We start from the raw sequence: 144,179 nt of genomic DNA, 5'->3' as shown, positions 1-144,179 counted from the left end.
ACTTTCAAGCAGGGTTGTAACTTATTTGATTATAAATTGGAATTCAATTATAAATTGAGGAGTCCAGCAGGTCTGTGGGAGAAAGACAATGCAATCTGCTGCCTTAAAGATTAAAACCTGGAAAATCCTATGTGGCAGTTCTACTCTGTCACATGAGATTGCTATGAGTTGAAATTACCTTGATGGCACCCAACAATAACAATATGTTGAACATGGTTTTAAGAATTTGCGGGCCCCTAGATGCCTTGTTACCATGAAACAATGTCCACACGGCGTGGCATGGAGGGATCCTGGAGGCTTGGGGAATGCTTGTTCAGGAGTCCTGGACATGGCAGGAATGGAACAAAATATCCAGACACCTCCTTTTCAGGGAACCAGGCCTGCTCACATGGCCAGACATGGATTCTGCAGGCCTGAGCCGGAGCTGGTGAGTCCTGCTTCAGGCAAGACCCAAAGCTGAGAACCGTGAGTAGAGATGCAATTTGAGCCAGAAAGTTACAGGGAAAGCTGAAGTTCAAACCCCAAATAAACCAAGTCCCAACAACAAGTTGTGAGGTCAGAGGGCAAAGGTCACACAGCTTAGAGGGAGGCAAGAGTAGGTTAGCAACAAAGAGCCCCAAGGAGCTATGGCTTTCTTGGAGGGTGTGGGGGGAGAGGAGTGGTGGCAGATACGTGGTATGGGAGACCGCATCTCTTCCTTCCCCAAGAGCAGTGGCAGGGAATGCAGTGACTCAGGCTTTCTCCCACTCTCTTGTCCATGGCAGATACTAATTTGTAATAGGGATTTTTATACCCACTTGATAAGAGGGCTTAGCTCTCTTATATACAGTTTTTCCTGCTATATCCCCACAGCCTAGCAGGTTGCCTGGCACCCAGTTTATAATCAGTACATAGCTTCTGAATGGTTAAGTTTGTTGAAAATTGAAATGAAATTGTACATGGAAAGGGCTTAACCAAAATTGAATCACATATATTGACAGGCTGGTTTAAAGGAACTAATTACTTAATTAGTAAACAGATCTAGCTTGAAACCCTCCATCTATCTCTCAACAAGTGGTCACATTTCTGCTATAATATGATATACACGTTTCTGAAAAACCTTGTGTTTTCAAAATCTCACACCAAAACAACAGCCCTTTTGGGAAAAATAAGATTGAGGCAGACCAATTGACACTTATGCAACTTTATAAACAGAGCATCTTTAAAGTGTTGAAAAGCAAACATGGTACTTTGTGGACTAAGGTGTGCCTGATCCACCCCATGGTGTTTTTAAATTGCCCAATGTGCCTGTGAAAGCTGGACACTGAATAAGGAAAACCCAAGAAGAACTGATGCCTTTGAATGATGGTGTTGGCAAAGAATATTGAATATACCTTGGATTGCCATAAGAAGGAACAATTCTGGAGGAAGTACCGCCAGAGTGCTCCTTAGAAGCGAGGGTGGAAAGACTTCATCTCAAGTATTTTGGACATGTTACCAGGAGGACCTAGTCCCTGAAGAAGGACATTATACTTTGTAAGTCATGGAAAAAGACGAAGATCCTGGACGAGACGGGTTGACACAGTGGCTGCAGCAATGGGGTCATACATAGCAATGATTTTCATTATGGTGCAGGACGGGGCAGTGTTTTGTTCTGTTGTGCATAGGGTCACTATGAGTAGGAATTGACTTGATGACACCTAAGAATAATATCACAGATTTTATTTAAAAGTCTGGATTGGTTGCACTTTATTCCCACATAACAACAATTTGGTGGCCTGGGTAGTGGCTGCCTCCATTCAGAAGATGGTTCTATCCACGTATATTACCGGCCGGATCCTGCAGGCATTAGGGTTTGTAAGACTGGTTGTACTTTTCATTCTTTGGAGCTCTGTTTATGTGTATTCATAAGTTGGATATTTGTAACCACAGAATACCTGTATTTTATTTATATCCACAGTCCTTTCATGGACTTCTCATTACCCCACAATGCATATTCTTTAATTTAAAAGTGACCCAAATCCATACTAAACAGGTCACAGGTAAGTGAGATAAATGAATGCCAGAAATAGAAAAAGAAATAATGAGTTTTATGGGCAAATCAAACATTACCCTCCTAATTATCAGAGCCAAATGCTTAAGGAGGATCTGTTGATCACCTTTGGGTAGTGCATTCTTTTAAATTTAATTTGATTTGATTGCTATGGTTCTTGTGGAAAGAAAAGTGTATACCATGTCAATGTAATTTTATTAGCTGCTTCCCACATAATTGCTTTAAAATAAGCTAATTCTTTCTCTCTACACCTCGGGGTTCTAATATTATTGTAAACATAAATGGAGCACAAGGCCTTTTATTTTTTGTGTCACAACTATTTATTATTTTTGCTGTCCATCTTGTTACTGAGATGAAATCAATACACATTTATGTATTTGGTTTTTATTTTTCAAACAAGATGACAATCTTGTTATATTAATCTAGAAAATGAAATTTGTACCAGGCTACCCCCCAATATAATGCTTATGTATAATAAGTTTTGCTTTGAGATTTGGCATTTCTTCACATGTGATTTCCAAGGTATGTCAGAACCCTCCCCAGCCCCTGCACTACCCCAGTAGACTGAATAGCTAAGAACTCTATGTTTGTGTTTGACCGTGGGAGGGTCTGCATGATGTTTACGCTGCATCTCCAACAGAAAGTTCTTATTCCTTGACATGCATTTGATGGGTATGTGCTCACTGCATCCCATTCAACCCTGTCCTCCTCCAACAATGCTGGACAGCCCTGATTTAAGACCAGTAAGTTAAAAGCAGATTGTTCTAAGAATGACCACCATTCTCTGTTTTATTTTGTTTTTGTTTTTAATAGAAGATGTAAAATCCACAACCTTAAATATAGCTTTTTCAAGCAAACAGTGGAAAATGGAGAGATCATGAACATATACATACATAAAATGTTAATGCAATAGGTTATTTTCTCCTTACGATTTTACTTGCTTAAAAGGTTATTGTTGCACAAGTTGAAGAATGTAATCAATGTCACTAAATTGTACGTGTTGAAGTGGTGTATCTTTGTGTATACTTTCACCATAATAAAAAAATTAAAAAATATATTATTGACAAGTATGAGCAATCATCTAGCATAAGGTAATTTATTGAATTATAACCAAATGTTAAAAAGGTCATTGTTAATTTAATATCCTACCAGATCTGAAAGCTCAACTTATTGTTTATTTTGGTATCATTGCTAATGAGTTGTTTATCAGTCAGAGAGACACGGGGCATTTTTTGCCCCTGTCCCCTCAACCACTCAGGTGTTTGGTACATTTTTCATGTATTTTAGTTGTTGATTCTCTAGTCAGTCAAAGACCTTGTGATTTTCCACATCACTGTCTTTCTGGTCACAGTGTATTTCCATGGAAAGTCGAGCGATGTCAGAAATAGAAGGGCAAGTGTTTTTCCCAGAAAACAGTCTCTCTCGCCTTTTAAGCACATTTCATTCTCTCTACTCCTGTTGTTATCTCAAACCATTCCTTATAAATGTTCCTTTTCTTTAAAGCTTTTATCTGTGATTTCTCTAGTCAATAGAAAACTACTTTAACACAAATTTTCCTTACCCCAAACAGACACTTATTTTATATTTTTCAGAGCTCCAGATTGGAAGGTTTCTAACAAGGATTTCTATTCTCACCTCGAGTAATTTTATTCATGATTATTAAATAAGTTATTGTACAAATATATGAGCGTTCTTTAATTTTACCTGCAAAAACATTTTAAAGAAATCATTTTTAAGGAAATTTCCACTTAGAAAAGAGATCTGCAAGTGTGTACAGTGTGTGTTCACTACTCTACGTCCTCATAGCCCCATGGCCACGTTATCAATGCAGTGAAGTAACCATGGGCTCTCAATCTTCTGACACTCTGCCCTCTCATGGAAAGAGCACTAGCTTGGAAGTTATGAAAGTTGTCTTGACCTTTATATATAATATGTGGTCTCCCACCTCTTACCACAAATGGTTTGAGACTACTTACAACAATACTGCAACAACATTTTTGCTCTTAGGTGTCATTGAGTTGGCTCTGACTCATGGTGACCTTTATGTATAACAACAAAATGTTGCCCAGTCTTGCACCATCTTCACAATAGTTGACATCTTTGAGTCCATGTTTGTGGCTATTGTGTTAATCTGACTGAAGGTTTCCCTCATTTTTGCTGACCCTCTACTTTATCAACCATGACATCTTTTTCTGGGATTGGTCTTTCTTGATGGTGTGTCCAAAGTAATAAAGCCATAAATTGAAGTTGTAAGCTAAGGCAAACAAAATGAGAACCAGCTATGTGCCAAGCCTAGGGTCAACATAGTTGCTATTGGTGAGCTTGAAGTTCCGAGGATGGAGTTATAGTCCATGCTCTGCCCCTATCATGTTGGTGACCTTGGGCAAGATGCTTCCTCTCTCTAGGCTGATATTTCCTCAGCTGGAACATGCAGGGATTGCATTATTGGATGATTTCTAAGCTATCATCCAGCTTTCAAATTCTAAGTTTCTATGATTTGGGGCTTTTGTGAATCATCCAGCTAAATATAAAGGAAACTTTGGTTTCAGGGCTGAGGCAGGATCTTGTAAGTCTAATCAGTCATTTTGCTGTTGGGTACTGTTGATCAGGATGTAAACAGTGCAAAAGAGTGTGGGCATGTGTAACCCATCCCCACTGTGGGGGTCAAGGGGCCCCCACACTGACCGAGCTTTCATTCTCACAGGCACAGCATGTGCTGTCAAATCCCAAAGAATAATATCTTTTGATTTGCTTTGATCTGCAGCCTCCTTTCAACAACAGAAGTAAACAATTTTTTTAAATTGTGCTTTAAGTGAAAGTTTACAAATCAAGTCAGTCTCGCACATATGAACTTATATACACCTTACTACATACTCCCAATTACTCTCCCCCTAATGAGTCAGCCCGCTCCCTCCTTCCAGTCTCTCCTTTCATGACCATTTTGCCAGTTTCTAATCCCTTCCACCTTCCCATCTCCCCTCCAGACAGGAGATGCCAACATAGTCTCAAGTGTCCACCTGATCCAAGGAGCTCACTCCTCGTCAGCATCTCTCTCCAACCCATTGTCCAGTCCAATCCATGTCTGATGAGTTGGCTTCAGGAATGGTTCCTGTCCTGGGCCAACAGAAGGTTTGGGGACCATGACCGCCAGGGTCCTTCTAGTCTCAGTCAGACCATTAAGTCTGGTCTTTTTATGAGAATTTGGGGTCTGCATCTCACTGTTCTCCTGCTCCCTCAGGGGTTCTCTGTTGTGTTCCCTGTCAGGGCAGTCATCGGTTGTGGCTGGGCACCATCTAGTTCTTCTGGTCTCAGGATGATATAGTCTCTAGTTCATGTAGCCCTTTCTGTCTCTTGGGCTCATAACTACCTTGTGACCTTGGTGTTCTTCATTCTCCTTAGAAGCAACCTATTTTTGACATATTTATTTATTCACTTAGATGTGAACATTTGACTTAATTCTTCTAAAGGAAAATTATTGTTTCTATGCAATATATATTTTTACATTACAAAAATAAGCAAAAGAGAAGAATAAAGGCAGAAAGTAAAAACAAAACAAAATGAGCAAACAAAAGCCATGCCAAGTCCCCTAAGCCAGAAATTATCATCACTGATTGCTCAGGTAAAGCTACTTTAAGAGGGAAGAACAGGTCAACTGAAATGTTTTAATAATATGAGTCATATTAGGTTTACTATTTTATTTTTTGTTATTTTAGTAATAGTTAATTGGGTTTTTGGTGAAAGTTTACACAGCAAATTTGTTCCCCATTTGACAATTTCTATACAAATTGTTAAGCGACATTAGTTACATTTTTCACAATGTGTCAACATATGTCAATGCTCTGTTTAATTGCATTCTGGAGGTTTACTATTTTAGACAACAAGAATTTATTCTAATTTAATAAAAAATAAGTAAACTAATGTGAAACAAAAGGAATTGCTGAGCTTAAAATAAATGCTTGATCCCAAGTATCTGTTGTGGGAGGGGACCTTTGTCCTGGTTTTCCCACACATTCATATTGACTTAACAGAGCTATAGAGACCAAAAAATGTAATGGTGAGCCCAGTCTCATAACTCTATTATTTCCTTTTACTATGGTGTTTAAGTGCAATTTCCATAGTATAATTCCAGTTAAGTTAGAATATTTGGACCAATGGTTCTATGAACACAGATACTATCCAGCCACAAAAAACAAAAAACAAACCTCACTGCTGTCCTGTCGATTCCAATTCACAAGACACTACAGGACAGAGTAGAACTGCCTCATAGGGTTTCCAAGGCTGTAATCTTTATGGAAGCTGGCTGCCCCATCTTTCTACTGAAGAGCAGCTAGTGGGTTCAAACTGACGACCTTTTGGTTAGCAGACGAGCATTTAATCCCTGCACCACCAGGCCTTGAAAACCTATGGCGCAGTTCTGCTCTGCACATGTGGTGTCGCCATGAGTCCAAATCAACTCACAGCAATTAACAACAACAAATAAGTGTATCATTTATAAAGATACTTTGAGTGTGCACACTTAAAATTTTGTAAGAGTGTCCAGTCAAGGCACAGTCAGAGCCAGTCCGTGACTTTCTCTGTGCCTTTGCCTCTCCATTTGAAAATGGAAGCTCCTTGTTAGGGCTTGAATTGTGTCCCCCACAGAGAAATGTTAAAGGCTTAATCATTGTATCTGTGAATGTGACCCAGTTTGGAAACAAGTTTGGAAACAGGGTCTTTGAAGATGTTATCAGTTGGGTTAACATGAGGTCATACTGGAGTAGGGTGGGTCCTAATCCTATATGACTGGTGTCTTCATAAAAGAGAAGAAGACACATAGAGAGACGGGGTGACAGAGGAAGGAAGCTATGTAATGCTGCAGTTGCAAGCCAGGAAACATCTGGAACAACTAACAGCCAGCAAGGAGGCATGGAACAGTTTCTCCCTCAAAGCCTCAGGTGGAATCAACACAGCTAACACCCTGATCTCGGACTCTCAGGCTCCAGAACTGTGAGACAAGGCATTTTTGTTGTCTAAAGCCACCCACGTTGTAGCATTTTGTTACAGCAGCCCTAAAAAAGAATACACTCCTCCCTCTTCTCTGCGCACCCCTCCCTCCCAGAGAAGTAGGGAAGTCCAGAGAGAACACTGTTGCCTTAAAGAGCAAAAATTCCATAAACATTATGCATTTACTGGGGTAATTTAATTCAGATTAAAAAAATTGTTTTACAGCACTTATTTTGTATATATGTTAATGGCCTCCATTTGCTGTGTTTAATTCATGTTTGTGAGCATTCTCCCAAATTCATATTCTGAATTAAATAAAGATGTCAAAAAAAAATGTCCAGGAGAGAATTTTCAGTATACCTGACAGATTCATATTAAATCCCTGCATTTGAATATATGACTGAAAGGGAATAACATAAATGGACTCTGAATTTTTCCCATGTAGCTCATTTACGATTGTACTTCGGCTTGCTAAGAATTTGCCTCTTGTTGGCCATTAGAACACTTACTAGAATATTTATTAGTTATTAGCAAAGAAAGTATGTTTGCGTGTGTGTGTGGGTGTGTGTGCATGCGCTGAAAGAAATGTGACTCTCTAGGTACTTACTACTGGGGCTAGTTTAGATTGTATTAAGCTACACATGGATTAAGGAGCCCTGGTGGCACAGTGGTTAAGGTGATCGACTGCTTGAAACCACCAGCCAGCCGCTCCTCGGGACAAAGATGTAGCAGTCTGCTTCCGTAGAGATTTACCGCCTTGGAAGCCCTATGGGGTCACTATGAGTAGGAAGAGACTCTACAGCACTGGGGTATACATGGATTCAAAAATAACTAAATCTAAGTGGATTTAGGTGAGCCTCAGCTGATGGGCTGACAGAGGCAAAAGTGGAGAGAGCCATATTGCCTAACGTACCTTAGGTTTCTGGAATTCAGAGACTTAATAAATCCAGTCAGCAGAGTTATTTATGCACAACACTGGGGCATTCCTTGAGGTGATAGCTACACAGTCACCCCAGCAGCACTCCAAGCTAAACTACAACTAAATTCCCACCAGGCACTAGCCTTTCCTTGGCCTGGGCTATCTTTATACATTATTGTGAAATGCTTTATTGTGCAGTGGTTAAATAAAGTTTGTTGCTTTGCACGCCAGAGGTGACTATATTGTAGAAATGAGTGAAGTATTTCCTGTGCTTTTTTGTAAATTTTCCAGTGCCTCCATGTGTCCATGCATGTATGTGCAGGTGTGTGCACACATGCTGAGGGAAGGAAAGGGAAGAAAATTGGGAAGATTGCCGTCAATTATTATTATAAGGTATTCAGAAGTGCAAGTTTTAATTCTATTTGTAGATTTCATTTGTATGGAAAGAATTTTTAGTTATATATTAACAAATATACATAATAAATTTGTATATATAAATTTGGATATTTTCCTCCAAATTCAAATCCCCCTACTCCCTAAAGGAACTTGAACTTGAACCCATCAGAATACAGAGCAGAAGGTAAAATATAATTGGCTTGCTAAACTGTCACACAAAATTCTCTTGCTAACACTTGCAGTATTTTTCTTGGCTTACCAGGCATTTTTCTCTCTAGAAAGTAAACACCAAACAGCTGTCTATGAAATGGGTCAGAGCAAATATATTTGGTCAGGTGCAGGATAAATAATAGATCACTGATTGACTAAAATCATCCTAAACCAAACAAAACAAATCTACAAGCCACACAGACCTAACCTGAAGGCTTTCAAAGGCAACAAACAAAACAAAAAATTTAATAGGTATATGATTTGTTCATATTACTATTAAAGGTACATTTCCTAAAGCTTCATTCTCATGACTATAGACGACCAAAGCACCAACCAACCAGTCAAAAACCTTGGTTCTACAAAATTTCTACAAACTGTTATGTCATAGACCACACAGACCATGGAGATTCTGGAACCCTCGAAATCAGAGGACATAATGGAAAGATGGTTGTCTCAAGAGACAGGAAGAGAATGTTGTTGTTAGGTACTGTACTTTACGTTTTCCAGGGACTGGCCCCTCCTGATAATATGTCCAAAGTACTTGAGACGAAGTCTCGCCATCCTCACTTCTAAGGAGCATTCTGGCTGTACTTCTCCAAGACAGATTTGTTCATTCTTCTGGCGGTCCATGATATATTCAATACTCTTCACCAGCACCATAATTTAAAAGCATCAATTCTTCTTTGGTCTTCCCCATCCATTGTCCAACTTTTACAAGCATAAGAGGTATCTTAGTTATCTAGTGCTGCTATAACAGAAATATCACAAGTGGATGGCTTCCACAAACAGAAGTTTATTCTCACAGTCCAGTAGGCTAGAAGTCCAAATCTGGGCATCAGCTCCAGGGGAAGGCTTTCTCTCTCTGTTAGCTCTGGAGGAAGGTCTTTGCATCACTCTTCCCTTGGTCTAGGAGCTTCTCTGCTCAGGGATCCCAGGTCCAAAGGACACACTCTGCTCCTGGCATTACTTTCTCAGTGGTATATGGTCCCCCTGTCTCTCTGCTCTATTCTCTTTTATATCCCCAAAAAGACTGACTTAAAACACAATCTAATCTTGTAGACTAAGTCCTGCCTAATAACTGCCACTAATCCCATTTCATTAACATCATAGAGATGGGATTTACAACACATAGGAAAATCACATCAGATGACAAAATGGTGGACAGTCAAACAATACTGGGAATCATGGCCTAGCCAAGTTGACAAATATTCTGGGAGGACACAAATCAATCCACGACAAGAGGAGACTGAAAATACCATGGCTTGGGTCAGGCATACCTTAGTTCTCAAAATGACATCTTTGCTTTTTAACACTTTAAAGGGGTTGATAACTAAATCCCGTATTCCAGATCATAATTAGTTTTCTTTTAATGACCAGAAAAGAATTTGAGGAAATATGTGAACAGAATGTATGAAGAAATAAAACTTGCAACTTAAAAAGCCAAACAAAATCCATCACCTCCACCAGCAACAAAACACACTTTCCATTCTGGGTCTGCAAAAACAATGAGAAATTCTAACTAACCCAGAGTGTATTGACTTCCGAAGACCTTTGGCTCTTACCTGTTTTTATTTCAACTGTATCAGGCCCTTAGCAAAATCCCACAATGTCTTCACAAGAATCAGGTTTTAAGTATTATGACTGAAGACAGAAAGAAGGCTACCATTATGATATAATAACAATAGTCTTTCACGTTTCATGTTTCTGTTTACATTCTTGAACTCTTCCTTACATGCATTGTATTATTTGCTGTTCACAAATATGCTGTGTATTAGTTCAGCCAGTTTTAACGGTAACATGAGATGAGAAAAATGAGAGTGAACCAGTTAGTAGATTATTTTATTCAAAGTATGACAGAGGACCCAAATCAAACTAGCTTAAGCTAAAATGAGAATTTACTGGCTCATGTAATGAGAAAACCAGGAAGAGGTGCGGCTTCAGGTCAGTGTGATTCAGAGCTCAACAAAGCCACTGTGGTCCATTTCTTGGCTCTGCTTCATTTCTTCCCATAGTCTGGCTCATTCTTAGGCTCTATGTAGTGTGCCTCTGTGGCTTTAGGGCCCCTGGCATGACAACACCCAGCACTTAGATCTTTAAAAGCTGGAGCAAGTCTCTTCAGGTAGCTTCCAGGAGAGTCCTAAGATTCACTCTGATTGGCTGTCTATCACTGAATCGACCACATAGCCAGAGAAACACGAGCTGCTGACCAGCCAGGTTAGTTTCACAGGCTTCAACCCTGGAGCTGAGGAGGAACCCAGTCCATCCTGAAGCTCATTGGCTGCAACTGGAGGAAAGGTAATTTTCAGAGGAAATCAGACTACAGTCACCACAGTTGATAACTCAGGATGCTAGATGACCAAAAATCAGTAACCGTTCATTGAAAATGTTATATATAAAAGCTTAGAACTTGTGTCTGGCTATAGTCACTAGCAAGGAAAAAAAAAAGCTAGGTCTAAATGTGGAAACTGAGGCAAAGAAAGTGCTAAGGCTAGAACTAGAACCCAGGCTGCCTAAGTATTACCTTGGTGCCCCTTCTACTCTGCCACTGCAAAGGTAGGAGAGAGCGAGTGGTGTCGCTCCCACCTCTACCCCCACCCACCATCTCATTTCATGGCTGGGCTGGCTCCTCCTGTACCCTAAAGGTGGACAATGGTAGTGGTGGCCATGCCATAAGCCGGCGGTTCTCTCTGAGCCTCCTATAACTGAAAGATCCTTGGAGGTGGGCAGGGGGTTAGCTGCTGGGAGCCAAGTAGTTACCCGGAGGGGAGGAACAGCTCTACCAAGGCAGTGAAACAAAAAGGAGAGCTAAGCAAAGAGCATATTGTGTATCCTCCTTGGAGGATAGAGACCAGGCTTCTAGTTTGGAGTCTTGTGGAAGGAAATTCAGCTCTAACCCCACAGCAGGAAGCACAGCGGTAAGTGGGGACACTGCAGCAGAATTGCACCCAGACTCTGAAGTACTGTAGGAAAGTGTGTTTCCAAGGAGGGGCTAAAGTGATTCTCTGTAAGAGCAGGGCTGGGAAAGTGTGAGTAAGAGGTGAGTGACGCAGCCAAGGCATGAGCCTTAGTCACAGCATCATGAGAATTCTACTCAGAGTCCATAAATGGTTGTCCAGCCCATGCCCTGGCTCAGGTGGGTCAGCTTGGAAAGCATCCACAATGCCCAGTCATCTGCACTATGCTTAAAAGCATTTGGAAAGAAGGATCCCTAATTTGGAAACGTCTTCTGATGCTGAATCCCTCTTTCAAGCGAGAATTCTTTCTTCTGTACTATTACACTCTGTCTTCTGTCTTTAAAAAGAGCTAAATAATTATTTGAAAACAGGGAGTGATATGAAGAATGTTTTTCATGACTCTTCGACCTCAGATTTTGTCTTCTTGCCTTTCAGTGGTCTGATTTTTACAGCTATACATCAAAAATGATAAGTAACTGCCTTTATAGGAACATAATAAAGATAAGAAGATATAAAAAGATACAGTGAAACCTATGAGAGCTGGAGCTTGATGGAACTGCCTTGTTTTTCCGGGTGTTGCAAGTTTTCCACCTTTGACAGGGTGCAGACTTACCACTTTTCTGTTGCTCGCTTTAGGGAAAATATTTGAGTTTTCCCTCTCTATTTTTTTTTTTTTAATAGCTTTCCTCCTCACACAGGTTCCGGCTTTCACAGGTTTTACTGTATACTGACTCATAGGAGACACTGAACTTCTGTTAAGTGTGATGGAAAAACTCAATAACAATTAATGGGGATGGCTGAACAACATGATAAACATACTTTTCATGTCACTGAACTGCACATATAAAAATTGTTGAAATGGTAAATGTTTTGTTATACACACAGTAAGAAAAAAATATTATTTAAACCAGTGTATCACTATCATCCTCATTGTTACTAGTATGACAATCATAGGTGTAGCAATAAGTCCATGTACAGGAAGTGCAGAAAGTACAACCCCCCTCAAAAAAAAAAAGAAAGGAAAAAACCACACCCGTTGCTGTGGAATTGATTCCAACACACAGCAAGTTTGTAGGACAGAGTAGAACTTCCCATGGGTTTCCAAGGCTGTAATCCTTACTGAAGCAGACTGCCACATCTTTGTCCTGTACAGTGGCTGGTGAGTTTGAACTGCTGACCTTTCAGTCAGCAGCAGAACACTTCACCACTGCACCACCAGGGCTCTTAGAAGAAAGAAGAGTACAGAGTAATTTCTAGCTTGTGCAAAGATGTACACACGAATTAAGAAAGACGAGTGGTAACATTTAGTTATCACATTATTATAAGGGATAAGGAAACTATCGAGAATTTATTTATAAGGAAACAAGAATTTCTAGCTTTTACAGTGTGTGTATGTGTGTCTGTGTGTATGTGAACTCTACAAAGAGCAAGCAATATTGTGCATATGAGGCCAAAACTGGAAACTAGGTGAATTCAAGTTTTGTTTATTAACTTTCATAACTTTCTAACAATTGCCCCTAGATGCATTAAAACCAATCTTTTATTGTCTAATTTGGGGACATTTTTGTTTTTCCAGTGCGGATGGTCATAAATCTCAAAAGAGATATTGCTCATTTCCTATAAAAATTAATGGTGATTCCTGGGTGGGAGAATGGAGTCATGCATCATACCCATGAGCATTATGTTTTTCCCACCAGAGATGCTCGATGGAAGCCTGGCAGCTTTTCTGGTTACCAGCAATCTCATGGTTCTTGTCCAAAGCATAAAGGGCACATCGTTCTCCCTTCTAGCGTAATCTTGTCTTCTTGAATTTGTAATATTTTTCTAATAGGGAGAAGGAATATTTTTTGAGAGTGCACAGTCATGTTAAAGTCAATACCCTGGAGAAATACTTTCAATTAAAATTCAGAAGGTTTAAAAATCCAGGCTAGAAAGGATTTCCCTGACCTATAAAACCTAATAAGATTTTTCCTTTCCATTTTCTCCCTCCTCACCCTCCCTTAGTGTGTAGAGTCGTCCTGCTTTCTTATTTGGTGGCCCCATTTAGCTCTGCCCTCTAGACATTTAAGTCAGAAAATGGCTTCAAATACCGTTTTGAGAAAACTTGACATACTGATCTACTCTTAAACGCAATGTTTTTTGTTTTTTTTTAAGCTGGAAAAGAGAAAGAAACCATAAAAGCAAAGCAATAATAAAATCTTTTAGTGAAGTAAGAAAGATCTGACAAGGAGATAAAGAGGTAGAATTTGTGGTAATTGAGGGAATGAAAACAAGAAAAGCTTAGAAAATGGGAATTTTGAAGCCTGAAGGGAGGACTGGCCAAGTGTACAGACATGGGGCAACCTGGATAGGGACCCTCCTGTCTTCTGTAGGGCTTGGGAACCACTCATTAAATCTCTCTTTGTCTCATCTATAATAAAGTGGGATATGAAAATCTAGGTAGAAAAATTCATTAGTGAGGATTAGAGATAATGTATGAAACATACCTATACAGCTTGAGTATAATGCTTTAAACATTAAAACAACAACAACAACCAAACCAATTGCCCTCAAGTTGATTTTGACTCATGGTGACCCCATGTGTTTCAGAGGAGAACTGCTCCTAGCATTTTCAATGGCTGCGATCTTTTAGAAGACTCCCAGGTGTTTCTTCTGCTGTGTCTCTGGGTTGGTTTGAACTGCCAACCTTTTGGCTAGTAGCTGAGCGCGTAACCACTTGCAACACCCAGAGATATAGGTGCTCAATTACTTAGAGTTATAATTGTAAAAATTAAATGCTTGAGCATGAGGGAAAGACAATTCTCTTTTTATGTGAATGTGTTATTATTAGAATTTTGGTTAAAAAAAAAAGAATACCTATTCAAGTGAAATTAAATAAAACATGCAGGTTAGAACTTAGAAGCAGTTATGTATCAACTGAAATGAATTCAAGGGGATAATCGTGACCATTAGAGATAATTCTTACTCAGAGGCAGGGCTGCAACTAGGGTGAGGCAAGAGAAGCACCGAGAGCAGGAACTTTAAGAGGTGCTCACTCTCAGGGTCACGTAAGCTCTGGCCTTGCACTTGCACAACACTGAGAGTGAGTACCTCCATAAATTTTGCACCTAAGAGCCTCTCATGCCTTGTCCTCTCCTATCCCTTTTTTCCATACTCACAGTATCTGGAGACACAACAATCGCTGCTGTCAGACTTCTTTGACTTCCAAAGAATTCCAGAAGAGATCATTATAGCATCCGGCCTGTGAAAGGAAGCAGAAATGCATTTAAGACTATAAATTTTAACCGCAGAGATGATCTCATGTTCAGTTGTCAAAGGAGTACACAGAGAGGACTTGCTAAAATTTCCACTGTTGAGGGTAACAAGTCATGACCTCATTCTCTCTCACACCAGAGCCACAGTATAAATGCTAAGAATAGCAAACAGGATCTTTTCCAGCTAGCTTGTCAAGACCAACATTGTGGGCTGGAAGACACCAGTCACCTTCAAGGACTGGCAACAAATGGGAGTTGGACGGCAGTATGTATGTAACTGAATATATTCTACCCACAACATTAAGATTCTGGTAGCAAAGAAAAAATGGATGTTGGACAGTGGATGGATAACCAAGAATGTTTCCGTAAGGGAGAGAATGCATACTGATATGGCGATACTGTGGGTAGGTTTCCCTCCCACACTAATTAGAGATTCGAAGTAACCCTTTGGAAATAAGCTTGTGCAGTGGTAAAAAATACAAGGGGTCTGGATACTTGCCTTCACTTTGCCATTCCTTGCTTTATGATTTTGTACCAGTTGTTGTAACCTCTAAGCCTCAGTTTTTTTCTTTTTTTCTGACAAATGGGAATAATCATTTCTGCTCTTAGCATTTTAATGCTACCTACATCACAGAGTGGTTGTGAAGACCAAGTAGAAGGAGACATGAAAGTACCTATGAAAGTACAGTAGTCTATGCAGGTGCAAAAGGATAATTGTCGTTGTTTGTAGCCATTGAGTCAGCTCCCACTCATGGCAACCTCATGCATAACAGAAGGAAACGAGTGCCTGGTCTTGTATCATCTTCACTGTTGTGGCCACTGTGCCAGTCTATCTCATTGACGATTTCCCACGCCTTCACTGGCCCTCCACTTTACCAAACATGATGTCCTTTTCCAGATCAGTCCCGCCTGATGACAGGTACAAAGTAGTAAGTCTTGGTTAGTATTCTGTGATCCAGACGGTTTTTATTGGCTAATTTTCAGAAGTAGATTGCCAGGCCTTTCTTCCTACTTATAGTCTAGAAGCTCCACTGAAACCTCTCCACCATGGGTGATCCTGCTGGTATTGGAAATGTAAATGGCATAGCTTCCAGCATCATAGCCACACAGAAGCCACCATAGTACAATAAACTGACAGATGGGTGATAGAAAAGGATAATTAAGGATGAGATATTTCAGTTGTTGTGTCTTGGGAATGAAGACAATTGGGAATAAAATAGACTTCTCTAAGAAGTGAGAGGAAATGACAAGGGGAATGACGGCTGCTCTAAATCTAGTTCTTATCAACAAGAAGGTACCAATTGATGAAGTTCAAGTGACATCAGAAGAAACAACCGCATTATCTCAGAGTAAATAGGAGTCAGGTAGGTGGGTGTGGACAGAAGGAATTAGCTCTATGCTTCAGGAAGCCATTTACAAGTTCAGTAAAAGATAAGTCATGAGCCCTTGGTCTATAACCACGCTTTTCGAATTTTAAAGTGTAAACAAATCACCGGAGTATTTTGTTAAAATGAATATTGTAATTCAGTAAATTTGGGATGGAGCCTGAGACTGCATTTCTTACAAGCTCTCAGGTGCCAATGCTACTGATCCAGGGACCACACTGAGTAGCAAGGTCTTTGTCATTGACAGGGAAGCTGACCCAAGACGGATAGGAAGTTTTCAAAACTGAAATTCTGATAACATATTGGTGAATGACCTTGATGAGGAAAAAAAAAAAAAGTAAGGAATCTAAAGATTCTGCCCTGGCTTGTTTGGGAGGTATCTTCAACAAGCTCAACTTCTAAAAGAATGTGTAACTGTTGAAAGGAGAGACATTTAACCAAGGACAATCATAAACACATGGGATAGACTTGTCTAGAAGGTATTAGAACAGTGTAAGCTATATTATTTGAAAATTAATTAAATTTTTAGAGCAATGCTATGCATGGTAAAAAGGACCTTTGCCAATGTATTCTTTAGATCAGAACGGTCTAGGAAGGCTTTAGGTTCTTTGTTTGAGGAGGATGATACTCTGTTGAGAGATGGCAGTGAAAAGGGGACTTCATGTTTTGATACTTTCAACCCCCAGAAGAGAGTAGGACTTTATGATTAGCAAGTTCAGACATACAGTGGTAGGAAACAACTTTCTAGGTTTTTGAGGAGACCGTAGGGTGTACTTGGCAGCTCCAGGTGAATTCAGGTGTCCTAATCCTGTTGATTTACATACCTAGGAAGTAAAAGAGCTTTTCAGATGATATCTTTGGGGAAAGAGAATAGGAAAAGTGTCAGGGTACTGAAAATGGGCAAATTGCCCAATCTCTAGATAGATGTACAAGGTAAATTCCATGAATTTTGGCATTCTTAGCAAAATTCTAGAACTAATTATCAAACTGATGGCTTGTATGGACACAGGAAATGATGCTACATTCCCTAGGAACCAACAACTATGCCTCGACATAGAGTCAGGCCAGAAGAGCACAGAGTCCTTGTAGAGAGATGACCCAACCAGAGGCAAAGGGATTGTGGACACAGTACATCTACATTCCATCCATGCCTCTTCTAGCTTCAGGTGGTTGCAGACTTCCTTGGCTTAAGGCCACTTCACTCCATTCTCTGCCTCTGTGGTCACACTGCCTCCTCCTCTTCTGTCTATCTGTCTCTGTGTGTCTCTTACAAGGACATTTATTATTGGATTGAGGGCCCACCCAGCTAATTTAGGATGATCTCAACAAGATCCTTAATTTTTAAAAAAATGGCCATTTTTTCCAAATAAAGTGACATTCAGAGGTTCTGGGAATTGAGACCTGGGCATACTTTTGGGGGACCACCATTCAGCCCATTACAGATGGCCTACTAGAAGGATGGAGAACATGAGGAAAAATGTAACCAAATGATACCATTGCTCCCTTCTATGACACATAGTAATGTAATAAGCATTTATTGAGTATCTATTGTGTCAGGCATAGTGCTGTGGTGGTGGTGGGGGGGGGGCAAAGTGAATAAAACATGGGCACGCTCTTGCCCTTGAAGGGATCACAGTTGCTCTTATAATCAGTTTTAGCTTAGAAGTTAGGACCCTGAAATTTGAAATCTGACTCTGTTACTTCTATACTCTGTAATCTTGCACAATTTACTTAACCTCTTAGTAAAATAGGGGTAATGCCAATAATATCTACTTCCTGGCATTGTTTTGAGGATTAAATAAGAGAATCCATATGAGAGCACTTAGTACACCACTCAGTCCTTAGTGAGAATTCAATAAATTATTCCAAACTAGCTTCATTCAAATACCTATAAAAGCAGCAACAAAATGAGACTCCTACACACACACACTCACTCACACCGGTCTGTAATTTTTCTCATCTCCTCCTCCTTTTCTTCCTCCTTTTGTGACTTATATGGTTATATTTCAACATTTTATTATACATAAATATTTTCAAATACATAGCAAGGTTGAAAGGATTTTTCACTGAATAACCATAAATCCACCACCTAGAGGCTACCATTACATTTTACTACACCTGCTTTATCACATATCTGTCCATCTATACATCTTTAAGTAGTTAAAATATATTAAAAAAATTTTTTATTGTGCTATTGTCTTTGATCCATGGGCTGTTTAGAAGTGTATTTCTTAATTTCCAAATATATGGGGACTTTGCAGTTACCTTTTTGTTAATTGATTTCTAGCTTAATTCCCTTTATGGTCAGATAGTACATTCTGTATAATTACACTCTTTGGAAATTGCTGAGAATATCTTTATGGCACCCTATATGTTCTATTTTGATAAACGTCCCATGTGCATACGAAAATAATATTTTCTACAGGCATTAGTTGCCATTTTGTATTTGACAATTAGGTTGTCATCTTGTGGTTTGGATACCCTTGCTGGTTTTTGTCTGCTTTTTTTTTAGTCAGGTACTGACAAAAGTATGTTAAACTCTCTCAGTATGATTATAGATTTTTCTATTTCTCCTTTAACTCTGTCAGTCTTACTTTATCATTTTAAGGTTATATTAATAGGTGCATACAGATTTAGATGTGTTATAGCTTCCTGGTAGATTTACCTTATTATATTATGAAATCTCCTTCATGTCTAGTTTTGTGAATTAGCTTGAAGTCTATTTGTCTAACATTCATAGAGCTATCATGGCTTTTTTTAAAATTGTATTTGCTTAAATTATCTTTTTTCTCCTTTTCACTCTCAACCTTCTTTTTCCTCATGTTTAATAAGTATGTCTTGTAAGGGGCGTATATTTTATAGGTTCAAGTGTTTGAAATTAATATTAGACTACTTTTGATCTAAATAAATGGCAATTTCACTGTACCTGAGTTTTATTTTTTATCTGGTATGACACTTTGTCTTTTAATTGGACATTTTAATCTGTTCCAAATTATTGAAATAACTGATATACTTGGGTTTAAATCTACCATATTACTGTTTTTTTTCTGTATGTCTCACTTATTCTGTTTCTTTTTCTATAGTTTCTGAAATCAATAATTTTATTCCCCCATTAGCTCATCAGTTAATATTTTAAATTATTCTTTTAGTGGTTACTCTAGAATTTATAACATTCTTCCTTAATTTGTTGAAGTCTAATACAAATTAATGCTTTTGCCATGTCCTGGACAAAGCAAGGTGTTATAATATTCTAATTCCATTTACTTCTCTCCCTATTTTCATATTTTGGGTGTGCATTTTGATTCCATGTAATTTAAAACCTCCTAGACATTATTATTTTTTCAAATCAATATTTAATCTACATACTTATTATTTCCACACTTTATTTTTTTCCCTTTATCTGCACACCTTCATCTAATGTCATTGTCCTTCAGACTGAAGAACTCACCTTAGTATTTCTTTCCGTTTGGATCTATTCATGACAATTCTTATTTATCAAATAATACATTTATTTTAATGCTTTTTAACACTGAAAAGAAGTGTTTTGCAGCAGATTTGCCCAATGCACTATATCATTTGATTTCTTAACTGCTGCTTCCATGGGCATTGACTGTGGATCCAAGTAAAATGAAATCCTCGACAACTTCAATATTTCTCCATTTATCATGATGTTCCTTATTGGTCCAGTTGTGAAGATTTTTGTTTTCTTTATGTTGAGGTATAATCCGTACTGAAGGTTGCTGTCCTTGATTGTCATCAGTAGGTGCTTCAAGTCCTCTTCACTTTCAGCAAGCAAAGTTGTGTCATCTGCATAATGCAGGTTGTTAAAAAGCAAAGATGTCACTTTGAGCACTAGGGTGTGCCTGACTCAAGCCATGGTATTTTCCATCACCTCATTTGCATGCAAAAGATGGACAATGAATAAGGACGACCAAAGAATTGATGCCCTTTGAAATATGGTGTTGACGAAGAATATTAAATATACCATGCACTGACAGAAGAATGAATAAATCTGTCTTGGAAGAAGTACAGCTAGAATGCTCCTTAGAAGTGAGGATGGCGAGGCTTTGTCTTGTGTACTTTGGACATGTTATCAGGAGGCGCCAGACCTGGAGAAGGGCATCATACTAGGTAAAGAAGAGTATTATCAAAAAAGAGGAAGACCCTCAATGAGATGGACTGACACAGTGGCTGCAACAATGGGCTCAAACATAGCAACGATTCCGAGGATGGCACAGGACTGGGCACTGTTTTGTTCTATTGTACATAAGGTTGAAATGAGTAATAACTGACTTTATGGCACCTAACAACAACACCTTTATTTATTTTACTTTGTTTTGAAGGACATTTTCCAAAAGTGAAATCTTGGGTATAGAAATCTAAATTGGCAGTTATTTTCTTTCAGTACTTTGAAGTTGTCATTGCACTGTCTTCAGCTTCCAAAGTTTCTGCTGAGAATGCAGATTTCAGTTTTATTATTATACTTTGGAAGGTAAAGTATTCCTTTTATCTAAATACTTTCAGATTTTCTCTTTGGTTTTCAGCAATTTTTCTAGGATTTTCTTAGAAATAGTTTAGTCACCTTGGCGTTCAAAGCCATTCATATTCTACGCTTTTTATATCATTTCTTCAATTTTGGAACGTTCTTATCTTCAAATAATGCTTCTGTCCCATTCTTTCTCTTTATTCTTCTGGAATCCAGTTATATGTATGAAGGCACTTTTTACTCTGTATCACATGCCTTTTATGCTTTTTTTCATCTTTTGTCTTCCCATGCCTTAGTCTAAATATTTCCTTTTAACCAACTTTTCAGGTCACTAATTCTCTATTCAGCAATATCCAATCTATTGATATAAAATATTTACAGTCCATTAAATTTTTATTTTCTGTTATTGTGATTTTTAGTTCCAGCACTTTCATCTTATTCCTTTTTTTATAGTTTCTAGTTCTATGCTGAAATTCTCATTGTTGCCCTTTAATTCCTTGATCATATTAATGACAGTTATTTTAAAGTTTATGTCTGATGATGCCAATATCTGGATTTCCTATGGGTTTTTCTATTATCTGCTTTTTAAAATCTTGGTTTTGGGGGCAATTTTAACCTTTTTATGCCTGGTTGTTTTTGAATGAATGCTAAACATTGAATACAAAAAAAAAAAAAAGTAGAGTTAGTCCAAGGTTCTGGACTGTGTTATCTTTTTCCAGGCAAGATTTACTCTTTTCTTTAGAAGGTAATTTGACCAGGGGCAGATCATCTTACTCCAGTCAGGGATTGTGATATCTCAAAGTCAGGCTTCAGCTCTTGCAGTAAGGCATAGTCTATTACTAACTCCTACCTCCACCCCACTTAGTCAGCTCTGAACTCCCAGCCTTTTCAAGTTGCTGAGACCTCTGTTCATCTTCTCACCTTTTCAGCTGTGTTCTCAGCTTAGCTTCTCATCCTCAGCTTTCTGCTCAGCTTCATAGCCTCTCAGCTTTCACTTAGGTAGTTACTTCAATGGGATTAAACCAGGCTGAATGCTGAATTCATCTTCTCTGGGCCTTCTTTCCCCCCAGGGTCTAGGCTTGGAGAGTTCTTGCTGCATTGTTACTTGTTTGATATCTTCATCATATATATATTTGTTTGTTTGTTTTTGTCTACATTTTTTAGTTGTTGTCAGGGGGAGGGTTTGTTAGCCCACCTTTGCTGGAAGCAAGCATCACCCAGTGATGTTTTTTAAAGCTGTTTTCTAATAATACAGCCAGTGCTGGGAACAGGGCATTTAAGGCACCCACTGTCAGAAGCCATGTTGGATTTCACATTCACTTAGATTTTAATCCAATAATTCCTTATTACCTTGTCAACTCGTCAATGCTTACTTTCATATATATTTTCCCCTAGCATTTTTGGTTGTTTTCCTTGTAGAGAGTCTGTCCCAATAATCTAATTTTCCATACCTTCATTACTTTTTATTTAAATCTTTTCTCAGCATGTCAGTTCCAAAAGGGCAAGAATCTTATCTCATTCATTCTTATAGCTTCGGACCCCAACCTAGTACTTGAAAGAATAGGTGCTCAATAATCATTGAGTAACTAAAATTATATGGCTTTAAATAAACATACCTGTGCATATATTGATGGGTTCACCATAATGGAAAAATATGAAGCTCAGTTTTGCCAGTTTAAAAACCAAATGATTAAGTTCACAGAAGTGATTTTCTCTGCTATAGGGGCACTGATTCACACTAAGCTAATTTACAAGGAACTGATGTATAAGTAACATCGCTTGATCAGTGTTTAAACGCAGACCTAGCAGGAATGATAATGGATACCTACTATGTGTGTGTGTGTGTGTGTGTATACACACACACACACACATATATTTCTCCTTCCCTTACCCTTTGGTACTTGACTTCTGTCTTTTATTTAATGTGAATACCTAGCTTCTCTATTTTTGTTTTTGCATTTTACTGTATTTGTTTGTATTTCCTATCTGGATGTAGAAGTAATAATAAATAAGTATGTAAATAAATAAAATTGATACTACTTGTTTACAAACAGGAATTTCAAGTAAGTAAGTCTACTTAGAAGATGCAATTGCTGATGAGTAGGTTGCTATGGTGAAGACAAATCAGAACAGAGAAATTCAAGGCTGCCAAATGCTTACTTAAAGTTACCAAGTAGATCTTTTTTCCATTTTAAATGATCTTTAAAGGTCATTTAGTATCAGGACATCCTTTATCTCAGGAGAGTGTGGAAAGACTCTTATTTAACAAATTCTTCTTCTCCATCTTTCTTTTACTGATTGTTAGGGATTGAATTGTGTCCCCCCAAAATGTTTGTCAACTTGGCTAGGCCATGATTCTCAGTGCTGCGTGGTTGTCCACCATTTTGTGATCTGATGTGATTATCGTATGTGTATGAATCCTAACCTCTATAATGTTAATGAGGCAGAATTAGAGGCAGTTAAGTTAATGAGGCAGGACTCAATCTACAGGATTAGGTTGTATCTTGAGTCAATCTCTCTTAAGATATAAAAGAGAGAAGTGAACAGAGAGTAGGGGGACATCCTACCACCAAGAATGAAGAGCCAGGAGTGGAGCACATCCTTTGGACCCAGGTTCCTGTGCTGAGAAGCTCTTAGACCAGGGCAAGATTAATAATAAAGTCCTTCCCCCAGAGCCGAGAGACAGAAAGAATCTTTCCCTGGAGCTGATGCCCTGAATTCAGACTTCTAGGCTCCTAAACTATAGGAGAAAAAAATTCTGTTTGTTCACTATCTAGACAATAGATACGTGGTAACTTTATTGAAGAGTAGATAGTACACAATGCTGGGAAAGGCCCCACAACTTGATGAAAGCAAAGCCATGAAGCTTCATAGACACATCCAAACTCCCATAGGGATTGAGTTACTGGGCTGAGGGCTGGGGACCAGGTCTTGGGGGACATCTTTTTAACATAGTTTATAAAGAAAATGTTCTACATCCTGCTTTGGTGAGTATCATCTGGGGTTTTAAAAGCTTGTAAGCAGACATCTAAGATGTCTACTGGTCCTACTGTGTCTGGAGCAAGGGAAAATGAAGAAAACCAAAGACACAAGGGAATAATTAGTCCAAAGGACTAATGGACCACAGCTACCACAGCCTCCACCAGACTAAATCCAGCACAACTAGATGGTGCCTGGTTATCACCTCTAACTGCTCTGACAGGGATCACAGTAGAGGGTTCCCAACAGAGTTGAAGAAAAATGTAGAACAAAATTCAAACTCACAAAAAAAGACCAGATTTACTGTCTGACGGAGACTGGAGACACCCCGAGGGTATGGCCCCTGGAAACCCTTTTAACTCAGTATTAAAGTCACTCCTGAGGTTCACCCTTCAGCCAAAGACTAGAGTGGCCCATAAAATAATAATAATAATGCACATAGTTCAACCATGTATTCGAGACAGAATGGACACACCAGCTCAGGGACAAAGAAGAGAAGGAAGGAGGGGACAGGGCAGCTGGACAAATGGAAATGGGGAGCCAAAGGTCAAGAAAAGGAGAGTGTTAACCGGTCTCGGGGTTAGCAAACAATGTCAGAAAATAATATGTGTATTGCTTGCTTAATGAGAAACTAATTTGCTCTGTAAACCTTCACCTAAAGCACAATTAAAAAAAAAAGAGAGAGAAATTTCTATTTGTTAAAGCCATTCACTTGTGGTATTTCTGCTATAGCAGCACTAGATAACCAAGACACTGATGATGTTACTAGCTCCCAAAAACCTCTGTTATTACATTACTTTGTGAAATGTTACAATATTCAAAATTACAGTTTCTTTTAAAGTGTAACAAATGCAACAGGGGCTGTTTCCGGATTGTCTTAGTCTGGGTTCTCTAGAGAAACAGAATCAGCAAGGGGTATAAATATATAGAGATTTATATTAAAGAAATGGCTCACACGGTTGCAGAGAGTGGAATGTGGGTCAGGCTGGAGGCTTCTCCTGATTCATGTAGCCACAGGGGCTGGTGAACCCGAGATCGTCAAGTCAGAGAGCAGAACTCTGGCTCCTAGGCTGTGAAGACCTGATGAATTCCAAGATCAGCAGGAAAGATGGCAGGTAAGCTGCTAGTTCAAGTCCTACAAACTGAAGGTCAGATGAATGGGAGACAGCTGCAGGATCTAGTGTCAGTAAAATATTTATATTATATTTATATTTCTTAATATTAAAAAAAGAATAATTTACGTCAACCATGACAGATATTGCATTCTATATAGAGTGTTCAGACAAATGTTCCCAAGGTACTCATAAACGAAAAAGACAACAATGATGCAAATGAACATGTAGAAAGAATTGTACAATACGAAATGATTTTACAGAGATGTTCCCTAAGGATTAAGAACTCAGATTGTGATTTGCAACCAATGTCACAGAACAACTTGTGTATTCATTTTTGAATGAGAAACTAATTTGCGCTGTAAACTTTCACCTAAAGTACACACAAAAAAATGAATTAATATTGCATCAAAACAAAGGATAGGTTGCTTTGTGGCACTGGAATAACTGTGTCATATTTGACATTTGGATAAATTGAGTGGAAAGAATAAGCCTCTCTGACTCATATCACCATGTGGCCTTCATCAAATGGATTTGTCTAGCTTGTCAAATAATGACCAACACCAACGCAAGGTGGGCGTAGAGCGTGTTATACATGGCGCACAGCTTGGGAGAGGCCTAAGTAAAATGACCCTGTGTAAAATATGACCACATTCGAATAGAACAATATTTGAGAATCACAAAGCAGCAAGAAGAGACGGGAGTCGAGAGAGAGTTGTGAAGCATTCTGAGGTAGTCACTGAAGCGGTATTTCTTCCATTTAGACTGCAAAAATAGAAGGCTGAGGCATTTGCCTAGCTTACTCTTGAGAAACGCAATAACCAGTATTAAAAACTGTGATTCAGCCTACTCTTCTAACCATTCAAATAAGCATCCTTCTGGTAAAGGAAATTCAGTGAAATTCAAATAAGCGACCAGTCAGCAAAAAACTGCTGCTGACATTATTAATCTTCCAAACTACACGGATCTATCACATAAAAACTCATCTTTGGGCTCTTGCGGAGTAGGTATCCCTCACTTAAAGGAATGGTCATTGTCAGCAAAGTTTGCAGTACACGGAATTTCTATCAAATCAATCTTATTCTCCCACTGATTTTCATTACAAAATTGGAGATGCATTCTGCTGTTAAATCCCATTAACTCTGTGTCAAATCCTTTCAAAATGGCATGTTTAAAAGAAAAACGATGATATTCTGATAAAACACTGACACTGATATTTAATATTTTAATAATAACAGTGTGCTATATATAACATGTCACAACAAAAATGCTCAGGACAAAACATAACAGTCTCACAAATTTTGACTCACATACCACAAAGGGTAATAATCCCTAAAACATTAGCAATTTAATTTCTCACTGCCTTCAAAACCGTCTCAGAATTTCTATCATTATATAGTCTAAATATTTATATTATTAAAAATAGCAAATAACTTTCTCATTTTTAAACTAGCCTCCTTCCCAACATCTTTGTCCAGAAACCCCTGAATAGCTTGTGATGGTCTTCTGAGATGGGAAAAATCAGCCAACCTGGCCCATCCACAGAGGCTGCTGGAATTTCACCATCATTGGAGGAAGTAGGCATCTCTTGGAAGGACTGTTGTAGAGGGAAGCAGTGGATCTGATGAAGGTTGGACTAGATAGATACTCTTATGTCTTTTCTAACTTCTGAGATATAGTACTCTACCTGACATTGATAATGTGTCTGTGTTTACCATTCTATTTTCAATCTATGCACTTTGCATAATACATGTTAAATGACTAAATGTTTTGCACAATATACCTTGAATGGCTGGTTGAATTTAGATGACAGTTTTGTTCTTCATGAGGATACTGACACTTTTAAGTGCTGGTAGCTGACACTGGAAAAGTGACTTAGATATTACTCTACATAGGAACCAGGTACCACAAGCCATGATAGCTTAGAATGTTCAACATTCAAAGGTCTGGGAAGGTCATTGCTGATAGCAAACTTTTGCTGAATTCTTGAATTCCTTAATTTTGTCATTATGGTAAGTGACTTTTTGTTAAGCTATAGACCACTGGAGTTAGAAGGAAGAAGCAAAGTGTTTCCCAGCAACATGTATATCACTAACAACCAGATCCACCCCTTTTGTCCCTTTAGTGTGCCCCAAGACAATGCAAAATTCAACATTCACGGTTGGCTTCAACATTTAAAAATAAATAACTAAATGTTTTTACTAAAATATACCTGCAGAATTCTAAAAAGTCAATGACAAGGTTGGAATGTTTTCTGGGGATGATCAGCAGGCTCCCTGCCAAGAGTTTTTGGTTAATGCACCAAGACCAAGAATTTGTTAGCCTTGGTGATCCGCTCCCATAATTACAGCCTAGAAAACCCTACGGAGCAGTTCTACTCTGTCACATAGGGTTGCTATGAGTTGGAATCGACTCCACGACGGCACACAAGTTCAGAAACCTCAACCTGTTAATGTCTCAAAATTGATCACACCCAGGGAGTCAGAGCTACGTAACTAAACTTACAAGGAACACATGTACAGCTAAAATGTCTCTGTCTTAATTGACAGTAACAACTGGAACTGTTACGTGACCGGGCTCCTGTGGTTTTAACAGCACTAGCTTTCTCTACAGGCAGAACAAGTGGGAAGCCAAATTATGACCAGAAAGTGAGCATGGAATGAAAACAAAGGAAGATATACAGTCTTGAGAAATATTTTATGCAGAACATGAGAAGCCTGATGAAGCCGTCGGATTTTTTTTTTTTTCCTTTTCATCTGGAAACAACACTCTGATGGCCACATATGTGTTCTTCCAGGTTCAAACTGTGTCTCTTTGACAGTCTTGTTTAGCAACACCACTCTTCTGACACTCTTGTTTTCTATGATACAATCAAAGCATACTGCCTAAGTTCATACTTCCCTCTGCTGTATTAAAAGTCATTAGCATACGGAAGTATTTATGAATGATATGACCACTTCAAATCCCTTCTTAACACCAGGCTTCTTCCCCCATCCCATTCCCCACCTTCAGAATTACAAAATTCATAATGTAAGATTAATTTATATTGTAATACAATGTAATTTGTAACACAATGTAAGTACATTCAACTCTATTGTGAAGTGAAATTGCCCGCCTTACAAAAGGTGCTAAGTTTCATGATGTCAATGAAATTGAGGTTACGAAAACTCAAAGCCCATTGCTGTCAAGTTGATTCCAACTCATAGCGACTCTATAGGACAGAGTAGAACTGCCCCATAGAGTTTCCAAGGAGCACCTGGTGGATTCAAACTGCCGAACTTTTGGTTAGCAGCTATAGCACTTAACCATTATGCCACCAGGATTTCCAAGGTTAGGAACACTGGCAAATGAGGCTCTGTAGAGTTAAACTAACAAATGAAGGGAAAACCAACAGGGATGATGACTACATTGATGCTTCAGTATACTTTGAATATCAAAGAATTAATTGAGGCCCTTGGGAAAACAGATGAAGTTCTCAAACATTTTTGCAAAAATGACCCTCTTTTTTAGAACAACTAAATAGACCCGTAACAAAAGAAGAGATTGAAAAGGTAATCGAAAAACTCCCAACAAAAAAAAGCCCTGGTCCGGATGGCTTCACTGCAGAGTTCTACCAAACTTTCAGAGAAGAATTAACACCACTACTACTAAAAGTATTTCAGAGCATAGAAAAGGACAGAATACTACCAAACTCATTCTATGAAGCCACCATATCCCTGATACCAAAACCAGGTAAAGACACCACAAAAAAAGAAAATTACAGACTTACATCCTTCATGAACTTAGATGCAAAAATCCTCAACAAAATTCTAGCCAAGAGAATTCAACAATACATCAAAAAAATAATACACCATGGCCCAGTGGGATTCATACCAGGTACACAGGGATGGTTTAACATTAGAAAAACAATTAATGTAATTCATCATATAAATAAAACAAAAGACAAGAATCACACGATTTTATCAATTAATGCAGAAAAGGCATTTGACAAAGTTCAACACCCATCCATGATAAAAACTATCAGCAAAATAGGAATAGAAGGATAATTCCTCAACATAATAAAGGGCATTTATACAAAGCCAACAGCCAACATCATCCCAGATGGAAAGAGCCTGAAAGCATTCCCCTTGAGAATGGGAGCCAGACAAGGATGCCCTTTATCACCACTCTTATTCAACATTGTGCTGGAAGTCCTAGCCAGAGCAATTAGGCTAGATAAAGAAATCAAGGGCATCCAGATTGGCAAGGAAGAAGTAAAAGTATCTCTATTTGTAGATGACATGATCTTATACACAGAAAACCCTAAGAAATCCTCAAGAAAACTACTGAAACTAATAGAAGAGTTAAGCAGAGTATCAGGATACAAGGTAAACATACAAAAATCAGTTGGATTCCTCTACACCAACAAAAAGAACATAGAAGAGGAAATCACCAAATCAGTACCATTTACAGTAGCCCCCAAGAAGATAAAATACCTAGGAAAAATCTTACCAGAGATGTAAAAGACTTATACAAAGAAAACTACAAAACACTTCTGCAAGAAACCAAAAGAGACCTACATAAGTGGAAAAACATACCTTGCTCATGGATAGCAAGACTTAACATATAAAAATGTCTATTCCACCAAAAATGATCTATAGATTTAATGCAATTCCGATCCAAATTCCAATGGCATTTTTTAATGAGATGGAGAAACAAATCACCAACTTCATATGGAAGGGAAAGAGGCCCTGGATAAGTAAAGCATTACTGAAAAAGAAGAACAAAGGGGGAGGCCTCACTCTACCTGATTTTAGAACCTATTACACTGCCACAGCCTGGTACTGGTACAACAACAGATACATAGACCAATGGAACAGAATTGAGAATCCAGACATAAATCCATCCACATATGAGCAGTTGATATTTGACAAAGGCCCCAAAGCAGTTAAATGGGGAAAAGACAGTCTTTTTAACAAATGGTGCTGGCATAACTGGATATCCATCTGCAAAAAAATGAAACAAGGCTCGTACCTGACACCATGCACAAAAACGAGCTCAAAATGGATGAAAGGCCTAAACATAAAATCTAAAACAATAAAGATCATGGAAGAAAAAATAGGGACAATGTTAGAAGCCCTAATACGTGGCTACACAAAACATTACTAACGCTGCAAAAGAAAAATTAGATAACTGGGAGCTCCTAAAAATCAAACACCTATGCTCATCCAAAGACTTCACCAAAAGAGTAAAAAGATTACCTACAGACTGGGAAAAAGTTTTTAGCTTAGACATTTCCGATCTGGGCCTGATCTCTAAAATTTACATGACACTGCAAAAACTCAACTACAAAAAGACAAATAACCCAAATAAAAAATGGTCAAAAGATATGAACATACACTTCACTAAAGAAGACATCCAGGTAGCTAACAGATACATGTGGAAATGCTCACGATCATTAACCATTAGAGAAATGCAAATCAAAAGTACAATGAGATTCCATCTCACTCCAACAAGTCTGGCATTAATACAAAAAGCACAAAATAATAAATGTTGGAGAGGTTGTGGAGAGACTGGAACACTTATACACTGCTGGTGGGAATGTAAAATGGTGCAACCACTTTGGAAATCGATTTGGCGCTTCCTTAAAAAGCTAGAAATAGAAACTACCAGACCATCCAGCAATCCCACTCCTTGGACTATACCCTAGAGAAGTAAGAGCCTTTACCCGAACAGATATATGCACAGCCGTGTTCATTGCAGCACTGTTTATAATAGCAAAAAGATGGAAGCAACCAAGGTGCCCATCAACAGATGAATGGGTAAATACAATGGAATACTACACATTGATAAAGAACAGTGATGGATCTATGAAACATTCCATACCATGGAGGAATCTGGAAGGCATAATGCTGAGTGAAATTAGTCAGTTGCAAAAGGACAAATATTGTATAAGACCACTATTATAATAACTCAAGAAACAGTTTAAACAGAGAAGAAAATATTCTTTGATGGTTACGAGAGGGGGGAGGGAAGAGGGAGGGAAAATGTATTCATTAATTAGTTAGTAGATATGAACTACTTTAGGTGAACGGAAAGATAACACACAATACAGGCAAGGTCACCACAACTGGACTAAACCAAAAGCAAAGAAGTTTCCTGAATAAACTGAATGCTTTGAAGGCCCGTGTTGCAGGGGCGGGAGTTTGGGGACCATGGTTTCAGGGGACATCTAAGTCAATTGGCATAATAAAATCTATTAAGAAAATATTCTGCATCCCACTTTGGAGAGTGGCATCTGGAGCCTTAAACGCTAGCAAGCGGCCACCTAAGAGGCATCAATTGGTCTCAACCCATCTCGACCATAGGAGAATGAAGAACACCAAGGACACAAGGTAATTATGAGCCCCAGAGACAGAAAGGGCCACATAAACCAGAGGCTACATCAGCTTGAGACCAGAAGAACTAGATGGTGCCCAGCTACAACCGATGACTACCCTGACAGGGAACACAACAGAGAACCCCTAAGGGAGCAGGAGAGCAGTGGGATGCAGACCCCAAATTCTCGTAAAAAGACCAGACTTAATGGTCTGCTGAGACTAGAAGGACCCCGGTGGTCATGGCCCCCAGACCTTCTGTTGGCCCAGGACAGGAACCATTCCCAAAGCCAACTCTTCAGACAGGGATTGGACTGGACAGTGGGATGGAGAGGGATGCTGGTGAGGAGTGAACTTCTTGGATCAGGTGGACACTTGAGACTATGTTGGCATCTCCTGTCTGGAGGGGAGATGAGAGAGTAGAGGGGGTTAGAAGCTGGCAGAATAGACATAAAAAGAGAGAGTGGAGGGAGGGAGCGGGTTGTCTCATTAGTGGGGAGTAATTGGGAGTGTGTAGCAAGGTGTATATAAGGTTTTCTGTGAGAGACTGGCTTGATTTGTAAACTTTCACTTAAAGCACAATAAAAATTAAAAAAAAAAGACTCTCTTTTTAATTACATTGCAAAAGTCAAATATGAAATAAACATAGCATGTCGTAAGATGCTTCACATTTTGTAGGAAAAATTGAGCCAACAATAATCTTCTTGATTTATTAATGGTTCATTGTGAGGACTGGGCAAAGTTTTGTTCCGTTGTACATGAGGTGGCTATGAGTCAGAACTGACTCGACAGCACCTATGAACAACCACAGGTATTTTCTATAGGATCACGTCCAAAGCGTGATATTAGTAAAGGTAGTATCAATATCTCCTAAGGCAGTGCATGTAGAGAAAACAGACTCCAGGGTCGATTTGGAGTCAGGCGCATATTTGAATCTGCTTCTGCTACTTAATAGACGTATGGTAATGGGGAAATTACTACTCTTTCCGAAATTCAGTTCCTTCACTTGTTAAAAATTGAGCAATAATACCTCCCTCACATAATCGTAGTGAAAATCAGATGCCAATATATGTAATGGAGACCTGGGGAGTGCAAATGGTTAACGCAATTGGCTGCTAACTGAGAAGTTGGAGGTTTGAGTCTGCCCACAGGCACCTTGGAAAAAAGGCCTGGTGATCTATTTCTGAAAAATTAGCCACTGAATACCCTGTGGAGCTCAGTTCTACTCTGACAAACGAGAGTTGCCATGAGTCAGAACTGACTTGATGGCAACTGCGTTGTTTTTTTTTAATGCAGATATATGTAAAATATCAGGTATAGAGAAGGCATTTGATGTGAGGTAGTTAACACTATATAAAGGTGCTGTTTTCGCTTTGTCCGACTGCCAATGTTTCTTTGTGATCTTACTTTGTTGATTATTTTAAATATTTGGATACTTTGCATGTGTTCTACAATGTAAACCTAGGGTCTCTGGGCTATAAAAAGTAGCTAAATATGACTAATATTGAAAATGTGCCTTTGGGGGACACCCTTGTTGAATAAATCTTGTAGAATGAATTCTAAGATGGTCCACAGACTTTGAAAAAAGGTCATAATGATGTCTGCAGGATTTACATGGCAAAATTTTGGTTAAGAATTCTCTGAGTTGATGGCTCATAGTCACATGGAGAAAGCCTCTGCGGAAACCCTCTTCCTCTTCTCAAGCAAATTTTAAGACAAATCTTGACGTTAAGCCAAGAAACCTGGTCTTTCATCTGTACGGTCAAGTGTAGAGCATAGTTCTGGGAGTTAGATGCCTCTGCTCAGCCACTTACTGGTTATGCAACCTTGAACAATTAATATGTTTTAAGCTTTGGTTTCTTCATCCATAAAGTTGGGAATGATAAAAATACTTACCTCAGGTTTGTTGTGAGAATTAAGAGACATTATATATAAAGCATTTATGTGCCCCTGCCCTCTGACACACTCTAAGTGCTCAATAAATGGTAACAATTACAGTGAAGGAAACCCTGGGGCGTAGTGGTTAAGAGTTCCGACTGCTGACCAAAACGTAGGCAGTTTGAATCCATCAGACCCTCCTTGGAAACTCTATAAGGCAGTTCTGCTCTGTTCTATAGGGCCAAAGGGAGCCCTGATGGTGCAGAGGTTAAGCATTTGGCTGCTAGCTGAAAGGTTGGTGGTGCGAATCCACCAGACACTCTGTGGAAGAAAGATGTGGCAGTCTGCTCCCGTAAAGATTTACAGCATTGGAAATCCTATGCAGCAGTTTTATTCTGTCCTTTTTCAAAGGGTGACTACGAGTTGGAATCAACTTGACAGCAGTAGGTTTGGTTTTGGTTTGGTTATCACAGTGAAACCTGTGAGAGCCTAAACTTGACGGGACTGCTTTGTCTTTCCAGGTCTCACAAGTTTTCCATCTTTGACAGGGCGCAGTCTTACCACTTTGCCAAGGCTCAGTTTAGTGGAAAATATTTGCATTTTCCTTTTCTGACAGGTTCTGCCTTATACAGATTTTACTGTATTTGTAAAATCTTCATACTCACAAGCTAACAGGCATATCATATTTTGTTCAAACATGTTAATAGTGTTAAAACAAAAACAAAGTTCATTTGCATCTCCAAAACATCAAATTATATGCTTTGGTCTTGCCTTGCATTTTACTTCTAGAGTTTCCTATATATGCATTCTTTTCCTTCCCCTTTACTCCTGAACCTGTCTTCTGCCCCAGTGCTTCTCAATGGCCTGTCCACCCCTCAACACACATGATCAGAACAGCCATGAGAAGGGGGAAGGAGGACCCTCTCTAACAAATTAGAAAAGGGGTTCTACCTCCCTTTCATCTCCAAGATTTTGGTATGCTCCCCATGGGTCCTAAAAAAAAAAAAAGGGTCCTAGTAGTTTTTAGTAGTTTAGCTATTATACTAAAACCTGCGAAAGCTGGAACCTGTGTAAGGCGGAAACCTGTCAGTGAAGGAAAATTCAAATATTTTCCATTAATAGGAGAGATAGAAAAGTGGTAAGACTGCACCCTGTCAAAGGTGGAAAACTCATGTGACCTAGAAAAACAAGTCAGTCCTGTTGAGTTCTGGCTCTCACAGGTTTCACTGTATTTACTTTACTCAACTAAAGTCAAAAGAGATAAGATAGCTAACGTCGAATATTCATTCAACAGTGCCAGATAGTCTGAGTTACAGATGTTATTTTGACTCTGTAACAACCAGGCAGGACAGGTATTAGTATCCCTACTTCTAAGATGAGTAGGCAGAAGCTCCGAGGCAATAACTTGCTCAGTCACATGTATACCTAGTAAGTGACAGCACGAATGACCATAAGGATCAAGATGAATTCATGCATTTAGATGTGATGGCTCTACTAGATTTTCTACTTCGAGGCAAGGCTCACTGGACAGCCTTTTAAAGAGAGGTAAAGTTAGCCTCTCATCTTGGCTCTAACATATATGTGTGCTATCATATCAGAATCCTGGTGGCGCAGTGGTTAAGAGCTACGGTGGGCTATGGCTGTTAACCAAAAACTTTGGCAGTTCGAATCCACCAGGCTCTCCTTGGAAATCCTATGGGACAGTTCTACTCTGTCCTATAGGGTCGCTATGAGTTAGAATCCACTAGACCGCAACAGGCTTTTTTTTTTTTGGATCATAGTATCACCCTATCTGTACATGTATTGTTCACCTTTTTACACCATTTTTCCCCTTCTACCACAAAAAAAAATTTTTATACACAATAACAAATGCACCATGATCCTTGTATAGCCCATGCATATACATTATAGTCAACGCACAAATTACACTCATAAATGAATGCTATAAATTTCACTAACATACAAAAAGTAAATAAAACTATATTTTCCTCAATCATAGTAATTCCTGTTTAATCTCCCCTGGCAAATATCGAATTTCCAGTTGTCCTTACTTTTTAAAACGGAACATTTCAAATATTGTGGTATCAAGTCCATAAAGTCAAAGAGAGGGAAAGATGAGGAGTGTGGATGTTTCTTCCACTACAGGTAAAACTAAGTTTCGCATCTGAGTAAGTGCCGTATTCTGTGATCACTCCTGAAGTAGAAGTTCAGCTCACAGATGCATTTTGGGGATACTTGAACCACTCTAGAGAGCCCTGCTTGGTTTCACAGCAGTTAAAGGGCTCGGCTGCTAAGCGGCCGTTGGAATCTACCAGCCGCTCCGCAGGAGAAAGATGTGGCCTTGGAAACCCTAAGGGGCAATTCCACCCCTTCTTATAGGATAGCTATGAGTCAGATGGACTCCACGGCAACAGTTTTGAACCACTCTTGCCACTTAAGGTCAAGCAAACAATTGTCCAATTTCAAAAACGTGTTGTACAGGGCTTTCATCTCAAAGATAACAGGGTTTCTACCTACATATCTCCATATTCCAGTTCATTGCAACTCAGTACCCACCCTCACCCACCTCGGAAGAAAGGCGGCGAAGCCACGTGGAGAGCCTCACTAAAAGCTCCCTGGCAAGCTGCCAGCTCCAGCCTGGGCCCCAAGTCTATCCGGACTCCTTCTATTCTTTTTAACACATTCAGACTGAATAGTCCCTTTCAATCAACTCTAACCGGGAGTCGGACCGCTGGTACCCTCCCGCCTCTGGGTCGGGAGGAACGCGCGGGGAGGTGGCGGCGGCGCGCCGCGGGGCGCGCGCGGCCGGGGCGGGGACTGAGCGCAGCGCTGGCGGGCGGGCTCAGGGCGCTCTTCCCCTTTGTTTTACTCCATTGTGTGTCCCGTCCACCTCTGGTGCTGCTTCTCTGCACCCTGGCAGACTTGGGGGTGGGGGGTCTTGAAGGGGCTTTTTTTTTCCGTTTGTTTTTTAGTAAGTTGAGACTTCCTTGGCAGTGCCTTTCCCTCGCGGTTCGTCGCCCGTGCCTAGGAGGGAGGCAGAATCGAAAGTGCCACTTGCCCCCCGTAACGGCTTCTCCGCGGCTCCCCGCCCCACTCTTCCTCCAGGAGGCATCCTAACCCAACATTTTGGACGTTCACCTCGTGACCGCCCGCGCCAACGCCAAGAGGGCGACACGCGACCGTCGCCCCTCTGAGGGGCGCAGACTCCGGCCGCTGGAGCTCCTCCAGCCACCAGAGCGAGGATCGGAGCCGGCGCGCAGTCCGAGCCCGAGCTGGCCGCCTCGGCGTCCCGGGACTTGGAGCGATGTGGCCGGGGTGGCTAGACCCTCCCCGTCCCTGCGCTCGCGCTCCCCGGCCGCCGTGCGACAGCCTCGGCCCCCTTATATAGCCCTCTAAAAATAGCTCGCCTCGCACCGCCTTGTAAGGCAGCAGGGAGATCCACAGCGCGCCAATCCGCACTCTCTGCCAGGGCCGGGCCCCGCCCCAGGTCCCGCTCCGCGCCCCCCATTGGTCCTCAGTGACTTCATGAGCCCCCTGTTTACCTTACATGGTCACACGCGGCCTAATGGACGCCCTCCTCCGAGATCCCACGGCTGCGCGGAGAGTGGGGCAGAGGGAGGGAGTTTGGGGAGGGGGAAGAGCAGGAGGAGGAGAAAAGGGGGGAGGGAGGGAGGAGACTACAAACTAGCAAGGATGGGGTGGGGGTGGGGAGGGAAGGAAAGAGTGGGGGGAGAAGCGATCGCGAGAAAAAAAAAAAAAAAGCAGCCTCCCAAAATAAAGAGCAAAGATTGCATTAGGAGCGAACAGCGCTGCAGAAATAGATGGCAGCTTCGTGTCAGTGAGTTTGCATCCCCCTTCCTGATCCACGAGCTGGAGTGATTAGAGCCCTGGAAGGGGATTGTTACTCCCGTGGAGAAGTCCCCTTTTCCTGGCAGCGGTCTGCACTGTACACGCTGGACGCCTCTCTCCATCCACCCCACTCAGTCTCTCCTCTTTCACCTCCTCTCTCCCTCTCTCCTGCATTGATTTTTTTTTTTCCCCTTTTTAGTTGACTGAAACAAAACAAAACAATAGGGCCACTGGATGTCTGCCTTCCTGGGGGGTGAGCCAGACAGACTGACAAACAAACAGACCCAACTGTGTTCGGGGGAGGGTTTCTCCTCCCGTTTTGCCCGGCAGCAGCAGCATGGACGTGTTGGCTGGTTATAGTATATTCCAGGAGCTACAACTTGTCCACGACACCGGCTACTTCTCAGCTTTGCCATCCCTGGAGGAGACCTGGCAGCAGGTGAATGATTTAAATTACTTGTGTAAATCGTGTGGTGGCCGCGGAGACGCAGGGGCTGCGTTGGTGTGGGCTTTGGGCTTTTTTCTTTATTTTTTTTTTAGTTTTCTTTTTTTCCTTTTTGGCTGTTTGTTGTTGAAAATGTGTTCTGAAACAGTCATATGCGCATACCTCTCCACCACCCCTGGTTCTTTAACGTGCCGAGCTGAGCGCGGTCCGAGCTGCCTGCATTCACTCACCAGCACACATCTTTGCGCACACGTTGTGGGGCGCACTGTACCCCAGCAGAGACCTGCCTAACTTTTGGGGTTCGGAGGAGCCGGGTGGGAAGCTGGCTTGGGGCTTTACGAGCGATCGCTGCCAGGGAACCATGTCCTTGCATCCATGAGCTCTACCTACTTGGTACCTGAAATCTGGTTCATCTCCTTCTGCTGGTGCTGACGACCGTCAGATGTGGGGACGGCTGGAGCAAATCGGAGTTTACCCAGTAATTAGCGAGTGTCAATAAAGAATAGCGGCTTGATTTTGAGACTGGAAGGTGGGCAGAGGGAGAGGAACCCAGTGACAACAGATACCCAAAGAAATCTACAAGGAGGTCAGGAAGACGAATCTAAGGCTGACAATGCATTGTAGGTTTCCCTAGTCAAATGCCTCCACGAAGAAAACACTCAGTGTCTGTGTCCTTGTTTCTCTTTTTGTTTGGGGTCCTTCTCCAGTGAGACAGCACATCCTCCGGCAAAGGAGCGGTTTGTGCTACGATGCCTCTGACTTTGTCTTAGAGGACTAGTTAAGAAACTCTTAAGATGCTGAAGGGCACCCACACGGAGTAGGCTGGGCATCCCAGCAGAGGCGAAGTGGGGCTGGTGGTAAGTTACCCGGGCTTTGTGAAGTGGAATAAAGAAAGTGCTGGTCAGTGGAAAGTGCTGTGTCTGGTGCGGAAACAGTGGTTTTCTCAGCAGCGATTAGGAGCTGCTGAAGGGACATTCTTCAAGAAAGATGGTGGGTGTATGGGGGGTGGGGGAACACGGGTATTCTTTAAAAATTCTACAGTGTGCACCATGGAAAGTGAAGAAGATGGTATGGATTTGCACGTCAGAAGTGTCAACTTGTGCAGTCCATCCTGGAGAATCCTGGTTGCCCTTGGGGAGGGCCGTGCGAGGCTTGGTGTGTGGCTGCTCCTGTAACTTCTCTGCTGGCTCGTGACAGCAGCTTGTTAAGGCTAATGAACGGCTGAATTTCCTCTGCCAGGATCCAAAGCGGGATTTGCCAGTTTGAGGTTGGGATGTAACAGTTGCTGCTTTAGTGAGTGAGGTTTGGCTTTCAGTACAGGAAGCCCAGTGGCAAAGCACATTCTCCGTACCTTTGTTACCAGTTGTTATCCCGTGACTCGTGGCTGTGAGTTTTCCTCAAGGTATTGGCCTCTGGTGTCTGTATGTTCACACATGTATTACTATCCAAGAATGCGGGCAGATATTCTGGACTTTGTCTCTCTGGACACACACAAACAGTCATACACGTTTACCACAAAGCATTTCTTCAGTGCCTCCTTTTCCTCATTTTTAACAAGACTGTATCATGAAGGGGTCTCACCAGGTATCTGTCTTCTTTTTATTTTGCATGCTAATTAAACCAAACTGCTGTCAGAATTTCGGCTGCTGAAATAGCCTTCGTTTCGCACTCTCAGCCCGCTGATGTAGACTTGGTTCCCTTTTAGCAACTCCCTAGACAGGTTAGGGAAGCGAATCTCTGGATTTAGTCAGCCTGCCCAAGGCAGCCCCTATTTGTGACTAACTGTTGGAGCTGTGTTGGAAGGAAGAAGTTGGCTTTATTGGTTACAACGTTCTCTCCTGATGAATCACACAACTTTGTTTTGGTTCAGGTCTTCACAATAATAGTAAAGCCTGCTTTGGGGAAAGGCCTCTCCAGAGGAAACCTGCTTTTCTAGGTCTAGCTTCACTGTCCAGGAGAAACTCTAGATCTGTAAAGAGACATCGTTGGTTTGACAATTAGAGGATGTATTAGATCTATTGTTTCCTCAGAAGCCTTTTCGGCTTTTTCTTCCCCCCTCCCCCTTTGTCCTCACCCTCTTCAGGGAACCTCTAGCTTAGTTTCTATCTGCAGGCAAAAAGATTTGCTAACCCTCCTTGTTTCCCCCGCCCCCCTTACTTATCCAACTGCCGAACAGCTTCACCTTAAACCCCTTTGCCAAGCTGTTTCAGAAGCATGCTCATTGTCTATACGGAAACAACTCGTGGGGAAGCAGTGTTAAATAAGATATCAGTGCAAGCAGCTTTCTGCTCTGGACTCTAGTCACAACTTCTCTATATAAAGGTGACCATGACCTCAGTTCACAGGGATGACCAAACCTCCAGCCTCTGTCTCTTCCTCCCTCCCCTCTCCATGCCCTGTTGCTGCTTCTGAGTGTAACAGGGGGGTTGTGGTGGTTATATGCAACTGTTCCTTCCACATCAGCCATCAGATGGTGAAATCTTGAGACTCCTTTGCTCAGAACAGCTCAAGAAGGTTGCTACAAAGAACCCCAGGCAGGAGGAAGCTTCCTGATGCTCTGTGATAATCCGATTTTAGAGGTCAAGTGGAGAGCAGTTATTAGATGTTCTTTCTTAAAGTCAACAAAGTACCTAGTCTCAAAGAGATGAGCAAAACACGAAGGTCCCAATAATCTGATTTGGTTTCTAGATAAAGAGCAGCTTCTATGACAAACCCAAAAATATCTATGCATTTGAAAATTGAGGATGGACTCCAAATATTTGGGGATTTTATTTTAAACTTATGCTTTGGGATAATTGTCCTGCTTAATAGCCATTGAGCCTATGGTAGCCCTCATGTCTCGGGGGTTATCATTTTGATACTGAATTTTCAGGCAATGTTGTCTTAGCCACATATAGCTTCAACTCTGAACATCATTGCCTGTGTAATTTTAAAATCCAGGTGGACATCCTACATTAACAGCCTTCCATTCCTGAGGTCTAACTGCATACTTTAGCACTTGGCCTAAGTAACATCATCTTTGCCTGTCGTATAACTGTAAATTACGCTGGGCTTATGTGGCCTATTATTTTATGGAATTCAGCTGACGCACAACTCTTAAGGCTACCAGCCTTAAGCTCTTTGGAAACTTGCAGGAACATTTCCAAGAGCTGTTGGAGCAAAAGCAGGAAAAAGCCCAGGGTAGGAAAGAAGCTGGAGTAGCTTCTGTGGTACCACTTGATGATGGAGAAAGGGAAACCCATTCATGACTTTTGTTGCCAATCACTGGCTTTTCTGGGCATACGGCTCACTTTGAAAATAAAAAGGGTTTGCAGAGTTCTTTCAGAGCTTGCAAAGATTTTTAGAATTTTGATATATTCTTTCTAACTAGTCTACTGCTTCACGAATGCACATCAGGTGATGATATCCTGAGTCTTATTTGGACTTAGCTTTGCTTCATGCTATTGAGGCACGTGGTACGCTTACTTGAAAACTCTTCGGGAATGATGTTTTCTGTTAATGCTGATTCATAACTGGCAGATGGGGTCAGTTTCAGGCCTCCCTTATGCTTGGAGAAAATTTTCCGCTGCTACTGGAAACATATAAATAAATCATAGAGCGTTCCTCCCTCCTCCCCCACATCCCCATTGTTGTAAACTAATGGCATACTTGGCTACTGTAAGGACTAAAGTGTCCTCATACCACTGCAATTTCATCTTGGTTTCAGGTACCCTGAAACACTTTTTACAAGGGCCTTTGGTACAAGGCATCTCTAGGGGACAACTGACAGCTATGGTTGCCTTCCAAGAACAGCCTCATGGTACAGGGATGGGATTTGGCCTGCAAACCACATTGCCTTTCCCTCTGCGTGGTGAGCTTGCCTTTGCGATGCCTTCTGCAGGCCCGAGCAGCCAGGTGCTGTCTCAGCCAGAAAGACAAAAGCAAACTATAGTGTCAGTCCATCCGCAGGTTTGCCTCTGTCCCCAATTTGCAGAAAACCTTGTCATGAATTAGAAATTCTTGGCAACAGCACCACCCAAGGATATTTGTAGACACAAAGGAGCCTTGCTAACCACACTGAAAGGATAAAATAGCTGTCTTTTTTTTTCTTTTGTATGTAATTTTTGTGCTCTTCAGTTACTGTAAGTCTCTTTCTTCATTCGAAACCAGGACTTGGTAGGTGAAAAAAATTAGAACTACCCTCGTTATCCAGATTTTTCTCTATAAGGATGCGATCACTGTGTAAATGTATCTTGTGCACATGGGAATGCAATCAATCACACACTTTAATAGATTCATTTCCACCTTCTTATAATAGGCATATCTTTGTGTAGATTTAGAGGCTCTCTGATGTTATCTACCTGTTCGAAGTTTGATATTTTAAAGTGGGTGAATGTTACAATGCAGATATTTTTACTACATCTGAGGAGGGGGGGATGTCAACTATTCTTTGTTCTCTCTGAGACTCCCACCCCCACTCCCTCCCCTGAGGAGAATGAGATGTTGGGGTCCAATCCATTTAAAGGGCAGGGCTGAAGAGGCAGTGTGACAGCCTAACCCTGAAATAATTTATGTCTGGGTATGTCAGAGACCTTATGTGTTCAGATGTGGGCTCTTCCTCCCTCCCAGCCCATTCTAAATATAAATGCCAATGGGGGCTATTTGTCTTTCCACTGAAATGGGGATAGTTTAGAGGCAGGGTCCTAATACAGCATTTAGTAGCTATTCTCTCATGAATCTTCATATTCCTCTCTCTTCAGACAGTCCCTGTATTTTAACTTTTTGAGTACAAGAAGGCATCACAGTCTTCCTTTAATCACTCTTTGTTCCTATTGGGAAAGAATACTCTGACCAGCCCAAACTGCCTCCTATAGATAGGAGAGCTACTTTGGTACCAGACCGATGGGTAGATGCACCCTATCACTGTGGTTTACAGCCACGTGTAAGTGGTTTTTATCACCTTTGCTGGACCCCATGACTGGCGAATGCAGAGAAAGACTGATTCTGGTTTACTTGATGTATCAGTTAGCATGTATGTTGGAATGGAGATTTGCTGAAAGTTTAGGACAGCTCCCCAACTCAAGTGTGTGGTGCCTGGAGGTAAGGGGGAGAGATTTAGTCTCTCTACAAATCCCTTTGTTCTGCCAAATCAGCACAGCAGTTGCTTAGAATAAGCAGGTAGAAATGTTTTAACCCCAAATGCCGAATCTTGCCAAGTACAGCAGTTAGAAAGCTCTACAACTACTAATGATGTAAAGCTTGGTGGACCAAGTTACAGTAACTAATCATTAATGTCACATTGAGAGGTTAAACAACAGTCCCTCTCAATCCCTGAGTTATTGTCTTAGAACATCCACATGAGAAACCATCCTCCTTGTTCAATTTAGTTTAAGAGCTCCCGAAATAAGCAAAGTATTGGCATTACTCGGACTTGCTTTAACCTAAGATTGATCATGACCTTGCTTCTCCCCTTACCTCGTCCTCATTTGCTGTTGCCAGTTTGCAAAATTATTTCTACTGCCTTGAGTCCTTTTCTGTCTTCCTCGCTTAATATTTTGGTGGGGCCTCAAGAACTTGGTCCTGCCAAATGCCTCCTATCTACTCCACCCTCTCTTAGAGAAGCTTCCAATTCCATCTACCACATGCTTAACGTATAGATGTTATAAGGCAGCCTTAGGATGTGGGTCTGCTGTCAGCCTGCCTGGGTGTGAGTGATGACACCATTCGTGATTGAGCTGGGAGATGGACCCCATTACACCTTATGAGATTTTCTTTGTTTATGTTAAAATACAGAAAACATTTCGCAGTAAATACTTTATTCCTTAAGCCCTTGTTATGTGCAAAATACTGTGTTTGGGTAATGCATAGTTGAATTGGGTATATATTCTGTCCCCTAGGAAATTGAACGCTAGTAGAGGAGAGAAAGCACGTTCAAAATTCAGTAATACAGAATAGAACACAGTTGCCAAAAAAGTGGCTTATAGTTCTGTCTTTATTTTTGAACATCGGTCTGTGCCCATGTGTATTTACCTGCTTTGTTACAGCTTTGTTTATAAAATATGCCCAAGATTTGCTAAGTTCTCTTCTGACCTGCTCTTAGCTAATGGCTTTCTGGGGGCTGGATACTTTTAGGGCAGATGAGTGTACAGTGTGAATACACATGTCCATAATGGCCAGGAAACAGCATCCATGTCTGTGTCATTCGGAAATGGCTAGAGGTAATTAAAATAATTAATGTAGAGCCATATGCAATATCTATTTCTAAATATGGGTTTATTGACATTTCCTGAGGGTCATATTGAAAGTCAGGACAGGGCCTCGTACCAAAGCTAGGAGCATAGAATCTTAGAATTTGAAATCTTGAAAGGGTCTTGGTTTCCCCAGCTCTAAAGCACTAGGGCTAAACCAGGTGATTGTTAAAGCCAGACGAGGCATTGGACCTTCCAAGGTCACACAGCTCATTTTTAACACCGATGGTTCTAGGGCCCAGGACCCTTTCAGATGCCCAGAGCAGTTTGCTTACTTTCCATCACACTGTGCTGAATATGCTTTGAGTCATTTCTCATTTTCCTTTGTTTTTTTCCTTAAAGGGAGGCAAGAAAATCCCCATTTTACTTTGAAGAGTCCAAGAGCATGGAATTTTGGGATTGTCTGGGTCCTAAATCAAACCATTAAATATCTTGGAGAAGGCTTATTTGTGCAATTTAATTCCTTTTCCACTTTTAATGATGTGGTCCTGGAAATGACACCATGCTGGGGGGAAAAAAAAAAACAACCCTCAATTTTAATTTTGGTCTTATGTGAAAGTATCGTCGCTTAACAACAAGAGGGATGGGGTAGGAGGGTGCTTGAGGTGTATGTGGTAGGGTGTGGATGGAAGATAGAACCAGGGTTTCGCATAGAAAGCATCTAACATGAAATGGCTTTGTCTCTGACACCTTGCCCTTGAAGGGACTGCATGAAACTTTAACAGCAACCCAGGTTTCAATCCATGAAAACTCTCATTAAGGTGTTTTTTAAGTTCTTGAGAGGCTTGGGTGGACAGTGAAGTTGTAATATTTTATACATTTTTTTTTAAGTGGAAAAAGTATAACATATTGTAATAAACAGTTAATTCATAAGCTGAAATAAGTGGAAATTCATCTTCTGTGAAGTTAAGAAAAAAAGAAGTCCTTTTGGGGCTGATGGATGAAGCAGCCCTAGTATTCACAGTGGTCTCAAGGGAAGAGATGAAAAAGGAGAGATCTGTTCACTCTTTGCTCCGATTGCTTTCTGCCCTTTCCTACACCTCCTACCCCCAACCCCAACTGTCATAATTATGGTGAAAATTCTCTTTTGGGACTTGTCTCACAGAGCTGTTTCCTTCCTGAATAGACTTTTTCTCATAATATATGTCTCCAACTCCAAATGTATTTCTGAGTTTTAGACCTACATTTTTGAGTTGGAAATATGGTTCTGACAACAAAGACTTTTGGGGTTGTCCCAAACCCTAAACTCATCAACTTCTTCTGTGGACCTCCTCCTTGTGCTGGCTTCCCTATTTGTTTTATTAACACAGTCACTCTTCCTGTGATCTGGGTTTGATGATTCAACCATGTTTGGCTCCTCTCTTCCTCTTGAATGTGATCAGTTGAAAAATCCCATTGATTTGGCTCCTGTAAGGCTTTAGAATTGCCCTTCAACTTTCTGCTCCCTCTGCTGTTGCCCTAGTGTAGCCCCCATCACCTCCCCTGGACTCATCTTTCTACTTCTACCACCTGGCAAGGCCCTGCTCACCAACTGTCAATGGCTTCCCATTACACACAGGATAAGGTCAAACTTCTAAGAGTCAAATGTGTTCCCAGACTGGGCCTGGGTAATATTCTCAAGTTTTCCTTCCTTTCAAACATAGTAAATGCCATCCAAATTGGGTGACTCACTGCACAGATATTTCTCCTGCTTCTCTCTTTAGTTATGCTGTTTCCTTCAGTCTTTTCCCCATCTCCCCCCAACAATTCTTTGTCCAGATTCTACCCATCCCTTAGGTTCCAGATAGTTGCCATATCTTCTAAGAAACTTCCCTTTGTTTCCCTCAGCCAGCAGCAATTGCTGCTAGTTCTGTACTCTTACATGGAACTTTCTACTTCCTCAAGACACTTTTCAGTTCTCTGTTACAGTATAGCTTTTTTTTTTTTTTTTTTTCTCCCTGTTGTCTTATTTTTCCAGTTAGGTTGTAAGATTTATAGCAGGGTCTTGGTTATAATTTTAGTAATACAGTTTTAATATATAACCCTTCAGCTTCTAAGAGAGCCTTGAATGCAAGAGACTTTCACTTGATATTTGGGGACGGGGTTAAGATTTTGCTACATCTTTAGCAGTCATTCTCAACCTTGGCTGTGCCCCAGACCAATTAAATTAGTATCCCTGTGGGTAGGACCCAGACATCAGTAGTTTTAAGATTTCCAGGTGATTCCAATGAGCAGCCAAGGCCAAGGGCCACGGGTTTATAGAAGGGTTCATGATATATCAGAGTGGCAGGTGCTTACTTCGTATATTGAAATATTTCATTTCTTGTATAACTTGAAATCAAAGTATAATAGAGGTTTATAATAAAAACAGGCCGGTGCTGGTAGATGTACTTTATCCAGTGGCTGCTCAAGTATCATTATGCCTTTCTTGTTTTGTTTTCTTTCACCGTAATGTGTCTATGGCAGTCCTGTTGCCTCACATTTCCCCTGACCTACCAGAGATTTGTTTAACCTGGTCAGATTCCATTTCTGGTACCTTTGTGGTGTTGGGCATTCAGCTCCAGCCATGCTGTGCTTCAAATAACTCATTCTCTGTAGACCCTCAGCCATAATTTTCCACTTACCTCAGGCTGCTCTGTGGTTTTAAAGGGATGGATGCTTGCATAGACATATGTTGAATGATGCCAGATAGACATCAGGTAGCGCCTCCCCATATTTCTTACTGACCTGACTGTTTGGAAATAGACTTTGTTTATAAAGCATTTAAAAAGAACCATCTTTCTAGTAAGAGGAGCAAAAATAAACTGTGGAAGAATTGCTGCTGAGGGCATTCAGGCAACGAGGCTGCTTCCACCTCCATAGGAGGCTTGGCTCCTGTGGTAATGATCATGGGCGTGTGGTGATCTTCACAAAGAAACCTTAGAAATGCATCTTTTTCAAACTGTGATGTGTGCAAAATTGTACATACCATAGCTACATCCTTTCATATATAAACTGTCTTTGATGGGGGTATGGTTTGCAAGAAAGAACATCATGAGAGGAGCTTAGAGCTCAGGGTTGAAGGATGCCTTTTGGAAAGCTCAACCCAGCTGTGAAAATGGCAATTAGCTGTGGAACAATTGTCCTGCAAGAGGATGCCGCGTGCTGCTGACCCCATTCCAGTGTGCTGCAATCTCACACTCACTTTCCAGAGCTGAGATAGCAGGAATTGAATGAAGTGTTGTAGTGTTGGCTCTTACTTTTGGAGAGGTAGCAACTTTGCTCAGCGTTTAGAGGAGCGGAAACAGATTCTCTCCACCTTCAACTTCTACCGTTGCAGCTTTAAGTGTTTGTTCGTGTGGTCATTGTGTTGTTGTTAGTTGCTGTTGCGTTGGCTCTGCCTTGTGGTAACTTTATGTATAACAGAAGAAAACATTGCTGGTCCTCTGCCATCTTGATCATTGGTATGTTTGAGTCCGTTGTTGTGACTGTTGGGTCAATCCATCATCGAGGGTTTCTCTTAATTTTGCTGACCCTCTTCTTTACCAAACATGATACCCTTTTCTAGGAGTTGGTCTTTCTTGATCACGTGTCCAAAGTAAGTGAGCCAAGGTCTCGCCATCCTCACTTCTAAGTACTCTGGTTGTGTTTCTTCTGAGACTGATTAGTTCATTTTTCTGGGCTTTGTCACTATAAAAAAAATAGGCCCTGTTAATGGAGCTCAGCTCCTGGTGGACCCTATGCAGAACTGATTTCCATGTGAGCTCCTTGAGATGCTTCTCAATGTCAAATATGAGTTGCTGACTTCAATTCTGCATTCCAAGATTTTTCAGCCCTGACTTGTACATTTTTCTCTTTGTACGGAGGTTCTTTCTTTCCATAATATGGACCTAGAGATGGTTTTCTCTGTGATGGGTGTTTATTTTTGCTTAAGAGTATCTAACAGGCATCTCTCTTGAGCTTTTTTTATTCTGAAGGCTGAGGGTGCTTTGCTCATGGTCTCTTGTGATTGGCACATTGTTTCTATAGCCAGGGAGCAGGCAGAGAGTACAGAATTTCCCACTTGAGGCGAGAAAATTGGGGCAGAGGAAGATTAAGCAGGTTGTCTTAATATGACTGCAAAGCAAATGAGTTGCAAAACCACAGGTGGAACTTGCTTTCTTCTTCCTTCTTGGCTAGTCTTCCTATCACAATAAGCTTCATAATAGTATCTAAACCAGAAAACCAAACTCACTGCCGTCAAGCTGATTCTGACTCATAGCTACACTATAGGACAGAGTAGAACTGCCCCATAGGATTTACAGGGCGTGGCTGGTGGATTCAAACTGCTGACCTTTTGGTTAGCACCTATAGCTCTTAACTACTACACACCCAAGGCTCCATAATCATATCTAACATATATTAAATACTTCCTAAGGAGTATTTCATTTGAAGTTTATATGCGTTATTTTATTTAATTCCCAAAACAACCCTGTGAGATACAGGATCTGCTTATTCCCATTTTACAGACTGAGAAATTGAAGTTTAGAGGTTGGAAGTAGTTCAGCCAGGATCCCAACCCAGGCAGGCAGCTCAACACTCTTCATTTTACGTTTATACTGTCTCTTGCTTAGGTGGGAGGCACCAGGACAGGTCCTGAGCGTGGCCTGGCAATCAGTGGATCTATGTGGACTTAAACCACCCTCTGATCTGTCTGCCTTCTGGGCCTTGGTTTTCTCATCTGTAAAAGGACTGGGCTGTGCTAGGTGCTCCTTAAGGTCATAGTGTGTTAGAGTAGGCCGACTACATGGAGGCTTTGCAATCAGGCAGAACTGGACTTTTTTTTTTTTACTAGCTGGGTGACTTAATACCACTGTCATCTCTGAGTCTCATCTCATCATCTGTGGAATGGGGTTAACCGTTCCTACCTCAAAGGGCTGTTGTGAAAATTAAATAAGATCAAGCCTTTGGCTCTGTGATCTTGTATCTGGTGCATAGCATCCACTTAACAAATGCTTTTTCCTTCCCCATTTTCAACCTTCCTTCCTCCCCTCAATAGGAGTGCAAAGTAGCACAACGCTCTTTTTCTAAATAGAGTGACTGGGTTCTCTAGGATCCCGGTGAGCTTGGACTATCTAAGAGAAGGTGAATGATGGAGGGCGGAGGAGGGGGGAGTGTTGGGGATTGGACCTGGTTTATCCTTTTATCCACCCCACAGGAGAAGATCTCATTGAATAACTTGTACTTGTTGTTGTTGTTGTTACCCGCTTCAAGGTGGCTCACTCACGGTGAACCCATGCACAATGGAACAAAACGTTGCCTGGTCCTTTGCCATTCCCAAAATCGGTTGTGGGTGGGACTCTTGTGATCCGTAGGGTTTTCATTGGCTGATTTTTGGAAGTAGAACTCCAAGCCTTTCTTCCTAGTCTGTCTTAGTTTGAATGCTTCACTGAAACCTGTTCAGCATCATAGCAACATGCAAGCGTCCACTGGTAGACGGGTGGTGGCTGCATATGAAGTCTGCATGGAAGGCAAGGGTCCTACTGCTGACCTACCACTGCCTCCAACTTGCACTTAGAACTGGGGAAAGACTAGCCATACCCACTGCCCCTGGAAGCTGGGCCTGGTTTGACATCCCTGGACCCTGGTTGGCCTGCTCAGGCAAATGTCTAACCTGGGCCTTTTTTCATTCTCTCTGGTCTTACTTATGACTTACATCTCCTGAGCTTTTCCAGCACAGAAGTAGTGCAGTTTTCTTGTTTCTTTCTTTTTTTTTCTTTAAGAGCTAGAATTAGGCGTATATAACTTAACACAGTGCGGGTTACTACACCTGCCATTTCTGCCTTACCTGATGACTGAGCTTATAGCAGCTTATGAGAGTGAATCAGGTTTTATGAGATCTATAAATACCTCGGATAGGATTTTTATTTCATTTTCGCCCTTCGAATAAGACATAATGGAAGCACTCACATACACAAGGAATATTCTTTCTGTGATGAAGTAGGACGTTTTTGAATTGGCCTCTGAAAAGCAATAATTTGATGTGGCTCTTCGTGTTGGGAGTTTTATGGGGGAGGGGGAAGAAGCATGCATATGTTGCGATAAAGCTCGAAGATTATTTCCTGTGTTTAAGGTTTAGTCCAGCACCTATGGGGAGATTTATTTCCAGAGGCCAGCCCTGGGCACGCACTGTGTTCCCTCCTTCCGTGGGGTGTATATTTGTGTTTCCCTAGATACATGGAAACTAGGGCAGGAAAGTCCCTTTGGCTAGCAGGAGGCGGGTTTGGTGAAAGAGTCTTTTGGGTTTTTGTCTAGTTAGCTTTCCACTGTCCCAAGAGAGCATCTTCTCATCCTTCTCCCCACTTCATGAAGTTTCCTAGGAAGATTTCACACCACTGAGCTCAGTGAGGTTTTTTCCCCTGGAATGACACTTAAAAAAATATTAAGCCTACCCGATTTCTTAATTTCTAACCAAACTAGGAATAGAAAGGTTTTTTTTCTTTTTTTTTTTTTAACCTTGCTCATGGTCTAATGGAAACCTGAAACACATAACTTAAAAAAAAAAAAAGCAATGCACTTAAAAAAAACATACTGAAGGCTTTAAGTGCCTCACTTTTTCTGTCTGTAAAATGGAATTCATAGATTCTATTTGCTATAGCTTGCTCAGGACTGTTGTGACAAATTTATCTGCAGATTTAACAGTTGTTTTTGAAAAATCAAATATCTAACACTCCTATTTAGTTTAGCTTATTATTATTATTTTTTTAGAATAACCTCCTCTTGCGTCTTCCCTGACTTTTCAGTAGCTTTGTGGAAACCCTGGTGGCCTAGTTGTTAAGAGCTATGGCTGCTAACCAAAAGGTCAGCAGTTTGAATCCACTAGGGGATCCTTAGAAGTTCTAATGGGGCAGTTCTACTCTGTCCTGTAGGGTCACTAGGAGTTGATGGCAGTGGGTTTCGTTTTTTTCTGTTTAATTAGGTGATAATTTAATTCCTTCTCTAAAAGAATTAATCATGTGAACTTTGTACACCTGAATCCAAGGCAGGCAGAGGACTTTTGCCATTTGATTTTTTTCTTTTTAACGTGTCTCATTATGTAACATAATCCTAGTATTTTGGCTTTGCTATATGCACCCACTATTCTGTGTTACCATCAAATGACATTAACTCTTCTGGTCCTCAGTTTCCTCATGTGTATTGGGGAGGGGAGTAGAGTTAGGAAGAGTTAAGACTATCAGAGCTCATAAATGGGAAGCCCCTAGGTTGAACTGGCTTGAAAATGTATTTTATTGGGCCAGTGTACATATTCCAATTTTTGTTTTCGTTTTTTAATTTGAATACTTTTAGGCAGATCGTGCACTCTTCAATTAACCCTGCCTCCACTGTTTCCACCTCGCTTCATTGCTGATATCTGCATGGCCGGGTGAGAATTCGGGTTTGTGACCCCTGACTAGCGGCTCTCTGAGGCACCTCCCCCTCCAAAAGGTTGTGATTTGGGGTTGACCTTTATTTCTCCACCACAGCCTCAAACTGGCTTGCTCTCTGGGCTTACCCAGAATCCGTTTCCATTCCTTTTGAGATTTCTCTGCCTTGTCGAATGTCTTTGTTTGGAATTCTGTTTTATAAAGCAGCTTCCAAGATGCATCTCACTTTTTCCGAATCATCCAGGTTCTGTGGTAGATTATCAAAATCTGGGATTGAAAAGAGCGTCTGGTTCATCCCTCTCCCCGCCTGGACTGAGCAGTTGCTCTGGAGCATGTTCATTCCGTATTGGTGTTTGCCACACTTTCCAATTTGGAAGCTGACTCTGAGTTTCCTGAGCACGCAGCCTCTTCTTAGTCTAAGTGGGAGTGGAATGGGACAAAAACAAACAAAAATTTTTATATTGAACGTTCCTCCATGATGGAAGAACTCCCCTTACCATGGTTTTTTTCGCTGCTCCCGGAAGGCCACCGGACAGGGATGAGAAAAACAAACTGCTTTTTATGGAAGCAAAGCATGTAAACAGTTCTGAGTTTTCTTAGTCTGATATACAGGCATGTTGTACAGGATTCAGTACAGGATTCAATTAGATGCTTCCCACCTGGGCAAATGCTTATTTTTGTGAAAGTGTATGTTTTATGAGCTATTTCACTGAGAAAGTGATGCTTTTTGTGTGAAGAACTCCAGGGTGTTATAATAAAGTACTTTTCCGAGAATCGAGTAATTTGCTTTCTTCTTACTCTTGGCATTAGAATTCTGCCAACAAGGCACTTGGCCTTCATTTTCGGTTGCTTTCAGGATGTTATTGTACATTAGAGATATTAAAAAAACATTATTCTTTTATACTGACTCCCTTATATGACTAAGGATATCATTTGGGTTGACCATAACGTGGTGATTTTTAGGGTCATCTTTTTCCTGTGGGGAAAAGAAGTCATTCTTTTGGATCACTTGGTGCTGGTGTTCCTTCTTTTCTTCACTGTCCAGTTCCTCTTGACTTAAAAAAAAAAAATTTTCTGAGTCCTATGTAAAGGCCCAATAAAATGTATATATCAATAAAGTATAAAAAAACCAATAAAGTATATGTACATATACACACGTATATAAATATATTCAATCAATAACAGTTTATCTGACCTTTTGAATGTGAATTAGCTACTATTAAAGTATTTGAAGGAAGGAAGGAAGAAGGAAGCAAAGAACGACATTATGTGGATGTCAGATGTCCTTGCGTGAACAGTTTTCCTTGTGAAAGAGAAGCAGAATGCAAACTATTTGTCCTACCCAAGATACGTCTGCCTACTTTTGCCTCCAGCTTTTGCGTCTGTGGTCTTTTCTTTTTACGCTTTGTCCTTGGAGACTACCCGATGCTGTTGGAGACTACCCGAAGCTGTTGAGTCGATTCCGACTCATAGATTCCGACTCATAGCTACTCTTACGGGACAGGTTGGAACTATCCCATAGGGTTTCCAAGGCTGTAATCTTTATGGAAGCAGACTGCCACATTTTTCTCCTGCTGAGCAGCTGGTGGGTTAGAAACACCAACCTTTTGGTTAGCACTTAACCACTGCGCCACCAGGGCTCTTTTCCATAGAAACTAGAATCTTACAAGTAGTAAAACTGGAGGAACAGTAGACAGCTTATTTCAACCCCTCCCCCTCTTCCCTACTTTGCAGATCACCTGCCTGAGGTTTAGAGGTCATATTGATTGATGTCCTAGCCAGTTTAGGACTCGTAAGAGTTGTGACCCCCTTTTAGGTTTTTTTTTTCCCCCCCCAGTGTTTTAAATGCATGCCTTTGTTAACACAGGGCGCGGTGCAGTATGGAGCCATGTAATGCTTCTCAAAGGGTGGGCTGCACTCCCCAGGGGCTTCCGAATCACTTTGCAAGGCAGTTTTATTCCCTTTTCAGTTTTCTTTCAGTCCTTCTGACTGACTGGAGGAGACAGACTCAGTTTTGTGGTAGTATGGCTTTAACAGTTCTCTAAGGCTTGATTATCTCTGCTCCTTCTCCCCCCCTCCCCGCCCCGCCCCGCCCCTTAAAGACTTAGAGCTTTTGACAGGCAAAGCATCCAGCTAAAAGTTAATAGTGTAACTTCAGTTCTATTATATCATCTATTGATGGCCATTTACAGGAAAGATATTTTAAAATACATGCAGCCTTAATACATAACGCCTTAGGCAATTAAAAATGAAAATAATACAGAAGTGATTGTGTTGAAGGAAAGCTGATTTGGTAAAAATTCATGAAGGTGGAATGAAAATGAACTTGCAGAAATACCGGCGTGGTGGAAAATAAAAGGGATTTGGAGTCAGAAAATTGGATATTTCTTACTGACTTTGTAAGCACGAACCGGGGCAAATTACTAAACTGCATTTTCCCGTCTGCAAAGTGGGGATTATAATAATAGGATTGTTAGACCCAAATGATATATGGATGTGAAGAAAGTGCTTTGTAAACTGCCATGTGTTCCACAAGGTTTTCTGTCCTGTTGGAGGTGAGCCTTTTGTTTCAAGCCTTCAACTATAATTTCTCGTTGGTTTTCTTCCTCCTTCTTGTGATTTCTATTCAGGCTTCTGAGCAGGAACTTAGAAATTTCCTATTTGTTCAATTTGAGCTGCTAGTTGTGCTTAATTATGGCACTTGGAAAAAATTTCTACTGGTTGTAGAAATGAAGACATAGAATGAAGACATAGAACTTTCTAATTTATTTTGTGTGGGTGTCTTGGCTTTTTAACTCATTTTTGAGAAAATAAGCAGTCTTAATAGTCAATAGTATGTCAAATTAAACCTTCTGAATAAAGATAATACATTTGTCTTGAACAGTTATTTTTTAAAATAAATATTTAAAAATTAAAATATTTTACCACACTCGTGAAACAATTGTGTGCATCTTTGCAAGTATGTGTGTATGTGTTTATTATACCCTGGGCTTGAAGGAAGCCTGGGTTTTGGGTGGAAGTGAGAACCCTGGGAACAGTATGCTTCTGAAAGTGGAAGTCTGTGGGGCTAAAATGCATTGTGACATGTTTTTAGATGATAAGATGGATACTTACCTAGATAAGAAGTCCTAGACTTACAAGGACCACTAAGCTTTACTTCCAGGGATACCTGCCAGTTTAGGCCACACAGGGGCTGGAGTGACAGAGCAGCCTGTACGTTCTCTGGAACATGGGCTCTTATTCCAACCCAGGATCACCTTAGTGGAAGGTCACTATAGATAGGAAGGTAGGTTGAACTTTCTGAAATGAGGACTGTATTCTTGGCCAAGCCCCTTGAGCTCTTCAACTGAGAATGCTCTTCTACAGTCTGCTAAAGACGGTGCCGTATTGACAAGGATGTTGGAGCACAGAGTGTCAGGTGCAAAGGTACCCTCACATCCTGTCTCACCCAGAGCCTTGGTTGAAATAAGGGACGCGTCTGAATCTATATTTCCCCCTGCACCTCTGTCTGCCATCAGTAACTGTGACTTGAGTGCTGTATCCACATTGGACAGCACCACCCCTGAGGGGTATGTGAGCACAAGAATCAGCCACGACAAATTGTCATCTGTTCTTGGGCCACTGCATCATTTCTAGAGGAGCAAATACGGACGAGCCCAGGAGGTCCTTTCTTCTTTTTGAATTGAGTATGTTAGTCTGACCCCTGCTGAACCTCAGCAGTGGTAAGTGCTAGAAAAACGTACAGCTGGGAGATAAAGACAATACACCTGTCTTAAATTTTTTTTTAAATAAATATTTAAAAACTAAAATATTTTTACTGCACTCATGAAACAATTGTGTGTATCTTCACAAGTGCATGTGTGTGTGTGTGTTTTCGTACCCTGGAATTGAAGAAGTCTGGGTTCCCGGGAGTCAAAGATAGAGCCTGTTGGAGAGATAGCAGTAGTTCTGAGTGGGAGTGTTACTTTTAACATACTTTTAAATTTTCTGCCCTTAAAGTTATTGAAGACCCATCTCAGAAAGGGAAACACACCAGTTTCTTGCTCTTAACTAAGAAATTAACATAACTGGATGGCACTGGGGAAAAGACATGGACTTATCAGTCCCTGAGGGCTGGATGGAAACTGCGTGAAGTAGGTGGAACAAGGAGTTGAGTGTAAGGAGGCAGCCCTTTGTTCTTATGGTCTTGAACAAGGGGAAGAACATTAGAGGGCATAGGTAATGACTGAGCGTTTTTATTTCACTTGTTAAGTGCACCACAAATGTAGATAATATAGAATGGGTGGAGGCGATGGGGGAATCCCTCCCCTGCAAAGCAGAGATTGGCAAAGGAGAAGTCAGAGAGTGGGGGTCACAGAGATGGCCACTGGGAGCCAGGCTGGTAATGTCAATGAGTGAAGCGGGCAGAGGGTAAGACAACAGAAAGTGGTAGAGACTCTGGTGATGGAGGAAGTATAGACCCTGTCTAAAGGGGCAGCCACCATTCAGCTCAAACCAGGTATTGTTGTGAGGGATTCAGAACCTATTGCTAGATCTTCAGGTGTTTTAACATAAGGACAAAATCTGAGGGTTTTTTTTTTTTTTCACCCAAGTCCCCAGATTGTTTTTTAAAAAAACATTGGCAAAACAAAAATATTGTGTATGTTGAAAAACCACTATGGACTGAGTCTGGCCACTGTGTTCCCAGGATATTAGCCTCTCTCTATCTTTTTGAGTTTACTGAGTAGCTGTCTTTATACATCCAGTCGAAGCAAAAGTTTTCATCTGGGATGGCCCTAGGAAGCAGCACTATATAGTGGGCGGGGAGGGGCTTCCCTTATTGGGGCAGATTGCAGACAGGGCTCTTCCCTAACTCCAGGTAGAGTCAGGTGGGGTTCCTGAGGCTCACAGCTCCCAGTTTGCCCTGGCTCCAGATTCCAAAGGGAAGGGGAGGTGGAGAGGGTCGGGAATGTCAGCCTCTTGATACGTTTCTGTAGGGATTTGCTGGGACATACCTCTGGCTCAACCTCTCACACGGAAATTCGATTCTGGGGTCAGGAATGTGACAGACACTTGAGTGTGCAGCTGGGTTTTTGCCATCAATGTGATTTGCAGGGAAGTGGGGCTGTAAAACGCTTGAGACCATGAACTGGACAGACACTCCATCTGGAGAGCCGTAGCTTCCTCTGGAAAATTAAACATGTACTTCCAGAGTTTTTTTCCAGAGTTTAGTGTTGACTTTCTAAGAGCATTAAAAACTTACTCAACTATTTAAAACACACACAAACACACACACAAAACATGAAATGCTTTGGATCAAGTGGCAACATTCCAAGTAGTTTTATTTGAAAACATGGTTTTGTTCTTTAAAGAAAATCAAACACGTCACCAAACATCAAAACTGGCTGCTGTTACAAACTTGGCCAGCGGGGACTCATGGAGGCAGCAGAGGCCAGGGGGCTGATGTTAGTATTCAGCACATTGTATTATCAGAAAAAGAGCTTTGTCATCATCACTTAGGGACTCCTCCTCCTGTCCCTTTAGCATTCCTTCTCTGTAGCTTTCCCCATCTAACACTGACTTACTCCATTAAAAAAAAAAAACAACTTTTTATCTTGAAACAATAATGAAAAATCAGTTGCCACTGAGTCGACTCCAACTCATGGCGACCACATGGGTGTCAGAGTAGAACTGTGCTCCACAAGATTTTCAATGGCTGCTTTTTTCCAAGTAAATCACCAGGTTCTTTCTTCCAAGGTGCCTCTGTGTGGACTCCAATCTCCAGCCTTTCAGTTAGCAGCCAAGTGTGTTAACTGCACCACCATAGAACTCCAAAGTAATTACAGACGCACAGGAAGTTGTAAACATATTACACAGAGTTCCATGAATTCTTCACCCAGCTTCCCTCGAAGGTGACATCAGCTATAACTGTTGGATGACTTAGCTCATTTTAAGGCATTTGCTATGAGGGAGCCCTGGTGGTGCAAAAGGTTAGGCACTCAGCTGCAAACTGAGAAGTTTGCGGTTCAAACCCACCCAGTGGCTCCAGGGGAGAAAGACCTGGCTGTCTGCTTTTTTAAAGGTTATAGCCAAGAAAACCCTATAGTGCAGTTCTACTCTGTCACATGGGGGTTGCTATGAGTCAGTATCAACGCGAAGACACCTAACAACAACAATATCTGCGAGGCAGCAGACGAGGCTGGCTTTGGTAGGAGGGAATGCATATAGGGGTGAGGAGATGCCCTTTCTAGGATGTGTAGTTGAGTAGGGCTGTCAGCAGCCAGAGGGAGAAGGAAGGGGCAAGAAAGCATCCAGACCTCCCCACCCCAGCTTCTCTGAACCTGGAGCCTTTCAGCTGTTGAAATGAAAAGCCAGTTAGCTTCTGTGTAAAGGGAAGAAAAAAAAAAAAAGGAATGAAAATGTCTATTATGTATGCATATATGCTGATGTGCATAACGTTTTAAATAAAAGGGTATATAAGTAAGAACCTGTTGACACTTTGGAGGAAGAAAACAGGAGAGTGCTGGGAGTCAGTAAAGGGAGGCTTTTACTTTAAACACCTTTTCTCTTTTGTTTGAATTAGTTTTTAACCGTCCTGTATGTTCATTTTTTTAAGAGCAGTCTGGGTGATGGAATTATGGGCTGCTTATTTTTTTTTTATGGTTAAGAGAAAACCCTGGTGGTGTGGTGGTTAAGAGCTGCGGCTGCTAACCCAAAGCTTAGCAGTTCAAATCCACCAGCTGCTCCTGGGAAACCCTGTGAGGCAGTTCTACTCTGCCCTATAGCATCACTATGAGTCGAAATTGATTTGAGAGCAGTGGGTTTGTTTGGCGGTTTGTGTCTACCCAGAAGCACCTAGGAAGAAAGGCCTAGAGATCTACTTCCAAAAAATCAGCCATTGAAAATCCTATGAAGCATAGTTCTACTGTGACACACGAAGGGTCACTATGAGTTGGAATTGACTCAACAACCGGTTTTATGTTTTCTTTGTTATATATCATATATTTTTAGTACATGCACACTCACATAAACACACATATGCACACATGTGTTATATATTAATTTTAAAGATATTAAACTTCTTGGGAGGATAGTTTGGACTGCTAACAATTACCTACAATTATAGTACGATTGCTATTCTTTTAGCAGAACCAATAAATTAACCCCACTTCTCCCCTCCTTAACTTATTTGAGAAAATATACACAAGAATCAGACAGAGGTCAAATATCAACTTTATAAGTTGGATTTAGACCCAGTTGGGAAGTACAGTCTCGATATTTACCCTGTCCCTCCCCCTTCGGGAAACCCTGGTGGTGTAGTGGTTAAGAGCTACAGCTGCTAACCAAAAGGTCAGCAATTTGAATCCACCAGGAGCTTCTTGGAAAACCTATGGGGCAGTTCTGCTCTGTCCTCTAGGGTTGCTGTGGGTCAGAATTGACTCGACGGCGGCGGGTTTGGTTTTTTGGTTATCCACCATCTATCTTATGGGCTGGCCAATCTGAGGGAATGAAGAACAGCAAGTTGTCCAAATCCCTACCTCCTTCCTGGGCCTCGGTTGGGCTGGCTGTATTCTGGCCCCACAGTGCTTCCCCATGGAAGGGAACAGAGTAGAGCCCTGTAGGGAAGGGCAGAGGATGAGAGCTGAGCTGAGCCCCGAACTCTTTTTCTTTCCAGTATCCCAATCCCATAGACTATTCTTCCTCTCTTGGGTAGGAACGTGTGAAGGGAGTAAAAGGAAGCCTGGAATCGTTACTTCAACAGTATTGACTTCTGGGAGTGGAGCTTCTCAAGGAAATACAGAACAAGGAAGAGGTTTTCTCCCTCAACTCAAATGAAGACTGAAAGAAGATGGACACCGTGCAGATCTGAGTAACAGGGAAGGTAGAGGGGCCCAGGGAAGCAATTGGAAGCAACAGGTGTAGGAAGGAAGACAGAAAACAGAAGATGATTTTGCATTGGCCTGACTCAGGGAAGGGGGCAAGGTATGATGTCCCAGGCTCTGGTACTTGAGCAATGCTGGCTGGAAAGTGGCTCGAGAAGGCAGGGAAAGAGAGTGTGCAAGGGGTGCCTTTAGTCCTAGTGTGTCTTGAATTCTCCCAACTTTGCCTGCAAGTAAAAAATGGAAAGGGTTTGAGGAATTTAGACAGTCTTAAAGGAAGCGTGGTACAGGTAGAGAGATGGGAACAGAAGACTCCCATCTCTAAAACTGTCTGTCAAGAGTGCTTTGCCCTTTCCTTTTCCGCTTGTCCACTTACCTGCTCTTGGTCATTTTATATCAGAATGGTAATGTACTCCTAGTCTCGAAGTCAGGTGGCCTTTTTTTCATCCATCGACAAGAGATGAAGAGATTAGAATAATCATACTTGTTCATAATAACCATTGGGGTTATCAAAAAGGACATAGAAAATGCCTAATTTTGTGCCTGTACTTTCTTTTCTTTGATTTCCTTTTTTGTTTTCTTTAACTCATCCATTTAATTCTTCCTGCCTTCCTCTTCTCCCTCCCTCCCTTTTTCTACCTTCCCTTCATTCCTTGAGGGCTTTCAATGTTCCAAGCAGTGTGCAGCAATGAACCAAAGAGACAGTCTCTCTGCTCTCAAGGAATTTAGAGTCTAGAGGTGGACCCAGCAGATAAAAAAAAATATAGAAGTATGAATTAGGATTGGGCTATAGAGGAAAAGAACACAGTACCAGAGAGAACATTCTAATTGACTTCCCCAGTCATATATGAAATAGTCAAGGGATTTTCTTATGCATTTCTATACTTCCCTAAAATGTTCTTAAAACTTTTTTTTTTCCTAGAAGTTCCCAGCTACCATTCAAAAGGAATCTAAAATGGGACAGACATTTAAAGATGCAATTTTAGACATCTGTATTTCATTTATTACTAGTGTCTTTGTGGTTTTTAGAATTTCTCTTCTGTTCATCTAGCTGGAGTTTTAATCTTGCTAAGCAATGAACTTGTCACAAACCATATTCTGTGTATATTGTTAGCATTAAATGATGTATTAGTATTTAAAGTTTTTTTTTTTTAAATCACAACTTCTAGTAGATTTATATAATTTTTCAATTGAAACAAATCAGGGAACTAAGGAAAAGGAAAGGTAATGGGGTCTTTCCAGATTACATGTCAAATCACACCAGGGAAGGGATTTTGACTGAGTGTGTTGGTTAAGGCCTTAATGACAGATTACCAAATAGCACTTCCTAACAAAGTCTGTATGTGTAAAAGCAGTAGGTGGTTTATGGTCGTCAATGACAGCATTTTTTTTTTTTTAAATATAATTATAATGAGAGTTCCATTCCTTAAGTTCTGTTCCTCGTCTGATTGGTGAATTTCCATGGTTCTCTGTTGACAGATTTGAATAATATCAGTTAATACACGACTCTGTATTTGTGTGATTCTGACTTGGTAAGTGGCTGAAAGAAAGAAACCTTTCTGGGAAAAGTGCTGCTTCTTTAACAGCAAATGGATTGAACTGATATAAGTCTAATTTACAACAGAGGATGCTTACTTAAACTTCTAGAATCTAGAATCAAATGCCAGAATCAGAGAAAATGAAGACAAGACAGCCACGACATTACAATGATAAGACATTGCTGGAGCTATGTGATTGGAGGAGGGATTTTGGGATTAAGATTGCTAAAAATAATCAAAACTCAACAAAATTTGAGTATAAAGTTTTATTTTGAGCAATTATTCTACATGCATATAAGGAGACCATTTTGATTCCAGAAAAAGCAAATGACTAGAAGAAGCTAGGTGCAATGAGGCTTATAAAGAGAAGAAAACCAAACCAAACCCACTGCCACTGAGTCGATTTTGACTCATAGCAACCCTATAGGATGGAGTAGAACTGCCCCATAGGGTTTCCAGGGAGTGGCTAGTGAATTCAAACTGTCGCCCTTTTGGTTAACAGCTGAATACCTTATCACTGCGATACCAGAGCTTCATAAAGAAAAGAGGAGGGAGAAATATAGATCAACCATTGCCTAATCTTAGCATGATTGCTTGAACCCTGTCCCCCCTCTTTTACTGAGGTCTGGTCACAAGGTGATCTCTGCCCCTCCCCTCAGCCATATCTTTTGAAATTCAAATTTAATAAGCCTGGCTTCAAACAGGAGAGAAAAGATTTACAACTTGGGGTGAAAGAAAAGCTGCTGGTGGATTAATTTTAGTTAGGGATTTCTTTAAAGTGAATATTTGGTTTGGTGAGTAAGTAAACCCCAAAATCAAAGCAAGATATCTGCTATCAATTTCTGTCTTTGACAAGAGATAGCTGAAAACTTGTTTTGTTTCCCTTTAATGTCCACAAGTTTGCATCCTTGCTGTGACATTACTGGCACTGCTGAGGGATGATGGCAGGACAATGGAGAGACAAAGGCATCTCTTTTATATGAAGTGAAAGAGAACCTCTGATACTTGCATATTTGTTGGTTATGCTGACTTGGTGAGAGAGGCAGTTGGATTGAATCATATGACTTATAAGACTTATGAGAGGGAAGTAATGACCCACTGCCAGCCACGTACACACGCAACGTGCTGGCTGCTGTGCTGATGTCCTAGGGAAATCAGAAGCAGCACAAGAATAGGATTGTTGGTTTCATTTCCATATAGCTATTTTTTTTATATATATAGCAATAGCTCTTTTGAGGGATTGGTAGTTCAGTAGTAGAATTCTTACCTTCCATGTAGGAGACTTGGGTTCAATTTCTGGTGAAGGGACCTCATGCATAGCCACCACTCTTCTATCAACGGTGGTTTCCTTGTTGCTGTGATGCCGAACAGGTTTCAGCAGACCTTCCAGACTAAGACAAACTAGGAAAAAATGCCTGGTGGTCTACTTCCAAAAATTAGCTAATAAAAACAGTATGGATCACAATAGCTTGATACCCAAACTATCATGGGAATGGCACAAGACCAGCTAGTGTTAGCTAGTGTTTTGGTCCATCGTGCATGGGATTGCTGTGAGTTGTGGACCAACTCGATGGCAGCTAACAACATCATAGCAATAGCTCTGTGTTTTCCTCTGGCCAAAAAATTTGGGAAGGTGTTCACCCAAGAAAACAGAATGAAAAATTAATGACAATGGATGGTTTATTTTATTGCAAATGAAAGTGTGCCACATTTGTACGATGCACTCTAAGTTTTGCCTTAGGTGAGCCCCCTGGCATGACTTTATACTCACTGACATTTTGGAAGTCTGCACAAACAATTCTTTGCCACCTAGACCTTGCCTGGCCTAGCTATACTCCCCTACTCCTCCCAACCCTTCACTGCTTTGAAAACTCTTGGACCAGGGGCAAGATTTTTATGGGAGGCTATCAAAATCGAGTTCATCTGTTGAGCTTACACAGCAGTCCTCCCCAGAGTTAAGACTTTAATGAAGCATCATTTCCCTTGGAGCCTGCCTGCCCCTCCCCCATCTTCTCTTCCTCCACCAAGGCAGAGAGTGAAGCCCTCTCTTATGATATTGCAGAGTTAATAATGCTGCTCTATTGATTTCTCGAGACTCTCTGTCACGGGGGAGTATATGGGGGATGGGTCTACGCGCACAGTGTGCTTCCTCCAACTCTCTTTCCAGCCCTGGAGCTTTTGTTTTGAATCTGGAAGCTTCAGAGCAGGGGTGGATTTCCAAAGGTCAAATGTGGCTGCACATTTTGTCCTTAATGAGTTAGCTGTGCCCTGGAGCCCTCCCTGAACTCTCCAGTGTTCAACCTGAGCAGCAGCGGCAGCTTCATAACCAGATCCAATTGCTTGACACTCTGCCCTTGAGAAGTGCCTCAAGGAGCCGCTGAGGATTATTGGCCAAGAGAATGTGGTCATAAATGCGTGTCTACTGGAATGGGTGAGGTTTCCTCTTTGCTTCGAAAGCCAGAAAAACATCAACAGAGAGAGGTTACAAAGGAGAAAAACATACCTGAGCCCTGAACCTTCAGTCCCCTCACCAGCTAAATGTTTGATGGTTTTTTCATGAGGAACTTTAGCTTTTTTTTTTCTTTTTTAAGCTGGGAATAGGAGGTAGGGACGTGGGGGAGGAGCATTTTTCATCATCACGTTTCCTCCTTTTGTTCTTTTATCTTCTCTTTCGTGTGTTCTTGTCCTCCCCCTTCTCCTTTGCTTTAAATCTGATGTGCACAGATCAATTGATCTCTGAGGAACTGAGGTTTCTTTTATTTGACGATGAGAATTTCTTAACTCCTTGTTGATCTTTTTGCCTCAGCTACCAGGCAGCTAACTCAGGACTGAATTCTGAATTTGATTCAGTAACTTTTAAAATTTTTGTGCTGAGATTTTCTGTAATATTTGTCTCTGTCTTCTTTTCTCTCATCTTAAGGTTCATCTTAAGGTTTGTTCTATATGTGTTTTAAATGAGGAGATTAAATCTAAAATGCAAAGCCCCTCAGATGATTTTTCCTCAGCAACATTATTAATATGACCACTGGGCTTCACTAGTATCTTTTGAGCTCTTAATCTTTCCGGAATTGACTGAGGGTCTGGAGAAGCTGCCAGTGCCATTTAGTACATACATTGGTGAAGCTGAACTTAGAGCAAAACTGCAATGGAATTGTCAGCCAAAAATATTTGTTATTTTCGCAGTCCTGGGGATGACTTTTTTGCTGGTCCATAGTGTGTACCTGGTGAATAAGAATCCCTAGACTTCTCATACTCCGAACACACAGTGAGCTTTCATGCCTCTGCACTGTTGCTCACATTGTGTGTTCTTTCTGGAATGTCACTATTCCCTTTCTCTACTTGGCTAATGTTCACTCATTTTTTTAAAGTCTCACTCAAATGGGATTTCCTCACGTGGCCTTCGTTAACCTCTCCAGAAGAGTGAATCAGTATCGTCTCCATGTCACTCACTCTTGCTCACCACCACATAGCTGGAATCACCCCTCTTAAGAAGAATCTTGACACGATAACAGGAGATCTGCAGAGATGGCACCATGAACTATCAAGCAGAAGGAGATGAGAGCTATGACTAATCTACATGGGCCCTGAGGCCATAGCACTTTATTCATCTTTATTATTCACTCATATGCCATGTTGTCTTTAGTTGTAGATATTTCTGTCCCTCTGTGCCTACCAACAATGAGCACCTTATAGGCAGACGTTGAACTCTAGATCCCCTGGTGCCTCTAGCACAATGTCATATAAAGTGGACAGGCAATAAGTAATTGTTGAATTAATTCAAAAGAAGTACCAGAGACAGTCCCTGCCCCTGAAAGGCTAACAGTGTTTGAAAGGGTCTCACCTGCTTATCCTAGCAGAGAGTTCCTTCTGCCTGGTTGCTATTGGACAAATCTACGAAACTGAACCTGACCCAGTCATCCCAGAGAAGAGCACGCAAAGAAAGAGAATAGTGGCCCTGAGTCAAGATTTTTAAAAACATGTAAGCAGTATATTTTGAATACTACACTGTGCTTAGCACAAGAGAAATATAAAACCTGTTTCCAGACCACAAGGCTCTTGTAGATTGGTTATAGCTCTTGTCTCTTCCTGCTTGACATTTCTTGGTGCCATCTCTGCATCTCTGCCATTATTGTATTGAGATTCTTCTTAAGAGCAATGATTCCAGCTGAATGGCCTTGGGCAAGAGTAGCTGAGCAGAAGGCTAACGAAAGTGCTGCTTGTTCATGAGTTTCCTCCAGGTGAGTCTTTCCTCAAATAAGGGACTTCATAGGAAAATTCTGTGGGTAGTGGGGCTACGGATTCCCAGCTGTACCTACCCTAAAAGAGAAAGTTCTGCAAACATCCTCACATCATAGTTTGGGTCCCTAGGGAGGAAGGAACTGCCCAAATCTGCCTGTTTTTCCCTTTTCCTCTCTTTTCATTTGGAATAGAAGTCTCACAGGGGCATCTGTGGGCCCTTTGCTTGCTTATACACTGTCTCTAATTTTTTTTTATATTAATTACCACCATTTTAAAACTTCAGGAGATTTCACATAAACCCTCTTGATTTTTGGCTTCTCTTAAAGATTTGACAACAATAGACCTCCATTCCCTACATGATTTACCCATGACATGAAGCTACGTAGCAACTTCTTTTAGATGGGATTTGCTATCCAGTTTACCACTACCCTCACTACTCTCTACTATACTTAAAGTATATTATTTTACTGATCCCTGTAGTTATTTGAGCTTGTGAATCCTAACCTAGATGATTTAACAGAATTTCTGGAGGAAAGCACCCTCAGAAATACAACCAGCCTATCCCACGTCCCCACTGACAACCACGTAGCCTCCTATCGTGGGAGCTAGTCTAGGAGACTGGGCAAAAACTGCAGTCCGGAGTCTGAAATTGAGATGCCTGGAGACTGGATATTATATGATACCTCCTTAGGCATGCAAAATTTGGTCATGAGAAATTTGTTACATTCACAGTCTCAGTGTTTTCATAGAATTGGAAGGGGTTGTATGTATCTAGTCCATTTTACTAACACCTTTGGTTTCATGGTAAAGAAAACAAAGACCAAAGAGGAGGTGACTTGAAGAAGGCCACATAGCTAATTATAGAGGAGGAGCTTGTGAAAGTCCTTTTGATTTTGCTCTGTGTTATCTCCATGACACCATATTGTCTTTGATTTTACATACGTATAAAATGACCCAACGTTTAAGGATTTTTATAAAAATTTTTTTTTTTTACATCAAACACTAATTAGGCATCACTGATGCTTTCTCACTTGATTTTTAACAAAGATGGTCTTCCACCACCGTACATTTCTAAATTGCAATAATCTTAACCCATTGACCATCTCCCTTTTTAGTCTTGTTACAGACTAAACAGCCAGACTGTTATAGACAAAAGCATTTTAAAATTAATGTTTAGATTCTATGTAAGTAGCTGGGCCAAGTATAAATTTTACCCTTGAGTTGATCTGCCCAAAGATTGATGGATTTTTTAGTTGGAGGTGTGTTACCTGATAAGAAACAGCTCTTGGCATCGAGGAGTTTTACATAGGCATGAGATGCTTGCTCTTGGTCTGTTTTCCATTGCTTTTCTTTTTCCTTCTCTTCTTGCTGCTTCTGTTTCTTGCATGTCTTTTTTCTAGCTGAGTTTTCTATTTGCATCTTGAATAAAAAGGGTGGGTGGTAGATAATAGTGGTTTTGGAAATGAGCCAAGAACTATTATTCTGAAGGGTACTGGAAAAAATAAAATTGAACCTGGTTTAGTTGAATTTGCATTTTTTTGTTTCTTAAAACTGAGAAATGTTTTTTTTAAATATTGGATAGCAGATTCAAATTTCCCCGTTAAAAAAGCATATCAATTCTAGTTTCCATGTATTTGGCATTAATCAGATAAACAAATAAGTTCTTCAGGAAGCTGGGTTTATAAGTTTTCTCAGCTCAGATCTTAAAAAATGTTCTATAGCCCTCCATCTCAACAGTTACGCTTGATTTTGATAGGTTGTAATGGCTGAGATCCCATTTACTTTTAACAATCTAACCCAGATAGGAAATAGTCAGAGAAAACTTAGAAATCTACTAATAAAGGGTGTTGTCAAAACTGAGACCACGCCTTTCAGTCATTCCAGGAGAAATGGTGATGGCACAGAAATTACCAAGTAAATGTAGCTTAAAAGCTTGTGACGTGAAGTTTGGCATCTGGTGTGGTTATTCCACCTTGGATATTTTTTGGAAAGATCCCCAACCTTCGTCAGAAATCCTTATTCCTCCAAGGTTACTAAGGATTGATGATTTGTTGAACTTTGAGAATGTTTTGAGATCCCTGGCAGAACACTGAGGGTTGGATCCGGGAAAGCCTGATTGTTAGTAGTCAAGTAACTACTGGTTCTGTTCTTGGTCTTAGTGGTAGCATGGCTGTTAAGACTGTAGAAAACCTAATTTTCTTTATCAAGTCTGGTTCCCCATAAATAGGATGGGGATTTTAATTCTTGCTACCTACGCGGTCTCACAGGGAGACTCCAAGGTTACACCACAAAATTGCCAACCATTTACAGATGCTTTTCACCTTAGAATTCTGTGTAAAAAGAGGTATATGTCATTTTATCTTATGGATTGGAAAAGTCCCAGTTTTACCTGGATGCTATAGTTATGATTTTGTTCCTGATTCTGTCGGCCTATTTTCCAGAGAAAATGGAAGGTTTCTACAAATCTCTCATTCAGTGAATCGTGGGTTGAGATCTCAGTGTGTACATTTCAGCAGAGTGCAGATAAAGCACCTTAGCATAAGTGAGCCTTTCATTCACGTTGTCGTTCGCAAATCCTAATGGTGTGGATGTCATTTTCTTTTTCCAAAAATGTGCTAAGAAGAACCCAAGGTATCGAATATGAAGCCAAACATGACCAAGTTTCATGGCACTCTCAGACATAGACATCGAAACGTCTCCTTAATTAAGGCAGTGGCTCTGCTGGGGCCCACATTCCAGGATTCTCAGTAGAGAAAACATGTTTTCTTTATTGGGGAGTTTTATTAGCAGCAATGTTCCGGTATGTGGTTCAGGTTAATTAATGATGTAGCCACACTGGTGTCTTGCCGTGAGTTTTATTCTGGTAAGTAGGGTGCTAGAAAATCATATTGGCATATCCTGTTATGCCAAAAAAGAATGCTTAATTTGGACATTAAAATATATCTATGTGAGGCCTGTCAACATGGTAATTTAAGAAATCTTAATATGAATACTGCCTTAGACTGAGAATTCATTCACCTTAGCCGTAAGTAAAAGATGCAGTGGTTTCAGTGAATCTATGCTGTTCTAAAATATTTTGTTGGCTGAGATGATTGAGACCTCAAAGACCTAGACCACCCACAAGCTCTAGTGAAGTTGACCTTCGTTGTGTGAGATTTGTACCAAGAACTACCTTTTCCCGAGGCGAGTTTTTATTAATGTTAAATCAGAGTGGTGCTTTAAAACTTAATTTATGTTGTGCATATATGTAGCAACCTTCCTTGGAGGTTGAAACAACAAAGCAACTGGATTGGAAATTAGATTTTTCCCCCTTATGCTCCTAATGTAGTTCCTGTTCCACTGGGATGTCCCCTTTGCATGGGTTGATGATTCCTTTGAAACTATATGGAAATTGATTGAGACAGGAACAAAGGGGAGAAGGGATGGCAGTGATGATTCAAATTAGTGTCTCTTCTTCAGTGAGAGTCTGGTGTGCCTGAAAGTGCATGTCATCCCATATCAGCCGAGCTGCCTAAGGTTAAGTGAGGTGCCAGAGCTACTGGAATCCAAACTTCGGGGCCTCAGCACTTGATTCTGCCTTGTCAAGTTGCGTTGAATTGTTAATTTGAAACCCGCAGCATCCTAATGTAGTTCAGCACTGGGGCAAGCATAATATTACTCTTCTTTACACGATGCTGAACCTCCTCTTTCTCGCTCCCTGGTCTTTTCCCAGCCAACATGTGTGAGATTCTTATTGCCCAATATAACAAGCAAGAAAGGGAATGGCTTTGTGACTCTGGGAACGATGACAGGTTTAGTGAAAGGCATCTGCAATATAAATAGAGTCTACATTGCATTGTCAGTGGGTACACCATACACACTCATAAGAACCCTGTACAGATTATATTCAATATTTTCACCCTTAGCTCTTGCCTAGCTCAAATGCCATACTCTCGTAATTGGATTTTGGCTCGCTTCCAGGTTTAGTATTTGAGGGCTCTGTATCTGTGAAATAATGATCCTGAAATAAATAGCACCTCTCAGTAGAGATATCTTTTTATGTAAAATTCTTAAAGGAAATGGAGAGGAACGAACTGCTTCTGCGTTTAGGAATTTATGGAACAGTAAGCAGAATGGGCCCAAACAGGAATTTCGGGGGACCTCACCTGTGTAAGTGGAGCGTGGGACTGTTGAGGATGATTCTGAAAGCAAAAATCCTTGGCAACTGCTAGAATTAAGAGTATGAGGGGATGCTAATGTTGGGGACCAAATTGCTGTGACCCTCAAGTACTTTGGAGACTAATGGCCAGAGTTGCCTTTCTTAAGAATGTCGTTTTAGGTGATAGAAATGTGAATAAATGGTATAAAGTGGGTTGAACCTCTTTAATCTATTCCCTCTGGATACCAGTTAATAAGCACCTTGCGTGGAGACTATGAAAGGTGTGGATTTTGTTCATCTGAGTGACACTACGAGCACATGATGCAATACAGACTGCTGAGAAGAAATGCCCTCTTTGCTTCCGTTGGAAATGGGCAGTTGTGAGCACCCAAGACTCTTTGTCTTGAGAAGAGGTTCCACTTACTCCTGCCTGATGAGTGTGAATCAGTGAGGGTCTTCTCAGTGCTACAACTTGAATGGAGAGAAAAGAGGATGGAGCCTTTTGACCTAATAGGATGGTCACTTTAGGAATAGAGTTCCTAGCTGTAGAGTCCAGCCCAAGTCTTCCCTAAAATTGCAGGATTGTTTAATGGCTTCAGTGATTTGTTTAATTCATTCAACTAAACCAAACCAAAAACCCATTGGCGTTGAGTTAGTTCCAACTCATAGCAACCTTGTATAAGGCAGAGTAGAACTGCGTCATAGGATTTCCAAGGCTTTAAATCTTTATGGAAGCAGACGGCCACATCTTTCACCTGTGGAGCAGTGGTGGGTTCAAACCACCAACCTTTCAGTTAGCAGCTGAGCACTTAATCACTGCTCCACCAGGGCTCCTCCTTCATTCAACTAGTACGTCTTAGATGCCTTTTCCAGGAACTGTGCTAGATGCTGCTGATTCATTGGTGCGTAAGACTAAATCCCTGCTCTCCTGGAACTCGTGTTCCAGTAGGAAAAGAAAGACAATAAACATACAGACAAATAAATGATTTAGATCTTTCCAGGACTTGGTAAGTAGTTAAAAAAGCAAAAAAAAAAAAAAATTTTTTTTTTTTTTTAGTGTAATAGAGAATGAATGGTGTCTTTGAGCTAGTTTGTATAGGCAAGTCAAGAAAGAGTCTGAATAGGTGACAATTGAGCTGAGACATAATAGATTATAGGGAAGCAGGTATGCAACGACCTAGGGGGCCTGCGTCCTTGGATATAAGGACGGCAGGTACTACAGCTCGAGAGAGGTTTGGGCTTAGTGTGTTTGGAGTCAGCAAGAAGGTTCTTATGAGGAGTGGAGTGACTGAAGGGGCAAAGGTGGGGGTTGAGGACACCAAGGCAATGTAGGTAGTAGGGCCTGGTTTGCCACGGTAAGGAGTAAGAATGATGACAAGCCATTGAAAGATTATTAGCAGGATGTTGGAGCTGAAAGGGGTCTTTGAGAGTGCAGTTCACTCATTTTTCAAAAAAGAAAGTGAATTCCCTGCTCAACTTCAGTAGTTTAGTAGGGAGAAAAGGGCAGAGGAGAAAGGCAGAGGAGACAATGGTATTGTTGCTTCTCTTCATGGTGGTTTCTGAAGGCCAAAAGAGAGAAGAGGAAGTAACAGGAGGAAGAAAGACACTCTCTGGGGCCAGGACATGGCTTTTACTTCCAACGCAGGCGCACACTCTTGGGGCTGCCCTGTGGCCTTTATGAACCTGAATTTGCCTGTCGATGTGGAATACTTAATCTGTCCCAGACAGTAGCATTTTTTTTTCCCCACTCAAAAATGTTGAAGAGACAAGAGAATAAATATCTGTATTTAAATCTTAAAAAAGTGATTTTTCCTGTAAGAAATGTTGGTAACGAATGTATATACATTATTTCTGACTGTTCTTTTGGGGAAGAAGGAATAGTTTTTGGCTTTCATCATACGCTTTTCTGTCTTTACTCTTCTCTTATTATTTCATGGCATCATACAATTTCAGATTAGCAGACCTCTTAGAAGGCTAACCCCTTCACCTCACTTCACAGGTACGGAGACTGAGCCAAAGAGGTAAAAGTCACTCAGTTAGTTAGTCAGGGCTGATCTTCCTGGCTCTGGGCATCTGCTTACTAAACTTTTATATCCAACAGATTTACTTTACATTGATATTTATTTAGTACTTTGAATTTTCCGTTTCCACGCCCTTAACAGATTTGTTTATTGTCTGTTTGGAACTGTAATGAAAATAACACTGGTTATGTAATAGCTACCACTTACATAGCATGTGTGTCAGACCCTGTTCTAAGCACTTAACATATATCAAGTGATTGAAGCTTTACAACACTTCTAGGTGGTAGGTACAACTATTGTCCCATTTTACAGATGAAGGAACTGAGACACAGGAGTATTGAGTAACTTGCCCAAATGCCCATGGTACAACCTGATTCTGAACCCAGGAAGTCTGGCCCTAGGGTTAATACTCTTAACCTTTTATTGTTCTACCTGTCAGCATGCACAGGGTCATTCCGTCTCCTTCACTGGGTGAGCTGCATAATGGCACACCCATGCAGTCACCTAAAATAGTTTGGGAAATTGATTCAAAGTACCTCAAATCAAGTAAAAATACAACCAGCCGGTGTCAGGAAAAGCAGCCTAGGGTTTCATTCCCGTATGTTTTTGGCTGCCATCTTACATGGTCTGAGGAAAACAAACATTCCTCTTAGTGTCCCCACATTTTCTTTAACATTCCACCATGAAAGTGCCTGAAAGTTCTCAGCTTTGAAAGTTACCCTCTGTGATCACCAGCTACTACTTTACATCTGCCATTGAGGGCTCTAGAGGGACTAAACCTGTTGTTCCTGGGAAATTTAAGAGGCATGTGGTATGTGAGTGGAGTGTGTATACATGTGTACGCGTGCAAAACTGTGTTTTGGAGGAAAAAAATTTTTTTAAAGTGTATGCATTTTTATGGGTGTGTAGGGGAAGGGTATATTTAGTTAATCCAGCTAAGTAGGACAAGACAATGTTTTAGGAGGAAGTCAAAGAAATGAGCTTGCTTAAAAAAAGAGAGAAAAAAATCCCTGTAGCCTGAGCCAGCCTGTGCAAGTGACTTGTGAGAGGAAGGGGAGATGATGTCATGGGTTCAGCATGTTCCCATCTTGGCCACTAAGTGCAAAGGGGCCTGGGGAGCTTGGGGAGGGTTGTGTGTGTATATGTGTGTGTGTGTGTGTGTGTGTGTGTGCGCGCAAAGTTAACAGGAGGGGCGGGGTAGGAGTAAGAAAAAAAAAGAGCAGGCTGTAAAACAGAATTAATAACCCCTTGTCAGACCTTTCCCTGTTTCTGTGTTTTTCAGTAATTTGGGTTTGAATGAAGGCTCTCTAGCCCATTAATGTTTATTTATTTCTTTTGGCAAGACCCACTGGGGGAAGGGATGAAATCCGTGAGTTTAAATTTTTTGTTTTGTTTTTCCATTCTGGAAGAAGAGGCGAGTAATGTGAGTTTGGGTTTTCAATGAAAGCTTCCTCCCCCTCACCTCCCTTTATGAGGCAGGAGGCAAGACATGGCCAGCTGGTGCCTTGAACTGACACAGGTGCAGAGGCTGTGGGGGGTGGGGAGCCAAGAATAATTACAGGTTTCTGAAGCATCAAGCCCTGCCTGACACACGCGCTCGTGGAGAAAACTGCTCTTTATGGAAAATTAATGGTGAAGCTGAAGAAGCATCAGAGCCATTGTTGTTCTTGGGAAACAGTCACTCCATAGAAGTGAGGCCTCCTCTGAAGTCCTTGGGTTCATGAAAGGCTGGGAGAGAACACCCTCCTTCCTGAGTAGGGCCCAGTTGGCCCTGTCAAGGGCCATGATGGGTTTTTCCTTTAAGAGTGTCTCTTAATTTTTTCCTTCTTAAGCCTCACTTTCAGTCCATATCTCGGCCTTTGCTCCTACAGGTAATATGTGTAAGATTTTTTTTTTTTTAATTGACTAGTGAGGCATGAAGGCAGTGGTGGTTTAGTAGTAGAATTCTCGCCCTCCATGCAGGAGACTCGGGTTCGATTCCTGGCCAATGCACCTCATTTGCAGCCACCACTCAACCGTCAGTGGAGGCTTATGTGTTGCTATTATGCTGAACAGGCTTCAGTGGAGCTTTCAGGCTAAGACAGACTAGGAAGAAGGGCCTACAGAGGTACTTCCAAAAATCAGCCAATGGAAACCCTCTGGATCACAATGGTCCCATCCACAATCCGTCATGGGGATGGTGCAGGACCAGGCAGCATTTTGTTCCAGGTACATGGGGTTGCCATAAGTTGGATCAGTCAATGGCAACTAATGACACCATTAAGGCATACATTGTGTTTTGTCCGTGAAAGTGTAATGACTGAAGCAAGGACATCTAATAAAACTTATTTTCAAACTACCTATTAACAAATGAGATTTCCTCCAGTGTGTGTCAAACTAAATAGAGGTTTAGTTGGGAGTCAAGGTGATAGTGGATCCATGCCTCTTAATATGCTGCAACTATGCATGAGCAGTGGTGTCTCCTGACCACCCAGCATTTGAAATTTATAGTTCAGTGGATGGTAACAAGTGACTCTTCTTAAGGGCTTATAGAGGCAGCTGCAGGAAATATGGGTAGAGGCTAGATCTATAGACTTCAGATTAGTTTGTCCTAGAAAGTAACACTTGGGGAACCAACTTAGGAAAGCCTCTCGGGTGCATAGGCCATCTTGTCCTTAGTGAACACTGTTAATTTTGAGGATCATAGACAGTATGTGTGAGGAAAATGTATTTCCAAGTGGTCGGAAGTGTGGGGGACCCAGATGACTTCCTTCAGAAGAGCTTAAGACCTGCACCCCGATACCCAGCGGTACCCAGGTTTTTCATGACTTTAAACTTGCTTTGACATTTAATTCAGATTTAAATTGCTTTCAGGATTTCTTTTATGAGTTAACAACTAAGGAATCTTTGGAAGATGAAAGAGTGTTTTTTGAGGCTGCTTTGCAACATGTGCTGGGAGAAAGTAATTTCAAAGACATCACCCTCTTCCCCAGGCCTTTAATCTCAGCTCCTTCCTCCCCCAGCTCTCAAAGGAAAAATATACAAACAAATATTTTCTTTGTATGTGGAAGATAGTTTAGAGAGAAGAAATGCTGGAGAGATTTTAATAGAAACTTCCCAACTTTAGAATTAAATTCATTTTCACAGCGTTGTCTCTCAGAATTTACAAATTACTAGAGGGAAATATTTAATTTGGTTTCAGCTCCAGCAACCAGTTGATGTGAGAAACAGTCTAAAGGAATGCGATCCTACATTGGTTACAGTACGTGGTTATTTTGTGGAGTTCAGCACTTCTGACAGTGATGTGCAGTAATATTGTACCTCTGGGGTATGCTATTGATGTGGGCATTTTTTTTTTTAATAGCTAAAAAATGCAGTAAGAGATTTTCAATTATACTGTATACTTGTTTCCCCACATTTTGTAGGTGAAATTTATTCTCTCCTGACTTTGCACCCTAACGTTTTCTGGTAATGCAAGTCAAGAAAAAGTGAGCATTTCCTTAAAATTTTAAGAATCCCTTTGTAGGTGTTATAGGGCTGATTCTTGATACAGACTCATAAAGTCCTCTCTGCCATGAGATAGGTTTAGTGTTACAATTCTCTTCCTCAAACCTATTTAAAAAAAACCCAGGAAGGTGGACAAGAAAGTTTAAGTGCTTGGCGTCTGAGGTTCTCCATGAGTTTACTGAGTTTATTAATCATAGTGCCTCTTTCACCTCCTCTACCCCCTGAGAAAAATGGTACCAGAACACTCGGGCCATGCTTTCTACTTCCTTTCCCGTCTTTCCACTCTGACCCAATTTTGAAAGACTAGAAACATGTCAGAGCCCTTACATTTTAGCATCCTGTAAGGGGGAAAAACCACAAAGTCCTCATACATATCAATCTTTGCAAAGTGTTTCGAGTTGGTTTCAGGAGCCTGAGGAATAATGCTTTTGCTAAAAAGTGTCAAGTGTAAGTATATCTAATAATGAGTTGGAAAAGAATGAGTATTTTAGAAGCCCTCTTAAAAAAGGGAAGCTCCAAATTACCCTACTTTCAGGAGCTTGTTTTGGGTCACTTTGAACTTTCCATTCTGGGATATGTGTGAAGATTTCAAAGCACAAAAAAGTAATTAAGCTTTGGGGCACTCCCAGGAGAAAGGTAAGGGATTCGTTTCCCTGTTTCCGTACTTCAGACCCTTTGGGGACTGTGGCACCATGGTTAATAGCATGTGACAAAACCACACATAACAAATGTCAGGAAGGGACTCCCATGGGCAGCTCAGTGCAGTTCACCTGTGTGTGCAATTACCTGTGAGTATTTTTTCTGGGAACCAAAGTTCACTCTTTCCTTACCAGAGCCATCATCATCATCAGGTCAAGAGCTGATCCCAGAAGCAGTATGACTTTGCATGTTTCCATGCCTAGGTGACACAAACGTTAAGTGCTGGACTACTAGCCAAAAGGTCACTGGTTTGAACCCATCTAGGGGTGCCTTGGAAGAAAGACTGGGTGACCTACTTCCTAAAGGTCACAGCCTTGAAAACTCTATGGAACAGTTCTGCTCTGCAGACATAGGGTTGTCATGAGTCGGAATCAATTCGATGGAAACTAACAACAACAACAATGATGTACCCAAAAAACCTAGTGCCGTCGAGTCGATTCCCTATATGATGTAAACAGCTGTATTTCCCCATATTTTTTCATCTACCTTCTTTCCCCAATTTGTTGAATCACTTTCTTTGTACTTTTAACTCTTGGCTGTCTTAGGTGAAACAGATGGAACTATTGGGCTAAAGGACCCAAAAATGACTGATAACTGAATATAAACGTAGGTAGTAGTGGGTGACCTTTTATTTCTTTGGCTGTATATTATTCCAGAAGTTCAGTTGCAAAATGCAATTCTTTTGATTATTTTAGACTAACCTGGTTTGATAAACATGAGTCCAAAGACTCCAATTAATTACTCATAATGGCATGGTTACTGAGTGGTGGCAAAAATATTGGATCCATGGCTTTGTCTTATGTCCACAAGACACAGAAATAAAAGCTCGAACTTTTTACATCCTAAACACTTGGCTTGTAAAGGAGCCTGTCCTAGAGTGTGCCACAAGTATAGTGTGGCGATGGGTGAGGGTTGTAAACTGACTGTAGCTCATTTTTTTTTCTCAGAAAGTCCTAAATCTTACAACTCTACACCACTTCAGACACCTAGACATCTTTTGCCCTCTAGATGATAGAGATTGAGGTTTAGCTCCAAATGATTAATTTTACTATTTGAGAACCCAGATGGTACAAGAAATATGAGCATTGGTTTTAAGATCAAAATCTGAATAAGCCAGACAACCTCCAGTCTATTGACTCTTGGAAGAATTTTGCAGATACTGTTTAATTGTCTAGGCTTGAGGAGGGGTATCTGTCAGCACTTGGCAGTCAGCATATTTACTTTACTTCACTTTTTCTAGACCAGGCTTCCTGAAAAAAAAAACAAAAACCAAACCCAGTGCCGTCGGGTCGATTCCGACTCATAGCGACCCTATAGGACAGAGTAGAACTGCCCCATAGAGTTTCCAAGGAGCACCTGGAGGGTTTGAACTGCCAACCCTTTGGTTAGCAGCCGTAGCACTTAACCACTGTGCCACCAGGGTTTCCCAGGCTTCCTGAAGGGTATAGATTTTCCTAAAAGATATAGATTTTATGTTGACCTTTGAATGAAAGAATGACTAGTGAGAGGGAGGGTGAAAGATTGCTTCAAGTGTATGGGCATGAGGCAAAATGAAGAAAGGAAACATATGTAAAGGAAGCCCTTTAGTGAACTGTCAAATTTGTAGGGGAAATGGCCAAAGTGACTCTAAATGTTTGTAATCCAAACAGTAAATTTTGTGTAATTTATAATGAGATGACATGTTGAATGAAAGCCATTTGGTAACCTTGGCACCATCATGCCCATCTATGACCAAATTTCTTACTTTTTTCTTTATCCTGTGAAAATAATGACCTCTTGCCAGCAAGAGGGAGATTTTGGTAAACTTAATTTGTGCTGCAAGGCTTGAATTATCACAGAAATAGTAGCCATGGCAGTAAGAGTTTTGAGTTTTTTTCTTTTTTAACCAGGTCTTAGGTTATCACTTTTAATAAGTGCATTTCAACAAGTAATAAGACCATGGAAAGGATGGAGAGAGTATTAAAAAAAAAAGATTTCAGGGTGATCAGTTCAAAACTAAGTTCAGGTGATATTTCTTAGGAAACTAGGAGAAGAAAAAACCAGGCATTTCAAAGTTGAACTATCAGAAAGTCTTCACAAAGCTCATTTGTGACTCATAAATATAGAAGAAAATCACTTTGCACCTGGGAACATTTCCTTTCTATTGCTGTCTGTAATGGATTTTTGAAAGAGTGGGTTTGATCCAATGGCTGAAGCTTTAAGTTGTATTGTTAAGTGGGTCAAGGGAAGCCTTAGATCTCTAAGGTGAAGTACCAGACAGCCATAATTTCTATAATTAAGTTGACATCTGACTCAGATTTGGAGTTTACTGGCTAGAGTGTCACTGGAGCAAAGTAAATCTCTGGTTCTGGTGGAACAGACAAACATTTGAATTCTATATCAAATTCACAATCTAGAGACACCCCTAGTTTACTGATGGATGGTGTTCTTTCTTCTTTATTTTTGAAATAATTTTAGACTTACAGAAAAGTTGCAAAAATAGTATACAGTTTCCAAATAAGCATTGCACAGTTTTCCCTAATGTTACATAAACATAAGTACAATTGCCAGGACCAGGGAATCATCATTGATATCATACCATTGAATTTTATAATTTTTCCTACCAATGTTCTTTGTCTGGTCCAAGATCCAGGGCAGGATCTATTGCATTTAGTTTTCTGATGTCCTTTGTCTTCTGCAATCTATGACAGCTTCTCAATCTTTATTTTACATAACCTAGACACTTTTAAAGAATACTAGCCAGTTATTTTGTAGATTGGCCCTCAATCTGGATATCGCTGATATTTTCTCAGGATTAGATTGAGGTTATACATTTCTAGCAGAAATTCCATGGAATAATTTTCAGCATATCACATCAGGAGGTACATGATATCATTATGTCTTATTACTGGTGATGTTAACTTTGATTGCATGGTTAAGGTGGTATCTGCCAGGTTTCTTCGCTGAAAGGTTATTATTGTTGTCTTTGTAGATAATAAATATCTTGTAGGGGAGATACTTTGAGACTATGCAAATATCTTATGCCTCATCATACTTTATCTACTAATTTTAGCATCTATTGGTGACTCTTGCCTGCACTTACTATTACTTTGTTCTTTGCCTATTGGTGATTTTCTATTTCTATCATTTCTTCTATATTTATTAATTGTAATTTTACTGTAAGGAAGCTGACCCTTCTCCATTTCTTTATTTATTCAGTTATTTAATTATGTCAATATGTATCCATAGATATTTCTTTTATTCTGTGGGTTAGAATTCATTTTTTGTGGCTCAGATTGCTCAGATGTGGCCATTGAAAGCTCTGTCAAGTGAGACTTTTCAACATAACCCCATCACTTTATGAGTACTTTCTTATCTTTTAGCACCACAAGATATTTCAAGCTCGTCTTTTATTTTCTTTGCTGCAGCCCTTGAATCAACTATTTTTTTTTATGAGCCTTGGTCCCTTTATTGGATAATGGTATTTAGAAACCAAGATCTGTGTGCTAGGCGTGCTCACTGCTATTGTGGTGTCTTTGCTTGTAAGCCCTCTCAGTGAACAGAGCTAGAAAATATATGTATATATATTCACAGACTTACACAAACAATTATTTTTATCTCTCTCTCTCTGTGTATTAAAATCCATGAATAAATACAAATACCTCAAATTCCAATTAAACATTGTGGGCATTTCTTAAGGTAGTTCTTGTAATCTCTTTTTCTTTTTTTTTAAACATTGGAGATAAGCTTTCTCTTTGGGTTGGACGTAATGCAATATTAAAGTCTCATATTCTCCTAGGATTCAAACCAAGGCATACGGGGTAGGTTATTTTTTTAATCCCTCCAGAAGAACACTTCAGCTCCTCAGAACTCTGAATATGAAAAGATTTGAGCCTCTTGACAATCAACCAGTTTCTTCTTGTTGTTGCTAGGTGCCATTGAGTTGGTTCTGACTCACAGCGATCCTATGTACAACAGCAAGAAACACACCCAGTCTTGTGCCAGTCTCACAATGGCTATGCTTGAGCCCATTGTGGCAGCCACTGTGTCAATCCATCTTGTTGAGGGTCTTCTTCTTTTTTGCTGACCCTCTGCTTTACCAGCTGTGATGTCTTTCTCCAGGGACTGGTCCCTCCTAATAATGTGTCCAAAGTTTGTGAGAGGAAGTCTCACCATCCTTGCTTCCAATAAGCATTCTGGCTGTTCTTCTAAGACAGATTTGGTCATTCTTCTGGTAGTCTATGGTATATTCAATATTCTTTGCTAGCACCATAATTCAAAGGCATCAGTTTTCCTTCTTTCTTATTCATTGGCCAGCTTTTGCATACATATGAGGCAATTGAAAATGCCATGACTTGAGTCAGGAACACCTTAGTTCTCAAAGTGACATCTTTGCTTTTGAACACTTTAAAGAGGTCTTTTGCAGCAGATTGGCTCAATGCAATACGTTGTTTGATTTCTTGACTGCTGCTTCAATAAGCATTGATTGCGGATCCAAGTAAAATGAAATTCTTGACAACTACGATAGTTTCTCCATTTATATGATGGTGATTATTGGTCCAGTTGTGGAGATTTTTGTTTTCTTTATGTTGAGGTGCAATCTGTACTGAAGGCTGTGGTCTTTGGTCATCAGCAAGTGCTTGAGTCCTCTTCATTTCTGCAAGCAATGTTGTGTCATCTGTGTGTTGCAGGTTGTTGAGTCTTCCTCCAATCCTGGTGCCACATTCTTCTTCACATAGTTCAGCTTCTTGGATTATTTTTGAGCACACAGATTGAATAAGTATGGTGAAAGGATACAATCCTGACGCACACCTTTCCTAACTTGAAACCATGCAGTATCCCCTTGTTCTGTTTGAATGACTGCTTCTTGATCTCTGTACAGGTTCTGCATGAGCACAGTTAAGTGTTGTGGAATTCCCATTCTCCACAATGTTATCCATAATTTGTTATGATCCACACAGTTGAATGCCTTTGCATAGTCAGTATAGCCAAAACAGGTAAACATCTTTCTGGTGTTCTCTGCTTTCAGCCTAGGTCCATCTGACATCTGCAATGATATCCCTCATTCCACCAATTTCTTAGTGACTGTCTTAGTTATCTAGTGCTGCTATAGCAGAAACATCACAAGTGGATGGCTTCAACAAAGAGAAATTTATTTTCTTAAAGACCAGTAAGCTAGATGTCTGAATTCAGGGCGCCAGCTCCAGGAAAAGGCTTTCTCTCTCAGTCTGCTTTGGAGGAAAGTCCTTGTGATGCGTCTTCCCTTGGTTCGGGGGCATCTCAGCACAAGAACCTTAGGTCCAAAGGACACACCCTGCTCCTGGCACTGCTTTCTTGGTGCTATGAGGTCCCCTCTCTGCTCACTTCCCTTTCCTTTTCATCTCTTGAGAGATAAAAGGTGGTGCAGGCCACACCCCAGGGAAACTCCCTTTACATTGGATCAGGGATGTGACCTGGGTAAAGGTGTTACAATCCCACCCTAATCCTCCTTAACATAAAATTGCATTCACAAAATAGAGGACAACCACACAATACTGGGAATCATGGCCCTGCTAAATAGATACACACGTTTTTGGGGGGACATAACTGAATCCATGACATTGACTTTCAAATGTTTGAGCTGGAAAGTATGTAAGAAGGCATGACACACCAAAACTCTATCCATAGTCAGTGGAGCCTGGGTGTGAGAAAGAGCCCTTGTATGTGAAGCAGGGAGCTATCTCAAGGACATCATATAACCTGTGATTCAGCTGATTTTTTACTGGACTATACCTGCTTCTCAAAGATCTGGCTCTACTCTTGGGCAAAGCTTGGGAAACCTTACAATTGTCTTTCTGAAGACATGTATTGATGGTCATTTCTAAGGTTGCCAGCCTCAGCACAGTCCAGACTAGGGTGTCAGCAGATGGTTTTGAAGAGTAGAGGAAATGGAATGATGGAAGTAATATAGTATAAAGTTGATTTTATTTTTGTTTGACAAACATTGTGTACCTGTTAGGGGGCCAGGCACTGTGCTTGGTAGGTGACAGTTTAAAAAGGAAAGGGGAGATTTTTTTTCCAGGAGTAGAATCTGTTTGTTTTGTTTTAATATTTTATTGTATTTTTGGTCAAGGTATACACAGAAAAACAGGTTCTCATTCAACAATTTCTACACATATTGTTCAGTGATACTGGTTACATTGTTCACATTGTATCAACAGTCTGGTTATTTCCACTCTAGTTTTTCCATTCCAGTTAACCTAGTCTCACAGCCCCCAACCTTTTCATCTATGCTTTAGAGTATTTGTTGACCATTTGGTCTTATATGGATGATTTTTTAAAAGAGCATGATACTCAAGGGTGATATTCATTACTTTATGGGCTAACCTGCTACTTAGTTGAAAGGTGACTTGAGGGGTTAGTTATGCTTTATGGCTTAAAGAACATCTCAGGGTAATAGGCTCAGGGATTCCTCCTGACTCAGTGGGCTGGAGTAGAATCTTATAGCTTAGAGGTGAACTGACTGGTGCTAATACTGAAGGTCTCAATACTGGAGAGAAGTAAATGATAATTTCTCGCAGTCAGGTGGAAAAGGGAAGGGAACAATTTTGAGGTGTGGAGTTCATAAAAAGGGTGAGGATAGTGCAAATTTCTGGAAACTGAGAAGGTGGTAGCATTGGTTTCTAATATAAAGTGGTAGGAAGCTACTGAGCCAGAGCTATTAGTCAATAAGTAAAACAGAATCAAAACTTACTTTTTTCCAATAAGCTTTCACTGATTAATGCCATGTGTTACAGAGGATAAAATTCATTGTCTGCTCATTCCCTAAGAACTTAACAACACACTTTATGTTTATTTTGTATCATGTTGTTTCATAAATCCATATCATTTTTAGCTTACGATTGTTCATTCTCCTACTACCTTACATGGATCTGTTACCAAATCTCCTTCTAACACATATGCGGCCTTGCATCTTCCTGGGAACACAGTAGTTGAATGAACACTTGTGATAAGAGTGTTGAATGAAATCAACAGTGAGGACCAAAGCTGATTCATAGTTAAAATCTGGTTTTCTCATTCAGTAATGCAGAGTTTACCAGAAGGCTGCTTAAAAACCAATCTTTTGAAATGTCACCAAAATAAAACCCTTGACAGATACAACCCAACTAGGTATAGCATTAAAACATATTCTTAACAGAATAAAAGTCTAGAATCAGAACACTGGTTGAAAACATAGAAGCTTTATGGAGGCAGTAAATTAGGAGCTAGTCGGATTTTAAATTTGCCATCAGTGTTTCTTTGTTGAAGCCCAGAATATAGAGCAAATTGAGCTGATGGTGTAAGTTAGCACCATAGTTTTATACAAGATTATGAATAGTAGGATTTTTAAATGAGGAGAGCTTTTAGGATAAAAAAATTCTTAAATATCTACTTTTGTCACAAAAGCACTCCCTCCATCTTGCAAAGACTTCTGAACACCATGGATAAAGATGTGTTGAAACTGCCGAGTTATTTTCTATTTCTTTACAAGGTGAACACTTTATGTTGAGCGATATCGACTTCCATGTTTGCCAGGTCAAATGTCTTTGTTTGAACTTATTATCTTGTAGTCAGAGACCTAAACCATTGTAATGGGATTCATGCCCTTTGCCACAAAATACGTAGCAATTGTATTTTTAATATTTAATAACTTGCTGCAATCAACAGAGGTTATGCCTTATGCGTAAAACGTTTTGAAAGAAGCATTCTTTAGAACAATATCCATTCCTGCTGGTTAAGGAAACTGTATTCCAGACAGGCCATTGTGGCTGAGGTCACCTCTTAGTTTGGGTGGACATGGTTTGTCCTTCAGAGAAAATTGGGAATTGACTTATTTTTGTAACTTCTTCAGGTCTATTTTGAGAGATGAAGTTGGCTTATGGGTTGTCTTGTCTTGGTATGAAAACCTTGTCTGCTTCTGTTTGCTTCTTGCTTAGGGATGCTAGGAGAATCTTACCCACTGAATTGTAGAGCAGGAGATCATCATTTCATTATTTAATATTCCCTGAGATCTTGACGATGTGAGATACTTTTTCTGGGCCTCTAGTCACCCTCAGTTATAGTGGTTGAAATAGTTGCCATTAAGTCGGCTCCGACTCACGGCGACCTTATATTTACCATAACAAATGTTGCCTAGACCTGCGCCATCTTCATGATTGTTGGCATGTTTGAGTTTGTTGTTGTGGCTCTGTGTCAGTCCATCTCATTGAGGGTTTCCCTTGTTTTCATTGGACTCTACTTTACCATGAAGTCATATGATGTAACTTTTATCAGCCCTCCAGAAGTATTTAGAGAGTAAACAACAAGGTCAGACCTTCTCAACAAGAGACTTTTCAGGTACTGGTCTTTTCTTCCTGTTGACATGTGGCCTCATGGTGTGCTTTGCCTCTGATAGCTGTTTCTCTCCCTCCCTCCTCCCCCTCTGCAGACATGCCTTGAATTGGAACGCTACCTACAGACAGAGCCCAGGAGGATCTCAGAGACCTTTGGTGAGGACTTGGACTGTTTCCTCCACCCTTCTCCGCCCCCGTGCATTGAGGAAAGCTTCCGGCGCTTAGACCCCCTGCTGCTGCCTGTGGAAGCGACCATCTGCGAGAAGAGCTCGGCAGTGGACATTTTGCTCTCTCGGGACAAGTTGCTATCTGAGACCTGCCTCAGCCTTCAGCCAACCAGCTCTTCTCTAGACAGCTACACAGCCGTCAACCAGGCCCAGCTCAACGCAGTGACCTCATTAACGCCCCCATCATCCCCTGAGCTTAGCCGCCATCTGGTCAAAACCTCACAGACTCTCTCAGCCGTGGATGGCACAGTGACGTTGAAACTGGTGGCCAAGAAGGCTGCACTCAGCTCAGTAAAGGTGGGAGGGGTGGCAACAGCAGCAGCAGCCGTGGCGGCAGCTGGGACAGTTAAGAGTGGACAGAGCGACAGTGAGCAAGGAGGGGTAGGGGCTGAGGCATGCCCCGAAAACAAGAAGAGGGTTCACCGCTGTCAGTTTAACGGGTGCCGGAAAGTTTATACAAAAAGCTCCCACTTAAAGGCCCACCAGAGGACTCACACAGGTAGTGGTACAAGTTGGCCGCACGTGGTTTCTTCTTTTTCCTCCTTTAGTTTCTCTTTGTTCTGAGAAGTGGCGTCCATGTTGACTAGAATGTGATAGTCAGGAGGGTCTGGGTGGGAACGTAGAATGATCACAGGTTACCTTAAGATCTCAAGATGTCCTGTGCTCAGGGCATGGGTTTGTCACTTGCTGGCTATAAGATACCTTCAAAGGCAATGCCAATCACAGCTTAGAATCATACCGTTCTGTGGATATCTGAAGGGGGGCTCTGGTAGTGTGAGTCACTGCCGTACGTGACACATAGACTTGTCACTTTCCTGACACTGTCGTTGTTTTAAGAATGTAGTTCTTCAGTTTTGATCAACACTGGAATCTGAGAGTGTACATTTGAAAGACTTCATGGTTAAACAAGGTATCTAGGGCGTCCCTGTTCACTCTTTTCCCAGCATCCCTGATTTTTCATCAAAGTCACCAACAGCAGGAGGGTTTCAGAGTTCATTAGATGTGATCATTCTATAATTAATTGGCATCTCCTCTTCTGCATTGTTCTCTGGCGCGTGCTTTATGGAGAGATGGCAGAATTGCTTTTTAATGAGCTTGTTACTGAGAAGTTGCTAAAGTGATTACATTGCTATGTGTGTGGTAAGGGTGGGTAGGGGAGGCATGGGGACTGTATATTTTACTCAAGACTTCTGTGGGGACTCCAAGGAATCGTATTGATCTTTTGAGCAACGTGATAATTTGGAAGAGCGGGGTTAACACAGGAAAGAGGGAGATTGGCATTTTCCTTGAAACCGGTCTTTGTTCTCTGACTTGAGGTTGAAGCATAGCAATGGCGTCTCCTCTTGGTGCTAGCATACTTGTAGCAATTACCATTATTGGTCATGTTACATGAGTCCCCAACAGTGCATTACCTGTATTATTATTATTATTATTTTTTGTATTCTGCTTGCATACTGCAAGCTGAATAGGGAAAAGCCCAAAAGATATAAGTAGCCCACTAAGAGCATTCTCAAAGAGAAAAGGGTGATTGCATATGAGCAAGGAGAAGTGTCTGGTGAGTGTTCATTTCTGGACTCACTGCATGTCTTGGTGGTGTTCTGTGGTGTGGCTGGAAATCAGGAAAACCTGGGTTCTAGGTCCCTGGGTGGCGCAAACAATTAAGTGCTCAACTACTAATCTAAAGGTTGGCAGTTCAAAAACACCCAATAAAGCTATAGAAGAAAGCCCTGGCGATCTGCTTCCATAAAGATTACAGCCAAGAAAACCCCATGAGACAGTTCTACTCTGTAACGCATGGGGTCACCATGAGTTGGGATCAACTCAATGGCAATGGGTTTGGTTTAGTTCTACTCTACCACTAACTAGCTCTGTGACCTGGAATACATCCCTTTACTCGCTGGGCTTCATTTTCCACATCTGTCAAACAGTCTGGCTCTGAAGACTCCTTTCAGCTCTTATGTTCTGGAGGTCCATGAAATGCCTTTGTGTGGTACAGAAGAATATTCCCAAAGTAAGAGTGAATAATATACAAAAAAAAAAAAATGACTATTTTGAACCTTAGTTATTCCCATGGGAGGAAAAGACCTGACATTGCTTCCTTGCCAGCACAGGACTTTGGCATGCACTCCTCTATTCTGAACTTAATTTCCTGTGTGGCTCTTGGTTGCTCCATGGATATTCTCCTAATATCAACTTTTCACTCCATTGCTCAGGTGCAGAGTCCTGCTCATGGTTTCCTATCAGACGTGGTTTGACTTGTCTACTCCACATACACCAAGGCTAATGCTTCCTGCTCTTCTCAGCTCTTTCCTCTATGATAATGTCCTGGAAAAAAAAAAAAAAAAGTTTTTTTTTTTTTTTAAATAATACTGCCTTTCTAAAGTCAATGAGTAATGACAAGACATTGCAGTGCTCCCAGATTTCAGTGCGAGGCTGATCTCCTGTTCCCCTGAAGAAACCAGGGAAAGTTGAATAAGGCAAGCATGTTGAGCTGTGTTTGGGGTGTGGGATTCATGATTACGGACACGTTTCTGAATTATTAACACTAAGACAGGCTATGTGCTGCTCAGTATAGAGACTGGACAGTCCTGGGAATGCAGAGATTTTTTTTAGGGAATCCAGAGCATTTTCTTCTTCTTCTTTTTTTTTCCCTATCCTTTTTTTCCCAACAGAGATGTCAGAAGGGCAACTGTCGTGATTGATGCATTATTTGGTGCTTTGTTTTTTGACCGTTGTCTACCCGAGTGATTACCAAGGCGGAGCTCATTACATTATCCAGCACCTGCAACCACTTGCCTTATGGCAGACTGAAGTGAAAAGATTCCTCCCCTTGGGGAATTTACTCTAGAAGGCACCGTGCATGATTAGAAAGGCAGCATTATAGAGTGGTTAAGAGCAGGGCTTTGGAGTTAGATGGACTTGAGTTTGAGTTCAGGCTCTACAATTTACTGGATTTATAACCTGGATAAATTACTTATCTTCCCCGAGTCTGTTTCCTCATTTGTAAAACAGATAATTGTGCCTACCTCTCAGATTGTTTGAAGATTAAATGAGAAAATGCATGTAAAGTACTTGCTAGATAGTAAAACCGAACCCAACCCAACCCATTGCCTTCGAGTTGATTCCGACTCATAGCGACCCTGTTGGACAGAGTAGAACTGCCCCATAGAGGTCCCAAGGAACGTCTGGTGGATTCGAACTGCCGTCTTTTTGGTTAGCAGCCGTAGCTCTTAACCACTATGCCACCAGGGTTTCCTTGCAGATAGTAAGAGCCCATTAAAGACAGTAGTAGGGCTGGTTTTAGTTGTTGCAGTTGTTGCTATTGTTGCTAATGATTAGTGATGCTGAGTGAAAGAAAAAAAAGTTTTATGTAAACTAGAAACAAGCCAGTAAACCAAAGTTAAAGATGACCGAAAAGCAAGAAGCTCCCTGCCCCCAGAAATGTTTGATTGACGGGCATATGATGCTCATGGGCATTAGTTGTGGAGGTTGACTGGAAACTGGACATGCGTGCATTGGCTTATTGAGGCTGGCAGTGATGTAGAGTGTTGCTTTCTGGAGAGAACAGTGGAAGCCATTGCTTTGCATCCTCCGCAAACATTTTGCCTATAAAACCTTGCTCAGGCACAAGAATGGAAGGAAAAATAGGTGCTGTGAGACAGAGAAACAGACAGGAGAGAGGCAGCAATGGGGATGAAGGATGGGGAGAGGGAATATGAATTAATTTGGATTAAATGGATGAGAATCGGAGTATTTATTTGGAATTGGTGTGAATGGGGCACATGGGGAACTGAAAACAAAGGTGATAATTTATGTGGTGTGGATGAACTAAGAATAATGAAAAAAGCATGAAGGATGGAATCAAATTAAGTGCAAACATAAAGGAAATGGACTAGTAAAAGCTTGAGGGCAAAGGTATATGGTGAAGGGAATTCTGGTTGGAAGAGTCTGCTGATACAAGCAAGAGAAATGGAGAGAGCTGATAACCAAATGTTGAAATGAAGTTAAAAAAAAAAAAAAAAAAGAAAGAAAGGATAAATTGGCTCTGGTTGGATTCAGGCAAGCTATTTTAACACAGGGCTCACTTTTTCAGTGGAAATATTTCCTTGTCTTTCAGTTAGGGAAATGTTGTGGGACAGAAAAAAAGAAAAAGAAAACCATCCAAGAGGAAGAGGAGAAATGTTGGCGTTTTGTTTTTCAGAGGAGTTTTTGTATATATACTATATCTATTCTAAAGGTGCCCCAGTGGTGCAGTGGTTAAAATATTCATTCATCTGCTAACCGAAAGGTCTGCAGTTCGAGCCCACCAGCTGCTCTGCCAGAGAAAGATGTGGCAGTCTGCTTCTGTAAAGATTTACAGCCTTGGAAACCCTACGGGGCAGTTCTCCTCTATCCTGTAGGGTAGCTATTAGTTGGAATCGACTCAACAGCAATGTTTTTTTTTTTTTTTTTTAATATCTATTCTAAATGGTAATATAGTGAAAAGGAGACACAGTTGCGAAAACAAAATAAAATGATATGAAATGCATAGGTCTCCTACCTTCTATGTGTAAAGAGAAGCCTGTGGCGCTGGCAACATGGATTTGCTTGCATCGAGGAATTTTAAACATGTTATTCATTTAGTCATTACATAGATAGAATTTACTGAGCTGGAAAAGATGTGCATATTTTCCCCCCTGTGGCTGTTTCTTGAGGATGCTGAATCCTTCAAACTTTTTGTCCTGGAGGATGTTTGGCAATAAGGTGTTATTTTTGTTTGTTTATTTTTTGTTTTTCGAGATAGCAGTTGTTGAAGTTGGTAACTAGGGCACAAATCTGGGTTGCCCAAGGAGGTGAAGTTAGGGTTGGGGGAACCAGGCTGGGGACAGAAGAAGATGCGGCAAGAAAACAGACAAAGGGACTGTTATTAAGTAGCAGGATCTTAGTGAAAGGAAGTGTGTGAAAACGGACATATGGCTTACTCATCAGCAAGAGCACTTAGTGCTGGCATGAGCATAAAAATGTCTTTTAGCAGCCAAGCCATTACAGGCCTTTCTCCCCACTATGTTTTCTGGTCTTTGTGTAATATATTTTGTCTTCTTTCTCAATATTTCAACCATGATGATCATAGTTTTATTCATCTTCTTGGAGTCAGCTAAGTCACCTTTACATTGGTGAAGGGAAACCTTCGCTTCCAGTTTTTAAAAAGTCATTTTATTCCTATTTTCAGCAAAAATCAATTTGTTAAACTGTTGTTTTTATGCAAAAAGAGAAAGCAAAGACTTATTTTGCACATTTCTCCTTGTTCACTTCTGAGAAGAAAGACAAGCCTGTGCTTTAAACAGTGCTTCGTGTTATGAAGGGAGCAGACTTTTCTAATTAAGAAATCCATATCAAAGCATGCCCACAATTATCCTATTATGAGCAGTCATGTTGGTAAAGTCAGGATGAAGGTCAGCAATTCAGCCTCTGGTTGTTGGGCACATGGCTGGAGATGTGAAAAACCATGTTCTCTCATGTCCTGTTGGGAGGGCTCTCTCCGTAGACTGGGGTTGCTTTGGCCTAATACATGGTGGTGATAAGAACATTCTAGATTTCACATTGAAATATATAAAGGGATGCTTTTCAGGTGGAAAGGTAAAACAAGTATGTGATGTACCCTAATATTTTGCATTTACCTTAGGGAGTCTTTTTGAAGTAAAGGAGTTCCTGGGTGTCGCACATGGTGAAGTGCTGGGCTACTAAGTTTAGTGGTTCAAACCCACCCAGTGATGCTTCGAAAGTAAGGCCTAGCAGCCTGCTTCCGAAAAGGTCACAGCCTCGAAAACCCTATGGATCAGTTCTATTCTGCACCCATGGGGTTGCCATGAGCCTGAATCGACTCAACAGTTGCAACTAACAGCAACAACAACATTGAATAAGAAGCGGCCCGATCTCTAAGTTTAATCAGGATTTAGGAGAAGAGTTTGTCTTCAAATGAAAACATGACTAAAAATATCACAAATAAAAAGGCAGGTATCGTGTTTAAGAGGCAGATAATAGTGCTTATTTCATATATGTAATGAAAGTTATTTAAAGTTTGAAATAGAATTTATTTCTTTTACTTATTCAGCAAACAATTATAAAGCATTTTCTATGTTCCAGGCATTGTTTTAAGTCTTTTACAGCTATTAAGCCTTTTAATCCTCTTAATAACCCAACAGCAGAGGCACTGTTCTTACCTCATTTTGCACATGAGGAAAGTGAGGCCCAGAAAGGCCAGGTAACTTGCCCAGCATCACCCAGCTAGTAGGTGGCTCTGGCAAGATTTGAACCAAAGCAGTATTGCTGAAGTCCACACTCTTAACTTTTATACTAATGCAGGGGAAAAAAAATTCAAATAGATATTTTTCTTAATAACCCGTTATTAAGAAAAAAAGAGAAACTTATAGTTTAAATAAAAAATTGGTATGATGAAAACTAAGTGGCTTCTAAATTGATAAGAGTTAGGAGGGTCCTTAAGCATTTTGCCTTATTGACTAAGAACCAGTACAAGGTCTGTTACTGTTACTGTTATAGGTACTACTGTTAGGGTCATTAAGGAGCCCTGGTGACACAGTGGTTAAAAGGCTCGGCTGCTAACCAAAAGGTTGGCAGTTTGAACCCACCAGGCACTCTGCGGGAGAAAGATGCAGCAGCCTGCTTCCTTAAAGATTACAGCCTTGGAAACCCTATGGGGCAGTTGTACCCTGTCCTTTAGGGTTGCAATGAATTGGAATTTGCCTTGATGGCAATGGGTTTATTACAATCATTAATATTAACCCAATTTTTTAACCTTTGTGATTAAAGAGAGCCTCTCTTGTAATATTCCCCATTCACTCATTAAAATGACAAAAGTTAATACTCTATTGCCATGGAGTAAGAAAGGCAAGCATTATCATGTACAGGGGAAACTGAGGACCAAAAAAAAGTTAAAATGCCTTATCTAGGCTGTGCAACCAACCACTAGGAGAGTTAAAATTAGACCTAAGTCTCCTATCCCTCAGTGGGTTCCTGGTAAGTTGAAAGGTGCAAACGGTAAATGCTCTACTATTAGTTGAAAAGTTGGTAGTTTGAACCTACTCAGAGGCATCTCAGAAGACAGGCCAGGAGATTGGCTTCTGAAAGGTCACAGACTTGAAAACTCTATGGAGCAGTTCTACTCTACCAACATGGGGTCCCGGGAATCGGAATCCACTTGATGGCAACCAACAACAACAACTCCTGTCCCTCAGGCCTGCATCCCATTTAATAGATCATCTCACTTTGTATTTATTTGTTCAGGCATTCCACACACAGGTATTAAGCGCCTGTAGTTGTCAGCCACTGTGACATGGAGTGACCCGCTGAGGGGCAAAGAAAGGGCCATTGAGAGATGGAGTGCTAGAGGAAGACAAGACATTAAATAAGAGTGTGGGTTTGTATGGGTCCCTCAGAGGCAGTGTGGAAGATTCAGAGATAAAACGTTGCTTTTCTCTTTCTGGACAGGGTGCTTATTGTTGCTGGCCTTTTTAAATGATGCTAGTGTGATAATACATTAGTTTATGTAAGTAGGAGCCTTAATTCAAGGTCAGGCATACCAGCAGGATAAAATTAAATACCTCAGTGTGGAACAGTAGGGGCCCAATCGACCACTTTCAACCTCTTCAGCACCATAGATAAGAATTCTTTGAATTTATACAATAGCGACTGAAATGGGGCAATTTTGAGACATTAAAGGGCCTTTAATATGCTGAGACACATGGCCGCTAATGAAGTTTATCCATGTATTGAGGCAGAAACTCATTAAACTCCCATTATGGAATGGAAACTAGAATAAGGGTTAAATGTTTAGTTCACAAGGTGGAGAGAGTTTAATAGGAGGGTTTGATAGTTTGGATTTAGAATATTCGAGAGCTTAAGAGAGGGAGTTTTGAAAAGAAGGGATGTGAATTGAGGTGGTGGAAAACAATTGATGGGAGAAATTTATGATTCAGGAAAATCTTAGAGTTTCACTGCATGATAATTTAGCAATATGCTAGCTGTTAACATTTATGAAGATAAATTTTCATAAACATATTTTGAGTAGACTGGCTTAAACTCAGCACATACACAGCTAGCATATGCATTTTATCATTATAATATGGTAATAAATGGAGGCTTTGTGGGATGCCTATTCCAGACATCCTTTCGGTGGATAATTGGTAGTCACAAAAATAATAGATATGTTAAAATAAGAATGAAGGAGAAAGAAGAAATCATGAAATTAATGGGTTTTTCATTATAAAGAATAAATATTTATTGAACGCCCAGTGTACTAGACACTGCATTCCCTTCTCCATCTCTGAGGACCTTACTCTTTGATGTAATGGCCAGAAATACAGTTTTATAAAGTCATTACGTTTGGAACCTGATCACAAAAAAGAAGATAGCACAGATGGGAAGAGGAATCAGTAGTAAGGAGGGAAAGAGAAAAAGGAATCTCATTCCAGACAAGGCATTGGAAGTAACAGATTTTATGAATCCTGAGATTTAAAGTTTAGATCAGTTCTGTTTGATAAAGAAGAGAAAAAGAGGGTCATAAGAAGTCTGTGCAAATAATGGAATGCATTGGGAAGGCCAAGTGTGAACTTCTTAAAAAACTGCTCCCTTACTAAGTAACCAATATGCAGAAGCTGTTTTTACTATGATAAGATAGTTAATGACCGTGATAGTAATTATTTTGTACATAGTATGTTGAAAAGTTGGAGGAAAGTTAAATGCAATGTTTGTAAAGAGCCAGTGCTAAGGTAATGTTATCAGAAGAATTAATTGGTGGTAGGGAATATTTTTCTTAAGTCTCCTGAAGTTGAAACAGTAATGGAGTGAGTCTGCATGAATCAGAAAGAAAAAAAAAAAAAAAAAATGGAGGTTAAAAAAGTCATGCATAATAAAAGAAAAAAATTAACTTTGGGAAAAAAAATCCTATTTAAAAAAATCAGTTAAAATATGAGGGCAGAGGACAGATTGAAAAGATACTTGTTACATGCAGCGTCTTTCTTTGAAAAAAATCCAACTTGAATTTAGTAGAAATTACAGTTGAAGACCTTGATTAATGGATCGTCAGAAACAAACTTTTCATATAAGGAAGTGAGTCCTGATAAGCAATTGGAACTCTCTGGAGTCCAGCCCACCATGGGCAGCATGTGTCATGTAGCTCAAAGCCCTGCCAGGTTGCTCAGGTGCCAAACGTAGATAGCCTGTCCCTTGCAGACCAGGCAGTTTCTATTTATCCCCATCCTAATGGCGGTAAACTGTATGGCCTTGGACAAACATGTTTCCTATAATCTCAGTTCCTTCCTTCTGCATTCCCACCTAAGTACCTAATACCTGGTTCCTCCCTGTTGTCTCTCACTCCCTGCCTTGATAGCCTTCTTTCTTCATATCAGAAAGGATCTGGTAGCAAGCCACTGTTGATTGATGGCTTGTACATCCATCAACCAGTATATAACACTTTAATCTTTTATTTTTTTTTAATCTTCATTTTGGGAGACTGTGGAATTTTCAGTGTCTGCAAACAAGAAGGAAACCCTGGTGGCATGATGGTTAAGTGCTATGGCTGCTAACCAAAAGGTCGGCAGTTGGAATCCACCAGGTGATCTTTGGAAACTCTATGGGGTAGTTCTGCTCTGTCCTATAAGGTCAGAATCGACTCGAAGGCAGTGATTTTGGGGGGTGGGCAAACAAGTAGGGAGACATGATGGGGGAATGTTGAAAGCTGGGATAGTATCCTCTCCCCTTTCCACCTCTTCCCCAGGACATTTTCTAAGAGTGACTTCTTTTCAACCATTTTTAAAGATAATATATTGACATGACAGTTATTAAGCTAGTGTTAGTAGAAGTTAAGATCATTCAAAGCAATCAAAAGTTGGTGACTTTTGACTGCTTAATATGTTAGTTTTTCAGCCTGGCAATGATGGAGTTACCTCTCCCTCCTACCCTGTCCCCAGGATCAGTCTCCAGTATTAGGACCTGACTAGCTTATATAATGGAGGTCAAACCACTTTAATTATAGAGGAGTGTCCGTGGTGAGATTAAGTTTCCCATGGTCTGTGCCAGATTTCTGTTGATCTTACCTTCTCCTTCACCAGCTGTACTTATTGGGGTAGGTGATCTGGGAACTGACCCAGGATTGAATCCTATAGGCTTTTAGGTGTGGAAGACCAGGGTGCCCCATTACCAGTTCCTTTGCCCTAAACCAGCCCTACTTGTCAGACAGACCTCTTTCTTTTTTCAACCCTCCCTACATTTTTGCCTTTCCTCCCTTCAAAATTCTGCGTTCAGGTTGTTGTTGTTGTGTGCCGCTGAGTCAATTCTGACTCGTACCAACCCTTGGTGGCACACTTGTTAAGTGCTTGGCTGCCAACCAGAAGGTCACCAGTTCCAACCCACCAGCAGCTCCACGGGAGAAAAGACCTGACAATCTGCTCTTGTAAAGATTACAGCCTAGGAAACCCTACGGGGCAGTTCTGCTCTGTCCTATAGGGTTGGTATGAGTACTCAGATTTAAAAAAAAAAAAAAAATTTTTTTTTTAATTTTGTTTGCGAAATAAAATGTATTTATAATTTAATACTCATTTTATATTACAAACCACTTATCTGATATCATGAAACATGTACTTATGCTTCTTATAATGTTTCTGTCTTCAGAGTGAATCCTCTTTCCATTGCCACAGTTAACATTTAATCTGTGGAATTCAGTGAAATGGTTCCTATGTTTTCAGGCAAATAATGTAAAGATTTTTAAATACCAAGTGTGTTGGGATAGAACAGTCTCAACCATTACACTATGTGAGCTAAAGGTGATAAAAGCTGTCAATCCTTTTCTTATAGGCAGGAAGCCAGAAGGCCATCCCCAGCTGAGAAAGTCCTTTTTCTTCACGGCAGTCTATTACCCAGTTAGGTGTGATATGGTTTTTAAAATCTCACTCTGGAGCCCTTGCTGTTTTCATATCCAGGAAGATTTTGTAGGGTGGATTACAGATTGTTCTTACATAGAAACTAGTGTTAAGTGAGGGAAATTTTAGGAGTCTAATAACATGTTGCCATTGAGTCAGTTCCGACTCATAGAGTAGAACTGCCCCATAGGGTTTCCAAGGAGTGGCTGGTGGATTCGAACTGCCAACCTTTTCGTTAGCGCCCTGAGCACTTAACCACTATACCACCGGGGCTCCAGGAGTCTGAAAGATGTCCTAAAGATGTACAATTATATAATCTGTAGCCCAATGAATATGACCCAAGAAAAAGGTTGACTCTGGTACGTAGTCTAGTGTGTATAAAATCAGCAAGATACAGTAGGAAATATTTTAGAATACATGTGCAATAGTCATGTGTAAAAGTTTTCTGTCTTCATTTTGTGTGTTCATGTAGTTGAGTGTCACTTCAATGGAATTAAGTACTGTAGTAATGAACTCATGGTGTTTGAGTATCCTTACTATGGGATACACAACACTCTTAACCTGTATTCCACTTCCATTGTAGAAAGGAAATAATGATTCTTCATACCGAATTCTCTATTGTCATGAGCCTGTTGAAACTAGTATTGGTATTTTTAAAAAGAGCAACAAAAGCTACATCTCCCTTCTCTGATATAGGTAATAAGACGTTTTAGGTTCCTACTGTTTGGGAGAGAGTGTCAGAAAATCAATATGAATAAATTCAAGTACACAGAGGATTCAACCTCTTGGAAAATGTACTGCATGGCAAAAGGACAGTATGTATTATTAAATTTCTTTTGCTTCACCCATATGTAAATATTAGCATGTGGAAAAGGTACCATAGGCTACATACACATTTAGACTTAGGGTGATTTGCTGGCTTTTCTGTTTTGTTTTTTCATTCTTTGTTGTTGTTGTTTAGTGTCTCAAGGCTTACAGTGAAACTGAATTTGAAACTAAATACTATCATTACAGAAGATTTTTTTCTGAGTTGTTCCAGTTTCTCTGGGGACAACATAATGGCCGATTGAAGCAGTGGAGAAACAGTAATTAGGGCAAATAGTAATACTGTGCATGATTGAGGAAAATGTGAAGAAGGGAGGGAGAAAATGCAACAGACAGACTTGTACAGCTTGTTACTAGGAAACCACATCAGCGTTAAATACAGTGTGCTAATTGGCTATCCGGTTTCTGCCTGGGTACCAGCCTGGGCCTGCTACACAGCTGTTTCTGCTCTTTCTGGTTGCTAGGTAACTACATCATTCCCCCCCCCCCCTTTGTATTCTGGAGGCTAATTGGCTACTTCTGCTCCTGGTGTTGCTGCTGGGTACCAGTCTGGGCCTGCTGCTCTGCTGTTTTCCAGAGGGATTTAATGGGGGGAGGGGGAGAAAAGGGAAAGGAAGAGATGCTGGCAATTAATGGAGCATAAGTGCAAATTCTACACAATGTCTGGCACCTGCGGCCCCTCAACCTGCTTTCTCAACTAAATCCTTTAGCTCTGAAAACACTAAAATCTTGAAGTCTTTCCTTTCTGTGAAGAGTTTATGAAAGACATCTGAAGGCTTATCACTTAAGTTATGGAGTTAGCCTTAAGAAAGAGCTGACAAATCATCTTACACCTATATTGAATATAGGCACTAATAGAATTTGTGCTAACATTAAAATTACTAACTTAACCACAAGGTAGCATCTTTAACATTTTAAGGATAGTGCCACTTTGTCTCTTAAATGGACCAAATTCTTTTGTAGCTGTTCTTCTTAATATCATACAGAGTATAAAGTAAGAAATAAAATGGATGAAAAAGCGATTGGGGGATTTTCCTGATTGTGTTATTCATTATGAAGAGTAAACGGAAGCTTCTAGACCCTTAGGGCTTTCCATTATGGGTTTCACTCTTCTGATGTACAAAGCTCGTGTCTCAAGTACTCTGTTGGTGATACATCACATTTACACTGAAATAATGTTTGTTCTGCACATGTTAGTTTCTTCTCTTGCGGCAAATGACCACATGTGCAAAATAAATCTGAAATCAATTTCATAATTTTAAAATAGTGTCATTAGTTCCCATATAGTTGCCATCTCCTGTTTAAGCAGGAATTTCCATTTCATCATCATTGAAATTCTCCCCAGAAGTGTAGGGAGGAAGAGTCTTCAGAAGTGAAGTGATGCTCCGAGGTTTCACTTCAAATGGATGAGAAAGTGTATGTAAATTGGGGCCCCTTGAAGAGGCAACTTCATTCTCCTGGGAAGGAGCTGCTTTATGGAGAAAACGCAGAGCGTGTTGTGTGACTTTGCAGAGAAATAGCAAAGGCAACTCTTACATGGTGGTAATGGCTGGTACTGGTTTCCCATACTAATGAGATCTACCATCCCCTGTCAAAAGTGTAGCAGGAGGGTCCCTATTCTGAGCAATGAGCCCAGCCACTGCAAGATTAGATCGGGCTCTCTGGAATAATTTCTGCTTAAAGTATCTTTAAAATAGATGAAGACCTCAAACTAGGCTGGGATGATAGAGAAAATATTGCAGTGCTACCTAGATTTTAAGGAAACTGGTTAGCCAATAGTAGTGTTCAAACTACAAAAAAAAAAAAAAAGCCTTATTATTAGAGGATAACGACAGAACAGGTAATTATTTCTGTTATCTCTATTAAAAAGATCAGTCATTTGTCATTCAGAAATATTTGTCCATTAATGAATCTAGCCATTTGATTATGGGGAACCTTTCGAAGTAAGAATATTCCTTCATCACTTGACATTTTTTACATTCTGACTTTGGAACCAATGCAGTTTGCCATGGAGTTGGTTTTGACTTGTGGTGACCTCATGTGTATCACAGTAGTACTGTGTTCCATAGGGTTTTCAATGGCTGATTTTTTGGAAGTAGATCACCAGACCTTTCTTCCAAGGTGCCTCTGGGTGGTCTCGAACCTCCAACCTTTCAGTTAGTAACCAAATGCATTAACCTTTCGCACCACTCAGGGATTCCATCTAACTTCGGAGGGAGGTGGTTTTGATTGTTTTTTTGTTTAGTCTTGTTGAATGGCAGGCAGATTGTCAGAATAACAGCTTTTCCCATGTATTATGGATTCTCCCTATTAGACTTAAGCAGGATGTGGATTGAAAAGTTTAAAGAAGTCCTGGGTGTTTGCTTTACCCAGCCTCATCTACATCAGTGGATTGGAGGGGTTACAGAATCACCTTAGGGTTCTGGGAAGACCTGGGGAATCCAAGACAGGGGTCTTTGTAGCCTGAAGTGAGCATGGTTAGTTAGTCCCAGTGGTAAACAAACACCAATATACACTTTTGAGCTTTCCTTCTATGTACTCTTCTGAGAGGGGAGATCTTTTTAATTCTGATGTTCCCATGTTTAAAGCAGTAGTGAGCTTGTGAGCATACGAGCAAGCATGCTTTGGGGGATGACGAGATACTCCACGTAGCTGCTTAAGTCTTTTGATTTTCCTAAGTGCTGAAAACTTGCTTTTCTAATTTTCATGGTCATGCATAACTACAACCTTCTTACATGAGGTAAACCAGTTGACCAACCTGGACAAGAGGCACCTAATAGATGCTGGCTTCCTTTTTTTTCCTACTAGGGCTGCGGCTAAGTCCTACTATGTCTTTGTGTGACTCAGAAAAAGGTGCCCTTCCAGATGCAGCTCAGTGCTGGAGGAGCAGAGCTGAATTCAGTTCCTGCTCAGCCCTCCAGCAGGGCCCCCTTGTGTCCACAACCCGACATGGCAGCCCTGCTCACCACAGAACAGACCTATTCAGACGGGCCTGCCCTGACCCTTAAAGAGCTGAGGAGGCTAATGACGTTTTAGCAGGAACTTGAAGTGGTGTGGTTGTTTGGAGGGGAGGGCTATTGGGGCCTCTTCTCAATGGCTGAAGAGTCCATTGTATGTCAGAGCAAATCCTTCAGCCCAGATGTTCCCCCCAAATGTGAGATCATTAGTTGTCTAATGCACTGGTTCTCAACCGAGGCCGATTTTGTCCCCCAGGGGACATTTGGAAACGTCTGCAGCCATTTTTGGTTGTTACATCTGGGGTGTTGTCACTGGCATCTAGTAGGTAGAAGCCAGGGATGCTGCCAAACATCCTACAAAGCACAGGACGACCCCCACAACAAAGAATTATCCAGCCCCAAATATCAATAGTGCCGAGGCTGAGAAACCCTGGTTTAATGCAATTTAGCTGTCCTTCGTTTGTTTGCTTTGGGTTGCACTGAACTACTTGTAAAATGTTTACTCATCCAGGTCTGCCTATCCCTTTTAAGATCTTTAAAAATATTAGCAGCATTTTGTAATTTGTTATTTCTCTTGGGACTTAGATGGTGTGGATTCTAGTGCTATCTCCCTCCTTATGGTATGAGGGAAATCTCTCCACCTCTGCTAAATATGCTTACTAGCTGCCGTCGAGTCTGCTCTGACTCACGGGTACCCCAGCTGTGTCAGAGTGGAACTGTGCTCCACAGGGTTTTCAATCGCTGACTTTTTGGAAGAAGATTGCTGGGCCTTTCTTCTGAATGCCTCTGGGTGGACTCGAGCCTACAACTTTCCAGTTAGCAGCCGAGAACGTTAACAGAGACTCCTGCTAGGTGCTTAGCTTTCTAGATTTAACACTCGTGATTGTGGATTTTCTCGAGCGATGACCCCTCGCTCTTGCTGAAGCCTCCTGACCTGTAATAACTTGAGATTCTGCTGAGGCAGGGATTTGAATCACATGAGCTGTGAGGCTGGTGTGGGGGAGAAAGGCTTTTCACCAGGAAGTAGGCCTAGCTGACCAGGCAATGTGGTGTCGTCATTCTCTATTTGTTCTCTCCTGTATTGCCTCACCAAATTGTAACAATCATTATAATTGTGATAAATGGTTATAAAAAAGTGGATTAACTGTTTTGAGTCTGGAAATAGAACTTTTATTGGGAAAACTGTGCATGGCACTGGTATTTACTAATTCCAGGGTCTGCTTCAGTGTATTTCTTATTATGTACTGCAGTACCAGCACATGAGGAAGGTATTGAGAAACATTTTGAGTTCAGAGGCAGAAGGGTGCTATTTTAGGTAAAAGGATTTAAATGGCATTATCTAATGGACACATACTTTATGTCAGCATTTTGCCAGCAGATGTGAATTATGCATTGGCCCTTCCAGCTGCATTCACATGCATAGAAAATAACATTGTCAGACGTGTCATCCCCAGATACAATGGACAATATGCTATTATAATTGTGTGGTATTGTCCTTGGTTTAGGAGATAATATTACTGACATTATTCCTCTCATACATGTGAATGTGGCTGTAGGGAGTACGTGACATCTGTGTCTTTCACACAGATTAGCTTATCCCTGGCCACTTCGAGAGATTGTGATTAGTGAGCTGGCCTTGTGGGGTCATGGTTAAGTGCCATGTTTAGGATCACAGTTGTTATCGGACTTTAGTTTTAGATCCAGGAGGGAATTAGTAATATTTATCTAGATGATCTGAAGATACAATGGCTAGTCATGCTTCCCAGAGCAGATATGCTAAAGCGAGGACAGCCTGAGACATCCCTACTCAGATCGGCCTTGAGAATGTCTCAAAGGCAGCTGTGTACCAAGCGTGGGGAAGGCTGCCTCCACATTATTGCAGTTGGCCCAAGTAAGCAATCATAATACTGCTTGTATTAATCTTTACAGCTTACAAAAGAGCTTTCGTATATATAATTTCATTTAACCCAACACTCTACGGGGTAAGTGGCCTTATCATTCTCATTTTACAGATGAAGCAACTGAGGCTCAAAGAATCCTTTTTCAAGGTTTCACTGATGAACTATAGCAGAGCTTACCTTGCTGTGCTTTTCTTTTGGAGATCAGTTATTTCTCTTTTTGGCCTAAATTAAAATATGATATAAATGAATTTAGCTGCGCTTATAGGTCAGGAAAAATAAATGGCTTAATATTTGCCATCTTACTTGCCTGACACATGTGCTAAGTAACGTGTGAGCTATCATCTTACTTGTCCGATATGACAACAAACTCAGAATAGCTAAGAAAACAGAATGATCATCTTATGTATTCCTCTCTTTTGTCTGCCTGGGTCAAACTTAATCTATGCTCTTAGTTGTATATCCACTGTTATAAGAAAGAAAGGTTGTTTTGGAGATGTAGAACAATGCGAGGCATTAATTCTTGAAATGCAATCTCAATACTGGTGCATTTGCTTATTTTGAAAATTTGTGGAGAGAGAGAGTAAATAGAAACTTCTTAAAAGAATGTACCTTAGCAGTCCTCTTTCATGACTAAAATGGACAATCCAAGTGGTGGCGCCTTGGGGAAGAAATTGGGGGAAGTTGTGGCTGGCTGGATCTTGGTTTATATGTTGTGTACCAAAAAAAAAAAAAAACCCAAACCCGTTGCCATCGAGTCAGTTCCGACACATAGGAACCCAATAGGACAGGGTAGAACTGTCCCACAGGGTTTCTAAGGAGCGCCTGGTGGATTCAAATTGCTGACCTTCTGGTTAGTAGTCATAGCTTTTAACCACTATGCCACTAGGGTTTCCCTATGTTGTATAGTCCTGTCTGAATTCTACCAGAGCTTTGTTCGGAGGTGAGATTGAATAAATATTCTTTCTGCCATTTTTTTTTCTTTACGTGATAAATACGGAGTTAAAGATAACTCTGTTTTATCCCTTTTTTGCCCCACTTTTTTGAGGATATTTATGGATGAGTTAAATGTCTTAAGGAGAAAAATATTTGGTAAATACAGAAATTACAAGTCCATTAATGGGCAGAGATCCAAAACCCTGTTTGTGATTCTGCTGATACGTGCTGCGATCTCCCCTTCTCTAGTCACAAAAGCACACAGTGAAGAATAGCTGCTTTCTCACAATCTGCCAAAAGAATCTACAGGAACCTCAGAGCGATAGGCACTTGCATTGTCTTCCAGAGACCTGAAGAAAGGAAGGTTTTAACACTACAAGGCAAATTCCTGGGAGGTGGCAGGAATAGCCCATGTGACCTGGGGAGCTCTATGCTTTTAAGGGTTGTTTGCCTACAGCTTTTTCTTTGTGTGATTCTGTGTTCATGAGCATCTTTGTACTGTCAAAGTTACTTCCTCCTTTTATTTTATTTTACCTGCAAAGGAAATAAATTTGGAAAAATTATGAATTGTTGTAATTGGCAGCCCCCCCCATCTGTGGTATTAGCCTCTTGCTTGCTAAGAATTTGCTCCTGAGCATTTAGAATGCTTTCAGACCCACCTTGCTGTATCTTCCCCTGCTCCCATCCTGCCATCAGATCTTGAAGTTTTTCTGTGGTTTTCCTTGGTGCCCGTCTTCTACAAAAAGAATGCTTAGTGAGCAAATCCAGGGACTGGAAACAATCCTTTCAGCTCAGGAAAACCTTTCCTACTGTCCTTCCCACCATGGTCATTGCAGGAACTAGAAGGACTACAGGCACAAAGCTTATGGGATCAATTACCATGAACTTGCTGTTAAACATTTTTTTTAAATCTGTTGTGAGAAGAACAAAGCAATAATTAAAATTAACTGAACAGCTTTGCTCTATTGAGGCATTAAATCTTTGTGTAAACACAATTGCATTGTGCAAACACAGGCCTTTTCAGTGGGGTGATTTAGACAGTGAAGCCACTGCAAGTTTTGAGGTCTCTGGGTCAAGGGCCCGTTTTGACACGATTTGAAAGGTCACCTGCTCATTTGTGTCTCTGTTATGCTGCAGAGAGGGCTGGGAGCCAGTCCCATCCCTTACCCACCACAGCACAAAGAAGAGCCGGCTGGCATTTGGCAGATCGCTGTCTGTGATGGAGGGGGAAAGAAACTGCACACAAAGCAAGAGTCTGCAGTGCACAGGAGCAGCGGGGAGTACTTGGGAGCCTCTGGGGCTCCGGCAACAGGATGGCATGAATGTGGGAAAACAGCAGTTATAAAATATAAATGTGTTTATTATTACACTGGGCCCGTGCTATATAATTTTACATGCGCTCATATTTGTGATTTATGGCCACAGCTCCATACGGAGGAGGAGCTTGCTAATTTACCCAAATTGATAGGGAGGCCTCTGAAGAAGATCAAATTGGAAGGAGCTGTAACCAAGGTAAAAAATGGTCTCGTGAAAGAACCAAGGGGTGGGGGGCGGAAAGTGGCTGCTGTGTCAGAGGCATCCTTTGTTCAATGAGTCTGATGAGCAGAGCTGGACTTTAATTATTCATGGTATTGCTGGCCCTGTAAGGCATGTGCCTCCCATGTCACAGTAGCCACGGGCTGGGCTTTGGTTCCCTGTGGGGTGACGGCGGAAACATCCTGGCTAGCTTTTCTTGATGTCTGTCCTGCTCTCACCTGTGGCAGGAGAGCTGTGCCTAAGGTACTTTCACACCTGCCGCTCCTTTCTGGGATGCAGGTATGGACTGGGTTAGAGCAGAGGAAGACATAGAGTGAGAACCAAAACCAAAGCAAAAAACAAAGCAAACCCCCTTGCCATTGAGTTGATTCCAACTCATGGTGACCCCATGTGTCACAGAGTAGGGCTTCCTTGGTTGTAGTCTTTATGGAAGCAGATCACCAGGCCTTTCTTCCACAGTGCTGCTGAGTGGGTTCGAGCCGCCAACTTTTAGGTTCAGCAGCTGAAAGCACTCTGTGCTGCCCAGAGGCCTACAACCACTGTTTTTTTGCACACCCTTTCAGTGTCAGGCGCCTGCTGGGTGTTTTACATGGCATTTTATGGAGCCCTTGCAAGGGAGGTAGCGATTTTCCCATTTTATGGACGAGGAAATGGAACACTAGAAGAGCTCAATGATACCCAGCCAATAAGTGGCAGAGCTGGCTTTTAAGTCTGTGTTTGATGCCAAAGCCAAAGTGTTCTCCTGCAATATTATGCTGGCATTTCTGAGGGAAGAAGTCAGGAAAGGGGCCCAAGCAAAGACCCCACCCTCCTTCCACTGCTGCCCATCCCATTTGCTGTGCGTTTAGCCCATTTCCTTGTCTCCAAATCAATTACCATCATCATTTCCGACAGCTTTCCCAAGCGTTTTCTATCTTGGCAGAACTTTGCGCTACGTGTTCTGGGCGCACTTCAGAAGGAAAGCACTTTGGAGCAGCGTGCGTTGTTTCCACAGTGCACAGAGCATCCACGACTCGTTCCTTTGCAGGGGAGCTTCATGCAGATAGGCTGCTGAGACCCTAGGATAACATGAGGGGCCATCCTTCCGTAGATGCATTACTACAGTGGGTGTGTGCTGAATGGCCCACCCACTCTGTTCATTGCAGAACCCTGAGAGGCATCCCTGAGATACCTCTTTCCCTTCCCTCTTATTCAATCAGTTCCCAAGCGTTGTTGGTACTACTTCCTAAATGTATATATTTTTTGTCCACTTCTCTGTATCTCTATGGCGGTGAGCAGTGCCGTGCATGATCTGGCTACTGTCTTCTTCCTCCCGGACTATTGTAGAGTCTCCTAGAGGGTCTCCCCATATCAGCTCATTCCCTTTCCCATTCTGGAACCAGAGTGATGTTTTTAACATTCAAACCTGGTTATGTTCTGCCGCCACTTAAAAGCTCACAATGGCCGTTGTTGTTCTTAGGATAAAGTCCAGATTCTTAATGTGGTCTATAAGAGCACTGTCCAAGAGAAATAGAATGTGAGCCACATACATAATTTTCCATATTCTAGAAGTCACACTTAAAAAGGAATTGAGTGTACTAAATAATTTTCATATGTAGTTTGTTTAACTTAACAGATACAAAATATTGTTTTTTCAACATGTAATCAGTACAAAACAATTTTAATGAGCTACTTTGCATTCTTTTTTTCATGCTAAGCCTTTGAAATCGAGTGTGTGTTTTACGCTTAGAGTACGTCTCAATTCAGATTGCCAAAATTTCAAGAGCTCAGGAGCCCCATGTGGGCAGTGGCCTTGTGCTTGGACCACGCAGGCTGCCTGACTCTGCAGCCACATTTTGCCTCTTTCTTCATGTAGGATATACGCTCCAGACCCTCCTCTTTGCCAGCCAGGCTACCAGGCTAGGCTTGGGCAAGGATGTGGCAGAAGGTGAGAGACCCTTATTCCTGCTAAGGAGTTGAAGGAAATAGCCCAACACTGAGTCCTCTTCATTCTACCCCTTCCACTCTGCAGGGCTTTCAGGCAGTCAAGGTGTGGGTTAAGAATAAAGCCCTTGCTTACTATGGGCCTTGTGGGTTTCCATTTTGGGCTTTTCTTGTGCTATCTTAGGCTACACAGATGTATTTTGAGAAGGTGAAGGGAATAAAATAGAAGAGTCTGGTGAAGTTGATATGTGGTATTATTCCCTTCTGAGAAAAATTACCTGCCCCACACTGAGGTCCTGTGGCAAGTCGTACCATTATGTGGGCTAAAGATGAGACCACGGATCTGGGGAGAGGCTGAATGAGTTACAGTTCACACTTCTGACTTATAGTTAAGTAGATTACATTTCTTTGCTTATTCATTTTTAAGAAGTTACAACGGCTATTATTTGGGTGCCTCTAAATAGTTCGAACATTCTTTCCAGCTGAAACATTTGTTTTATCAGAACATATTTCTGAGGGGAGTGTAAACATTTATTCTAATTGTTGGCACTTAAATCAGAGGCAAAGTGGAGTAGTGGTTAAGCTTGTGGACTCTGAAGGTGAGACGGTACCACTTAAACATCTTGACTGTACCATTTATAAACCTGTAAAACCAAACCCGTTGCTGCCGAGTCAGTTCCAACACATAGGGATCCTGTGGGAAAGAGTAGAAACTGCCCCATAGGAGCCCTGGTGGCTAGTGGTTAAGTGCTCTGCTGCTAACCAAAAGGTCAGCAGTTCAAACTCACCAGCAGCTCTGCAGGAGAAAGGTGTTTGATCTTTACAGACAGCTGATAGGTTCGAACCGCTGAACTTTTGGTTAGCAGCTGAGCCCTTAACCACCATGCCAACATTTATAAGCTGGGTGAACTTGTCAAGCAGCTTAATTTCTATCACCCACAGTTTTCTCATCAGTCAAAAGGGGAAGGAAAGTAATGTGTGTCTCATAGGGCTATTGAGAGGGTTAAAGGAGAGATATGCATAAAGCCCTTAGTGTCTTATAGTGCCCGGCACATAGTGAGTGCTCAGTCAATATCAGTCGAAAGCCAGTTTCCCCAGGATTTTTAAAACAGGCTCCTTCACTGGGAATGGGTAGAATTGGGCCACAAGTCTTGGCTCAGTAGGATCACTCAATTTTTTTTTTTTCCTTGTAGGGATACATTTATTGTCTAGTTTATTTATGTATATTGTTTTGTGTCTCTCCCCACACTTAATTTCCTACTGTATGTATATCTATATGAGCAAGAAAAATATAGATATCTCATCAAGGTTTGCTTCTCCCATCCGTATATCTGGAAGGGAAAGCCAAACACATTTCAGTGGATGAGAGCTTCGTGATACGTAGGCTTCAGGCTGTTTTTGCTCATGTGGTGTTGGGTCCAAATCGTAATCGAAAACACATTGCAGGTCAAGGAGTTAGGGCTAGGGGTGTCATCTCTGCTCGTTAAATGAAACACCAGCCCCAGGACCTGGTCTGTTCCTAATATCCTGATACTGATATCTAACCGTCTTAGCCATAAACCGTCAGTTGTAGATCCTTTACTATACCAGGGAGGTATTTCAGGGCACTGGGTGTTAATGTGAGCCATGTTGCATGAAGGCAGATTTTTTTGTTTGGAATATTTTAATAATCACCTTGCCTGGTGATTATTATTAAAATATATTATACAAAGCACTTACATAGATATCATCTCCCTTCATACTTCACAATAGCCCTATGAGGCCAAAATCAAAGAAAGGATTAGCTCCATTTTACAGAGGTGGAAAATGAGACTCGAAAAGTATATAATAGTAAGTAAAGTGAACTAGGACTAGAACCCAGGCCTCCTGATTGTGAGTTGTGTGTGTGTGTGTGTGTGTGTGTGTGTGTGTTTTCCATTAAACTGTACTTCCACACAGGAGACACGATTTCCAGAAGCTCTGGCAGCCTTTATAAAGACAAGAAGTGAGATTAAGATGTGCAATGATTTTTATACTTTCATTTTGGCCATTTTGGCATGTATAATTTTTGTTTGTTGGTTTCTGTTGCCCTTTGAATTAATTAGAACATAAGCGAAGCTGTTCATGACAGAGCCCCAAGCTAACAGAGGCTTAAATAAGATGGAAGATTAGTTTTGTCTTTTTTTAATATAAAAGTCCATGCTTTTAGGCAGCTGTGCTCTGAGAAGTTGTTGGAAGCCCAGACTCCTTCTCTGCTGTTGGTTTTCTAGGGTTTCTAGCCTTCGAGTATTGCCTGTGTCCATGCAATTCAAGATTGCTGCCTCCACGCCTGCTTGCTAGGAACCTGGTTTTCATGCAGCTATTTTGTAAGTGGGAAGGGGAGAGGATGGCCCAAACTTTACATGTACTGCTTAAAAACTGCACTTATCACCTCCACTCACATTTCACCAGCCAGAACTTAGTCATGTGTCGACACCCAATTGCAAAAAGCTGGGATATAGAGCCTTCGTTCTGCATGGCCATGAACCTAGCTAAAAGTTGGGGATTCTCTTTCTATAGAAAAGAGACTGAATATAGTGGGACAGCTGGCAGTTGCTGCTATACTTTCAGCCTTAAGAATACTATCTTTTTAGCCTGAAATGCATAAATTTTAACATAAAACATTGAGTTCTGAAATTCTAAATGTATAAGGTGAGGGGAAAATCCTGGTACAGTCTAGTTTGTAGCACATTATTGCAAAATCAAAATAGCTATGTCCCTGTAGAATGTCAGAAATTCTGAATGGAAACTTAATTTACATTTTGCATTTAATGAGAACATTGTCTTATTGGAATAATACGAAGTAAACTGGGAAATTAATAACTTGATAGAGCTAGCATGTAAGGTCAGATTAGCCACATCTTAATATTACTTGCACCTTTTTTCCCCCTGCAAAGTGTAAACTCATATTGCGTTGACATTTTCTTCCCAGGATGCCTTCATTCTTCACTAGAAGAATGAAGAGAAAGTATTTTGTAGCTGTGGGTTTAGCACAGACACATTAAGGCTGTTTGAGGTTAGAGGGATGTAGGCTGACAGATTGTGTGGGGGTGTTTCTGCATATGTGGGTGTCAATATGTTTGTGCTAAATTGTTTGTAGATTTTGGGGGAAGGGGAGGTTGTGTGTGTGTTAATGTAGATTCCATGGGTGCCTTCCATCATTGTGTTTTCTTCCTAATTATCCCTATTATGAAGCAGCAGAGAGTATGGGAGGATTTAGGTTACAGTGCTTTAAGGAAGGCCTGAAGAAGGACTAGTAATATAAGTGTACATCTGTTCAGCCAGATTAATCAAGGGTGTTCCATATGTCTCCGATGCTCTAAGTCTTGGGAACACAAAGGTGGGTAAAGCATAGCCCCTGCTTTAAAGGGTCCATTTGGTTTCATGGGGCTACAGCATGTGAACAGATTACTCAGGGAATACAGCAAGTCTCTTCTAGAGGAAGTTACAAAAGCAGAGAGGGAGGCACACCCAACTGTACCAGGGTCAGTCTAGAAACACTTCCTGGAGGATACGCTTCCTGAGGCACTAGTGCATGTACTCTGCTAGGCTCTGAGGATAAAAATATGCAAAGATGTGAGCCCTTTCCACAGGGCAATCAGTCTTTTGAGGGGCTAGTTTGACTTCAAGTCCCCTCAGGTTCCACTCTTACCATTTCTTCAGGCCATCGTTGTACTCTTTTTTTCATTCTTGTACCCTTTAAGTACTCTTTGTGTACTTACCCTTCTTCACTGCAGCTATGGCAAACCTCTGTCTCTCATCTCTGGGCCTTTGGACATGCTGTTCCTTCTCACTGAAATGCCCACTGCCCTTGTCCATGCCATCCTTTGAGTATCAGTGAGGCTTATTTCCTCTGGGACACCTACCCTAATGATCCTACAGAGTCTTAGGGACTCCCTCTTCCATATGTCCATGCACACGCATTTATCAAAACACATCGGTTTTCGTGTTGTTTGTATACGTGGTGGTGGCTTGCCCACCTGTGAATTCCTCTAGTATGGAGATCCTTTCCTTTTAGCTTTAATCTCTAGCAATGTCATTGTTCTGTACATATTACAATCTTAATTATTGTCGGTCAAATCCAGCTTGTCACACTAAAGAGACTGTATTTTCACTATCAGTGAATTAGACCAGAAGGCTAAGTATTTGACTTTGCCTGTTCACCCATGGATGGAGATGAGGTGTTTCAGAGTTAATGCATGTTAGGGTTTATGACTCTGGAAGGCAAAGTGGTTACAATGCATTTTGTACTGGTGAATTTTGATTGATCACTGATCTATTAATTAGCAAATGCCGTATTGCATACACAGTGCCTTAGCCTGTGCTGGACTTCGAGTAATTACAAGGATGTAGGTGAGAAAGCATCTAGCCATGTGCCTGGACATACACTAGATAACTAATCAGTATTTATTGAATTAGAGGTATAAGATGTCCCAGTTTTAAAAGCACTATCGATGTAATGTGGGTGGGGAAAAGTAGGGCAAGGGATCAAGCTATGACAAGATAAATATCCACCAAGCCCAAGCTCACTGCTATCAAGTCTTTTCTGACTCATAGCGATTCTATAGGACAGAGTAGAACTGCCCTATAGGGTTTCCAAGGTTGTAAATCTTTACAGGAGCAGATTGCCTCATCTTTCTCCTATGGAGTGGCTGGTGAGTTTGAACCACCAACTTTTCCATTAGCATTCGAATGTGAAACAGTAAATAAGTGGCTAAAGAGTGAAAACTCAGTTGAGTCTGTTGTTATCTGATGAAGAGAAATTCTCCAGGTGGGAGTGACACATGGAAGACAGAACACATTCTGAGTAGAAGCCATCCCAGTAAGTGGGAAAGGCTGGGGCAGGCTGCTTAGGGATGTTGGAGTGTAGAGGGTTTGTGTAAAGAATGATGGGTGATAAGGGTACAAAAATAGGTAGCATGATTTTGTGGACATTTTTCTTTTCCTTTTTTTTTTTAGTTTATTAAACACATTTAAAAAAAAATTTTTATTGTGCCTTAAGTGAAAGTTTACCAACCAAGTCAGTCTCTCATACAAAAACTTATATACACCTTGCTATATGCTCCTAGTTGCTGTCGCCCTAATGAGACAGCACTCTCTTTCCCTCCACTCTGTATTTTTGTGTCCATTTGGCTAGCTTCTGACCCTCTCTGCCCTCTCAACTCCTCCAGACAGGAGCTGCCCACATAGTCTCATGTGTCTACTTGATCCAAGAAGCTTACTTTTCACCAGTATCATTTTCTATCCCATAGTCCAGTCCAATCCCCATCTGAAGAGTTGGCTTTGAGAATGGTGCCTATCTTGGGCTAGCAGAAGGTCCGGGGATCATGACCTCTGGGGTCCTTCTAGTCTCAGTCAGACCATTAAGTCTGGTCTTTTTATGAGAATTTGGGGTCTGCATCCCACTGCTCTCCTGCTCCCTCAGGATTTCTCTGTTGTGTTCCCTGTCAGGGCAGTTATTGGTTGTAGCTGGGCACCATCTAGTTCTTCTGGCCTCAGGCTGATGTAGTCTCTGGTTTATGTGGTCCCTTCTGTCTCTTGGGCTTATAATTACCTTGTGTCTTTGGTGTTCTTCATTCTTCTTTGCTCCAGGTGGGTTGAGACCAATTGATGCATCTTAGATGGCTGCTTGCTAGCGTTTAAGACCCCAGACACCACTCTCCAAAGTGGGATGCAGAATGTTTCCTTAATAGATTTTATTATGCCAGTTGACTTATATGTCCCCTGAAGCCATGGTCCCCAAACCTCTGCCCCTGCTATGCTGGCCTTTGAAGTGTTCAGTTTATTCAGGAAACTTTTTTGCTTTTCATTTAGTCCAGTTGTGCTGACCTTTCCTGTATTGTGTGTTGTCTTTCCCTTCACCTAAAATAGTTCTTGGATTCCCCTCTTCCTCCTCCCTCCCTACTGTTGTAACCATCAAAGACTATTTCTTCTCTGTTTAAACTATTTTTTGGGTTCTTATATTAGTGGTCTTACACAATATTTGTCCTTTTGCAACTGACTAATTTCACTCAGCATAATGCCTTCCAGATTCCTCTATGTTATGAAATGTTTCATGGATTCATCATTGTTCTTTATTGATGCGTAGTATTCCATTATAGGAATATACCATAATTTATCCTTTCAACCATTGATGGGCACCTTGGTTGCTTCCACCTTTTTGCTATTGTAAACAATGCTGCAGTGAACAAGTATGTGCATATATATCTGTTGGTGTAAAGGTTCTTATTTCTCTAGGATATATTCCAAGGAGTGGGATTGCTGGATCATATGGTAGTTCTATTTCTAGCTTTTTAAGGAAGCGCCAAATCGATTTCCAAAGTGGTTGTACCATTTTACATTCCCACCAGTAGTGTATAAGTGTGCCAGTCTCTCCACAACCTCTCCAACGTTTATTATTTTGTGTTTTTTGGGTTAATGGCAGCCTTGTTGGAGTGCAATGGAGTGGACATTATTTCTAAGTACATTGGCAGTGGTATGTGAAGAACATCTGTCTTAGGTTATCATTTGTCAAAACAAGAAACTAAAATTTTCCTCTTGGGTTACTCATTTATTAGACTTTGTATTTGGGTAAGATACATATTTAGGTTGCTTTAGCTGATGGAAAATTCAATCTCTGAAAAAATGTTTGATCATCTTGGAAGATAGTTACATAGATATATTGATGGTTTAAATCTTGCCTGATTTAATATTTGCCTCTAAAAATCTCGAGGGAACTGGAGCCATGTCTCCTCAACTTGAGCAACTGTTCCATCATCTGTATGCAGATTATCCCATTTGGGTTTTTGAGGATTGATGAAGTTGCACCTCCTTTTTTTTTAAATTTTAGGGCAAAATGCTTTATGAAACATTGGTGTTCTTAGGCTGCTTCTCTGCCATATGCATTTGTATAGTTAAGGAATTAACAATTAATATTAACATTAGCCTAATCAGATCGAATTTAGGATGCCGAAGCCAATCATTTGATGGCTTCCCAAAGCAGGTATGGGTGGTTTTGGATTGTCCATTCCTATGGATTCTCTATACTATTGGGTCCTCTCTTTTCTTAAATATCATATATGTAGCAGAAAGGTGACTTTTCCTTTTAATAGTAAATGATTCAGACTTATATTTTCCAGTTTTTAGTTAGCTAAAAAAATCAAAACTCAGTGTATCCAAAACAATGAATTAGGCATCATCAGCTAATGTGATGTACACCATTTGGTGAACACAGTTGATTTGATGAAGTTTGTTAAAACCTTCCTTCCCCACCCTACCTTTATTGCACCTCCATGCCTCTCCTTTTTCCATGACTCCCAGGTACCCAATCCTCTCACATTGCTCTCAGGCTACCCCAAAACCTCCCCAGTAGGGGCTTGTGTAGGCGCACCCTCTCTCAAATCTGTGTGCTCCACGATTATTCTTACCACCACCCTCCATGCAAGAAGGGTAAATTCCATGGTATACTCATTTGGAGCTGCCCACCTCAGTGCCCACCTCGAAGTCTTTGGGGAAGGGTTTACTGTTCTATGTTAGTTTACTCATGAAGTATTTTCTGGAGTGTTTACTGATGAGACACTTTTGCAGTAGAGGTAGCATTGCTTTCAAAGCGGCACAGTGATGCCATTGATGTAAACCGTGCTTGGAGTATGTTGTGTAGAACTAAACTAAGTTGTTTTCTTGTTATTGTTATAATTAATTTTTTTAAAGTGACCCAGAAATTAACCAGTTGGTCACTGTTGTAGTAATGTTCTGTTTCTGCATGTGAAATAGGCAGTTGTGAATTCTGATGTGGTGGTCTTTACTTTTGAAGGCAAAATCCTAAGACTTCTTAATACTCCAGTTCCTACTTAAATACATCAGCTTAAACTGTGGGAACATGGAGTAATACCTTTTCTCACTAAATAGAAAAAAAAAAAACCCTTTGTAAATACAGTAAAAACTATGAGAGCCAGAACTCGACATGACTGGAAACATTTTGGAAAAATTAAAAAATTGTTAAACATGGAACATAGCCCCAAAGGATTTGTTTAACCCACTCTGTTTCCCTGACTGTGCTTCACAAGGCAGGGAGTTTCTGAGAAGTGATTTGATATGAAGCTTGGCCACCAGTTATGTCTCATGGAGAAGCCCTTGTGCCCCTGCCCCACACACAGGGGTGACAGAGGTCTCTGCTCCCACATCTCTCTCTGTGACCTCCCACGTGCCTGCAAACTCTCTTTTTATATCTCCATCATATAATAACACCTTCCATCCATTTAGTACTTTGCCACTTTCATGTACCATGTTCCATGTAATGTTCATAACTACAAGAAAAGCAGGACACTTTTTTTTTTTTTAAATCCGTGTCCCCACACTTAAAAGCTATAAGTCCTGAAGAAGTTAAATGACTCTCCAAGACTGTGTTGCTATTATGGGGCAGAGTCAGAACAAGAATAATTTCTTCTTGATGATTAGTCCATTTTTCCCCCACTAGAGCGGTGGAAACCTTGGTGGCATAGTGGTTAAGTGAACCAAAGAGTCGGCAGTTCGAATCCGCCAGGCGCTCCTTGGAAACTCTATGGGGCAGTTCTACTCTGTCTTATAGGGTCGCTATGAGTTGGAATCGACTCGACGGCACTGGGTTTGGTTTGGTTTTTTTGGTTTAGAGCAGTGGTTCTCAAAGTATCTCTGTACCAGCAGCATCAGTATCAGCTATCATTTATTAGAAATGCAAATTCTTGGGTCCTACTCCTAGTGCATTAGAAACTCACTGAATCAGACCTACTGAATCATAAATTCTGAGAGTGGGGCCCAGAAAGCTGTGTTTTAACAAGCCCTCTAAGGGATTCTGATGTAAGCTAAAATTTGGGAATCACCATACTAGAGTACTGCTTATGGCAAGAGAGACGACTGTAAAACCCACTACCGTTGAGTCTGTTCTGACTCATAGCAAAGCCATAAGACAGTAGAGCTACCCAGTAGGATTTCTAAGACTGTAATCTATGGAAGCAGACTGCCACATCTTTTGCCCAAATAGTGGCTAAGGGAGTCAAACTGCTGACCTTGAGGTTAGCAGCCAAGTGTTTAACCACTGTGCCACCAGGGCTCCTTGATAGCAATCCAGGACAACCAAACCTGCTGCTGTCAAATCGATTCCGACTCATAGCAGCCCTATAGGACAGAGTACAACTGCCCATACGGTTTCCAAGGCTATAAATCTTTACGGAAGCAGACTGCCCTGTCTTTCTCCCGAAGAGCAGCTGGTGCTCTTTCAGTGAACAGCCAAATGCTTTAACCACTGCACCACCAGGGCTCCACTGATGACTGTAGGGATGAGAATTAGTTAAAGACAGAATAATATCCATATACCTACAAGGAAGACCAGTTAATAAGAGTATTATTCAAATTTGTGCATCAGCCACTAATGCCAAAGACGAAGAAATCGAAGATTTTTACCAGTTTCTGCTGTCTGAAATTGATTGAATGTGCAATCAAGATGCATCAATAATTACTGGTGATGGGAGTGCAAAAGTTGGAAGCAAAGAAGAATAGGTAGCTGGAAAATATGGCCTTGGTGGTAGAAACGATGAAGGAGATCGAATGGTAGAATTTCGCAAGACAAAGACTTACTCATTGCAAATACCTTTTTTAACAACATAAATGGCAACTATCCATGTGGACCTCACCAGATGGTCAAATTAACTACATCTGTAGAAAGAGACAACAGAGAAGCTCAATGTCCTCAGTCAGGACAAGGCTAGGGGCCGCTGTGGAACAGACCATCAATTGCTCATATACAAGTTCAAGTTAAAGCTGAAGAAAATTAAAATAAGTCCACAGGAGCCAAAGTATGACTTTGAGTATATCCAACCTGGATTTAGAGACCATCTCAAGAACAGATTTGACACATTGAACACTAATGACTGAAGAGCAGATGAGTTATGGAATGACATCAAGGACATCATCCATGAAGAAAGAAAAAGATAATTAAAGAGACAGGAAAGAAAGAAAAGACCAAAATGGATATCAGAAGAGACTTGGAAACTTGCTTTTGAATGCAGAGTAGCTAAAGTGAACCGAAGAAATGATGAAATTAAAGAGCTGAACAGAAGATTTCAAAGGGCAGCTTGAGAAGACAAAGCAAACTATTTTAATGACATGCAAAAACCTGAAGTTAGAAAACCAAAAGGGAAGAACACACTCGGCATTTCTTAAACTGAAAGAATTGAATTAAAAACTCAAGCCCCAGGTTGCAATACTGAAGGATTCTGTGGGCAAAAAATTGAACAACGCAGGAAGCATCAAAAGTAGATGGAAGGAATACACAAAGTCACTGTACCAAAAAGAATTGGTTGACGTTCAGTCATTTCAGGATATAGCATATGATCAAGAACACATGGTACTGAAGGAAGAAGTCTAAGCTGCACTGAAGGAATTGATGAAAAACAAGTCTCCAGGAATTGATGGAATACCAATAGAAATATTTCAGCAAACAGACGCAGTACTGCAAGTGCTCACTAGTCTATGCCAAGAGATTTGGAAGAAAGCTACCTGGCCAACCTACTGGAAGAGATCCATATTTGTGCCTATTCCAAAGAAAAGTGATCAAACAGGTTGTGAAAATTATCAAACAATTTCATTAGTATCATGTCTTAGTTATCTAGTGCTGCCGTAACAGAGGAAACCCTGGTGGCGTAGTGGTTAGGTGCTACTGCTGCTAACCAAAAGGTCAGCAGTTCAAATCTGCCAGGCGCTCCTTGGAAACTCTATGGAGCAGCTCTACTCAGCTCTATAGGGTTGCTATGAGTCAGAGTCGACTCGACGGCAGCGGGTGTGTGGGTTGGTATGTGCCATAACAGAAATACCACAGGTGGATGGCTTTAACAAAGAGAAATTTATTTTCTCACAGTTTACTAGGTTACAAGTCCAAGTTCAGGGCTTCGGCTCCAGGGGAAGGCTTTTTCTCTCTGTCGGCTCTGGAGTAAGGTCCTTGTCCTGGATCTTCCCTTGGTCAAGGAGCTTCTCAGGTGCAGGGACCCCGTGTCCAAAGGACACACTCTGCTCCTGGTGCTGCTTTCTTGGTGGTATGAGGTCCCCAACTTTCTGCTTGCTTCCCTTTGAGAGATAAAAGGTAGTGCAAGCCACACTCCAGGGAAACTCCCTTTATCTTGCATCAGGGAGGTGACCTGAGTAAGGGTGGTGTTACAATCCCACCCTAATCCTCTCAACATAAAATTACAATCACAAAATGGAGGACAACCACGCAATACTGGGAATCATGGCCCAGCCCAATTGATACATACATTTCTGGGGGGACATAATTCAATCCATGACATGTCATGTCCAAGTAAAATTATGCTGAAGATAATTTGAAAACTGTTGCAGCAGTACATTCACAGAGAACTTCCAAAAATTCCAGGTGGATTCAGAAGAGGAGGTAGAATGAGGGGTATCATTGCTGCTGTCAGATAGATCTTGCCTGAAAGGTGAGAGTACCAGAAAGACGTTTACCTGTGTTTTACTGACTATACAAAGGCATTTGACTTTGTGGGTCATAATAAATTATGGATAACATTGCGAGGAATGGGAATTCCAGAACACTTAATTGTGCTCATGAGGAACCTGTACGTACAACAAGAGGCAGTCATTCAAACAGAACAACCAGATACTGGATGGTTTAAAATCAATAAAGGTATTCATCAGGGTTATATCCTTTCACCATGCTTATTTAATCTGTATATTGAGCAAAAAACCTGAGAAGCTGGAGTATACAAAGAAGAACACAGTGTCGGGATTGTAGGAAGACTCATTAACAACCTGCGATATGCAGATGACACAGCCTTGCTTGCTGAAAGTGAAGAGGATTTGAAGCACTTAGTGATGAAGATCAAAGACCACAGCCTTCAGTATGGATTACACCTCAGCGTAAAGAAAACAAAAATCCTCACAACTGGACCAATAAGCAACATTATGATAAATGGAGAAAAGATTGAAGTCGTCAAGGATTTCATTTTACTTGGATCCACAATCAACGCCCATGGAAGCAGCAGTCAAGAAATCAAATGATGTATTGCCTTGTGCAAATCTGCTGCAAAAGATCTCTTTTAAAGTGTTAAAAAGCAAGGATGTCACTTTGAGGTCTAAGGTGCACCTGACTCAAGTTATAATATTTTCAATCGTCTCATAAGCATGTAATAGCTGGACACTGAATAAAGAAGACCATGGAAGAATTGAGGAATTTGTATCATGGTGTTGACTGAGAATATTGATATGGTATCGTGGACTGCAAGAAGAACGAACAAATCTGTCTTGGAAGTAGTACATCAAGAAGGCTCCTTCGATGTGCGGATTGTCTCAGTTGCTTTGTACATGTTACTAGGAGGGACCTGTCCCTGGAGAAGGGCGTCATGCTTGGTAAGGTAGAAGGTCAGTGAAAAAAAGAAAGACCCTCAATGAGATGGATGGACATTGTGGCTGCAACAATGGGCTCACACATAGCAATGATTGTGAGGATGGCGCAGAAGTAAGGGGTTTTATGTTCTGTTGTGCATGAGGTTTTTATAAGTCAAAATCTACTTGAAGGCACCTAACAACAACAGCAATCTAAGCACCCACTCTTTGTAAGGTTTTGTGCTAGGCTCTGTGGATAGAGTGGCAAACAAGACAAATGCTGCTCCTGCCCTCATAAAGCTTACATCCTGGCCAGGTAGAGTTACCCCAAACTTACCATTAAATTGGAGTTGGGGCTGGAGATCAGGGAAAGAAGATAAGAGAAGGCTTCTTTGAGTCTTTTGGTATAATGATCCTGTTATTTAAAAGCTCTAGGCTTTTGCTGCTCTCAGGGCCTTTGCATATGCTGCTCTTCAAACCTGCAAAACTTCCTTCCCTCTGCACCTAGTTAAGTCCTCCTTGAGATCTCAGCTTAAACACCACTATGTCAGGTGCCCAAATTTATGCACAGAGATTCTGGGAATGGATTCTCTTATAGACGGTCTGGAATGGGAACCAGAAATCTACATTTTCAATAAGTGCTTCAGGTGGTCATGATGTGGAAACAGGGAATCCCCCAACTGGGAAATAGCTGCTGTATCATTCAGTGTGAGACAGGGCCAGGAGTAAGGCTGATAGTGATGAAAGTAAAAAGATAGGGGTGAAGATGAGAGGTTTTACAAAAGTAGACGTAACTAGACTTGGTTACTGGTCTTCCTCCCATTAGCTTTCTCACAGTTAAGAGTAATTCCAAGATTTGGAGCCTGGGAGAATGCTTCTACCATGCGTAAACCAAAACCAAACCTGTTGCTGTCAAGTCAATTCCAACTCATAGCGACCCTATAGAACAGAGTAGAACTGCCCTATAGAGTTTGTAAGGCTGTAATCTTTACAGAAGCAGACTGCCACATCTCTCTCCTGCAGAGCGGCTTGTGGGTTTGAACTGCCAATCTTTGGTTAGCAGCCAAGCACTTAACCATTGTGCCACCAGAGCTTCTCTGCCATGGGTAGAAATATGAAAATGGGGACACTGGAATGCTAGGCATGGGGAAAAGTACAGGAAGGATAAGGTTTGAGTTGATGGTGAGGTTTCCATGTAGAAAATATGTTGTAAATTAGTAATGCGCAAAATTTAAATATATGTAAGGCATATATGTAATTTAAAATTTTCTAGTAGCCACATTAAAAAAAAGGAAAAAGACACAGGTAAAACTGATTTTAATAAATATATTTTATTTATCCCAATATATCCAAAATATTACTTCAACATATAATCAATATAAAAAGTTATTAATGAGATATATGTTCTGTTCTATTTTTCTTATATGGTCTTCAAAATCCACACTCAACAACACATCTCAATCCATGTGGTACATTTTAAATGGTTAAAATTAAACATAGTCCCACCAAAACAGAGAAGTATGAAATACTTTTATACTGCTTCAGTTTTTAAATTTAAATTAATTCAAATTCAATAAAATTAAAAGTTCAGTTCTTAGTTACCTTAGTCACGTTACAAGTGCTCAGTAGCAGCATGTGGCCAATGGCTGTTTTATTGGGCAGTGTAGTTGTAAACAGTTGTGGGATTAAGTCAAAACCCTTTCTCACCTTTCTGTGCATTCTGTAGTAGAAGCTACATCTCATTGAGGATGTAGTTTGAATTTTGGATTATCGATTTAAGAACCAGTTTAAGGTGGTGATTCAGGCTATGAGGAGTTAATGCAACCTAAGCCAGTTATTCTTTATCAATTGTTTTAATAATAATAATAAAAACTAGAGTAAATGTTTGTACAGTCTGTAAAGTGACTGGTACTTTGTATAAATTCAGTAACTCAGTTCCTAATACTTAGTAGGTCTTCGAGTGAGCAAGTAATGAATGAGCAAAAAAACCCATCATAGAACATACTAGAAATGAATAAACTTTTTTTATGTAGTAGTTATTATAAATGCTTTTGAAACTCTGGAAAATAAAGTCCTTGTCTTGGTTCCCATCCATCACCTAATCCCAAAACCTTGAAAAAAATAATCTATCCAAGATTCAACTGAAGTCTAAGAGGAACTGTGAGACAGTTTTCCAAAGCAGACTCAACAGCTTGGGTTTTTTTTTTCATTATGGCACCTACACGCCTTGGGATTGTCAGGTCACAAGTAATGTTTGCTGGTTACTCTTTCCAGCGTTAAGAGAGCCTACTGACATTTTCTCTCCCTGATGTCTTTATCCCCCAGGAGACTGACAGTCTCTCCTGGTGCTGAGTGTGGTGTGAAAGCAATGGGTCTTTACTGATTTCCTCTAATTGTACTTGGTGGCTCTGTAAACTCAATACAAGTGACTCTTCCTCTATTCCATTTTGCTTTCCTATATTATTGATTGCATCTGGTGGAGTGCGTGAAACTTAGAAGCCACTTGTACAGCTCAGACATCTGGACACTTCAAGGTCCTTGCCTCCTTAGGACTTGGATTGTTGTTGTTGGCTGCGATAGAGTCAGACTCATGGCGACCCCGTGTATAATGGGATCAGACTGTTGTGATCCGCAGGGTTTTCATTGGCTGGTTTTTCAGAAGTAGATTGTCAGGGCTTTCTTCCTAGTTTATCTTAGTCTGGAAGCTCCATTGAAATCTGTTCGTCATCATAGCAACACGCAAACCTCCACTGACATATGGGTAGTGGCTACACTTGAGATGCACTGGCTGAGAATCGAACTCTCATCCCCTGCATGGAAGTCAAGAATTCTGCCACTGAACCACAACTGTCTCCTTGGATTAAAACCAAGACCTTGGATTAGGAATATGAAATTTTTAGGTTCAGGAAATGGATGCAGAAAATTTGAGTTAGCTGTGTATATTTTCAAGGGACTTCTAAATCTTGAGTGCGAGATTCTGCCCCATGTTCAGATTTCATGCTAGAAATCTGTATCTTAAAGGCAAATTTATAGCACAGTATATTTGACATATCATTCATGCTTTCCCAAATACATCTTCAGAGAGAACTTTTACAGATGAGTTTCATAAAATCATCAGAGGAGCTGTTGCCCAGGAGGCTCTGGTCTTGGGTGTGATGAAGGTTGTAGGAGGATTTTCAGGATACTTCTTTTTTAGGCTCTAAGAGATGGGGAAGAAGTGGAAGTGACCTTCGATGGTGAAGGAGTACTAATCCATTGTAGAGTGCTGTATTATAGTCCCTGCCAAAGAGTGGCCAGGTTCAAACAAACAAGCAAACAAACCTTTTCTTGTCTTAAGCCAGGTCAGTACAGAGAAAGGGAAGGCATTGGAAACTGAATGGGGCTATCCTGTCCCTCTGGGTGTACTTGGATCTTTGCTGAAAATCAGGATGCTTTATTTATTCGATGTTTTCAACAGGATTGAGCAGCTGCCATGTGCCAGATACTGCTTTGGTGCTGGTGGCATTCAGTGAACAAAAGGGTATCCTCATAAAGCTTAGGGTCTAGTGGGAGAAGCAGACACTAACCAAATGCACAAAAATAATACAAAGTCTAACTTCAAAGTGGTTAAATGCTATGAAGAAAGGCCAAATAAGATAAGGGGGATGGAGACGATGATGGAATCTGCCATTTTTTAAGATGATGGTCGGAGTAGATCTCTCCAAGGAGGAAACATTGAAGCAGAGACCTGAATGAAGTCAGGGAGCAAGGGTGCTCCCTGCAGAAGGACTAGCAAGTGCAAAGCCCCTGAGAAGAGTCTGCTTGGCAGGGCGGAAAGGTGGTGGGGGAGCAGGAGATGAGATTGGAGCAGCAGCCGGGGGCCAGATTGTGTAGGCTCTATACTGTAGAGTGTTACAGGATTTTGACATTCATTCTGAGAGTGATAGGGTGCCATTGACGCATTTACACTTTAATTCGTTCTTAACATTTTTTGGGTCATGGACTTCTCTGGCAGTCTGGTGAAGTCTGTGGAACCCTGTACAGAAGAACGTTTTTAAATGCAGAAAATAAAACCACTGACTATCAAAGAAACCAATTATATGGAAATGTATAAATTAAGGTCCCCTGTAAGGGACACACATGCTCTGATTTACATTTTCAAAGGGTTGCTCTGATACTGCAGGGAGAATAGACTGGAGGGGCCAAGAACAGGAGGCAGAGACCAGTGAGATGGTGGGGCTTGGATTAAGGCCATTATCGTGTATTCTATAAGGCCAGGGTCCCTAAAGTAGAGCTGTGCAAGACAACCTTTTCAAGGGCAAGAAGAAAAAAAATTACAATTCCTATTTAATTTACAATCTTTTGAATACAAGAAGAAAATATATCGCTTTTATTTACATTAATTTACCCTCATCCTTTTCATTTCTATATTTAATGTAGGTTTTATAATATCTTAATATACGAGGATATTGGTACATTTATATAATTCATAAAAAATTCTGCATCTATTAGAATAGAATTATAATCGACTCGATGGCACTGGGGTGTATTAGAATTATGCATACTCAAAAAGCGTTTATGAGTTTGTTTGTTTTTTTCCCATCAGTCAAATTTGTTAATCACTATATAGGGAGAGTTACCCTATAAGAAACTAAAAAAAAAAAGCCTCACTGGTGTAGACCACATTCCATTCCAGAAGGCATTTTGTGGGAGAGCATGGATTCTTGCCCTGATTCAAGCTTGTGAAATGTCAGTCATGTTTCTCAAACAGCTTTAGCTTTCTCTAAGAACCCCCGTATAGCTGTGAATCTATGTACACCTGGTGAGACCTGCTCTCACCTCTCAGGTGGTATGAACTGCTCCAGGGAAACAAGTATCCTGGGGTTATTGCAAGACAGGAAAAGGAGTTTTTTATATTCACCCTAAAATCCTGGGGGTCCTGAAGAGTGTCTTCTACTTCTAGCATTTTGAACTGTACAGGCACAGCCTTGCTCTCTCGTCCATCCTCTCTGGGGTTTGGTCACTTTCTTTCAGGCACCCATTAGACCTGAGTGCTAATTTTTTTTGTTTTTGTACGCTGGAAGCCCCAGAATGTATTAAAATTGGGCAATTGCTCATACAGGTCTGGATTTCCCACCTCTGTCTTTCTCTTTTTTGAAATAGTGTTCTAGATTCCCTGCCCTCTTATTGTCTCACCTTTGCTTTGGATTAAATGTTGACCTTTGGGACTCATATAGATTTTTTATTTTTTTTTCCAGTAGAGTACTGATCTAACGGGCAATATCCTTTGTTTTGTATGTCACTGTGCTTTTCTATTAAGATGTGATCTCGTGGGGTGGGAGTAGTTTTGGTTCAAAGTTTGAAGAGCATTTCAGGGTGGTAGTCTCAAGGAGTCATCTGGTCTAGTGGTCCAATTAATCTGGCAATTTTTTGAATTTGAGTTTTGTTCTGCATTTTTCTCCCAATCTAACCAGGATCAACTGTTGTGGCCCCAGTCAGATTGGTCAGTGGTGGTAGCTGGGTACCATCTAGTTCTTCTGGTCTCAGGGTAGTTGAGGTTGTGGCTCGTGTAGGCTATCAGCCTTGGAGACTTATTTCTTCTCTGTGATTTTGTTTACCTCCTTACTCTTTTGCTCCTGACAAGTACAGACCAATAGCTGTACCTTAGATGGCCCCTTGCAAGCTTTTAAGACCCCAGGTGCTATTTATTTCACTAGGATAGAGAACGTGAAGTTTGTGAACTATATTATGCCAATTGACTGAGTTATCCCATGAGACTTAGGTTCTAAACCTTCAAACCTGGAAAACCAATCTTGCAAGGTGTTTCATTATATCTGAGAAGTATCTGTAATTTTTTTTGTATGAATATATGTGACTGCACACACATATCTGTACTTACATGTACATGCAGATACTTCTGTCTGTGAGCACTTGTGTTTAAACTTGTACCTGTATGCCTATACACATACGTATGTGACCATATACTTGTTTTTTGGTCATTGTTGGTGTTGTTGCCAAATTATATATGTTACATTCTTTAGTTTTTTCTCCTGGGTCCTAATGTTTTAAGCCTTTCTTTCTTGCATCTGATTGTCTCAAATAGACCTCTCTAGAACATTTGCATTCACTGTCGAGGTACAGCAAAGTAATGATGTGCATTGTTCCAGGTGTGGGTGTAACATAGTGTTGTACCAGGGTATAACCCTTACCCTTTCTGCTTTGTTTCTAATACCCAGGAGGGGTATCTAGAGTGGAAGGTATCTAGAGAAGAAGGAGGGTGAAAGGGAAAGGATGGTGAGGAAGACCCTGGTCCAGTTATAACTGAAGTGGTTTTTTGTTTTGTTTTTTGAGGGATCCAAGCAGAAATCTTCAGATAGGCTGCTGGGATGAAAATGAATGCATTGTGGCTATAGGTGGATCCAGACCCCAGGTTAAGAAGGGGGTTGTTGCTGTCAAGGGATATATAGTCTTGGCCATGCTGACCGTGCCGACAGAAGACCTGCCTTGAGAGAAGAAATTCGTTTATGGAAATAGCCAGCCTAACCTCACCATCCCTGTGTCCTAAATGTGAAGTCATATTCCTAATTCTCCGTGTTTTCTCTGCTCCTCTGATTTCTGAACTCTGCCTGTTTTGGGAGCTGTTCCTTCATTTGGCTGAGTTCTTCCTTGGTTCTTTTTAATTTCTTGTTGATGATTATTTGCAGAAATAGCAAGTTGTTGGTAAACTAATCAGATACTAAAAAAAAAAAATAGCTTGGTGAATCACTAAGATATAACTTGGCTAAAATGTCCCCAGGGCTCAAAGGGACCTGTCCTTTGTATTATTCTATATAGCACCTAGCTGGAAGCAGGAAGCAGGGCAGAAGCTTTCTGTCTACACAGTGGCAACAGAAGCCTGGTTGTATTTGGCAGCACAGCTGCTGAAAGAACACAGAAGTAGCTAATGGATGTTGTTGTGTTTGGTTGAGTCTATTCCCACTCATCATGACCCTATATGACAGAGTAGAACTAGTAGAACTGCCCCATTGGGTTTCCTAGGCTAAATGTTCCTTTACAGAAGCAGATTGCCAGGTCTTACCCCTGTGGAGCGACTGGTGGGTTCGAACTGCCAGCCTTTCAGTTAGCAGTTGAGTGATTAACCATTGCATCACCAGGGTTCCTTAGCCAATGGATAGGATAGCTGATTTGTGCCAGGAATTAACTAAGGGTTTATATCATTTGCTGAAAAATAACTAAATCCTTGATATTATTTATCAAAATGAAACAAAACAAAATAGTAAAAAAAAAAAAATCAGCAAGGGGAAAAGCAAACAGTTTGAAGTGAAAAAATGCCCAAAGATATCCACTTGAGTCTCCTCTGTTTTCTCTCTATCCTTCCTGTGCCCTTCAGAATGTGATTGCCTGTCATGGAAGGGTCAGTTCGATTGCAGGATTGATTTTGAGGACTGGGTTTCTCTGCTTGTTGCTACAGAATTTCATGGGATTTCTTAGCTGCCTTGTTGTGTTTGGGGTGTTTGGTTCCCAAGGCTCCTAGGAACCTTCTTTTACTTGCATTGAAGGCCTTTGGGGGTGGAGGGCATTTTGAATTTCTGAAGACCAGTGTCTTAGGTGCCTCATTCTCCTTCTTTTTTGTCTGGTGCCAGCTTTCCACTTGGAGAAACAGAGCCTTGTGGGTGATCAATAGCATTGAGTGAGTAGTACCAGCTGCCAACACACCTCTCCCAGGGGGCACTTCTCTCTCCAACTGGGTCTCCTATTTCTCTTCAGTATCCCACTCACCCAGAGCAGACCTAAAGAACACTCAGCTTTTTTCATGCATTCTCTATCACTATACTGAGAAAAAGGAGTCCTGGTGGTGGAATGGTTAATCACTCAGCTGCTAACCAAACAAAACGGTTGGTGGTTCAAACCCAGCAGCTGCTCCTCTGTGGAGAAAAGACCTGGCAATCTGTTCGCATAAAGATATCAGCCTAGGAAACCGTACAGGGCAGTTCCACTCTGTCCTATAGGGTTACTATGAGTTGGAATCGACTTGATGGCACACAACATACTGAGAAACATTTAAAACTTAAAAAGACTCCCTGCTTTCCAACATTTCAGTTGCCCGCAGTGACTCCAGACTTGGTTGTCATGAGCAGTGAACTCAGGAATTTTTGTGGTCACCAATTAGACCTGTGTCCTGAGCAGCCCCTGCAAGCACAGGGGGTGGGAGAAGGAAAGGAATTCAAATTAGTTGCATGCTTACTATGTGGCAGGCTCAAGAAATGTGTCTTATCCATGATAACTTCTTTAAACCTTGCTCTAAACATGGGCAGCCCGTCTCCATTTAACAGATGAGAATGCTAAGGTCTTAATTCTGTAATTAACTCAGAGAGAACCTCTGTGTGCTGAATCCAGCGTTTCTGTATGGTACACCCCCAGTCTGCTCCTTTCTCTTTAGCGGGAGCATCTTTTCTAAAAGTTTGGCTTTAAGGATCCAGAAGGTGAACTTTTAACACTGCTCAGTGATTCATTTTTCTTTTTTTCTGGTTTCCAAAACTAAAGCGTTGTCCTCCTGTGCGGCCAGTCCTCCTTCATGTCCTCTTCATGTCCTTCATGTCCATGTTCCCTTGAAAAGAAATACCTGTATTTCTCATTCCTCTTCTGTACGGGTCTTACAGAGCAGTGGCTCACTAGGGCACCAATTTAATGAAATAAAATTTTCAATCATGTTTGGTTTGATTCTAGGTGATACAAATAAAGAATTGTAAATGCTTTGTAGTCAGGTTTCAAGGGAAGGGAAAAGGTAGAAAGAAGAAAGTAGGTCAAGTGTAGTATCTGGGCCATGTCTCCTCATGTGCTGCTGAGTGAAGGTTAAAGAAATGGAATAATAATGGGCCAACCAGTTTTACCTTAAGAGGAATAAATATTTGGCACCTGTGTGTCCTGAAATCCTGGGGTTGGCAATTTGGTAGAAAGTGACAATGATGATGTTGTTGTGTTCTGTCAAATCAATTCTGATTCTTAGCGATCCTATAGGACAGAGTAGAACTGCCCCCACAGGATTTCGCAGGCTGTAATCTTTGTGGGAGCAGATTGCCAGGTCTTTCTTCTGCGGAGCTGCTGGTGGGTTCAAACCACTGACCTTTTGGATAGCAGCTGAGTGGTTAACCCTTGCACTACCACGGCTCTGACAATGATGATAGTTATAATCCTTACCAGGTAGGTGTATCTTATATGTGCTAAGCGCCATTCTATTAATATATAATGTTGTTGTTGTTAGGTGCCTTTGAGTCAGTTTTGACTCATAGCAACCCCATGTGACCGATTAGAACTGCCCATTAAGTTTCCTTGGCTGTAATCTTTATGGAGGCAAATTGCCACGTCTTTCTCACGTGGAGCTTCTGAGTGAGTTCAAACCGCCAACCTTTTGGTTAGCAGTAGAGCACTTAAGTCTTTGCACCACCAGGGCTCCTTTAATATGTAATATATACATAAATTAATTTATTATCTCCAACCCCTTTGAGGTACATACTATTTTCATCTGCATTTTATAGATAAGAAAAAACAGGCACAGAGAAATGAACTTGTCCAAGGTTAGACAATTCAGGGGAGAAATGGAAACTGAGCCCAGGAAAGTGGCTTCCAAGATTTGGCTACTGTTTGCCAACCTGCTTTTCAGCTATGGATGTTCAGGAATTCTGTGATTTCACAGGGTTACAAAGATTATTTTTTGCTCTTAATTAGAATCAGACCACCATACAGTTGGAAGGATAAATATTTGTCATTTTTGGTGACAGACGTGATGGGTTAAAAAAAGGTCTAAAGAAAGAGTGTATACTTTCTCTTCTATATTCCCCCATCTGTGTTTACTGCATAAAAAGCTTACTTGAGTACGAGTGCTCAAATTTCTTGCTTATAAGCAGCTTCATTGTGGCTAAAACCTTGCTCTACAAATGGACTTTAAAAATACTTTGTAATCAGGAATCTCTCTCTCTAATATGAACACTCTAGAGTCATTAAGTTATGGGTGTCCTAAATAGGATTTTTGTGCAGCATGTTACATAAATGCCAGGAATCCTCAAATGATTTTTGTTTTCACCTCCCTCAAACTGTCGTCCCTTCTTGTGACTGTCCATCCTCTCACATTTACAGGAAGGATCTTGTCAGTCCACTGCCTGGCTACCATTTGTGGTAGGAGGGAAGGGGAGAGAGGAGACTAAAAAGCCTGAAATGGTAAATTACTGTAGGTTCTGGAGAAAAATAGAATTAGAAGCATTTGTGGTTCAGATGAAAATAGCACATTTCCTTTCCTCTTGTACTGTGGGGGTCAAAGTCCTCCAGGGATTAGAAAAAATAAAAATTGATCCCTCAGTAGTTGAAGGAAATGCTTGGACTCTGGAAACTGGAATGACAACTCCGGGTCTGAGGCATCTGGTGAAACCACTTTTGAAGGAAAAAAACCAGGAGGCTAAAAAGCAACATGTTTCTGCCAGGAAATATAGTCTTTTAAGAATGACTTACGTAAGCCCTTTTCCAAGACCAGCCACCAGGCAGGAGAACCTATCAGGTGTGTGACCATTTTGTTTCCATTGCTGACCATAGTCATTCCATCTCTCCTTGCAGGTGAGAAGCCTTACAAGTGCTCGTGGGAAGGCTGTGAGTGGCGTTTTGCACGAAGCGATGAACTCACGAGGCACTACAGGAAACACACAGGTGCAAAGCCCTTTAAATGCAACCACTGCGACAGGTAAAGACACTTAGAAGCTGCTGGGTTGGGGAGGGGCCTTGGTGAAGTGGGTTGGTGGTTGGGCTGGCTGTGTGCTCTTGGAATTATCACAAGCGTCTCCCAGAGATACGCAGTCCTGGGAATGCCTTTTACTTCTCCACTGAGAGATCCAATGAGATGAGGGTGCTCCCCCTGCATGTAATCAAGAGGGGATATGTATCCTTGGCTTAGTCACACAAGTATTTACTGAGCACCAGCTTTGGGCTAGGAACCGTGTTAGTCTGTCACTGAGATACAAGAATCACGGAGACATAGTTCCTATCCTCAAGGAGGTGACTGCAGCGGATATAAAACAAACAGACAAACAAACGAAAACAACCCAGTTGCCATGGAGTTGATTCTGACTCATAGTGACCCCACGTGCGTCAGAGTAGGACCGCACTCTGTAGTGTTTTCAATGGCTGATTTTTTGGAAGTAGATCACCAGGCCTTTCTTCCGAGGTGCCTCTGGGTAGACTTGAACCTCCAGCCTTTACAGTTAGCAGCCAAGCATGGTAACCATTTGTACCATCCGGAGACTCCAAATTAGTGTATTGTGAAAAGTAAGAGGCTAAGAAAGAGTCACCTGTAGCTGCTGCTTCTCATCTTTTCATTAACATCAATGCCACTTTTCCTCAGCCTTGTAGGCTGAGAGAACAGAAAGCTTGCTTAACAGAAGAAGGGTTAGTTACATGGCTTTTCTCCCAATGTTATGTGAAGAGTCCCCATTCTTTGGGGGTCAGAGCCATTCTTTCCCCCTTGAAAATAGGTACAAAGGTCCAAAAGATGGGAAGGCTTTGAGAACGTATCCTATAATTCAATTTCAAACCTTCAGCATTTGAGATTGGAAGAAAGAGCATGTAGCAACAGATACTACCCAAGTAATAGTATCTGACAGCCCTGGCATTATCAACCAATAAACCCCAAAATGGAGACTGTGCAGGCCAAGGTGAAGGCAGGATTAGGTTTAGACATAATCAAATAATGGGCTTACATCTGAGCGTGTTATCCTTCTAATCCTATTTCTGTATTTAAAAGGAAGCTTAAGAAAATTAACCATCTTTTTAATGCAATACTAAAGGTCTCAGTTATGATGAGAAAAATGCTTCTAATACGATAAAAGCCCCTGAAAGCCTCAGGGTTCCCTAGCTTGGCCAGCAGCTCGCAGGGTGGTGGAGGGGGTGTGCAGGATGTCAGCAGAGGCCTGGCTGTGTGGGGAGGAAACGTGATCACTTCGCATCCTGCCACCCCTGGTTCCGGTGTCCCCACATTCCGCTCCCAGGCCTTCCTCGCTGTCCTCCCCAGAGGACTGTTTGGAGAGCAGGGCAGGAGTGGACAAGTCCCTTGAGTTGGCTTGGTGTGCCACTGAGATGCTTATAAAGGAGCATTTATGCTTTTCCTCTTTTTTTTCCCCTCCTTCCTGAAGAGGCTATTTTCCTCTTATCTTCATTCTTTGAGAACTAAATAAAGACCCATGCCTCCTGGAGCTCAGAGATAACCTCCCACCCCAGGGCTGAGGAAGTGAGCTTCGTGAAGCTATTGTCTCTCATTCCCTTGGGCTACTACCCCAGGAACACAACTCCCTTTTTTATTCCAATCCCATTACCTGGAAGTCTTTCAATTCTACCTGGATCTACAGCTAGTCTTCTGCAGGTTATGTTTCAGTAAAAACCAGCTGCCATCAAGTTGACTCCAACTCATGGTGACCCCATGTGTGTCAGAGTAGAACTGTGCTCCATAGGGTTTTCAGCGATTGATTTTTTGCATGTAGATTGCCAGGCCTTTCTTCCGAGGTGCCTCTGGGTGGACTCAAACCTCCAACGTTTTGGTTAGCAGCTGAGAGCGTGTTAACTGTACGCACAAGCCAGGGAGTCTTTACTTCACATCTTCCCTCAATTCCCATCTCAAGTTTTCCTGGTTCGCTCTTCTCTAGCCCTGGCCACCAATAAAGAAGCTACACATGTGGTGACTCTCTACCCACAGCCCATTGATGGTGAGCATTCCTCTGTATCAACTCAGATGAAGATATATCCTCTGTGAATTGTCAAAGTGTGATGGTAGGCACAGTGGGTATGCACAGCTGGTATCAGCTGCAGATGTTAGTAAGGGGAAACTGGGGACATGGGGGAAGGGAGTATATAGGAACTCTCTGTACTTTCTGCTCCATATTTTTATAAACCTAAAATGGCTCTAAAAAATAGTCTATTCATAAAAAAGGAAAAGTCATCTACCTCTGAAGGGTGGTGAAGGTATTACATTGAGATAGTGAGCAGTGTATTATGGGTTGCCATAATCCTTAGACATGGACAAGGAGTTCTTATGGGGAAATTGCCAGAGTTAGTACCCCTCTCTTCAAATCACCTGACGTATTAAGGGGTTTACCCACCTTCCAGCAGAAGGTGTATTAGGATTAACTCTGGCTATTTGCATGACTTACGTGGAGAAATATTTCCAACCTACTGGATATTTCAGCGAAGAGGCTGGCAGAGATGGGTAATTGGGTAGTCTTTTGCTTTATTTTCTTCATTAAAAAATACTTTGGTGTCTGGAGCTAGAGATTTGCCGAGCAAGTGGGACAAATTCAGTGACACGGTATTTGAGGTGATTGTGAGTAGATCACATTCCTAAGGCAGGGCCGGTAGTGCCTTTTCAACAATGTTGGAAATGAAAGGTTGGATTCTCATTAGTGTCTCGTGACAGACAGCACCTTGCGCTTCAATTGCAGCGATTGTGCTAAGAATAGAGCAGATCTGGGAGGTGGCTTGAGGAGTTGGAGTAGCCCCAAAGCAGACGAAAGGAAAGCCTGGAGCAAATGGCGAGTTGGCATTCCTTAGAAGACTTTTACCCTCAGAAACAGAGGGCATCTGTAGTCCTTAGCAGGACACTGTGTCCTATGGTACTATATGTGTACGAGTGCAAGAAACCTACTTCTTGTCTCTTTAAACCTGAGCATTCAGACTACCATATTTAGAGGCCAATCTACACACTTTAAGCATGTACCAAGGCTAACTTATACTTTTATTTTGCTTACACGGTAGTTAAAAAAATACTTCAGTTTTTTTTTGAGAGGGGAGGGTGGTCAAGTTTTAAAAACTGTTATATGTTACATAAAAGTCTGGATTTGTCTGGAAAAATTAGATCTGGCAACTGTGGGCTTACATTCCCACATGGTCATAATTTACTGGAGCTCAATAGCAATCACAACCCGTTTTCGATGGCCACGTGATCGCTAATTTTTCCCTGTTCCCACCAATCCCTAGGGTTTCGCCAACATAATGGTAGACCATCGGTTGCTATGTATCATCATACTTGCTCTGTTGTTTTGTCTTATAGAAAAACAATATCTCTTCGTATTCTTGACTTATCAAAAGTGGAAACAGATAATCCAAAAATGCTGTATGTTTCTTACACTTGGCCCACTGCACTCATTTACTTTTCTGCCTGGATCCTGCAGATAGATGTTGGGTTTTGTGACCTCTGGCTTACAGGACTGAGTTGGGGAAGAAGACGATGAGGTGACTATGCCATTTCCTTACCAGCCCACTCAATGACCAGCTGCTAGAGGCATGAGTCTTGTCTCTTAGCCCACAGAGCATGAGGCTGCTGATGGTGGCAGGTAGGGTGATGTTTCCATGGTAAGGGCCATTGTTCTATTGACTCAGCACAGCTGTAAACCAGGGGGCTGCTGCTGGGGTGGTGCATCCAAGATCTTGGGCAGCTTATAGGAAAAGCAGGGGGGTGGGGAGGGAGGAGAGAAGCATTTTAATGTTTAAGTCAGCCCACTTACAGGTGGTAAGAAATGCCCACCAGTATCTAGTAGTCCTTTTGTCCTCTGGAGGAGTGCTGTTGACTTTGACAGTCATATGCCTTAATACCCACGTGACTGTAGTGTGCCTTTTTCATAAGCATGAGAAGTGAAATGGGGGTGTAGCTAGTTTTCTTAATCCACCGATTTCAATCGTGATGGACTTTATTTAAGGTCATCTCACTACTGTAGAGTTATAAAGATCCCCTGGGGTATATTAGCCTTAGAAAAATTCAATTCTGCATTTCTAGATGCTGAGTTTGTCTATTACCCTTTACTATTCCTATGTGGAGCTCAGTAAGTATAAATTAATAAATATAAATTAATCATGACCAAGTATCTTGCTGGGGTATTGAATTTAAATAAAAACCTCAATGTTGAGGGACCTCCTCTAATTCTAAGCATCATATACTTCCTCGAATTTGAATGAATAATGATGCTAGTTTGATCCAGCAGGGGTACAATTTACATTCATGCCATATTAAAGATTTCATTTGTTTTTTCCCTTTTTTTTTTTCCTGAAAGAATGTAAATGGTAAAGGCAGAGGCCTGTGTGTGTATTACCAGATACTTAGCCTGAAGTCAGCAGTTGGCAAAGGCAGAATAAAAATCTGGAACATGTAAACCATGAAACCTGTGCAAGCTGGAACTTGATAAGAATACCTTGTTTTTCTCAGTCATATACAGTGAAACCTGTGAGAGCTGGAACTTGATGGGAATACTTTGTTTTTCCGGGTCTCACAGGTTTCCTGCCTTTGACAGGGTACATTCTTTCCTCTTTTGTGTCACTCTCTATTTACTGGAAATTATCTGAGTTTTCCTGCTCTGACAGGTTTCCTCCTTACACAGGTTCTGGCTTTTGCAGGTTTTACTGCATTACTGAAGGGTTGTTTAAAATGAAGTTCTATATCAACCATACTGTTTCCCTGTTAAGTTCCTAGTATACAGAAGGGAACAGAAAGGGTAATTGTCCGCTGCTAGGGCCTCCACACCTCTCACCATCTCAAATACCTGCTTTCCTCCTTTGGGCAGGCAGGATTCTTGGTGCCCACCTTGTTGCTTTCTCACAGGTCCTTACTGCCACACCTGACCAGATTAATCTCTGTATTAGTTTCCTATTTGCTGCCATAACAAATTACTACAAATTTAGCAGGTTAAACGACATAAATTTATTATCTTAGCAGTGTGTAGGTTACAATTTCAACATGGGTCTCGCTGAGCTAAAATCAAGGAGTCGGCAAGGCTGCATTTGTTTCTGGAGGCCCCAGGGGATAATCCGTTTCCTTGCCCTTTCCAGCTTCCAGAGGCCATCTGCATTCCTTGGCTCATGGCCCTCTTCCTCCATCTTCAAAGCCAGCAATTTCAGGCCAAGTCCTTCTCACACTGCCACCTCTCTGGATCTCTCTTTCAATTCCCTCTTCCATTTTCAAGGACTCTTGTGATTACATTGGGCCCACCCAGATATTCCAGAATAATAACTGTATCTTCCTATCCTTTTTCCTATCAGGTTATTGTTCTAGTATGCCATTGAGTTGTTCCAACTCACAGTGACCCCATAGGACAGAGTAGAGCTACCCTATAGGGTTTCCTGTGCTGTAATCTTTCTGGGAGCAGATCGCCAGGTCTTGTCTCCCATGGAGTGGCTGGTGGGCTCGAGCCACTGATCTTTTAGTTAGCAGCAGAGCACTTAACCATTGTGCAACCAGGGCTCCATCTGCAACCCTAATTCCCCTTTGCATGTAACCTATTTAGGGTCCTCGGGATTAGGATATGAACTTTTTGAGGGGCCATTATTGTGCCTACCACAACCTCCTTAAATTGACAGATCAGTTCTCCCATTTTCTCAGCCTAAAAACTGCGTATGGCCGAGGGCGTGGCCTCTGGAGTCAGGCTGCCAGTACCACTAGTTGCCACTGAGTTGCCCAGACTCATGGCAACCCCATGTGTGCCAGAGTGGCCCTGTACTCCATAGGGTTTTCAGTGGCTGTTTTTTTGGAATGAGATCATCAGGACTTTCTTCTGAGGCACCTCTGGGTGACCTTGAACCTCCCACTTTTTAGTTAGCACCCAAGTGTGGTAACCATTTACACCACCCAAGTTCTCTAGAGTCAGACTACCAAAAAAAAAAAAAAACCCAAACGTATGGCCATCAAGTCGATTCTGACTCATAGCGACCCTATAGAACAGAATAGAACTGCCCCATAGGGTGTCCAAGGCTGTAATCTTCACAGGAGCAGATGCCACATCTTTCTCCCATGGAGCCGGACTACCTGGATTCAAATCTTGGCTTAGCTTTTTTCTAACGAATGTCTCATTTAGTAGTGGGGATAAGAATGAAACCTTCTTTATGGGGTTCTCGTAAGGGTAATTAACTTTAAAAAAGGAGCACCTACAAATAAAAAAACAATAGTCTCGACTTGGGTCTTCTTTCCCTAGGCTGTTGGAATGAAGAAAGAAGAGAAAAACAGGGGGGGTGAGAGGGTGTAAGGGAGAGAGGGAGGGAGAAGGGGAGGGCTATAGAGAAGGAGGGAGGAGAGAACAGGCCAGGGGTAATACTGAGCTGTGTCCCGTGGGCAGGACAGTTATGCAAGTTAAATGCTAAATCCCTGCAGGCTGCATTGCTTTTTCTGTGTACCAGTAACATCAAGTCCTTGCTTTGAAAGAAATTATCACTGTTTTATAGCAAATCAAATCTCCTTTAGAGGGAACTCTAAGGGATTATCCAAATATGGACATACCAAACACAGCCTGAAATAACTGGGTATCATTGGAATTGTTATTATTCAACATGTTCTTGGACTGGATTGTTTTCTGCTGCACTTTTCCCGTTCTTGTATGTTTTTTCATTTTACCTTTGTTTGGTTTCATTCATTTCCTTTGGATTCTACCCTGCACATGCACCTATTTAAGAAATGGACACAAACAGAGGGTGTGGAGAATGTTGGAACGGGGGAACGGGTGGGTTTCTGGTTTGTTTGTTTGTTTTAAGAAGGTACAGACACAGGGAAATGGTGCACCAAACAGGAACCCTTGCTACTTGTGAACAGGGCAGCCTGCTAACATCCTAACAGGAGTTTTGGACTGTTGGGTTATCTCAGGCCTTAGGGGAGTCTGAAACTTTCTCACGGGTAGGAAAGTAGCCCATTTTAAGAGAAGAATCCAGAGGGAGAGCACACACCAAAAGCTAAAAACAACTGAGGTCTTACTTACCTGCTGACTTTACTGGGATCCTAGCCAGAACCTTAGATTGCAGGCTGTAGGGATACAGAAATGCCCACTTACAAGTTATAAGATACAGAAATCTGACGCAGACTGGTATTAGCTTCAAAGGGTATTTATTGAGCTCAGGTAGCTACGGAGAAGAGAATTAGATTTGTCTTTAGGCTTGGCTGGATCCAGTTTCTCTCTCTTCCCATCTCGTGGCTCTGCTTTTTCTCTGTTGACTTTGTTCTCAAGTAGGCTCTTTCCCACAGTGGCAATATGGACACCAGCAACTTCAGGCTTGTATTTTAGCAGCTTAGAAGCCCCAGTGGAAAGAGCTTCTCCCAGTAGTTTCAGCAAATGTCCCAGAGCTGGCTCTCATTGGCCTTTATGGGTCACATGCCTGTCCGTTAGCAGATCATGATGGTCATAACTTCAGTCATTGGAGGAGGGTCACTTCCATACACCTGAGAACATAGGAGCATTACCATCCAAGAAAAAAGCAAGTTGTTGGTACCAGAGGAAAGAGGAAGGAATGAAGACGACTATGGCATCCAGTCTGAGGCTGAGGAAGGCCTTCAATGGTGGTCCTTAGGGACCAGGAAACAGTTCAAAAGAGGGGCTCAGCAGAAGTGCCTGGATTCTAGTCCTTAGGGACCGGGAAACAGTTCAAAAGAGGGACTTAGCAGAAGTGCCAAGTCTGCCACTCACTAACGTTGTGGCCTTAGCCTAAGCTTCCTTCACACATGCGCACACACACACATACACACATAAGGTGTGAATACTTGAACACTTACCATAGACAGTTGTTGAAGATATTATTAGGGTGATATTGGGGAAGCACTAGCAAGCATAGTGCCTACATATTGTAATGTACTCAATAAGTATGAGCTCCCTCCGCCAGTCCTTTACTTGACTTGAATATAGAGTGTCTGTGTAGGCCTATAGATATTACAGGCAGCATTTCTGCGTTTTCATTGTGAAGCTCAAGACTAGGATCTAGATATTGAAACTTCAGAGTTCCATCTTCAATGACATAGGCTAATTATTCTTTAATGTATTTACAGTCTGTGGGTATGACACATGTAGTTTCTAAAGCACTTTCACATAGGTATCTCTTTGAATAATGACAATTATGATAATAATAACATTGATTGAGATCTTACTATGTGCCATTTTACTGAGTAGGAATTAAGGCACAAAGAAGTTAGCATGCTCAGAGTCACACAGCTATTGGAAGAGCTGGGATTTGAACCCAGGCAGCCTGATCCCTGAGGTGGCCATCGTCCCAACATACTGTTTCTCTATACTTGTGAACTGCCCCTCTTTAAGGTAGGACTGATAATTTTCTAGCCCTGGAACCCTGGTGGTGCAGTGGTTAAGAATTCAGTTGCTCACCAGAAGGTTGGTAGTTCCAATCCACCAGCTGCTCCTTGGAAACCCTATGGGGCAGTTCTCCTCTGTCCTGTAGGGTCGCTATGAGTGGGAATTGACTTGACGGCAGCTGGTTTTTTTAGTTGGTGGTACAAATGGTTAAGGGCTAGGTTACTAACTGACAGGTTGGCAGTTCAAACCTAACCAGAGGCATTTTGGACGAAGGGCCCAGAAGTCTGCTTACAAAAGGGCACAGCTCTCACAACCCTATATAGCACAATTCTGCTCTGAAACACGGGGTCTCCGTGAGACAGAATTGATTCGCCTGCAACTGTTTTGGATCATTTTCTAAGGGCTAGTGAAAGTTGAGTTGTTTTACCTGAAGCTCTCTAATATCCTTGTTGTTTATATTTCCTAGGTGTTTTTCCAGGTCTGATCACCTTGCCCTCCATATGAAGAGACATATCTAAAAACCTAAAGGCCAGAGTTGCCATGGCATCGGCTGTTGTCTGAAGGAAATGCCGTGAGGCGGGGGCTGGACTTCAGGCGAGGACTCATTGCCTCGCAGAAGAAAGTTCTCACTTATAAACCTCTGTGTTCACACACACACTCTCTCACACAAAGACACATGCACATTCACACTGTCATGCACTCAACTATATTTAAAATATATACGTCTATTCTTTATGCCTTGCCCTAGCCAGATGGTAGAAGACGAAGAAAGAAACCAGGTGAACTCAGCAAGGCAGACTGGCTGCTTACTTCAGCACTATTGGAATTATTTCCCGCTGTTGCCAATGGAAATCAAAGAAAATGGATGTGACGTCTCTGCAGGTGGACGGCAGTAAGAGGGGCTTATTTAACTTGCTTCTCAGTGCAACTTGATAGGAGAATACAACGTTTTAAAGTTGCATACGTGTAGCACTAACGTCTCTTTTTAAATAGTTGGGGGAAAATGACCTAGAAAACCAAATTGCAGTTTGGTAGCCAAAATTAACTCTTGGTTTACTTGTCCTTTGTGTGTGAAAAGTCCTACTATTTCGTGCGTCAGACTTCCTCACAGAACTCTTGATCGGTTTTGGTTCTTCTTAGCACTATTGAGATCTTTCGAGTCAATACCAACGGCCTTAGCGGCGGCAGACTCTGGAATGACACCTTACACCTTTCTGGCCTGCATTTCTCTAGACTTCACTCTCAAGGGAGGAGTTTTCTTTTCTTACTTTTTTGACTCTTGCACACCATATGCACTAGGGATTCCGGAAACTTCTAGCATGACTGCAAAGTGGCCAAGAGAATAAAGTCCTTGATGATAAATCACAGTATATCCCTTGAGCCTCACCTTATTGCCAGTGCTAGATTTTTTCTTTTTAATCTCTCTGTTTTTGCTAATGAAAACTTGAAAAGCTTATTTGGAAGCTTAAATGTTTTATCTTTTCTCCATGGACTAATCCTCTCCAGGACTATCTCGGCACCTGGATACCCAGCTCTCGAAGCAGCCAATCAGATGGGACATCATAAGTTCTCTCATCCTCCTTGAGGCATGATGACCTCAGCTCATAGTGATCAACCACTGTGTTGTGTGTCATTGCTACCCTATAACCAGTTACAGCATAGATGTCGCTAGTCTCAAAGGGCAGCTGCATATTTAACCTAACTTTGGGTTATGACCTGACAAAAGCCAAAAATATCACTCTTTCCGGGAGTGGGGAAAGCTGAGGATGCCTCCCAAGTCTAGGGGCTTCACAAAACATCATCCTATCTTCCTCTCTCATACCCACTGAGCTCATATCACCCCACTTGTTGAAATGCACATCTCAGAATGCCATGGTGGGAATCAAGGGTTGACGTCTAAGGAAAGGGTTGAGGTGTTTCTCTCATGGTCTGTCTAAAAGGAGAGACATATTTCTAAATTTTTTGGCTATGTCCACCGTGACTTGTGACTTAGAACACCCAGAATCAACAGAGGCCTCACATTTACTTGGCAAGCTTACTCAAGGGGGTTGACATTCCTCACTTTTCATCCCACACACACCCACCCAATATCGATATCTACCCGCATTCTTAGCTAGCTGGCACTGGCCTCAACTCCAAAGACTGCCTTTAGGACCATTAAATGGCCTATGCAAGCAAGCGGGGTGGTTATTAGGACAGATTGTATATTTTGTATATTCTGGGACCATCCCTTCAAGACACGTCTAAAAAATAAAAGTGGCATTTGGTCCGCACATGGTTGCTGCTCCTTCATACCAGCTGGCTCCCCTCCTGCCCTCCTTTGACTGTTTGACTCATTGACTGTTAAATGCCACTCCATACATATTTGGGATGCAAAACAGAAGTCTTTAAAAGGAAACTATGATAAAAGAAACACAAACCCATATATGACAGCAACCTTCAAGATCCTTGGCATTTGGTTTTTCGGCTTTCTGCAACCTTTGGTTTCTCAATGTTGAAACTACTCGTCTGAGGGTAAAGGAGCCTCTTTATCACGAATGCTGTAGCTGCCAATTGGACACTTGGGGCATTTTAAGGTCTGGCCCTTAGAATTTTCTTTCTCTGTTTTCTTTTGTCAATTTAGACCAAAAAAACAAACAAAAAAGCCCACCCTAAAACACACACACATAAAATCTGCCCATTTGCTGGAGGCAATTATATATTTGTTAGTTGGAGGGTATTAAAAGAAAATCAGTTTTATTCCAAAGATTAAAAACTAGACATGACTTAGAAATATTTCTGGAGCACTGCTTGCTGACAATCTTATAGTTCTCTACTGCATTTGAGTGCATTTTATGGCCAGTCCATCAGGGCATCCCATGGGATTATATTTGAATGTGTGGTACATCCTTCCTGGATGAAGGATACAGGAGGGACCTTGAACCTCAGCTGTATTAAACTGTAGCACCTCCAGTCAGTGCACTAGATGAAACTTTAGACACCCTAGAGTTTGTTGGTTCCTTTATTTTCCTTTCCGTAGCAGCCTCCAGCATGAATGCACGCACACACCAGTGATGGCGTTAGCCGTGACTGCCAAGACTTACAAATGTTCTCTCCTAAGCTGGAGCTGCTCTCGCCTCTTAAAATGCTATTATTAAGGGTTTATAATACTTAATTTAATTTTTGAACTGACCAATGCAACCCAAGGCTCTATTAAAAGGAAAGTTTTTGGGGAAAAAAAAAAAAGAGAGAATGAGAAAGTGTAATCATTGCTTGTTTGCTCCCTGTTGTCTTCTGGGGTCTTGATAAAATCTTATTTGAATGTGGCAGAACAAAGGCCTTTTGGTCCTCATCAGTGTCGGAAATGTTTGGTAACTTCCCCCTCTTTTGTATCAGTGAGGTCTTTGTAATCTGCCCCGCCTTCCTCAGAGCAGGAGCACTGATGGTGGTGCTTGCTGGCTTCAGAGTCACTTGCTGACTGAGAATCGGCCTGAGAATTTGGTGGGTGCTAAGCGTATGGCTTTGAAACTGTTTTTTTCTAGCCTGAATTGACACATGTGAATGATAACTAGTCCTAACCAACCTGTTCCTCCCTTGCAAAAGGATATGTGATAAAAGGGCATCATCTCTGAGATGGCAGAGATGCTGGGTAAGATCCTACTAGACGTGAACAGGGCTTTCCAAGGAGCAAACTGAGGATGTTTTGCTCCCCCAGAGGACTGGTTATTTAAGACAGTGCTTTCGCGGACATTTGAAACCCAAGTCCCTTTCTCATTTCCATTGTTACCTCCTAACATTCCAAGGGATCCCAAATTTGAGAGGAAAATCCTGGCATGGTGATTCTTGTGGTTGTCCTCTCAAGCACGTTTTACTCCAGGGTTAAGAGTTTGGTGTGTCGAAAAAGAATGTTTCTAAGCCATTGACAATTTTGTTTATTTCAATTTACTCTTTTTGCTCCAACCACATTGTAAGTCAAAGACATGGAAACCTGAAATTATAATGCTGCTCCTAACTACTGGTCTCCTGCCCCACTCATGGCCCAGCTTAATGCCTGGTGGTGATGAGTATTATGTTCAGAAAAAAAGAGATGTTTGGATTCCGTAACAAAGCTGCATTTTATAAAATATTCAAGACCCCAAGATGAACTTCATGCTGACCATTTTCTTCTCTATGTGCTGCCCCTTGCAAAGCCCTTCAAATCCCCTTCCTTTGGGTGCCATCGCCTCCCCCCTCCACCTCTTGTGCTCTTCTTTCATCTTTGATTGCCTGACTATAACAGGGTAAAAAGACAGCCAACCTCATGCATGAGTAGCAGAATTGATTCCTGTTTAAAAAAAAAAAAAAAAAAAACCTTCTTTGAATCTAGAAGGCAAAGATGATTTTTTTAAAGGACTTTAGTTTGGGGTAAACTTCCAAATTATCCATGTCTGTTTGCATCAAAGGAGAAATAAATGAGACTTTCAGGGCTGTCCATCTATATATCCAGAACATTCTGCCTAGAGCCCCCATTCCTGAACTCTGTGGCAAAGACAGAAGAAATGGGTTTGTTCAAATTACAAGAACAGCAAAGCCTGGCAATTAGTTTTAATGCTTCAAAATTATTTCCTCTGTGGAAGTCACTTGATAAAATGTAAAATACAGTGGGAAGTGCATTAGTTTTCTCTTGCATGAGTTGGATTTAGGAGAAGGAAGAAGGTAGGGAAAGTTAGAGAGATGCAACACATTTTAAGGACAAAAATCAGGTTGGTTGTTTCTTTCTTTCTTTCTGTTTTAAATCGTATGAGGGCCAGCTTTTCTGGCCGCCATTTTGCACCCAGATCTTTGCCAAAGTGAAAGTTCAGTAAGTAGATCCTGGTTGAAATGTACTTTCAGAAGCTTTCCCTTGCATTTCCCGGAAGTGGCCACCTGCCAAGCACTGGGCTGGGGGCTGGAGGGGAGAACTTGAATTCTGGGTGTCTGGATTTAATTTCGGTAAACATGGTGATATCTCAGTTTGAAAACTAGAGGGGCTGGCATGGGTACACATTGATGCCTCTTTGATGGCCTACTTTCCTCAGTGAGGATCTTTGGGAATACTTGAGATGGAACAACAAAAATGTGTCAAAGGAAGCAAAAACTGCTTGTAAATAATGTGACATCCCATGACTAACTGCCTGAGGCTTCAGGGTTTTCTCTTATACTTTTAACATACTCTTAAATCTCCTCTGTTGGTTTCTGTGGATCCTGGAAAAGGGGGGAAAAGCTGCAATTAACTTTCTTACCTGTATCCTTCCGATATAGTACTGTATTCTTCAGGTGTTTTGCATATACCTACAGTCCTCGGGAAACAGGTATCAAAAATGGAGAGAGAAATTCTAGGCTGTCAGTTCAACAATATCCCAAACAAGATACTTTTTTCAAACAGGGCTCCCTCCGAGTGGCAATGAGGGAAGGTTGATATGTTCCTTGCTGGGGACTGTTTATACAATTTTTTTCAACTGTGAGCTTTGGAATCGCAAATTGCTTTGACTCCAGCTTCTGTCTACTGCCATAAAATGGACCCCACGTCAGATTAATGAGGGTGGTATCTATACACACACCAGACGTGTGCATATGTACCTATTGTACCTTCACAGAAGGAAAACAGGCTACTGACGCTTAACAGGAGTAGCCACCAGTGCCTAATATCTTTTGGGGGGGATGGATGCTTATAATTGCCAGTATATTGAGACCACACTGGGAGTTCCACATAGAGGGGAGGGGGCAGGGTGGGGAGAGGGGACATTTTAATCCTTCCTAGGCCTTTGGACTGGAGGCAGAATGATTTCTGCACATCTAGGTCCTGAAAGGCTTTTGGGCTCATTGGCTGGTTCTGAACATTTTTTTTTTTCTTCCCAGCATGCATTTCCTATCTAAAACCCAGACTTAATTTCCTTAACTTTCACGTCCGCTTCATTCCAAGGAGGAAAAATACACCTGTTATGGCCAAGATCTCCTTACTAACACAGAGGCAAAAATAAATGTTTAATGTTTTCAAAGCTTCCCCTTCCTTTCCACAGTCCCCCTTCCCCAAGCTCCTCCTCCCTTGTCACTCCCTCCCCACCTCCACCACACAATTTCCCAGTCACCACAACTCTTTTTTTTTAAATCTCTGTTATCCCTGTAACAGTTGCTTGAAGAAATTTATTTTTGCACTATACATTTTGTTTTTGCCAGATGTGTCTAACAAGTGTGTTCTGGAGAGACCTACTCCCAGCCTCCTCCCCTCACCCCACTTCCCCCGGTCACATTCTCTCAGGCCTTCTCTGGTATTTATAATATATCACAGAAGTACCCAGTCTTATAGCCCTCGGTTATGCCTTTTTTTGACATTTTATTTTTTTTAAGCTTTTTATATATATATATAAATATATTACTTTGTCAAGTTTTTTTGCTGTACAAAAGTCTTAAGATTTAAAACTATTATTTGTATTATATGATGGTGGTATGTTAATGTTACAAAATTATTAATGAAGAAAAAATTTATTTTTGTTACTGGTCTGTTTCATAATTCTTTTTTAAATTGGTATATTGTAAGATATCTATGCAAAAAATGTTATGTGACGCATTTTTATTTAAGAATGTAATATGTGTAATAAACAGTAGAATGTGTTTGGCCGTGGAACGCCTTACTGTATTTCTCCTTAGCTTATTTCATTGGGGGTAGGGGTGGGGAACAAACCCAAAGGCACACATGGACCTCATGAGTGTTTTCTTAGAGGAGGCAAAAGGTTGTATCAAGTCATGTTTCTTTGTTTGGGAGGTTGTTGGTTGTGTGTTTTGTGTGTGTGTGGTGTGTATACATGTGTATTTTATGGTTTCAATGAGGTAGTTGGTGCCCAAATAGGAAGGGGTGATGAAGACAGTTTATTTCTTAGAGGAGAGGAAGGGAGCAAATAGGTGGAGGTTATGAAAAGCAATATTTTAGAATGAGGTGGATTATGAAATGTTATTTGTTTGGGGGGGGTGCAGAGAGACTTATTGAAAGCAGTTTATGTGGTGAGAGAAGGAGGCAGTGTGTTCTGGCTTTTGGAAAGGATGACTTGAAGCCATTTGCAGAGGGTGGAAGACACGGAAAGTTTAGAGGGAATAATTCAGGTGGTGGCTAGGGGCAGGAAATGAGCAGGAGATGGTTCCTAACAAAGCAGGAGGAGGCAGCTAACTAGAGACAGAGAAATTTGGGTGGCTGTACATACTACAAAAAACTAGGTGCAGCGATAAGCAGCCTTAGACACCAAGAAAAGAGGGAGATGAAAGGCCTCCGAAAAATTCTCGGAATGGAAAAGAACACCGCTAAAATCTCTTCCACACGTGACTTCCAGAAAAGAACATCAAAGGAAGGAGGAAGGTAGAGAATCCAAATGGTGTTATTATCCCCACATCCCTTGCACAGCGATTCCCCAAGAAAAGTGGTGTCATTAACTAGAAACAACAACAAACACATTTGTCACCTAAACGGGACACAGTACTCCTGAAGCTTTGTTTCCACCCTTTGGCCTTATGGAAGCAGATACAATGGTGTATAACTTCTATCCTTAATCAAATTAGTCTGACGAGACTCTTCAATAAGTTTTCATATTAAAACCCTGCAGCAACTGAACTGGCTAGATCGGCACAGGAATTTCTTAGTCTCTGGAACAGGAAAACAAGTGAAAAAAGTGCTGCAGTGGGTTTGCAAAGGGACTGGAGTGATTGTGTCCTCACCCTAATGAGACGTGAGGTAAAGAGAACAGGAGAGGTTGCAGGTGCGAAGAAAGTGTTTTTTGAAAATTGCAAATACCAGCTCCACATCGTCTTGAGCAGGCAAGCAGGCCAGGCCCACTGCATGCATCCTAAGATTGACAAGCAGTTCCATGATCCAGTGGGGAGCCCCAGACCTGCTGCCTAATCCCTGGTCATTAGGTAGTCCAATGGCTAGATGAGTGACTTAATTTGAATAACTCAACTTATTTTACCTAGAAATTTCTTTGATTAAGGAAGGATAAGATGGATACTATAGCTTTGTAATGTTACTTAAAACAAAGCTTGTTATTCTGCTTACGTGACTTATAAAAAGATAACAAATAGGAAATTTTAGGTGGGGGACAATCTGAACTGTGCTGAAATCTGAAGAAGAGCGAATGGTAAGTCTAGTCTATTTGGCATAAGGAAATAAGTTTACCTGAGTACATATTCTAGACGACTGGAGGTTCCATGTTCAGAGACATAAATTTTGCTTAAAATATGTCTAAACATATATTACTCATTTTACCACTTCTTTTGAGCATCTGTTTTTACAATGTAATATAAACTCAGGGATGACTCCAGAGTGCAGGGTTGCTTGCCCCCGTATGAAATGACCCTCACTTTATATTGGATGACTGCTTTCTCTGCTGTGTCCTCCCTATTTAAAAGTTTCTAGATC

General features: G+C 41.2%; 1 protein-coding gene across 1 annotated transcript; it reads left to right on the top strand.

The window, feature by feature from the left end:
- Nucleotides 1-36,685: 36,685 nt before the first annotated feature.
- Nucleotides 36,686-142,481, top strand: KLF7 (KLF transcription factor 7). Its single transcript, XM_049887980.1, has 4 exons — nt 36,686-37,232; nt 83,232-83,862; nt 127,305-127,428; nt 136,245-142,481. Exons 1-4 carry the CDS (start codon nt 37,131-37,133, stop codon nt 136,294-136,296), a joined length of 909 nt encoding a protein of 302 aa, XP_049743937.1. The 5' UTR covers nt 36,686-37,130; the 3' UTR covers nt 136,297-142,481.
- The last annotated feature ends 1,698 nt before the right edge of the window (nt 142,482-144,179 follow it).

This window comes from Elephas maximus, chromosome 6 (genome assembly GCF_024166365.1).
Source record: "Elephas maximus indicus isolate mEleMax1 chromosome 6, mEleMax1 primary haplotype, whole genome shotgun sequence".
NCBI classification, from domain to species: Eukaryota; Metazoa; Chordata; class Mammalia; order Proboscidea; family Elephantidae; genus Elephas; species Elephas maximus.
Note: the sequence above shows the minus strand (reverse complement) of the source record. Positions and strands in the feature narration are given on the sequence as shown.

Coding starts and splice junctions, on each gene's coding strand:
- KLF7 (XM_049887980.1), top strand. CDS start 37,131: ATGGACGTGTTGGCTGGTTATAGTATATTCCAGGAGCTACAACTTGTC. Junction 83,863..127,304: donor CCACCAGAGGACTCACACAG/GTAGTGGTACAA, acceptor CTCTCCTTGCAG/GTGAGAAGCCTTACAAGTGC. Junction 127,429..136,244: donor AAATGCAACCACTGCGACAG/GTAAAGACACTT, acceptor TATATTTCCTAG/GTGTTTTTCCAGGTCTGATC.